We start from the raw sequence: 140,470 nt of genomic DNA, 5'->3' as shown, positions 1-140,470 counted from the left end.
ATCGATGGATTCTGGCATTGTACTGGATGACTGGAAAACTGCAAATGTTACTCTGCTATTTAAGAAGGGTGGAGGCAGCAGAAACGAAACTATAGACCTGTTAGCATGACATCAGTGGTTGGGAAATTGTTGGAATCGATTGTTAGGGATGAGGTTACGGCGTACCTGCAGGCACATGACAAGCTAGGCCAAAGGCAGCATGGTTTCCTGAAAGGAAAATCCTGCCTGACAAACCTACTGCAATTCTTTGAGGAAATTACAAGCAAGGTAGACAAAGGAGATGCAGTAAACATAGTGTACTTGGATTTTCAGAAGCCTTTGACAAGGTGCCGCACATGAGGCTGCTTAACAGGATAAGGGCCCATGGAATTACAGGGAAGTTACTAGCGCGGGTGGAGCATTGGCTGGTCGACATAAAACAGAGGGTGGGAATAAAGGGATCCTATTCTGGCTAGCTGCTGGTTACCAGCGGAGTTCTGCTGTTTTTTTATGACGTATGTCAATGATTTGGACTACAGTATTAATGGATTTGTGGCTAACATTGCCGATGATACAAAGATAGGAGGAGGAGCAAGTAGTGTTGAGGAAATAGAGAGCCTGCAAAGAGACTTAGATAGTTTAAGGGAATGGGCAAAGAAGTAGCAAATGAAATACAATGTTGGAAAATGTGTGGTCATGCACTTTGGTGGAAGAAACAAATGGGCAGACTATTATTTAGATGGGGGAGAGAATTCAAAATGCAGAGATGCAAAGGGACTTGGGAGTCCTTGTGCAAGATTTCCTCAAGTTAACCTGCTGGTTGAGTTGGTTGTGAAGAAGGCGAATGCAATGTTGGCATTCATTCCTCGAGGTATAGAATATAAGAGCAGGGATGTGATGTTGAGGTTCTATACAGCACTTGTGAGACCATACTTGGGGTATTGTGTGCAGTTTTGTGTTCCTTATTTTAGAAAGGATAAACTAACATTGGGGAGGGTTCAAAGAAGATTCACAAGAATGATTCCAGGAATGAAAGGGTTACTGTATAAGGAACGTCTGGCAGCTCTTGGGCTGTATTCCCTGGAGTGCAGGAGAATGAGGGGGGGGATCTCATAGAAACATTCCGAATGTTAAAAGGCCTGAACAGATTAGATATAGCAAAGGTATTTCCCATGGCAGGGGATTCTAGGACAAGAGGGCACAACTTCAGGATTAAAATACTTCCTTTTAGAACTAAGATGCGAAGAAATTACTTTAATCAGAGGGTGGTTAATCTGTGAAATTTGTTGCCACGAGTGGCTGTGGAGGCCAGGTCATTGGGTGTACTTAAGCAGGGATAGATAGGTTCTTGATTAACCAGGGCATCAAGGGTATGGGGCGAAAGCAGGGGAGTGGGGATGACTGGAAGAATTGGATCAGCCCATGATTGAATCGCAGAGCAGACTCGATGGGCCTAATGGCCTGCTTCTGCTCCAATATCTTATGGTCTTATAGAAACAGGACTTATGGCCAATCTAGTCCATGCCAAACCATTTAAACAGCCTACTCCCATCGACCTGCACCAGGACCATATCCCTCCATACCCCTACCATCCATGGACCTATCCAAACTTCTCTTAAACATTGAAATCAAGCTTGCTTGCGTTGGCAGCTCATTCCACATTCTCATGATCCTCTGCATGAAGAAGTTTCCCCTCAAGTTCCCCTTAAACGTTTCACCTTTCACTCTTAACACATGGTCTCTAGTTGTAGTCCCACCGTACCTCAGTAGAAACATTTTAACTAAAGATTTATGCAATTGCAAAATGATTTGCTGATTCTCACACTGAATGTTGAAGGCAAGCATTCCATACACCTTCTTACTATGCTATCTACTACCTTGTTGTCTCTTTCACAGAGCTATGGACTAGGACCCCAAGACCCCTCATCATGATGTCAAAGTGTCTGGGTTCCTGAGCTATGATAGCAGAGCAGCAATTATCTATAAGCATTCTGATATTCAAGGTCAAAAACCATATTGTGGAGTGAAACAACGTGTGGGACTTCTTTTAATATACTGTAGAATATCCATTTTGCATTGCTATTGCACAATCATCACAGTACAGAAGCTAGGTCCAATGGCAAGAGAGACCAGGGTGACTGGAAATTCAGAAAAACAAGCAGCAGAAATCTTAAAGCCTAAAACAATTAACAAAAGTCAATGAAAGAAGGTAAATGAATGGCAATTGAAACCCCTTTTACTGGGCATATCTAGAGATGTGGCTTATTAGTCTCCCGCTAACAGCCATTGGACTCAGCGGTGAGAAAATCACCTTTCTCAAGCTCCATACATCTAGGGTTGATATGACTTGGGTCCCACCAAAACTGATAAGTTGGGATGACTTTCTTCAGTTAGTCCTGATGATGGGTCTCGGCCTGAAACGTCGACTACACCTCTTCCTAGAGATGCTGCCTGGCCTGCTGCATTCACCAGCAACTTTGATGTGTGTTGCTTGAATTTCCAGCATCTGCAGAATTCCTGTTGTTTAGTTGGGATGACTCGCCCACCTGAACCTGATCTGTGTGAATATTATGCAATTGCCCATCAGCAAGAAATAACAGATTGTACACTGCATACAACTATAAAGCAAGTATATTTATAAATGTTAACTTAACCAAACTGTTATTAAAGAAAAAAGAAGAAAAAACAAAAAATTAAAATGGCCCATTGTAACTAAAACACTCAAAAATGCACAGGTTGGAGCTCAGAATTTCCAGGGTACCTCCTGTGGGTTTTCTAGTTTAAGGCTCACGCTCATGATTTGGTGGACACTTCTACATGCAGGTATCCCTCAACTACATACATCTCCTGCCAGAACTAAAACAGATATCCTTTAATTTTCATCACTAGGAATCAATCAATGTATCACTGAGAATAACATTTTTTTCTGAGTAGCTACATCAACATTCTAATGATACCAAAACATTTCCAACATGTTATCTTTGTTACCTTTTTTGTGTAATAGCTTCATTGTAATATTCACTGCTAATGCTAATGTAATGACTTCTTTGTATGTTCACTGCTGAGGTAATGGTTTCTCTGTAGCAGCCATGTTTGGGTTATTGCTGGAGATATCAGGATGATTAGCCAATCGGGGATTGTTGTTTTGTCTTGGGTATCTGGAAAGATGTTGTTTTCGCGGTCTTTTGTCGAGGAGAGATGAAGAGGGAAGATGAGAGGGGAGAAAGCTGGTAGAACGCTGGACGGAGTGGACTGGAGTCTGAGGGTCCAAAGGTCAGCGACATTCGGAGGAGATCGACGGTGAAAGGATGACTACTGAGTGAGCTCGAACTGGAACTTTGACTTTGACTTGGGCCCTTTTTTTGTTTTGTTTATTTTCATTACTAACCCTATCTTCAGATTAAGATTCATAAAGTCTATCATTTAATTGTATATGGTGTACTGTCTGATATTTTGCGTTGTGGGTTTGTTACTGGGGGTACATTACACAGCATCCACGCAAGCGTGATTACCCAGTTTGGCAGTGTCGAAGGCTGATTCCCCTAGATGAACGTGAGCTGGGCGAGCCTGAGGGTTACATTTGTATAGCTGAAGTGGGCAAACAAGAATTTGGTCAAGAATTTTAATTATGTGAGGACTCTGAGGAAAATACATTGTAGTATACACGATCATTGTGTGCAGAACAGATTGCATGTCAAATCTTAGAACACTCATCAGGCAAATGTACCACTAGCTCAAAAAAAGTCATAAGTAAATTTATAACCAAAGTAAGTATATAGACAATAGGTGCAGGAGTAGGCCATTTAGCCCTTCGAACTAGCACCGCCATTCACTGTGATCATGGCTGATCATCCACAATCAGTACTCTTTTCCTGCCTTCTCCCCATATCCCTTGACTCTGCTATCTTTAAGAGCTCTATCTAACGCTTTCTTGAAAGAATCCAGAGAATTGGCCTCCACTGCCTTCTGAGGCAGAGCATTCCACAGAACCACAACCCTGTGTGTGAAAAAGTTTTTCCTCAACTCCATTCTAAATGGTCTACCCCTTATTCTAAAAGTGGCCTCTGGCTCTGGACCCCCAAACATTGGGAACATGTTTCCTGCCTCTAGCGTGCCCAATCCCTTAATAATCTTATATGTTTCAATCAGATCCCCTCTTATCCTTCTAAATTCCAATGTATACAAGCCCAGTCACTCCAATCTTTCAACATATGACAGTCCCGCCATCCCAGGAATCAACCTTGTGAACCTACGCTGCACTCCCTCAATAGCTAGAATGTCCTTCCTCAAATTTGGAGACGAAAGTTGTACACAATGCTCCAGCTGTGGTCTCACCAGGGCCCTGTACAGCTGCAGAAGGATCTCTTTGCTCCTGTACTTAACTCCCCTTGTTATGAAGGCCAACATGCCATTAGCATTCTTCACTGTATATGTCACTATAAGCTAAGAGGTTGTGATATAAATATTAACAATTTCACTTTTAAAACTAATTGCTCATACTTTAATCCCATAGCATACAAAATCTTTGATCATTGATTAAATTTAGCAGAAGAAACTACTTCTTCAGTCAAATAAGTGTTAAGTCATTTTCATGACCTTTATTCTGCCAGATAACTAGGAAATATTATAGTTGTGCCAGGATGTGTAATACTATTTCATTATAAACCTAATTCTGCAAAAATGCAAGCAACATAATATCATTTGCACGAGCTAAATTATCCCTGATTATTGAATCTTGATGCCTGAAAACTGGTGTGTGCAACTTAGATTAGATTATGAGGACACTCAGTCCTTGTTTATTGTCATTTAGAAATGCATGCATTAAAAAATGATACAACGTTCCTCCAGAATGATATCACAAGAAAACACAGGACAAACCAAGACTAAAACTGACAAAACCACATAATTATAACATATAGTTACAACAGTGCAAAGCAATGCCATAATTTGATAAAGAGCAGACCATGGGCACGGTAAAAAAAAGTCTCAAAGTCCCGATAGACTCATCATCTCACACAGGCGGCAGAAGGGAGGAACTCTCCCCGCCATGAACCTCCAAGCACCGCCAACTTGCCGATGCAGCACCATTGGAAGCACCCGACCGCAGCGGACTCTGAGTCCATCCATAAACTTTGAGCCTCTGACCAGCCCCTCCGACCAGCCTCTCTGAGCACCATCGTCGACCAAGCGCTTCAACCCTGCCCTGGCTGCCGAGCAATGAGCAAAGCCGAGGACTTGGGGCCTTCTCCTCCCGAGATTCTGGACCACACAGTAGCAGCAGCAGCGAAGCAGGCATTTCAGAAGTTTCACCAGATGTTCCTCCGTGCTCTCACGTCTGTCTCCATCAAATCAGGATTGTGCACAGCACCCTACTTGACAAATAACAGACACCACCACTGGAGTGGCCGCTGCGAGCAGCATCGCGCCACCATCTTCTCCTCCCGCCTCAATTTGAAACAGATTATGTAAATTCTCTGGCACCTGGAATTCAGATTGAATCAGACACCGGCATGAACAGCATAGTTATCGTAGTTGAGGGGATTTTCAGACTTTAGGGCAAGTCTATCAGTTCCTTCCTCTTCAGCAGCATTTGCATTGAAGACTTAAACTGTCCAAGAATGATTTGATCCCGAGTATATCCATTTTATGTCAAATCAGATATCTATTCAATAATTGTTTTTGAGAGTTTTCTCAAACACCTATGTTTTTTTAAGAAAGTCATTGAAATTGAAGTGTCTAAATCAGCATTAATATAATGTAGCATAACATGTGGGTAGAAAATTGATTTTTTAAACATAAGAAATACTTTGGGCCTCCATATGATAGATTTAGTTAAAAAATGTACAGCTGGGCCGAAAGAACTGCTGAAGATACTACAAATTCCATAATCCACGAACACTATTACTGTGTTCTATATGAAAATGATTTTGATCACCAACAGCAGGTAACTATTTGCAGAAATAGAATTCCCAACCTTCCTGTTAAATATTTATGTCTGAAAACCTGTACAGATATTAAGATGAACTGTACTAATCCAAATCCCTGTTTTCTGACGAATGCGGCCTTTAGATAAACCTGACTTAGCTTGAGGGAGCCAGTGTATTGTACAGTCTCCTCATCAATACATTATTACCCTCCAAAGTAATCATGGTGCTAATGAATTCCAGTTTGATCAAGTGTTCAACATTTCAGCAACACAGGAAGGCATATTCAAAGACATGAGCAGGTTAGTTTTATTCTCAAAAATCCAACATTGTAGTAAATAGCTTGTGTCTCAAAAACTGTGTCAAAAAGTTCAGTATTTAAAGTATTTTTTAGATCTGTCTTCCAAATGATTATATTTCCCCCGAGATTTTGTCTAATCACAGATTGCTGAGTTAATAATGTGGATCTGAGTATAAGAAGATATCAGCACTCAAAGCCCATTGCCTGTTAAAACACATTTCCTATTAAAATATTGGTGGTATCTGTTGGATTCTTTTCAAATGATTAAATACTTTGTACATGGATATTGAAATTATAGGTTCTTTGAAACTTAACCATGAACATTAAGTCCTGTCATGTAATTAGACAAGTTAGCACTTCAGAATTGGATAGTTGTTTAAAGTGTCTAGACAAAGGATTCAATAGTTCAGTAGGCTAATAGGCAGGTAGTTCCACTACATTAACTTATGAAGTTCTAATTACAGGATATATAATTTACCACACAAAGATTTCAGAAAGCATCTCAGCTTCTCTATGCTATTCTGGAAGGGCAGATAATGATGACTTTTCCAGGAATTATTACCTGCAACGGTAAATGAAAAATATCCATCTTTCAGGCAGCATGGTGGAATGAGCTTGCAGTTAGTTTCAATTCCCTAAGTTATGAAACATGAAAAATGATCATTATAAATTCCCATTCCTGATTGCTATGGAAAATATTTGACAGTAGAAGATCGAGTTTAGGCTGAGTTACGATTCCTTCAATTTGACTAATCTGATGGCAATCACTGCTTAATTGCTCTTGCATGGAAACATTGGAAGTTTAGCAACATATGAAAATATGATTTGGTTTCCTTTCATGTGATTTGAGATTTAATCAAACATACCAATAACTTGTAAATGTTTATTCCACGTCAGAATATAAAATGATCATACTGGCAATGAGGAAGAAAGAGCTTCGTAAACAGGAAGAGTGTTGAATAAAGCTGCTTGTTAATGTGGGAGGCTTCAGCAGAAACAAATAAGGCAAACTTGAACATAATTTTCATAATGTTTGAAGAAATCTATTGCTTAATGAACACCCTTTTGCATTGTAATATTATGCGTAGAGTTGTCTGGATATCATGATTTGCTTCTCCATATAAGGAAAATCATAAAGGACAACCAGGATTGTTCTTATCTCACATATTGACTCAGAATTGTACTCATCCATTTGAGTGGAGTTCACTATGCAACATCAGTCCACCTATCAAGTACTCTGGTTATTGAATCACGTTGTATAAAAACCCACATACTAATTCAATCAGCCCTTGATAGCTACAAAAAGTGCACTGTTGCAAGAGGTCAGACATGCACTGGAAAATCTTTTATAATAATTGAAGAGAAAAAAATCAAATCCGGGAATGATACCATGAGCATTCAAGAGAATATTTCAAATAAGAGATGAAAATCACACTAAATTTACCTTTAACGTGAGCTGATAAAAAAATGATGAAACTAAATTGATTGAATTTCAAAGTAAATTGTCAACACGTTTCCCTGAGTACTAGAATGTTCTATCATTTATATTTTTCTTCAAATATGCCCCTTTGATAGATAAGCAATACAGAATAATTCTGATAATCTATTAAGCATGTTTTTTAACGATTTTCTCAATTAACATATATTATTCTAGTAATATTCCAACACTTTTGATATACCAGTTTTTAGATATTACATAGTAGAAAAATACATGTTCCAATGAACAAGGTCATCTTAAAAGGCATATGGGCAGGAAGTCTCAGATTTGTTTAGAGGGAGTGTGGGGCACAGAACAAAGTGAATTTAGTGTGCATGTGCCGATTGTGCATGCAGCCTGTTACAGCCGTTCCGACTAGTATTCTTACTTTTTTCTTCTTAGTTTTTTAACTTACGTTATTTGTTGTATTTTTTTTCCACAGTAACACTTTGAAGCTGCACCCTCTCTAACATGCTGGTCGAGAGAGTTGTATTTGGATTTTTAGTGCTGGAAATAGTTACATTTGGACACGTCTCATTAGCGGGACAGAAGCATGGTCGCATTGTTTATTCCAGGGACCAACTGATTGCGCTTATGCTGGCCGGTTTAGCGAGCAGAGTGGCGGATACCCCTGCTGAAATCTGGAGGAAAACACAGAGGATGCAGAGGGGGATCACAAAGGCGAGGAAAGAGGACCGGGTGGAGACAACAGAGACTTACAGAGAAGAGGAGTTCAGTGGGTAATAAAATGGACGAGTTGACATCGCTAGCCAGGCATCAGAGAACATTTCGGGAGTGCAGTGTGATGTGTTTTACTGGGGCTGCACAAGGACATACCCGATCAAAACTTTTCCATGGATGGCTTCCAGACCGTTCGGGCTGACCGGAAGTGCACTGAGAGCGGTAAGCGTAAAGGAGTTGGGGGCTTACTGTTCTGGTTAACAACGGATGGTGCAATCCTGGTCATATTACGATCGAGGAACGTGTTTGTAGCCCGGATATTGAACTTTTTGCTGTTGGACTCCAGCCATATTCCACCGAGATACAACACTGGGCATCACGGGAGATTGTTCCTATTCTACCTGTGGCCATCGAACTTTGCAGCTCCTCCCGTGAAGGGTCAGACACCCTGAGCCAACAGTCTGGTCCTGGACTTATTTCCATCTGGCATAGTTTGTATATTGTTGTTTGATTGTTTGTGGTTTTTGTATTGCTATATTTATGCTCTATTTTTGGTTGGTGCAGCTGTAATGAAACCCAATTTCCCTCGGGATCAATAAAGTATATCTATCTATCTATTAAATGAAGTCTGGGAACCAGTAGACAGAGAGAGTGGGGAAAGAGCGGATGGGGATTGCAGAAACTGGAACCCATGTAAGTATATGGGAATGCAGAGATCAGAGCATTGTTGGGCAGGGGACTGCAGGAAATGGGGGCCAAAGTGAATGGATGGGTAAGATGTTACACATCATCTGGAGAGTCAGATGCTGCATTTAATTGGCTTCAATAGATTGCCCTTGGTGTGGGTGGGTTGCTGGGAAATCAGGAGGAATTGATGGCCATGAGCGGGTTACCAGGAGATAAATGGAGGGATTGGATTGGTCTTGCAGCAAACAGATTTAATGGGCTGAATCAGCCTCCTGTGGTGTGAGAAACATGGAATATCAAATAGCTATCAATGCGCTGCCTTCTGTAACCACTGCAATGGTCCTCTGCCCTGTAGTTTTACATTCTTCTATCCCAAAAAAAGACTAACTATTTACCTTATCTACACTCCTCATAATTTTATAAACCCTTGTAGCATTGTCCCTCAGACTCCACTGCTCAATGAAAAGCAGTCTTAGTCTATCCAGTCTCCTCTTATATCTCAAGCTCTCTGGTCCAAGAGAAATTCTAATGCATCTTTTCCCTCCCTTGTTAAATTTTATTAAATCCATGGCAAACAGAACTATGCACAATATTCCAGTGGTGGCCTAACCACTGTTTTGACTAACATTCCATCACTTGTACTAAATCACATGGCTGAAGGCAAGCATGCCATAAGGATTCTTTGCCACCCTGTCTACCTGTGTTGTTCTTTCCAAACAAGTACATATTTGTACCCCAAGCCCACTCTGTTCAACAACACTACCCATGATCACTGTGTTTGCCGTGCCCTGGTTCACTTTACATCTGTCTGAGTTAAACTTCACTTGACGTTTCTTTGTCCACTTTCCCAGTTGATTAATATCCTGTTATAACGTTAGATAACTTTCCTCACTATCCACTCTGCTATTCAATTTTGGTGTCATCTGCAAACTTACTAATCATATCACCTATATTTTTATCCAGATCAGTAATATACATGACAAACAACAGGGCACCCAGCACTGATACCTGCAACACCTCACTGGCCACAAGTCTCCCAGATGAAAAACAATCCTCCATTACCCCCCTCTGCTTCCTACCACTGAGACAATTTTGTATCTATGTGGCAACCTCATCCTGTATTCCATGTGTTCTAACCCTCTGGATCACCTAGCATGTGGGATCTTGTCAAAAACCTTGCTAAGATCCATCTGGATGATGTCTACCGCCCTGCCCTCAAGTAACTGTTCATCCAGATATTTCTTAAATGTTGCTCGAGTCTCTGACTCTACCACTCTCTCAGGCTGTACATTTAAACTGCCTCTGGGTGAAAAATGTTCTTCCACATAGCCCCTCAAAACCTCTTCCACTCTTGTCCCCATCTCCTAAAGTTTTTACACTTCTATTAAGGGTAAAAATTTCCTACTATTCACACTGTCTATGGAGCTCATATTTTTGTACGTCTCAGTCAAAACCTACATCAACCTCCTCTACTCCAAAGAAAACAGCATATCCACTCTCTCTTCTTGTGTGAAATGTTCCATCCCACAAAACTTTCTGAAGACTTTCCTCTGCACCCTTTTCAACACTATCATTTGTTTTCTGTCATATAGTTACCACCTGCATACAATACTTCATCTATGGCATAACCATCGATCTTTCATAAAGCTGTTCTATAATCCCCCTGCTTATGTCTTCTCTACACTGGTTAATGAAGACCTGTATCCCACATGCCTTGTTCACCATTTTATCTTCCTTTGCAGTCATCTTCAGAGATACTTGGACCCAGGGGCGCTGTGCTAATTTTTTAGGTGCCGGAGCTGACAAAATGCTTGCCATTTCCTATATCCTCTCTATATATATATGTCTCATCCAATTTGTGTACCTGCTCATTTCATGTTCTGGGCAACTTCCTTGCCCCATTCATGTAATGAGCAGGTACACAAATTGGGTGTGACATATATATATATGAATAGGGCTTCTTATAATGTCAAGCACTAAACCAAGATGAAAGAAATATATGAATTCCAGAGTTCCACAGAAAGATAGTGATAGTTAGGACATTAACAAGGCTATAGCCTATCACTACATTTCAGTATATAGCTGGTACAATAAAACATATAATTCTTAATTTAATAATATGACAAAGTATTGCCCGATTGCACTCACTAATTATCATAAAAAATAATCAAGCAAATAAAGAAAAAGTCAGTAATCATGTATTTTACCAATTTAAAAGTAATTACCTACTTACCAAATTCCACCAGTATTTTCCAAGAGCATCTTCACTGGCCATATTTTCAACACTTAGAGCAACAGTGTGAGCTTTTGATAGTTTGTGGTCAACAATTTTTTTTCTGAGAGACTTCAAGCTTGTACTTCAATCGGCTCCATAATAAGATACTTGGTACATCTGTCATTCATTTGACAGCCTCAAACCCTTAGAAGAGAATAATGTCAGATGGCTTTTGTTTGCACATACATTACACCCAAGTTTATCATCCTTGAAGTCTAACCAGGGATAAATTTCCTTCTTTTTCTTCCACATTTCTTCAGTCCAAACATCTGAACAGGGATACAAGCCTGGCTTCGAAGGACCATTACTTTCAGAACTGCATTTGGACCCGGTTAGAAAATTTGAACTGGAAGCAGGCGAAACACAGCTTTTGTCACTTTTACTGTTATCAGTCTCTTGTACGTTATTCTTGTTACACTCCTCAGCTTGTTTACGAAAGAAAGAAGTTAACGTTGTTTGCTGAGAAGCAATAGGGTTGTCAGTGAGAAAAATTTGCTCAAACAACGAGTGCTGGGGAGAGACTGAGGATCTGTGAAATGACGGGAGGCTACAGCAGGGTATGCTGGGACAATGGGTCGAGTGAGGAGAAATTTCACAAATACCCAAATAAAAGACAGTCACAGCTCCAGGATTTCACCAAAAAACAATCAAATGGGAACCATGGCAGGAGGAGAAGATGGCGGCGAGACACAGCGCGCGCGGCCTCTCCGGTGAAATGATATCGTATTTGTTAAATAGGGGCTGTGCACAATTCTGATTTGATGGAGACAGACGTGTGAAGCACAGAGGAACATCTGGAGAAACTTCTGAAATGCCCGGTTTGCTGCTGCTGCCACTGTGCAATCGAGAATTTCCGGAGGGAAAGCCCAAAATCATCAACTTTGCCCGTTGCTGGCAGCCAGGGCTGGGGTCAAAGTGCTCAGCAGAGATGGTGCTTGGTGTCAGAGGGCTGGTCGGAGGCTCGAAGTTTTCGGACAACTCAGAGTCGGACTGTGGTCGGGTGCTTCCCAGATGCTGCATTGGCAAGTTTGCGGTGCTGGAAGCTCATAGCAGGAAAAGTTTTCTTCCTTCTTCTGTCTGCGTGAGATGATGGGACTTTCGAGAGACTTTGAACTTTTTCTTTACCGTGCGCACAGCCTGTTCTTCATCAAGTTACGGTATTGCTTGCACTGTTGTAACTATATGTTATCATTATGTGTTTTTTGTCAGTTTTTTAGTCTTGGTCTGTCTTGTGTTTCTGTGATATCACACCGGAGGAACATTGTATCATTTCTTAACGCATGCTTTACTAAATGACAATTAAAGAGGACTGCGTGTCCTCATAATCTAAAAAAAATCCTAATGTTGTTAGTGGTATTTTCCCCACCAACCACCACCCCTTCTCCCCAACCCCCACTTCCGTAAAATTTCCTCTATTTAATATGTGGCCGCTGTTAAATGCCCTGCTTGCTGATTTTGACTTTTTTTACTGAGGTGCCGGAGCGGTGCTCCGGTGGGCTCCGGAGCAGCACTGCACCCCTGCTTGGACCAGTGTCACACCGTTCCTCAATACTTCCTAGGACTTTACCATTCATTGTGTATGTTCTGCCCTTATAAGTCCTCTCAGAGAACATCATCTTGTACTTGTTAGGATTAAATTCCATCTGCTATTGCCCTTTTCATTTTACCTCCAAATCCACATCTTCCTGTAGTTTTTGACTATCTTTATCAACTACACCACCAGTTTTTGTGTCAAGTTGTCTCTTGCCTACACTCCATTCTCCTGGCCAACCTTCCAGGGTAAGTAATCGGGGGAAGCAAAAGTATTGCTGAATTAACCTCATTGTAGAAGTGTAGAAAAGTACTGCTTTGTTGAAGGCATCTTTGAGCAATACAAGGAGGAATATTCACATAAAGATTTGGCAGATGCTGGAAATCCAGAATAACACATACAAAATGCAGGAGGAAATCAGCAGGTCAGGCAGCACAACATCCTCCAGCATTTTGTGTGTGTTACTCTTAAAAGCTGATGGATTTTTAAAGTTGTCACAATGAATTATGTTATTTTTTTCTCTTCAGTAACAATCCTTAGCAGCTAGATGCCAAAGACTGATTAGTATTCATTGTGCCCAGTGATGCTACATAAAAATGATGAGAAATGTATCATTTGAATCCATTCATTATTTGTTTGTTATCATTTAATATTTTCACCACACTTAGGGGACATAAAGTATTTCTTGTTACACATTCAAAAGTCCAAAAATTGCATCAGGTGACAAAAATCCAGCAAAACAGCTACATTATGATTTCCCTCCCCTGTGGGTTATTGCTACAAAGAGGAAAACTTGCCCCTTATATTATCAACCCTTGCTGTGTGATAATTCGTTGCAAAAAAAAAAGGCAGATAGCTTACAATTGGCAAACACAAGGAAATCTGCAGGTGCTGGAATTTCAAGCAACACACATAAAAGTTGCTGGTGAACGCAGCAGGCCAGGTAGCATCTCTAGGAAGAGTTGGTCTTACAATTGGTCTTGAATACTTAGAATACCCTGCTGGGAAGTATTCAATTACAAAATTCACCCTGGGTGGAAACGCACAATAAATTGTAGAATTTAGGCAATGCCTTCTGTATTCTGAATTCAAAAACACAAGAGTTTCCACAGATGCTGGAAATCTAGAGTAACTGAAAAATGCCGGTGGAACTCAGCAGATCGGGAGCATCTATGGAGAGGAATAAATAGTTGACGTTTTGTGCTGGTAATCTTCATCAGGACAGAACTACCAAGTTACAACAGTAATGGCACATGGAAGTCCTCAGCTACAAAGAACTTTGGAATCTTATGAAGTAATAAAAAACCTTCTAGGTACAGGTATTGATTATACAGTTGGGTGACTATTGCTTCCTCTTCAGTTACATGGTGCAGAAAATGTTAATGCAATGTTAATCTGCATACTTTTATCTTCTGAGGAGCACAGGAAGCCAATTCGGCCAACAAGTCTCTAGGTTCATTGGGTGATGTCATTTCCACCCTCTTGGCAGAACAATCTTTCCTTCCATTCCATAATAACAAATTCACACGACTGATGCAGGATTCATTGGGTGGAAATTCAAAGAGGTTTATGATCGTGAACATTTTCCCAGCAGAAAGCAATGCTGAAGAAAACATTAGTTCAAAAAGTAAGTATTCAATTTAAATGGAAGGGCAGTTAAATACATTCAAATGATTTGGTTCCCATAGTGCCAGGTAAATAAAAACCCATTTACCATAAAACCTTAAGATACAAGATAGCTTAATATATATTGTACAATAGCATCCAAACCTGATTGGTGTGCTCCCATTGACTAACTTTTCAAAAACAAGGCTGAGTATTTGACTGAAAGTCTCAAGGCTTTTATCACTTGTAATTTGGAGGTAATCAGATTTCCATAGTGGGTTCTGTTAAGTGGCAGCACTGAAGCCCAGATTCTCAGATGCCAGAGTAAGGTGACCAGCCAATTGACAGAGTGGATACCATTGGGTATATGCTTCAGTGAAATGTCTGCATATGCATACTTGTTTTTGGGTTGCCAAGTTTCTTGACTTTTCATCCTTTCCTTGACATCTTAAATTACTATACCAATCTAATCAAGTCGCTGGTGATCAATTTCTCATAAACAACAGTGATGATCATCAATTAATCCTTCAGTAATATTGAGCAAGGGGCAATCATTGGCTAACTCTGCTTGCCTTCAGAATAATAGCATGGAATCATTTACATCTAAGAGAGGGAGATCACTAGCTCCAGGTTTACAGTCTTACCTGAAAGATAGGACCTCACTTGGTTCAAGACACAAGACATGAAAGACTGCAGATGCAGAAAATCTGGAAGAGTTCAATGGATCTGGCTGCATATGGAGGGAAATGGACAGTCAACATTTCAAGTTAGAATCCTTTATCAGGCCTGGAAAGAAAAAGAGGTAATGAAAGGGTGGGAAGGAAGAGGTGGCTCTGTCCTTTGTGATAGGTGGATTCAAGTGAGGGGGCTGAGATAGGTAAGCGGGGAGAGGGGATAGTGGGAATGAAATGAGAAGCTGAGAGGTGATTGGTGGAAGTAACACAGAGCTGAAGAAGATGGAATCTGATAGGAGAGGACAGTGGACCATGAAATAAAGGGAAAGAGTTCAAGGGAGAAACAGTGAGGGGAAGTTGAGGTTCAAACTCCTTAAGTTTTATACTGGAATGTCACCCCAGGTTTCTATGTTAACATCTCTAGTGTGACTCTTAAACCAGAATTTTAACTCTTAACTAAACCAAGCAAGTAAATTTTTGGCCACAAACTTATCTTCTGTCGGTAGGGTTTCCATTTTCTTAAAATTCATTTTAAATGCCCGAATAATAATACTCCTGCACATATTATAATACTAAAGTTGTCACTATGTCACATGACAATGTTGTAATGATTATCTCGGAATTTTCCTATGACTGAAATATACTGTATACCACTAAGTTCATACCAAACATTAAATATGCTTTCTTATTTTTTTAAATAATTGAAGAGGTGAAGAAGGGAATTATCTTGATTTGAAGCAGAGGTTCAACTAAAATTATCATGTCATTTTCGCCAAGGATTCAGGAAACCTCCACACAGCAGCCCAGCACTGTCCCCTAGTGGAAGAAATATAAACTAGATTTAAATTCATCTATCTAGGTGTTTTAAAAGCTGTTAAAATAAACAGTAGCAGATGCTATGAACTTGAGTAGTTCCTTGGGCTTGGAGCCAGGTTTACTAATTAATTTAAGATCTGCTCATTTTTCAGATCATAGAGTGTGCAGGTTGTCTAATCCCCTTGTAACTCAATGCTTTTTAGCTTCCTAAAGAGCCTGATTTGAATTGTCTTGCAGGTAGGTCAGGTGTTATTAATAAAGATCCTTTATTATTTTAGGAAGGTATATTTTATCATTAAATATTATTTTTCATACAAGGCTGTGATTACATCAAGAACATCAGTGAGTTGTTTTCAAATGGGAGAATCTCCATTTTATTACCTTTGAACTCACTGAACTGCCTATACTGTCAATGGGAGCACAGATTTCTCATTCCCTTTCCTTTTATATCCTCCCTATATATTTGCTTAAAAAGTGACCTTCATAAGTTTAAAATAATTCACCCTACCCCTCCCTCTGAAGAGAAATCTGGGCTCTGTTCTACTCTGCATTTTCTCACTTTGATTAAGTTAACTCAGGACCTCACTACCTCAGGAATTTTTCATACAGCATATTGCACCCTTAATACTCGTGGAAGGAATTGTCACGAAAAATTGTTTATTTACTTTTGAAAGGATAGGAATTAAAAAAGCATGCTGAATTTGAACTATGTTTTTATTTTAACAGTTATGCATCTTGCATTAAGTTGATCACAAATAATGCAGAGAGGAATTCTGAGACTAAAGAAATACCTCGACTGAAACAGGTAATGAGACCTCACAATAAGCATTGAAAATAAAACAGACAGCAATCTTAACTCAGAAATCAGTTGGTTGGATTGGCTGGGATCTCAAAATGTAAAACTTCTGAAATCAGCTCCTAATCTATCATAGATTCAGTGACTTGTGTGTTTAAGAGGAAAAGTTGTTGGGGATGGAGGGCTGGGACCTTGCAGGAACCAAACTTTCCTCGTGGCAGTTTTATCAGATTTGGTCTATATTTCAAACTTCATATTGGATGCTACAAGAAGTAAGAACAGTTGTATTGGACCTTTAAGTGCTTTTTAAGTGCTTTTCCAACTCAACTTGAGTGCCAGAAGGAATAGACGTGTAAATCTGGTCAGGAAGACCAGTACTAGCAGGAACTGGTCTCTTGAGATGAACTCACTGTACAATGATGGAGACACAAGAGGTGGCTGAGGCGAGATAAATTTACTATTCAATGGTGCAGACGCAAGAGGTGGCAGATGCTGGAATCTAGAGCAGAAAACAAAGTGCTGGAGAAACTCCTCTACTCACTGAGCTCCTCTTACAGTTCATTGTTTGACAATCTAACATACGATGGGATTCTCAAAAGGAAAGTCCATTCTCTATTGTCCAGCAATGCTAATTGCTGGAATTGCTACAATGTTAACTGAATATATTAATACTCAACCAGGCACGCAAAATGCTGCGGGAACTCAACAGGTCAGGTAGCATCTATGGAGAAGAATGAACAGTCAATGTTTTGGGCTGAGACCCTTCATCGATGCTACTTGACATGCTGAGTTCCTCCTGCATATTATGTGTATTACTCTGGATTTCCAACATCTTCAGAATCTCTTGTTTCTGCAGTATCTCTTGATACTCAACCACTAGTTGGACAGAAAGCAAGAGAGGAATCACATGAATCGCAGACAATATGACAGTTGAGAGAGAAATTATTTGCTGGTGAATTTTACTGAATTATATATGCATATAATGTAAATTATTTCCTTGTGCAACATATCAAATGCTAAATTTAATTACCACAAAAGCTTCACAGGTGCACATGCTTTTCAAATTTAAAATATTCCCTCAGCTCTTTGTGCATATCTATCTGGTGCACCAACCTATTCCCCTCAGATGAGTAAGCAGCTAGATAGAGATGATGGGAAAATGAATTATTATGTTAGGCAATAGGTTGAACTGCAGGAAGAAACATTTCCAACATTTAGCAAAAGATTTTTGATAGCTATTTGATAGAAAGGCACAGTCAAAAAACAAGCCTTTGAGTTTGTATAATTCTCCAAGACATGAAATTCATGTGCCACAATGACAATATATTTAAAGTTGATTGCTTAAGAAATGTTTAACTTACAGATAATTGCAAAACTGGAATCTGGAGAACCTGTGGATGTAGTGTACTGACAGATTGGTGCTGCAGTCTTGACAAGGAAGGAGTTGCAACCCAGAACAGTGAAAAACCAAGCTCTAATTATAAGATCGTAGGAGACACACTTGTGAAAAGTCCAATTCCAGAGGACATAATTTTGTTAATCATAACATTAATGGTCTTTTATCTTTGTGAACCAGCTAGTCAGTTGGTTAATTCATATTAATTAATCACTCTGTTTTTGACCTCCATTCTATTTCAGCAAGCACATGTACTTCTTGCAAGTCCAATCCTCCTTCAGGCCTTATTCAGCGGAGTACAAGGAGGCCTTAGGTATGAACCTTGTAGTTCCATCCCATAATTATTCTGATGGAATTTTGACAGCTCAATAATAAAAAACTAAATAAATTTTAAATATTGAAGTACTTAAAACATGCTCTTTGAATATAAATGAATTAAAATTATGTAAAAAAAAAATGCAGGCCCTAAAATAACATTATAGTTCAGTAAACTATCATACACGGAAATGTCATGGTGAATTGAGAGCTAAGATTAGCTAGTGGAAACTTTGAAAGAGTTAGTACAAATTAATTCCAAACAAGAGAAATTCTGCAGATGCTGGAAATCCAAGCAATACATACAACGTGCTGGAGGAACTCAGCAGGCCAGGCAGCATCTATGGCAAAGTGTAGAGTCATCTTTTCAAGCCGAGACCCTTCATCAGGACAAATTAATTCTGAACTTTTGTTGCTGGGAATGGGCACAGAAGAGTGGGGGTTCAAAGTTCAAAGTACATTTATGTCACCATATACAACCCTGAGATTCATTTTCTTGCGGGCATACTCAATGAGTCCAGTAGCCATCATAGAATAAATGAAAGATCAGAACCACAGGGCAGACAGCTAGTGTGCAAAAGACAACAAAGTGTGCAAATACAAAAAGAAAGAAATAATAATAACAATAATAAATAAATAAACAAAAATTGAGATCGTGAGATGAAGAAGCCTTCATAGTGAGTTCATAGGTTGTGCGAACAGTTCAATGATGTGTAATTGTTCCTGGACTTGTGAATCCTGAGGTTCCTGTATCTTCTTCCTGATGGCAGCAGCAAGAAGAGAGCATGACCTGAGTAGTGGGGTCCCTGGTTTTCTGCAACAGCGCTCCTTGCAGAGATAAGTGTGGGAAGGGCTTTACCGTGTCAGATTGGGCCATATCCATTACTTTTTATAGGATTTTTCTATTCTGTGCATTGGTGTTTCCAAATCAGGCCATGATGCAACTAGTCCATATACTCTCCACCACACATCTAGAGAAGTTTGTCAAAGTTTTAGAGGTCATGCTGAACCTTTGCAAACTTCTAATGAAGCAGAGGTGCTGCTGTGCTTTCTTCATAATGGCACTTGTTTGCCAGACCCAGGACAGATCCTTTGGAATGATAACACCAAGGAATTTAAAGTTGCTGACCCTCTCCATCTCTGGTCCCCCTATGAGGACCAGCTCATGGACCTCTGGTTTCCTCCTCCTGAAGTCAATAATCAGCTCCTTGGTGTAGAGTCAGAGTAAGAGATTGTTGTTGTGGCACCGCTCAGCCAGATTTTCAATCTCTTTCCTGTATGCTGATTCATCACACCTTTGCTTCAGCCTATGACAGTGGTGTTGTCAGCAAACTTGAATATGGCATTGGAGCTGTACTTAGTCATACAGTCAAACGTATAAAGCGACTAGAGCAAGGGGCTAAGCACACATCCTTGTGGTGCACCTGTGCTGATGTGGAGGAAATGTTGCCAATCTGAACCAACTGGAGTTTGCAAGTGAGGAAATCCAGGATCCAATTGCACAAGGAGGTATTGAGGCCAAGGTCTTGAAGCTTACTGATTAGTTTTGAAGAGATGATAGTATTGAATGCTGAGCTGTAGTCAATAAAGAGCATCCTCATATATGCACCTTTGTTATCTGGATGTTCCGGGTTGAGTGAAGAGCCAGTGAGATGGCATATGCTGCTGACTTGTTATGTAAATTGCAGCGGATCCAAGTTGCTCATCATGGAGGAGTTGTTAAGTTTCATTCCCAACCTCTTAAAATACTTCATCACAATGGATATAACAGCTACTGGATGATAATCTTTGAGGCAGGTTACCACATTCTTCATGGCCTGCTTGAAGCAAATGAATACTTCAGACAGCTGAAGCGAGAGTTAAAGCAAGGGGGGAAGGAATAGAGAGCAGTACCAGCCTAGGATTGAGACGCTAGCTGCAAAGAGGGACTACGACATGGCAAGTCCAATGGTACACGAGTAGTGGGGCTGTCGTGCCTTCTTTGTAATAGCACTTGCGTGCTGGACCCAGGGCAGATCCTCTGAACTGATAATGCTGAGAAATGTAAAGTCACTGACTTTCTCCTCTTCTGATCTCCTGAGGAGGACTGGCTCACTGGCCTCTAGTTTCCTGCTCCTGTAGTCAATAACCAGCTCTTTGGTTTTGCTGACACTGAATGGGAGTTTGCTGTTGTTCAATATTCAACCAGATTTTCAATCTCCCTCCCATATGCTGATCCCGTCAACAACAGTGGTATCATCAACAAATTTAAATATGGCATTGAAGTTGTATGTGGCCTCGCAGTCATAAGTATAATGTGAGCAGAGCATGCGGCTAACCACACAGCCTTGTGGTGCACATCTGTTGATGGTGATTCTGGAGAATATGGTGTTGCCAATCCAAACTGACCAGGGTTTACATTTTACAATTTTAAGACCATAAGACATAGGAGGAGAATTAGGTCTTTTGGCCCATTGATTCTGCTCTGCCATTCGACCATAACTGATTTATTACTCTTCTCATCGCAATCCTTATGCCTTCTCTCCATAACTGTTGATGCATTTACTGCCGAGAATCTATCAACCTCTGCTTTAAATATACCCAATGACTTGGTCTCCACAGCAGCCTGAGGCAATGAATTTCACAGACTCACCACTCTCTGGCTAAAGAAATTCCTTCTCATCTCTGTTCTAAAGGCACATTTTTCTATTCTGAGGCTCTGGTCCTAGACTCCCGCACTATAGGAAATATCCTCACAATGTCCACTCTATCTAGGCCTTTCAATATTTGACAAGTTTCAATGAGATCCTCATTTTTCTAAAATCCAGGCCCTGAGCCATCAAACCAAGTTCAATTTTATTGTCTTCACCAGAAACACCTCAAATGTTAACCCTTTCATTCCTGAAATCATTCTCAAGAACCTCCTCCAGACACTCTTCAATGTCAGAACATCCTTTTTGATACAGTGGCCCAAAATTGCTCACAATACTCCAAGTGCAATCCGACCAATTCCTCAGCATTACACCTTTGTTTTTACTCTCTATTCTGATCTGTCAAAATGAATGCTAACATTGCATTTGTTTTCCTTACTACCAACACAACCTAAAAGTTAACCTTTAGGGAATCCAAAACAGGACTCCCAAGTCCCTTTGCATCTTTAATTCCAAAATATTCTCCACACTTAGAAAATAAACTTCTCCTCTGTTTCTTCTACCAAAGTGCATGACAACACACTTCCCTACATTCATTACATTCCCTCTGCTATTTCTTTGTCCATTCTCTTAATCTGTCTAAATCCTTCATCAGGCTCCCTCTGCAGAGTCAGAGAGAGATGAAATGTTACTTGGCAATTAACTTTGAGGACGAAAAGCATCATCAGTTGAAATGGAAGATGAAGTTATCAAGGAAAGTTACATCAATTACAGCAACATAATAATGAATGAATTAACATTAAAGACTATTATTTATTGTGTAAGGGGGTTTCGTCTTTTACGTTACTGCATAGGCTAATTAAAATGGCTTCTTTGTTATGTTATACTTGGGAATGCTTCTTTGTTATGTTAAACACTGAGAAAGTCCTTGCGCTAGCAGCTTGTTTTGGGTTAAGCTGTGATAAGGAGATGTTACGAACCAATCGGGATAGTTATTATATTTTTGGTGTATCTGAAGATACTGTATGCGCGGGATTTTGGGGCAGAAGGCGGGAGAGAGAGACAGAGGATGGACCAGGTGCTGTGATGTCCGCTAACAGGGTCGGACCCCCGAGGAAGGTGTTCGGCAAGGAGAGGAGACGGAGATGGACTCATGTGGATGGTCTGGTCGACCACCGTTGTTGGTCCCAGGCGGCCGGTCGAGGTGGTCCGAGGGGTCGCAGGGTGAAGAAGAAGGGTCCTGAGCTCCAACTGTTTGTGCACGAATAGATTAAACTTTGATAACTGTGGCGCCTTTTATTTTCCTTTTATATTTTATTCTCTATTAATTATATAGTTCCAGTAATATCTATAAACTGTAAATCATTTAATCGTATCTGGTGTATTGTCTGTTATTTGGGCGGGGTGGGGTACATCACACAGCATCCACACAAACTAATTACTCAGTTTGGTGGGGCTGAGGGCTGTTTCCCTAGACGACAGCGAGCCGAGCGACCCTGAGGCTGGTCAGGGGGGGCTACAATTGTTTTGTCAAAGGTATTAACCAATCATAGTACTGTATCTAATGCACACAAGTATATGTGGCATGTTTAATTTAGGTGTACAAATTATAATAATTTGCTGATTATTATGTATATAATGCAATGGATAGTGCTGACATACTAATATAAAAATGCTGATAATGAATGTTGCTTTCAAAAATAATAAAAATATATATGAAACATAATATTGATTTGCTGTGTCTACTTGCAGATTGCCTACTGTTATTCTGGAAGGAGTACATTCACTGGCCTCTCTACAGGTACCTCCTGCACCTAATAAAGTGGCTACTAAGTTAATGTTCATGGTCTTTTGCTGCTGTAGCCCATCCACTTCAAGGTTCCACACGTTGTGCATTCAGGGGTGGTCTTCCGTATACCACTGTTGTAATGCATGATTATTTTAGTTATTGTCGGCTTGAACCAGTCTGGCCATTCTCCTCCAACCTCTCTCATTAACAAGGGATTTTTCACACACACAAATGCTGCTCAATGGATTTTTTTTTGTTTTCTTTTGTTTTTCACACTATTCTCTGTAAACTCTAGAGACCATCGTGCATGAAAATCCGAGGAGATCAGTGGTTTCCGAGTTACTCAAACCACTCTGTCTGGCACCAACAATCGCACCACAGTCAAAGCCACTTCTTCCCCATTCTGATGTTTGGTTTGAACAGCAACTGAATCTCTTGACCATGTCTGCATGCTTTAATAAATTGAATTGCTCCCACATGATTGACTGATTAGATAATTGCATTAATATGCAGGTATACAGGTGTATCTAATAAAGTGACACTGAGTGTAGATATCAATTATTTAATAAACATTGTTAAATCTGGGTTCAGAATGCATATTTTTATTTATTCTGGGCATTTGAAAGTTGTGGCATTTATTACCCATCCTTAGGTCCCTTTGAGAAGGTATAATAACTGTTTCTTCTTGATCTACTGTGGTCCAAGTGATGGAGGGCCAGATTCAATGTCATTTCATCAGGAGCTCCAGAACTTTGGCTCAGTAATAATGCGGAATCATTGATATACAACCCAGTTAGGATGGTGTGGAACTTTGAGTGAAGTTTAGGGTTGATGGGATTTCCACATGTCTGCTGAGGCGTGGATGGTCATCAAGCACAACAGTGTTAGAATAAGACATTACTGATTACACTGGAATTGAATTCCTCTGCTGCACTTCGCCACATATATATTTCCTCTGTTCCTAATGTAACATATTAAGTATAGCAATAATGCCACAAAATACACTCACAAATACCCAGAAATAAAATTTGATTTCTTTGAAGATTCTCCAGTAATCTATCATTGCAACTACCACTGCAGCTGCAGTTTGATGAGGGTGAGATCAAAGTTACTTAATTGTCTTACCAACTGCTATAAGTCTAGTCTTCAGAATTTGGCCATCTCAGGTGTGATTTTATCAACCATTAACAGATGGAGATTCAAGTCTCCAACTAGCATGTAATAAGAACTCTTGCTATGTCTAATTGCAGTCAAAAATTTAGAGTTTCTAATTCATTAGCCATAGGGAGAGAGGGGTTAGGTGTAGAGTTAACAAATAGTTTTCCTGTTCATGTTAACAGATTGTTTTTCTAAAGCCATGCAAATTCTTGAAGACCCAATCTAATATTGAGGGGTTTTTGTCACATTCATCTGATTGCCTGTTACTGTAATGAAACTGTCCTGTTATTGATACAGAACGTACCTCGGACTGTGATGCAGGAGAAAACAACAGCAAATGAATATGATTTAATGCCTACAATTATGCTAAAGGATCATGTTAGATATTTTCAGGTTTAGACACTGCAATCTGTGGGGTTTCGCACACATTGGTGCTGGGGGCACAACTATCCATAATTCCTGATTTGGATGAATGGCCAAATGTATTGTAAATATCTATGTTAACAGCTGTGTGGATTGTGAAAAGGGAGCAGAGGAGCTTCAAAGTCTTAGAGCCAGTGAATGGGCAAAGACATGGCAAATGGAACATAATGTAACAAAAGGGTGAAGCTATCTATTTGGCAGAAAATATACAATTTTTTCAGTGAATAATTGAAAGGTATTGATGTTCAGATGCCAAGACCATAAGACAGCAGAATTAGGCTATTCAGCCCATTGAGTCTGCGCCACTATTCCATCATGGCTGATGTATTAATCCTCTGAACCACTTTCTCCTGCCCTCTTCCACAACCTTTGACACCCTAACTAATCAAGAAACTATCAATTTCCACTCTAAATATACCCAATGTCTTGGCCTCTGCAGCTGTGGCAATTAATTCCACATACTCACCACCTTCTGACTAAAGAAATTCTTCCTCATCTCTATTCTAAAGGCATATTCTTCTATTCTGAAGCTGTGCCTTCTGGTCCTAGACTTCCCAACTATATAAAACACCCTTTCCACGTCCACACTATCTAGGCCTTTTAATATTTGGTCGCTTTCAATTAGATTCCCCCTCCCATTCTTCTAAACTCCAGAAAGTACAGGCCCAGAGCCATCAAATCCTCCTCTTACATTACCCATTTCATTCCCAAAATCATTATTGTGAACTTCCTCTGGACCTTCTCCAATGTTAGATTAACCTTTCTTAGGTAAGGGGCTTGAAAACTACTCACAATATTCCAAGTGTGGTCTGATCAATGCTTTATAGCACCTCTGCACTACATACTTGTTTTTATGTTCTAATCCTCTTGAAATAAATCAATGGAATGGTACTGGTATTCTTGTGTACAGATCATTTATATTTAATATACAGATCGAGTAACAAGGCAGTTACTAACACAAACAGGATGTTTCGCTTTATGGTATGAGTATTTGCCTTCAAGGGGAAAAACTGCACCTGAAATATTGTATTCAGGTCTGGTTTACCTACATAAGGAACGATGTGATAAAGCAATGCAATGAACGTTTCCTAGATCCATTTCAGGAATTAGGACATTAGGAAAGGATTTACCCTCTCCTGAGCTTGGAAGAATGAGAGACAAACTTACCTACCAATTTTGATAGAAATGAATACCATCACAACTGTCAAGTTTGTTTAAAGGAGGCTTTGAAATGTGTGACTGATGAAGTGTTCTAAATGTGCGATTAAACAAAAGGTCACTAAACAAAGCTATAGCATATATTACACAGGGCTTACTGCACATATGGATGCCACTTAGCTTGATGAGATCATTCTGAACCCCTGCAGAGCAACTTATTGAATGCCATTCCAGTATCCTTTCCCAGTACCACTCTACTTTTTTTAAATGCCTATCCAATTCCCTTTTGAAAGCACTAATTTATTTTCATTCTACCACTCTCACAAAGTGAGTTCCAACACCTAAGTAAAAAAAAGTTGTTCAACATTCCACTCTTTCCCCCCACACACCAGTCCTAACCATCAACTACACCGCAAGCTTTTGACTTTCACCCTAAATCCTATTTTCTTGGGCATTGTACCATCTCTAGTGGGACCAGTTTCTTACTGCTCTATTCAAGCCTGCCATTATCAAATATCTACTGTATTTCTTCCACCAGCCTCCAATATATTCCATCGGGACTGATTGACCAATTACCAGACTTCTCCTCAATCTGTACCGGAACCTTTATCACAGGTATCTCTACCTCAAATGATACATTGCCTGCATCCTTTTTCTTTGTAGAAACATACAAAGTATTCTCTAGATTTTCCAACATTGGTTCTGCCCCTATGCATGGATCACTTTTGTCCATAATCAGCCGCCCACTGTCTCTAATAACCCTCTGGCAGGCATTCTGGCTACACATTATTTTAGCTTTCATTCTATTCTCATATTTTCCATTTACCCATCTTGGCTACTTTTTCATTTCCCCCTCGGCTTATATATTCCCATTTGAATTGTACATCTGACCTGCAAATTCATTTTTTCTCAAAATATCTTAGGATTGTCAAGCAAACTTCATGTTTCTTTGTTGAAGAAGTCTTGATCTTCAATACGTTTCTTGGTTGAGAATTTGTACAATTGAGTGATTGGACAGCAGATTTTTTAAAACACACTCTTTCATCCCTGGGAACTGGATTTGAGTCTATCCCAATGAATGGAAAAGTTGCTGTTCATGCAGGTTTACTGTTACTCATAGAGTTATAGAGATGTACAGTATCAAAACAGACCCTTCAGCCCATTAAATTTGCATGGACCATCAACCACACATTTAAACTAATTCAGAATTAATTCTTTTTTTATTCTTCCCGCATTTTCATCAACTTGCCCCAGGTAATGGAAAGCCTTTTTACCGTGGTCAAGTAGTCTACCAACCACACATCGATGCAATGTTTGAGGAACTGGAGATCCTGGATGAAGCTCGTATAGTTATGGAGAACATGCTAACTCTACACAATGAGCATTAGAGGTCAAGGTGGAAACGAAGGCATTGTGAAGAAGTAACTTTACTGGCTGTGCTACCTATACCAGCATTGAGCTACGTATAAATGACACCTCTCAGGCAAGAGCTTGGTCAGCGAAATCTTAGCATGTCATTTTTCCATAGCCAATCACTTTCTTGTCCTTTTCCCTGACATTGCTCTCCAATTACTCCAATAAATCTTTAATAACATTTTTCTTTAAATTGTCACTGCAACATAAGCATAAGTCTTCATATTGTTGGCAGATCATTGCATAGTTTTGTCCTTCCATATTTATCCATGTCCATAAGACCATAAGACAAAGGAGCAGAAGTCGGGCATTCGGCCTATCGAGTCTGCTCCACCATTTTATCATGAGCTGATCCATTCTCCCATTTAGTCCCACTCCCCCGCCTTCTCACCATAACCTTTGATGCCCTGGCTACTCAGGTACCTATCAATCTCTGCCTTAAATACACCCAATGACTTGGCCTCCACTGCTGCCTGTGGCAACAAATTCCATAGATTCACCACCCTCTGGCTAAAAAAATTTTTTCACATTTCTGTTCTGAAAGGGCGCCCTTCAATCCTGAAGTCATGCCCTCTCGTACTAGACGCCCCCATCATGGGAAACAACTTTGCCACATCCACTCTGTCCATGCCTTTTAACATTCGAAATGTTTCTATGAGGTCTCCGCTCATTCTTCTAAACTCCAAGGAATACAGTCCAAGAGCGGACAAACGTTCCTCATATGTTAACCCTCTTATTCCCGGAATCATTCTAGTGAATATTCTCTGTACCCTCTCCAACATCAGCACATCCTTTCTTAAATAAGGAGACCAAAACTGCCCACAGTACTCCAAGTGAGGTCTCACCAGCACCTTATAGAGCCTCAACATCACATCTCTGCTCCTATACTCTATTCCTCTTGAAATGAATGCTGACATTGCATTCATCTTCTTCATCACCGACTCAACCTGGAGGTTAACATTAAGGGTATCCTGTACGAGAACTCCCAAGTCCCGTTGCATCTCAGAACTTTGAATTCATTCCCCATTTAAATAATAGTCTGCCCGTTTATTTCTTCTGCCAAAGTGCATAACCATACACTTTCCAACATTGTACTTCATTTGCCACTTCTCTGCCCATTCTTCCAATCTATCCAAGTCTCTCTGCAGACTCTCCATTTCCTCAGCACTACTGGCCCCTCCACCTATCTTCGTATCGTCAGCAAACTTAGCCACAAAGCCATCTATTCCATAATCCAAATCGTTGATGTACAATGTAAAAAGAAGCGGCCCCAACACTGATCCCTGTGGAACACCACTGGTAACCGGCAGCCAACCAGAATAGGATCCCTTTATTCCCACTCTCTGTTTCCTGCCAATCAGCCAACGCTCTATCCACGTATGTAACTTTCCTGTAATTCCATGGTCTCTTATCTTGTTAAGTAGCCTCATGTGTGGCACCTTGACAAAGGTCTTCTGAAAATCCAAATATACAACATCCACTGCATCGCCCTTGTCTAGCCTACTAGTAATTTCCTCAAAAAATTGCAATAGGTTTGTCAGGCAGGATTTTCCTTTAAGGAATCCATGCTGAGTTCTGCCTATCTTGTCATATGCCTCCAGGTACTCAGTAACCTCATCCTTGACAATCAACTCCAAGCTCTTTATCTCTATTTCTGAGATCTTTTTCTAAAGAATCCTTTGAGAAGCTGTCCACACAGTGGAGAAAATTCTTCAATTATTTTTGGTTTTCTTTCAGCCTTATGCAGACTATTCACTATCTCTGCAAAATTGATTTAACTGTGGAGAATATTTTTTCTGGTTCTACAAATATTTGCTCGAAAACGATTTCCTCAACCTTATGACAAAATGTGATAATTGAAAATGTCTAATGTTCCGTGAGATTACATCATCAAGCAAGAAACATTTGTCTTCACTGATCTTTTTGTACTTTGGCAACAAAATGCCACAAATATAATTATTATAGAATCACTCCTAAAATAGTCAAAACACTATCATGATAGCTCTATTATAAATAACTCTACAGCTAAATTTTAACTGTGTGAAGAAGTTATAGAGACTTGTTGAAAACATTCTGTTCACATTGAAAAGATAATGATTATTTTCTAAAGATACTTGGATTGTTTCAAATTTTCACTTTACTTTGAAGGTAAATACAGCTCAGACAGTGATGCGAAGCAATTTATTAATTATGTTCAAAATACATATACTAGATCTGTATTTGTATTTCTAAACACAGGTAATACTTGAGTGAAATTACTCAGAGATTTTGACAGGAGTGTGGTGCTATGTTGTAATTAAACCTCCAATAACTTTCTTGCCGATACTCAATTTGAATCTTACCAGAATCGCACATCTCCAAGCCATATTCAAAACTTGATCCAAACTTAGATCAAACACTTGAATTCCAGATGTCCTTGATGTTAAGGCAGCAGATAACCAAGAGAGGCATTAAAGTACATTACGAAATATGCAGCTGTAGGGTACAAAGGGAAAACATTTCTAGTGGTAGAAGTCATACCTCATGGAAATATTTTTTACTGTCAGGCACAATCATTCCAGCTTCAGGAAATCACCACTGGCATTCCTCAAGATAGTGTCCTAGTACTGATCATCTTCATCTATTTCATTGGTGATGCTTCTTCAGTGATTTATTCATTAGAGCATCCAGTTAATATTACCCAACTTGGAAGTGGAGAATGACATGAGCAGAATATTTTGAGTTAAGTCAATTCTTTGATGTGAACACATACCTAATGGAGATTACGAAGAGAAAGTGGGAAGGTTGCATATCTTGGAATATCCAGCTACATGCATACAGATGCTTTGCTGGAAAATTTGCTTCATAATTGAGTATATGCATCTCACGGTGCCATCTGGTGACTACTCAAAAAATTACTTGTGGTGAAATTGGGATTATGGTGAATGTCAATTTGAATGGAAGGAAGTGGGCAGTCAAAATTTTGGGTTGAAGACCTTCATTTTGGACTGAGAGATAGAGGGAAAACTCCCATTTTAGAAGGTGGAAGGTAAGAGCTAGCAAGTGATAGGTGGATTCGAGTTTGGAGGGGTGATAACCGCTTTCCCTCCCCCAATGTGCCCAAGTGCTCAACACACCTTTCTTATATGATTCCATGGTCACCTTGCTCTCCTATCAGATTCCATCATCTACAGCCCTCACTTATCACATCCCAGCCTCTGTCACTATTTCTAGTCTTACCTCTTCCACCTGCTGATCAGCCCTCCTCATCTGGATCCACTTAGCTCCACCTCCATACTTCATCTTTCTTATACTGGTTATCTCCACTTCATCACAAAATGCTGGAGGAACTCAGCAGGCCAGGCAGCATCTATGGAAAAGAGTACCAGTCAACATTTCTGTCCGAGACCCTTCGACTGTACTCTTTTCCATAGATGCTGCCCAGCCTGTTGAGTTCCTCCAGCATTTTGTGTGTGTTGCTTAGGTTTCCAACATCTGCAGATTTTCTCTTGTTTGTGATCTCTCCATCATTCAGTCCAGATGAAGGGTTTTGACCCTGAATGTCTGCAGTCCATTTCCCTCCACAGACATTACCTGACCCTCAGCTGCAGTCCCTTAATCAACTCAAATGTTGCAATGAAAGTCAGTGGTAAAGAGGCATATGTCACAAATCGTAAAGTATTTCAGATGTAGTCATTCCTATCCATTCTTTATTCAGCCCCTCCCCCTGCTGCCCCCACCCCCCACCCAATTTCTACATCTGAAATCTAAACTGTTTTCTTATTTTCCTGATTCATTAGAAGGGTCAAGGATCTGAAAGGTTTCTCTCAGCAGTACACAAAGCCAAGACATTCAGGGTAGTTATTTCTGGATTGCTACCTGTGCCATATGCCAGTGAGGGTAGAAACAGGATGATTTGGCAGGTAAATGCATGGTTGAGAAGCCAGTGCAGAGGACAGGGCTTCAGGTTCTTGGATTATTGGGATCTCTTCTGGGGGTTGTATGACATGTACAAAATGGACGGGTTGCACCTGAACCCAAGGAGGACTAATATTCTCACAGGTAGGCTTGTTAGAGCTGTTGGGAGGGTTTAAACTAATTTAGCAGGGGGATGGAAACCAGAGTGAAGGAACTCAGGATAAGATGGATGGTAAAAAAAAACAAAGATAGCAATCAGTGAGACAGTCAGGAAGGGCAGGCAGATGATAGGACAAAATTGCAGCAAGGAGGACGGGTATCAGTGATTAGGGATGCAGAGTCAAAAAGGGAAACAAATGCAGTACTATACAGTGTTATATCTCATTGCATGGAGTATAAGAAATAAGATGGATTATCTTGTTGCATTTTTACAGGATGTTGGGTATGATGTTGTGGCCATCCCTGAATCGAGGCTGAACGGTGGTTGTAGCTGGGAGCAGAATGTCCAAGGTTACACATTGTATCAGAGGGATAGCAAAGTAGGCAGAGGGGGGTGGCGTGGTTCTGCTGGTAAAGAATGGCATCAAATCACTAGAAAGATGTAACATAGGATTGGAAGATGTTGAATCCTTGAGGGTTGAGTTCAGAAACTGCAAGGGTAAAAGGACCCTGATGGCAGTAATATACAGGCCTCCCAACAGTATCTGGGATGTGGACCACAGATTAAAATGGGAAATAGAAAAGGTATGTTAAAAGGGCAATGTTATGATAGTCATGGAAGATTTTAACATACAGATCAATTGGGAAAATTAGGTTGGTAATGGATCTCAAGAGAGTGAATTTGTTGAAGGCCTACAAGATGGCTTTTTAGAGCAGCTTGTTGTTGAGCCTACTATTGGATCAACTATACTGGATTGGGAGTTACGTAATGAACCTTACAGTAAAGAAACCATTAGGAGCCAATTATCACCATATGATTGAGTTCAACCTGAAATTTGTTAGGGAGAAAGTAAAGCCTGACATAACTGTATTTCAGTGGAGAAAATGAAATTACAATGGTATGAAAGAGGAATTGGCCAAAGTAAATTGGAAGGAGATGCTGGCAAGGATGACAGCAGAGCAGCAATGGCTTGAATATCTGGGAAAAATGAGGAAGGTGCAGATTAGATGTATTCCAAAAGCAAAGGAATACTCAAATGGCAAACTAGTACAACCATGGCTGCCAAGGGAAGTCAAAGTTAATGGAAAAGCAAAAGAAAGGGCATACAACAAAGCAAAAATTAGTAGTAAGATAGAGGATTGGGAAGCTTTTAAACACCTACAGAAAACAACTAAAAGAATAGGAGGGAAAAGATTAAATATTAAGGCAAGCAAGCAAACAATATCAAGTGGATAGAAAAAGCCTTTTCAAGTGTATAAAAAATAAAAGAGATATGAGAGTGGATATAGGCAACTGGAAAATGAGACTGGAGAAATAATAACAGGGGACAAGGAAGTGGCAGATGAATTAAATGAATATTTTGCATTAGTCTTCAGTGTGGAAGACACTAGCAGTGTGCCAGGTGTTGAAGGGTGTGAGGGAAGATAAGTGCAATTACTATTACAAGGGAGAAGGTGCTCAAAAAGCTGAAAGACCTAAAAGTACATAAGCCACCCAGACCAGATGAACTGCACTCCAGGGTTCTGAAAGGGGTAGCGTTCGAGATTGTGGTGGCATTAGTAATGATCTTTCAAGAATCGTTGGACTCTGGAATAGTTGCGGAGGATTGGAAAATAACAAGTGTCGCTTCACTCTTTAAGAAAGGAGAGAGGCAGCAGAAAGGAGGTTAAAGATCAATTAGTCTGATCTCAGTGGTTGGGAAGATGTCAAAGTCAACTGTTAGGATTAGTTTATGGAGTACTTGGTGACACAGGACAAGAAAGGGCAAGATCAGCATGGTTTCATTAGGGGATAACCTTGCTCGATGAACCTGTTGGCATTCTTTGAGGAGATAACAAGTAGGATAGATAAAGGGAATGCAGTGGATGTTGTATATTTGGATTTTCAGAAGGCCTTTGATATGGTGCCACACATGAGGCTGCTTGCCAAGTTAAGAGCCCACAGTATTACAGGAAAGTTACTAGCATGGTTAGAGTCCTTTTCTGGTTGGCTGCCAGTGACTAGTGGTGTTCTGTAGGGATCGGTGTTGGGATTGCTTCTTTTTATGCAGTATATCAATGATTTAGATGATGGAATAGATGGCTTTATGGCCAAGTTTGCAGATGATATGAAGATTGGTGAAGGGGCAGGTAGTGTTGAGGAAACAGGAAGGGTGAAGAAGGACTTAGACAGATTAGGAGAATGGGCAAGAAAGTGGCAAATTAAATACAATGTTGGAAAATGCATGGTCATGCACTTTGGTTGAAGAAATAAATGTACAGTCTATTTTATAAATGGGGAGAAAATCCAAAAATCTGAGATGCAGAGACGTGAGATCCCTTGTGCAGAACACCCTAAAGGTGAACTTGCAGGTTGAGTTGGTGGTGAGGAAGGCAAATGCAATGTTAGCATTCATTTCAAGAGGTCTAGAATATAAGAGCTGGGATGTGATGCTGAAGCTTCGAAAGGCACAGGTGAAGCCTCACATTGAGTACTGAGCTCCTTATCTATGAAAAGATGTGCTGGCATTGGAGAGGGTCAGAGGAGGTTCACAAGGATGATTCCAGGAATGGAAAGGTTATCATATGAGGAACACTTGATGGCTCAGGCCCTGTACTTGCTGGAATTTAGAAGGATAATGGAGGATCTCATTGAAACGTTTTGAATATTGAAAGGCCTAGACGGAGTAGATGTGGAAAAGGTATTTCCCATGGTGGGGGGGGTCTAGGACAAGAGGACACAGCCTCAGGATAGAGGTGTGTCCATTTAAAAGAGAAATGCAGAGTTGTTTCTTTAGCCAGAGGGTGGTGAATTTGTGCAAATTATTAGCACAGGCAACTGTGGAGGCCAGGTCATTAGGTGTAAGGCAGAAATTGATAGGTTTTTGATTGGCCATGGCATCAAAAACTACAGGGAGAAGGCCAGGGAGTGGGGCTGTGGAGGGGGAAAAGGTGATCAGCCATGATTGAATGGCAGATCAGACTCAATGGGCCAAATGTCCTAATTCCTCTCCTGTCTTATGTTTTTTATGAAATTCCTGCCATCCTCACATGTCCTGGTGAATCGTACAAGACAAGTTCCAGTCATTTTTGACTGTCTGACTGTCAGAACCCACCCGTTCACTGTCCCAATCCTGACTCCATTTCCCAAAACTTCCATTCTACCTCAGGACAGGCAGCACAGTAGCATAGTGGTTAGCACAATGGTTTACAACACAAGTGACCCGAGTTCAAATCCTGCTGCTGCCTGTAAGGAGTTTGCTCACTTTCCCCATGACCTCAGGTTCCTCCCACTGTTATGACACACACCCAACCACGCTAGCTTCCAGGGTTCAGATGTTCTAACCCTCCGGAATATGGATAGCTGATGTGACCCCTTTAAAGATTCAGGACCATCCTGCTAATTGCTAATCATGTTTTGTGCACCAAGAATTGAGTGTTTAAAGAGCAACTGAATGGAGCCTCGGTGCTCAATCATAAGCCCTACTGGTGATATCGTACGGCGTTTGTTTTGTGCTCAGCTCTTGATTCAGTTTGAAGTTGTGTCTCGAACCTAGCCTCAGATACCCCAGCACTTGGGTCCAAACCATCCTCGTCAAGGACTCTTGTCATACCCACAGTCCAAAGACATACCACTTGGTAGGTTAATTGGTCATTGTAAATTGTCCCATGATTAGTCTAGGGTTAAATCATGAGCGGCTGGGCAGCACAGCTCAAAGGGCCGAGAGGGTCTATTCCGCACAGTATCTCAATAAATAAATAAATAATAGAGAAGAGGAGTTTGCTTTCTTTATATTTGAAAGATATGATTGTCACAACATTTCAGTGGGTAAAGGAAGTTAGGTGTTCACTTACATCAATATGCAACCCGTAAACTGATATCACAACGTTGTCAAAACAACTGTGGAGAGTGATGTTTTTGTCAATACACGCCTAAACCAATAAGCAGGATGAATTGAGATGTGGACTGATTTTCTGGGTATTTCCTTGAGGATACCATGGCAAACATTTTTACCATCTCCCTGAGTTTAAAATAACAGCAGCTGGGAATGCAATGTGTGCTACAGCTTGTTTAGCAAAGGATCAGCTCCATTTCTGTATGATATGAGAATCAAAATTGGATGTTTTATTAATATTGATAAATCAAGACTAACGTTGTAAAATATGTTATTTCAAATTGAAAAACAGATCAATCTAATCTTAGGCTGTTCAGCAGATGAAGCTAAACCCTTTCAGCTTTGTGTCTTTTTTATTTATTAGTCTTATGATCATCCACATAAGTTTGAAAACTTACCAACCTGGACACTGATTTTAGAAATAACTGGTCATTCAGTTATTTGCATCTGAAGGAGAAATAGGTTAAGGTTTCTTTTCATAAAATCCTTTTCTTTTTAATCCTGGTGAATAGAACTGATGTCAGTTCACAGTAAAAATTGAGGTCTAAGAGACAATAAAATTGAATTGAGAAAGCAATAAATAAATGATAGATCTGCGTCCATGTTTGTGCAGGTAAATTAATTAATCTGGATATTAGATAAATGGAGCAATGATGATTCAAAGGCAGTGGGCAGATTGTGTTCAAATATAAAGCTGATTAGCATTGCATGATCTTTGCCATCATCACTCTGTTCTGTCTAACTGTCCGTGACAGTTCTCTCCCAGATCAGAGCTCTCACTCTGTATGTGTCTCATCGGCATCCTGCAGCATGAGCAGCGATTGTTACCAGGTAACGAGTCAAAAAAACCTAAAGTGATGTTATATTGACTATGATAGAGATGAAGGAAATGAACAGAAAACTGTAGAATATAAGCATTGGTAAATGAGAATTAAGAAAGTAAGGAGAAAGAAATGGATCTGTTACAATAATTTTGTACTTAAGTGAGTGGGCTTGGTTTTTAGATTTCCCCTTAATTAGTACATTGCATGCTCAAACTGATCGAGACTCAACAGATTTCTCTGCTTTTTTTATATCAAAGAAATGTCAGAATCATTAAAATTCAATCACAAAACACCTCTCCCTGTCAGGCCATATCACCTCCTTTGACCTTCAACATCAGATTGCTTCACTTCTTTTCAATAACAGTTGGCAGCAAAGCTTGTTCAATAAATGTCAGAAATGATGTTAGACTAAATGCCTTAGTCACATGAAATAACTCGGGTGGAATAACAATGTTTCATTCCTGTCCTTTATATGAAACATTTCAGTAGAAATGCTCATATTTATAAAGCACCTCATCAAATATGAACATTTGTTGAAACTACTAATTCTTTATGCTGCTTTAGTTATCAAATACATTAAATAACTAGAATAAAGAAATGTTAAATGAAAATAAAGAAATACAGTAATAAATAATGTCCTGATGAAGGGCCTCGACCCGAAACGTTGACTGTATTCTTTTCCATAGATGCTGCCTGGCCTGCTGATTTCCTCCAACATTTTGTAAGTGTTACTTGGATCCCAGCCTCTGCAGATTTTCCCTTGTTTGTAAAGAAATGTTTTGTCTGTTACTTGTAAATAATTTACCAATATGTCATTTGAACTCTTAGAATCATGAAATTTTATCCCACAGAAAGAGGCCTATCATGTTAATATATCTCTTCATGAAATCTATTTTCCTTCAGAATTAATCATTCTTTGTCTATTTCTTTGAATGAGAAAATATGATCTTCAAATTAATCATTTGGCAAACTTCTACACAGTTTTCATAATATCTTGTGGACACTTAACTGAAGTATTTTGTCCAAGGTAATTGTTCACTAACTGTTGAGAGAATGCGTTACCTTTTCACAGTCTGTAAATTGTAAGCTTATTCATCATTCAATACTACTTGAGCAAAGGTTTCCTTCAACTAAACAACAGGAAAATAAAAGCAATTTCTTCAGCCCCTACATAAACTATTCACAATTTTGTCCCTCTGCCTAGAATTGATCTGAATCTGCACCAGGTAGCTCAAATCTTCTAATCACAGGGTTCTAATCACACCCTTAGTGTTAGAATTTGAGTGGTGTTTTAGATTTCATGTCCATGTTATCACTACCCAAGGTGAGAGTGACCTGAATGATGTTACAGCCTCATTTTGGTGCACTGAAAATGGGTAAAACCCAAATTATAGGCAAATATTGGTTTTCCCCAGACAAATAATTTATGGCTTGTTTCGACTTCATCCAGGTAAGTGGTTGGTGGAACTGAGTGACTCAGCTCATCCATTGGGGTCAATAACCTGGCGTAGATTCCATCATCCCTGAGGAAGGACATGGAGGACAGTAAGATCAGGGAGGAAAACCTTGATGTTCTAGTACAGGGGTCCCCAACCTTTTTTGCACTGCAGACCGGTTTAATATTGACAATATTCTTGCAGACCGGCCGACCGGGGGGGGTGCAGGTGGGGGTGGAGGGGTAGGGTTGCCAACGGACAAGAGTAGCAGTCAAATACATTGTGCTTACCCCAAGAAAGACTACCATGACCATGAAGCCTTGCGCGGGCACCAGTGCACATGCGTGTACATGCCCGTTTTTTTCTACAAATCGTTTTTGGCAATTTTGTTCCATGAAACCACACTGCACATAAATAATTTCTACTTTATATCAGCTGTGTATTTATCATATCATTCCTGCTTTTACTATATGTTAGTGTTATTTTAGGTTTTATGTAACACAGCGCATGAATATAGTGATAAGTCAATTATACGTCACTTATAAGTCAATAGCATCATAACATTTTAAGTAACGTTTGGATATTAAACACACAGCACATATTTTCCCCATATGAACATATAAAATCATTGCAACACACCAATATCACTGAATCAGTGGGAGCCCTGGGCTTGTTTCCCTGCAACGAGATGGCGCCATCGAGGGGTGATGGGAGACAGCGATACTCGAACGGGGTTCCTTATGTCCAGTCTATTCTGCAATTTAGTTTTCGTTGCATTCATTGCAGAAAAGCCTGCTTCGCAGAGGTATTTTGGAAATGGAAGCAACGTTTTCAGTGACTTCGTGACTATCTCAGGATACTTAGCCTTGACTTTGATCCAGAATGCCGGCAGAGATGTTATGTCAAACATACTTTTCAGCCAGCCGTCATTTGCAAGCTCGAGGAGTTGATCTTCCCGCGCTGACATGGATGATACGTGCATAACGAGCTTGTGTGCATTCAAGTTCAACAGTGGGCGTGACAGGGAATGAGGAAAGGTGCAGCTGACTCATATTGCCAAATCATATCGTTTCCTCGCAGCCCGGTAGTGCATGCTTTGCGGCATGGTGGTTGGGAACCACTGTTCTAGTATATGCTAATATAAAGAGAAAAAGAGTCAATGGGCAAGAACATTAAATGGTTAAATCCCCAGGGATGATGGATCTACGCCAGGTTATTGAGAAAGGCAAGAGAGCAGATTGCACAGGCCTTAACAGAGATCTTTGCAATACCTGTAGCACCAGGAGAGTTGCCATTAAAAAGGACATTATTGTTCCTTTGTTTAAAAAGGATAGGAGGGGCAAATCTGAAAATTATCCGCCAATGAATGTGACATCAGTGGTAGGGAAATTATTGGAGAGGGTTGTTAGGGCTAGGATCTATTCTCTCTGGAAAAATATGAACATGTGTATTAGGGATAAGCATGGCTTTGGGTCAGAGGTGTCATGCCTTACAAACTTAACTGAGTTTTTTAAGGACATGACAAAGATAATTGATGAGGATATAAATGGATGACATATAAATAGACTTCATTCAACGAGGTTCCTCAGGCAGGCTGATCCAAAAATGCTGCACCATGGAATTCAACTACAAGAAGAGAGCATAGAGTAAATGATCGGGCCCATGGGAGCATTGATGTACAGGGGGACCTTAGGGTGCAAGTCCATAGCTCCCTGAAACTGGCGACACAAGCAGATAGAAGCAATTGGTAAAAGTTGGCAAGACGTGTTACAGCAGTGTTTGGTTACACTGCATTTGGAGGATTATGTGCAGTCCTGGTTGTCATATTAGAGAAGGGATGTGAGGGCTTTGGAGTAGGTGTAGAAGAGGTTCACCAGCATGTTGCCTGAATTAGAGAGAATGAACTCTCAGGACAGGTTGGATAAATTTGCATTATTTTCTCTGGAGCATCAGAGGCTTAGGGGCAACCTGGTGAAAGTACATAAAAAGGGTATAGATGCGGCAGGCAGCCAGAGTCTTTTTCCCAGGTTGGAAATGTCAAATATTGGGTAGCAAAGACGAGGTGAGAAGGGGAAAGTTTAAATGAGATTTACAGGGTAAACTTGTTACACAAAGATTGATAAGTGCCTAGAACACACTGCCATAGCAAATATGATAGCATCACATCACTCAAGAGGCATTTAAACAGGCAGAGGCAGGGAATAGAAAGATATGGACTATGTGCAAGCAGAATGGACTAGTTTAAATTTACATTACATTTGATACAGAAGGGCTTTTTCCTTTGCAGTAATGCTTATTTACATATGCCTAAAATGGGTATTACAGGCTTTATGACCTCACTTGTTGCAAATTGGAAAAATGTCAGGCATATTAACATCAATAGTACATGGAAGTGCCCAGTCCACTTTTGCATCAGTCAAAAGTTTCAGCTGAAAGTAATCCTCAGTGCAATCTCCTCCATGTACTATGGCTATATGGCATACAAGAGGTGAATGCTTGATCCAATATCTTCTCTTTAAAGTTCAAGGTTCAAAGTAAATGTATTATCAAACTACATGAATGCCAGCTCTGAGATCCATTTACTTGTGGGCATGCTCAATAAAACCATAATAGAATAATAACCACAATAGAATCAATGAAAGACTGCTAACTAAGGTGTTCAACCAGCATGTAAAAAATAGAAAACTGGTCAAATACAAAAAGAAAGAAATAATAATAATAAATAAATCAGCAATAAATATCAAAAACATGAGATGAAGAGTCCCTAAAAGTGAGTCTATAGGCTGCAGGAACATTTCAGTGATGGGGCAAATGAAGTTGAGTGAAGTTTTTCCCTTTGGTTCAAGAGCCTGATGCTTGGAGGGTTATAACTGTTCCTGAACTTGGTTGTGTGGGTCCTGAGGCTCCTGATGGTAGCAGTGAGAGGAGACACATCTTGGGTTTTGGGGGTCCCTGATGATGAATGCTGCTTTCCTGCAACAACACCTTGCATGTGTGCTCAATAGTGGGGCAGGCTTTACCCGTGATGGACTGGGCCATATCCACTAATTTTTGTAGGATTTTCCATTCACAGGCATTGGTGTTTCCATACCAGGCTGTGATGCAGCCAGACAATATACTCTCCACTATATTTCAATAGAAGTTTGTCAAAGGTTTAGGTATCATGCCGAATCTGCACAAACCCCTAAAGCAGTAAAGACTTACATGCTGGGCCCAGGACAGGTCCTCCGAAATAATAACACAAAGGAATTTAAAGTTGCTTGTTAGTGAAATTGAGGAAGCAACAATAAAGGAGGAGCTTTCTGGACAATACCTGAACAAACAGTATAAACATAACAAGAACATCAAACTGAGTTTGATGTGCTTCTGGTCAAGAAGGCGCCTGCATACAACGCTCCTTTGAACGTCATCTTCTGGTTAGGTCGTGAAACCATATATTCCACTTCTTTTATGTCTTTTACATGTGCTTTTTGTCTTGAATGTGATTCTGGAACAGTTGGAGCCTATGATTTGCAGCTGAGATCATTTGGGTGTTTCGGCTCTCTGCAGTCTCCGAGGGGATTCCAGGAGACAGAGGCAGTGTGTGCGAACCTTGTAGTGGGAAGGCTGCAGGACGGGGCACGAACCGATGTTTGACTCCATTTCACAGATTAAACCTTCCATTGTTTGCCGATTAAAGCAACGAGGGAGATTGAAGCATCGAGGCGAATGCGGAAGGTGAGCGCCAGCTGCCTGCTTTTTTATTGCCAGGGGATTTCTCTGTTGCTGGAGAGGGGACGGTGCTTTTCAATAGCTGGTGAGATTGTTCTGCTGCTGGAGAGGGGAAATTGCTTTTTTATCGCTGGGGGATCACTCTGCTATCAGCGAGGGGAGACTGCCCTTTAATTGCTGGGGAATCACTCACTGCCAGAGCAGGAAAGACCTGCTGCTGTGCCCAGAGAATGTTACCCAAGTTTTCTGCATTTTGAATATGGACTTGGACTGCAGATGTTTTTCAGTCTCATAGTTCGTAATATTCTGTGTGTTTTTTGTCTGATCTATCTCGTTTTTGTGTGTGGAGGAGGAGGATTTGGGGGTTAAAGTGCCTGTTCCATTTTTGGTCATTTCTTTTGTGTGGGGAGGAGAGATTTGGCGGCTGTTGATCATGTTGCTGTTCTTTTCTTTCTTGATCTCATGACTATCTGGGGAAGAAGAATTTTAGAGTTGTATACTTTGATAATAAAATGAGCCTTAGAACCTTTGAGTGAATAAAGTGGGGCAAATTTTCAAAACAAGTCTATTCTGGGGCACTATTTATTATTGTGATTTAAGCACAGACTGAGAAACATCTTTGAAAAGAACAGTAAAATGGAGCTTTGCCATCACATTTCACTATGTATTTAGTGTTCCTTTCATACCAAGATGCAGAGGGTAGTGACATTTCAGTCCAGGGCTGCAGCTGAAGGATGAAGCCTATTGCATAAGCAGATTGCATTGACATTACAATGTTGACAATAGTTGCTCTCCTCATCACTTCACTATTTGTTAGGTTATATTGCTTTCAGCACAGTCCCATGACAAGGGAAAAAGAAATAGTTACCTATCTTGTGAACACATAGTGCAGCCAATTCTGGAAGATGGAATTAACTCATCACTGTATTTCCCAAAGAGTACGGAATGTACTTCTGCAACTTTAATCTCTCATTGCATGCAATTGTTCCCACTAACTATACAGCCAATTCCACAGCTATGTTCGTCCCAGTCGTTATGCATGAATAGAAAGTTCAGGCCAAGACACTTCCATTTATTATTGGCACCACGTTAGCAAACCTTTACACCACCAGTGACCCGGGTTCAACCGCCGCCACCACCTGCAGGGAGATTGTACGTTCTCCCCATGGCCGCATTGATTTTCTCCATGTACTACCATTTCCTCCGATATTACAAAGGCATAACGGGTTAAATAGTCACGTGTATAATCAGGCAGTGCAGGATCATTGGACCAGAAGGGCCTGTTACTGTATATTTCTAAGTTTTAAAGAATTGTAATAATCAAGAAAAATAGGTTAGAATGAAGAATGCTTGCCATAATTCACACTCCAGCTCATTTTTATTTCTGTAGCATTTAATGCAACCAAAATTTTAGGAGCATGCTGACCTTGCAATCAACTCATACATGGCAACTACACATGATCATCTTCTTACTAGTCAAATTCCAGCACTGGTTGCATTTGTATTCTTGCTTAATACCTTCCTAGCTAACTCCATCTCCAACCTAACACCATTTGCTCTTTTCTCCGTCTGCCTCCATCTACAATCCACTGCCCTCTGTTTCACAACTCCATCCTTTCTCTTTTTCTGCCGACTCAATCTGCCAATCAACTTTCCTTAGTCCACCAATTACCTACTGGTCTCTGTTCCACCACTCCCTCCTCTTTATACTGGCTATCTTCTCTCTCTGACCTGAATCGATGCAGGGTTTCAACCCGTAACGTTAACAATTAATTTCCCCCTCCCTCTATCCTACCCCAATCCAGAGTTGCTGCTTGACCTGTTAGTTCCTCCTACAGATTGTTTGGTGGTTCAGTTCCAGCAACTGCAGTCTCTGGTTCAGTCATCTGCATCCCTCTGTTTCATTCCATTCCACAATTGTTTTCCCATTTAGTACAGCTTGTGGTTGCAATGGTGCTGAAAGGAAATTTTGGATTGTTTGCAAGAAAAAAAAACCACAAAAGTTTCCACAAATCAAAGCACTCAGTCAAAGCAATTGAACTTGTTTCTTTGCATTAAAGAGTATTCATTTATGTAATTGACACTTATAAATTGATGCAAATTCTATCAAATGCCATAGAGAAAGACCAAGGTGATGGGAATATCTTCTGAGTTCTGACCTGCTAGGTAAAATTACAGGTTTTCTATAACAGAGATCAAGGCACCTCTGTAAATGCTAGTCAGCAGCTATTCCCAATGAGACTTGGTGCATGGGTTAGGGAGCTGAAAGCTGAGGCGTGCAGATACTTTTATTTTTTTAAGTTTTCTATTACAGGTGTGTGATTTTTATGATGATGAATAGGTAGTTCCTGAATTTGTTGCCAATGCCACCAATGATGCTCATTATGAAATCATATGTATTTCTTGCCTATTTCCAGCAGAAGACTTTGCACTGCTGTATTCAACACATGAGACGTTTTGAAATTTCCCTCCAAATGAATAGAAAAAGTCAAATATTCAGCTTGCAGCATTCTTCGATGTGCATCTTGTGCCAAATATTGCACAAAGGCAGCAACTTCCAAATAACAGTTTGTTCATTTAACAATACAACAATCAGAACAGGGAGTTCTTCTAATGATGCCAATGTCAACAAAATAGCTGTTATTATAAGAACAAATCTTGGTTAACTTTGACAAGGTAATCATTTACTGATTAAAATTGAAATCTACCATAAAATCCTAAGTTCAAAAGGTATCAGGATGTTGTTGATTTTATTTAAGAAACATCCATATAGTCATAATGAATTAGAAACCCATGGAATCTTGTAAGCTTGAAAGCCCTTTGCCAAAACATGCAATCATGGTACTTGAACGCTCACGTTTTAATTAACTCTGTGTTACAATGGAGAAAGCAACAAAGGAAACAATGGAAATAAAAGGCCTTTTCTCAATCTGTACTTCTTTATACTTTAATCACAAAACTAGTTCTGCTGTTTGCCATTTCAGTCAGAACAGGAAAAAATGAAGCAAATTAGAGCCAATCATGCAGATTCAGAAAATTTTGCTAGTTTATGCACAGAAATTTATTTTAACTGAATATCCAAGTAAATAGTGATGCGGGAGATATCATTCAGCCCTGAAGAAGCAGAACTTCTTAGCTGAGATCCCCTGTTTTTTTTAAAGGAACAAACTATTGTAAGATCCTGGAAGTCTCCACCATATATTTTCCCTTGGTCGGTCAATGCTAATGAATCACTGCACTAGAATGCATTGCTGGCTGTGGAAGCTACAAATGTGCATTTGAAACCCACTCTCTCTGGTCTCACCACTGAGTTCGGTGGCATTTTGTATGTTGCTCACAGAAGGGGCCAGATACACTTTGTATCCTTCATCCAGAAAATCATCTGAATGGAGCTGCTAGCCTGTTCTAAAATGGTAGGTTGAAGTAATTGTTTTTACTTTTTTTGCATTTAGTTCATGGAACTTGCAGGTCTGGTCAGGTATTTGGACTTTCAGACAGCAATTGACAAGATGTGAATAAAAGGCCAGTGCATAAGATCAGAGCTCTTTTTATTAGGGAGAGAGAGGATACAGACCTACAGGTGGATATGGATAAATTGAGTGAATGGACCAAAAATTAAATTGCCAAATCCGGTTTAATATAAGAACATGTGAAGCCATGAACTTTGATCAGAGGAAACTAAGGGCAGACTATTATCTAAATGAAGCAAGACTATTACCTAAATGAAGCAAGACTTAAGTGTTCTTTTGCATGAAAAGTTAACAGGTAATTGCAACAAGTAATTAACAAGGCAAATGCCATATTGGCCCTTATTGCAGAAGGTTTCGACTTGTACAGATTCCTGTGTAGGGTTCGTTCCCAATTTAAGAAAAGAAAATGAGCATTCGAGGCACTCCAGAGGAAATAAAAATCATGGGATGAGAGGGTACTCCTGTCATAAGTCATTAATGAAATTACAACTATATTCTTTGGAGCTGAGAAGAAAGGTGGAAAGGGTTATCTTAAAGAAACAAGTAGTAACTTAGGAAGTATAACAGGATAGATGTTGGGATGTTGGGAAGGTTGTGAAGGCTAAATCATGAAGATGAAGTAGATAAGTACTTGAAATACCAGGAAAAGAAAGTGAGTGGAACTTCCAAGAAGAGAAGATTAGGCCTGAGGCAGATTAAATGGCAGGACAGGCTTGAAGTCCCAAATGGCTATTCCCATTTGCTTTCATTTAGATTTTTTCTTAATTAATAGCATCAATTTGTGTTTTATATAAATTTATTTTTAAATCATTTTAAGACGTATATCTATTCTGTATATATTCTATCTATATATATTACAAATATCTCTGACTTATTTGTCTACTTGCACTGTACTTTCTCTATAACTATAACACTATATTCCACATTCTGTTTTTTTAACAATTGTGCTACTCCGATGAATTCATATATGGAATAATCTGTCTGGATAGCACATAAAAAAACTTTTGACTGTATCTCAGTATACTTCACAATAATAAACTAGCTACCAATTAATGTGAGCAGGGTTTTAGCTGCTGCAGCCTGTGTTTCATACTCATGGCTCGGACTGTTTTATGGACCAACTGAAACCTTATGAAACGCTGGTCTGCAAACTGTTAGGACAGCTGTAGGATTAACACAAGAGAGCAACAATGATGTCCAGCATGAACTTACCCAATAACTGCATCTCGCTCCCTCAATGCAGTCTTTTCTGTCCAGTTTTTCCAACTTTTTCTATTTACATGTACAACTTTGTACAATCTCCCGCATTTGTTGTTATGTTGACTATATGGGACAAAGGCTGAGAAGGTGGGTGTATTTGAATGGATGAATTCAGACTCATACGTTATATAGCAGGAAAAATAGAGAGGAGAAGCTGGAAATAGTTATGACAGAAAGAAAATGTTTAGAAATGAAAGGTAAGATAACTATTGATCAGATATTTAAACAATTCATTTCTATGTTGTCTATGGAATACAGAAGGGTAATAATTAATACGAAAAAAGCAACTTCATGAAAATCAAGGGAAGTTGATGCATTGATTTCATAGATGTGACAGAACTGGCAGCAATTTGAGGCAATTCAGAATCCCTAGGCTATTTTTTCTTCACCGCAAATGGTTCTGTGTATTAATAAGACTAATATTATCATTCAGACATCGTTATTAATTTCTGCAGGTTTGACATAACAATATACTTTGAAATACATGTAAGTTTTCTGAACTTTGACATGTGTGTAATTTTTAATTATAATGTGATCTGTTTTACACTTTTTGCCACATCTTATATTTTAAACATGAATGTATAAATGTTGACCTCCAACAAACAACATTTGAAACTCAGTGTCTTCTGTTACAGGAAAGAGTGTGGGAAATGTAATACCATTAGCTTCCCTGTGTGAGAGAGAACAAATATTTAATATATGTTTGAGTGTGTGTGTGTGTGTGTGAGAGAGAGAGAGAGAGAGAGAAACAGAACGACATAGCAAGAAAAAGCCTTTGTGTTTTGTGAGAAAGAACCAGTACTGCTGTCTCTTTGATGGGATGTAATGCAACAATGTTTCTCTGAGTTGAGGGGGTGGGTAAAGATCTGAGTGAGAACCAACTCAGTGACTCTCAGTGGTGAAGAACCTCATCATAGTGAGTCGCACCATCATCAACATCACCGAAAGTAATAAGCTCTCAATAACTGTGAGGAAAATGAGTGTAATAGTGATATCTCAAGAGAGAGGAAAGCTATTTGGTATTATATGAAGCAATTATCCATCGTCCTGCAAATTCAACATTGGGAAAGCTGTTGTTTTTCCAAGCAACTCATGGATATTAGCCTATCATGTAACTTGGCAAGTCATCAGTACAGAGCATTAATTTTCGGAGACTGTGATCTTCGTAAACCACCAATGAGCCCCTTCAATTCCATACAAAGTTAATCAAAATGTAATGTTTATTTTATGGCTCAAAAACCACCAACAATCACTCACAGCAGCAGGTCAATAACTGAGCAGGAAATTATTAATAATGAGACCATAAGATATAGGAGTAGAATTAGGCCATTTAGCCCATTGAGTGTGCTCCACCATTTCATTACCGATGATCCATTTTTCCCCTCAGCCCCAATCTCCTGCCTTACCCTAGTATCCTTTCATGCCCTGGCCAATCAAAAATCAATCAACCTCTGCCTTAAATATACATAAAGGCTTGGCCTCCACAGCTGACCGTGACAATGAATCCCACAGATTCACCACCATCTGGTTAAAGAAATTCCTCCTCGTCTCCATTCTAAGAGGACGCTTCTCTATTCTGAGACTGTGTCCTCTGGTCTTAGTGCTTTATAAGACCTCAATGTTGCATCTTTGCTTTTATATTCGAGTTCTCTTGAAACAAAAGTATTAGCCTTCCTCATCACAGACTCAAGCTGCAAATTATCCTTTAGAGAATCCTGCAAAAGGACTCCCAAATCCTTTTGCACCTCAAAGTTTTGTATTTTCTCTCCATTTAGAAAATACCTCAGCCTTTCATTTCTTCTGCCATAGTATATGACCATACACTTTCCAACACTGTATTCCACCTGCTACTTCTTTGCCCATGCTCCTAATCTGTCCAAATCCTTCTGTAGCCTCTCTATTCTCTCAAAACTACCTGCCCCTCCACCTCTCCTTGTATTGTCTGGAAGCTTTGCAACAAAGCCATCAATTCAATCATCCAAATCATTGACATATGATGCAAAAAGTATCGGTCTCAACACAGACTCCACTAAATACCGGCAGACAGCCAGAAAAGGCTCCCTTTATTCCCACCCTTTGCCTCCTGCCAGTCAGCTACTGCTTTATCCACGCTAGAGTTTTTTCCTGTAATACCATGGGCTCGTAGCTTGTTAAACAGCCTCATGTGTGGCACCTTATCAAAGGCCTTCTGAAAATCCACGTACGCAATATCAACCAATTCTCCTTTCTCTATCCTGCTTGTTATTTCTTCAAAGAGTTCCAACAGGTTTGTCAGGCAAGATATTCCCTTGAGGGAGCCATGCTGACTATGACCTATTCTATTATGTGTCTCCAAGTATCCTGAAACCACATCCAATTGATTCCAATATCTTCCCAACAACTGAGGTCAGACTAACTGGCCTAGTTTCCTTTCTTCTGCCTCTCTCCCTTCTTGGAGTGACGCTTGCAATTTTTCAGTATTCCGGAACCATTCCAGAATCTTGTGAGACTTGAAAGATCATTACTAATGCCTCCACAATCTCTTCAGCCACCTCTTTCAGAACCCTGGGTGTACACCATCTGGTCCAGGTGAATATCTACCCTCAGATCTTACAGTTTCCCAAGTGCTGTCTCACTAGTAATGGACATCTGAATTGAATTGAATGATCTTTATTGTCAGTGAAACTCTGTTTGGCTTCCTCTCAGGCAATTAAATAAAGCAGTAGATAAAAACAAGACAGTAATAGAAAAACAGTATTAAATAGATAAGTAGCAGAAAATAAGTTGCAGCAGCACCAGAATATCACAGTAATGCACAAAGTGCTGTTAGTGCAAGTATTCGAGTCCTTGTCTGTGCACGTGTGTGCTCACAGTTTCAGTCATTGTTCTGTGGGAGTGGTGTGATGGAGGCCACAGCTCTGGGATAGAAGCTGTTCCTCAGTCTATTTGTTCTGGCTTTTAGTGTCCTGAACCTTGTGCTGGACAGCAGCGGGTCAAACAGGGAGTGGCCGGGGTGTGTGGTGTCTCTGGTTATGCTGGTTGCTTTCCTCCCGAGTCTGCTGGAATAGATGGTGTCCAGTCCTGGGAGCTCCATCCTGACAATTTGCTGGGCTGCCTTCACCACGCGATGCAGGTCTTGTCGGTCAGCAGCTGTGCAGCTGTCATACCACACATTTCACACACTTCATGACCCCTGACACCTGAAACTTCCACCATACTGTTAGTGTATTCCACTGTGAAGACAGTTCATCTACCATTTTCTTGTCCCCTATTACTTCCTCTACAGCATCATTTTCCAATGGTCCAATATCCACTCTCACCTTTCTTTTACATTTTATGTGTCTGAAGAAATTTTTGGTGTCCTGTTTAATATTATTGGCTAGCTTACTTTCATATTCCATCTTTACCTTCTTAATGACTTTCTTAGTTGCCTTCTGTGAGTTTTTAAAAGCCTCCCAATCCTTTAACTTCCCACTAATTTTTGATCTGTTATCTGCTCTCTGTTTGGCTTTTATGTTCGCTTTGAGTTCCCTTTTTAGCTATGGTTGTGTTCTCGTCTTTAAAATACTTCTTCCTCTTTAGAATGTATATATCCTGTGCCTTCCAAATTGCGGCCAGAAATTCCAGGCATTGCTGCTCTGCCGTCATCCCTGCCAGTATTCTTTTCCAATAAATTCTGGCGAACTCTTCTCTCATATCTCTGTAATTCCTGTTACTCCACTGTAATGCTGATATATCTGACTTCAGTTTCTTCTTCTCCAATTTCAGGGTGAATTCGATAATATTATGATTACTTTCCCCTAAGGGTTCTTTTACCTTAAGCTCTCTAATTAATTCTAGTTCATTGCACAACACCCAATCCAAAATAGTTGATCCCCTAGTGGGCTCAACTATAAGCTGCTCTAAAAAGCCATCTGATAGGCATGCTAAAAATCCTCCTCTTAGAATCCCGCACCAACCTGATTTTCCCAATCTACCTGTATGTTGAATTCCCCCATGACTATTCTAACATTACCCTCTTGGCCTGCATTTTCCATCTCCCATTGTAACTTGGACACCACATCCTTACTACTGTTTGGGGGTCTTTATATATCTCCCATCAGGGTCTTTTTACGCTTATAGTTCCTTCGCTCTATCCACAATGATTCAACACCTTCCAACTCTATATCACCTCTTTCTAATGATTTAATTTCATTCTTTACTAACAGAGCCATGCTACCTGCCTTCCTTCCTATCCTTTCAATACAATGTGTATCCTTGGGCATTAAGTTCCCAGCTTCAATCTTCTTTAGCCATGATTCAGTGATGCCTACAACATCATACCTGCCAACCTGTAACTCTGTTGCAATTCATTGGCCTTATTCCGTATACTGCAAACATCCAAATATAACACCTTTAGTCCTATATTCATCCTTCATGATTTTGCCCGCCTTTTATGATGCAACTCATCCTGTTGATTGCAATTTTGCCCTATCATCAGCCTCTCCTTGCTCAGAGTCTCACTACACATTGCCCCTGTTTGTAAGCCAACTACCTTATCTTCAGCACTATCATTCTGGTTCCCCTCCCCTGCCAAATTAGTTTAAACCCACCTGAACAACTCCAGCCAACCTGCCCATATGGATAATTAAAATAATTATTTTATTGCCTTTGTTCCTTCAACCCTCCCAAAATAACAAAGGATGATATCAATTGATAGGATAATATAGTTGCTATTATTATGAAACAGCTTTTCATTGCATCTGTGCATTGGAGTATGACAATAAACTCAACTTTGTCTTTTACTTTTACATTAAAAAAGATACCCTGTACTAGACTATTGTAGACCACTGTGTCATTGCATCAATCTGTATAACAATATGCATTGTATTTATATCAAAGTTAGTTCACCATTCCAGCACTTCATTAATAGTTGTGCTTTGAGCAGCAGAAGGACCAGTGAAATGGTACTACATTCTTGGAATTTTACTTCCATCCAAATATAGATTCTGACTGGGAGTGAGGAGAGTTAAGTTTATTACTTAATTCAGTGAAGTTTTTAAGGCAAATTAGGACTGGTCTTTTTCACTCTGACTTCAGTAATTGATGTTTTAATATATTCATTAATCAGGTTATATCTAATGTCAGATGTTATCACTTCAGCATACTCTGCTGATGAAAGCATCTGCAACTATTGGTCCACTGTAGCCACGGTATGCACACATTTCTTATTCAAAGTGTAAGTTTTTTTTTGTTGGACACTTTAGAGAAGAGCCCAGTTCATTATAACAATTTAATTAATAATCGTCTCAGTGCTCAGGGATGTTAAGTTCCTATCTCTCACTCAAAATCAGCAAAACCAAAGAGCTGATTATTGACTACAGGAGAAAGAAACTGGGGCTCCAAGAGCCAGCCCTCATTAGGGATCAGAGGTGGAGAGGGTCAGTAACTTTAAATTCCTTGGCGTCATCATCTCAGAGGACCTGTCCTGGGACCAGCGTTACAAAGAAGGCATGGTAATGCCTCTCACAAACAAGAGAAAATCTGCCGATGCTGGAAATCCAAGCAACAGATACAAAATGCTGGAGGAACTGAGTAGGCCAAAAGCATCAATAGAAAAAGGTACCGTCGGCATTTCTGGCTGAAAGGGTCCTGCGGAAGGATTTCAGCCTGAAATGTCAACTGTACTTTCTTCTAGGATACTGCCTGGCCTGCTGAGTCCCTCCAGCATTTTGTCTCTGTTACATGGTAAAACCTCTGCTTTCTTAGGAGTTTGCACAGATTCAACATGTCATCTAAAACTCCGACAAACTTCACGGCTTAACCTAACAGCTTCACGGACTGGTATGGAAACGCCAATGCCCGAGAACGGAAAAACCTACAAAAAGATGGTGGATACAGCCCAGTCCATCACAGGCAAAGCCCTCCCACTATTGAGCACTTCTACATGGTGCACTGCCTCAGGAAAACACCACCATCATCAAGGACCCCTGCCATTCAGGCCATGCTCTTTTCTCACTGCCGCCATTGGGAAGGAGGTACAGGAGCTTTAGGTCCCACACCACTGGGTTCAGGAACAGTTATCACCCTTCAGCTACCTGGCTCCTGGAACAGCATGGTTCAAAGGTTCAAAGGTTTGAAAGTTCATTTTATTACTATGTACGCAGAATGCCACACTGAGATTCGACGGCAACAAGAAAGAATGGGCAAAAACATAGAACTGATAAAGGCCAAATATAAACTACAGTTAGTTTGAACTACAGTTCAATCCACAAATCTTCACTCAGCTTAACACCGAACTGATCCTACAACCTACAAACTCACGTTCAAGGACTCTATAACTCATGTTCTCTGTATTATTTATGTACTTGTTTATTTATTATTATTTTTATTTGTTACTTTTTGTATTTGCACAATTTGTTTTCTTTTGCACAATGATTGTCAGTCTTTGTGCGTAGTTTTTCATTGGTTCTGTTGTATTTCTTTGTTCTACTCACAATGCCTAAAAGAAAATGAATGTCAAGGTAGTATAAGGATGACATATACGTACTTTAACAATAAATTGACTTCAAATTTTGAACTTTTCAACCCATTATGTCTATGACAGTTGAGAATGTATTCTCCAGCTGATATTACCTTCCAGTCTTCAAGTGTGCACCCAAACACAGTCTAAATAGGATAAGGAATCCTGCCTCTCCCATCCTTTCAGGTAGTAGGTTGCAGAACCCACCATTTAATCCTTCTATCAGCTACTTAAATTTTTTGATTCTCTGCTAAGTTATACAGGTCCCTACTTACTCTCCGAAAGTCCCTATAAATCGATACAGTTCATCTCCCTCCACCTCCTCTGTTTCACACAAAGCAGCCCTGTCTTGTTGATATTTATCTTATTGATATAATTGTATTTCCCTAACAACATCCTCAAATCTCCTCTGCATTTTCCCCAATGCAATTACAACCCTCTCTTGTAACATGTCGGCTCTCAAGTTGTGTGTCAAAAGAATTGGTGAGTTTGGAGCTACTTGTAAGTCAGGCTGAATACAGACAAAAAACATCCTTCAGATCAGTGAGCTAAATGGCTTTTACAATATATAACAGTTTTATGGTTACCTTTACTTGCTTTTTTTAAAACATCAACCCTCCACATTTATTGATTTACTTTATTTGAATTTTCTAGCTACCATGGTGCGATCTGAAATCATGTCTCTGGAATTCTGGCCAACAACATTGGCAGTAACTTAACTACTATGCTACTATACCCCATAACTATAGGTCGGTTCATTACTAGGAACAAAATTCTAAAGGATGATGTAAATCTGAATGTGGAGTAGTACAGTTAATCAAGGAAAGTCAATGTAGATAAAGAAAGGTCATATCTGATTAACTTTATTGACTTTAATTTGAAAAGATATCAAAAAGTAATTATCTGGGTAAAGCATTTCATGTAGTTAATAGAATTTTTAAAGGATTCTGATACAGTCTCACTTGGAAGGTTCAAGAATGTTAAGAGCCCATGGAATTCCAAGGAAAAGTGGCAACTTAAATTAGAAATTGGCTCAGTGACAGAAAGCTAAGTGATATTGCTATAGAAAAATAGGGTATTTCAAAACATGGTGCTCTACTGCACTGGCGTATGTTCAGAGATGCCTCAAATTTAAGAGGCAAGTTGAATAATCCAGCGATGGGGAGGTGCTGATGGGAAATAAGTGCCACTGATGTCAGGTTCATACATTTACCCAAATTAATTACTTATGACAAGTAACTTCCAATCATTTAGATCTAATCAGAACTGCATCATGATTTCTGATTCTAACTGTCCCTCCATAAAACCAAGAAAGCATCTAGTCCAGTTGTAAACTAGGACACTGTTGTATATGGTCATTCAATGCATCTAAAATTTGAATTTGAATTGGGGAGCAACATCTAAAAATATCAGCCATGTCAAAGGAGCAGAAATTAGAATGTCACACTTAGCAACACAGCAATAGAAAGGTTCATGCTCTCTTCTCGCTGCTGCCGTCAGGAAGGAGGTACAGGATTCTTAGATCCCACACCACCAAATTCAGGAGCGGTTATTAGCCTTCAACCATTAGGCTCCTGACCAGTGAGGAAAAGTTCACTCACCTCAACACTGAACTGATTCCACAACCTATGGACTAGCTTTCGAGGACTTTACAACTCATATTCTCTGTTTAAATCATTCAATCAATCAATTAAATAATTATTCATTCATCATTTATTTGTTTGCTTGTTTTCTTATTTACACAGTTTGTCTTCATTTGCACATTGGCTGTTTGCCAGTCGTTATCTTTGTGTAGTTTTTCATTGATTCTATTGCATTTCTTTGTTCTAATGTGAATGCCTGCAAGAAAATGAATCTCAGGGTAGTATATGGTGATATATATGTACTTTGAAATAAATTTACTTGAAATTTGAACTCTAAGCTAAGTCCCCTGAGAATAGAGAAGCAGAAGCCTTATTTTGATATTGAGTTAAATTCCAAGGATGAGTTTCACTTCATTTAGACTGCTGCTTTAATTTCCAAACGAGGAACCTGTCCAGGGTGCAATGGTCAGGGCACATAACGTCCATGTGAAGTGGATATGATTCAGATTTAAAGATTAGCTTTATTTGTCACATGTACATTGAAACATTGAAATATACAGTGAATGCATTATTTGTGTTAAATCAAATCAGCAAGGATTGTGCTGGGGAAGCCTGCAGTATCCAACTCCAGCATAGCATGCCATAACTTACTAACCCTAACCATACATCTTTGGAACATGGAGGGAACTGGAGCACCCAAAGAAAACCTATGCTAAACAGGGAGAATGTACAAAGCCCTTACAGATAGTGGCAGGAACAAACCCCAATCGACGATCACTGGTGCTGTAAAGCAGTTGTGCAAAACACTACCCTACCATGCCATCCTGGTACAAAGCATTCTCCCTTTTGTCAAGAAATACCTGTCTTTAAGTCCCTGACACATGCCAGGGTCATTTTAAAATGATAAGTCAGTTTGGGCATTTTAATTTCAGCTGATCGTCTCCCTCTTTCCTTGACTCACTTTCTTTTTTTCTAAGGAAGTGATCTTTAATATCACCGCTGCACATCCACATGTTGAAGATCTCCCATCTTGTTTGTGGATTACGTGTGAACAGATCTGCTGGTTGCACAGTGGTCTGTTAAAGCAAATCAAAATTCCCTGGAACACAAGAAGTTGCCCAACTCACCACAAGTTCATATCTCTCCAGCATCAGCATTATCTAGAGGAGGCACTGCCTCAAAGAGGTAATGTTCAAGATCAAAAATCCCCACCATCTGGCCTACACCATCTTCTTGTAGCTACCACTGGGCAGGAGGTACAGAAGCCTTAAGTCCCACACCATCAGCTTCAAGAACAGTTACTTCCCTTCAACCTTTCAGTTCTTGAATCAACCAGCATAACCCTAATCACTGGCGTTTAGCGGCACAATGAAGGCTTTGATCATTTTGCACTAAAATGGGCTTCAAGTTTTTTTTTGTTTTAATTGTTTTCTGTCTTGTCAAAATAGTGTTTAACTTGTGTTTGTTTCAAGTTTTTTTGGGCTTAAGTGATGCTATGTGCCTATGGTGTCACTGCAGGTAAACTTATCATTGCACCTGTGCGCACATATGATGACAACAAACTCAACTTTGAGTTTCACCTTTTTGGTAAAATAGATGCTCTTCCAAAACGTATCTGAACAGGTTCTCCCATACTGTTCAAATAGATGATTGTCTTCTTCTGAGCTTCTAACTTTCAACATTTGTTCCAGAATCCTAAAATTTCCAGGACATTCTCAAAATGATTTGGGTTGATCATAAAAGTCTGCTTTCTACTGCTTGTATTTGTTTTATTTCTATTCATTGTTCATTCGACATTTTGTTTAATTTTCTATTTAATTAGAACCCTTCAACTATGTCTTTAGCAGGATCTTGCTTCAAACATTTTTCACACATTATATAAAGGATTAATATATATGTGTTTACAACAATTGAGGGTTTATAAAGCACCGGTGAGGCCTCACTTGGAGTATTGTGAACAGTTTTGGACTACTTTTCGAAGAAGGGATGTGCTGACATTGAGAGAGTTCGAAGGAGGTTTATGGAAATGATTCCAGGATTGAAAAAAAACTGTTATATGAAGAGCATTTGATGGTGCAAACACGAGGAAATCTGCAGATGCTGGAAATTCAAGCAACACACACAAAATGCTGGTGGAACGCAGCAGGCCAGACAGCATCCATAGGAAGAAGCACAGTCAACGTTTTGGGCCAAGACCCTTCGTCAGGACTAACTGAAAGAAGAGATAGTAAGAGATTTGAAAGTGGGAGGGGTAGGGGGAGATACGAAATGATAGGAGAAGACAGGAGGGGGAGGGATAGAGCTAAAAGCTGGAATGTTGATTGGCAAAAGGGATACAAGGCTGGAGAAGGGAGAGGATCATGGGACGGGAGGCCTAGAGGGAAAGAAAAGGAGAGGGGAGCACCAGAGGAAGATGGACAGCAGGCAAGGAGTTATTGTGAGAGGGACAGAGAGAGAAAAAAAAGAGAGAGAAAAAGGAAAAAGATAAAAGATAACTAAATAAACAAACAAACAAATGAATGAATGAATGAATAAGGGATGGGGTAAGAATGGGAGGAGGGGCATTAACAGAAGTTAGAGAAATCAATGTTCGTGCCATCAGGTTGGAGGCTACCCAGATGGAATATAAGGTGTTGTTCCTCCAACCTGAGTGTGGCTTCATCTTGACAGTAGAGAAGGCCATGGATAGACATATCAGAATGGGAATGGGACATGGAATTAAAATGTGTGGCCACTGGGAGATCCTGTTTTCTCTGGCAGACAGAGCGTAGATGTTCAGCAAAATGGTCCCCAGCCTGTGTCGGGTCTCGCCAATATATAGAAGGCCGCACCAGGAGCACCGGACGCAGTATATCACACCAGCCGACTCACAGGTGAAGTGTCACCTCACCTGGAAGAACTGTCTGGGACCCTGAATGGTAGTGAGGGAGGAAGTATAAGGGCATGTGTAGCACTTGTCCATTTTTAAAGAAAGGGGCTTCCCTTCCTCCACCATCAACTCTGCTCTCAAATGTATCTCTCCCATTTCACGCACATCTGCTCTCACCCCATCCCCCTGCCACTCCACTAGGAATAGGGTTCCCCTTGTCCTCACCTACCACCCCACCAGCCTCCGGGTCCAACATATAATTCTCCGTAACTTCCACCACCTCCAATGGGATCCCACCACTGAGCACCTTTCCCTCCCCCCTTCTTTTTGCTTTCCGCAGGGATCGCTCCCTCCAGGAGTCCCTTGTCCATTCGTCCCCCCCATCCCTTCCCACCGATCTCCCTCCCGGCATTTATCCTTATAAGCAGAACAAGTGCTACACATGCCCTTACACTTCCTCCCTCACTACCATTCAGGGCCCCACTCAGGTTGGAGGAACAACACCTTATATTCCGTCTGGGTAGCCTCCAACCTGATGGCATGAACATTGACTTCTCAAACTTCCGTTAATGCCCCTCCTCCCGTTCTTACCCTATCCCTTATTTATTTATTTATTTATTTTCTCTCTCTGTCGCTCTCATAGTTACTCCTTGCCTGCTCTCCATCTTTCTCTGGCGCTCCCCTCCCCCTTTCTTTCTCCCTAGGCCTCCCATCCCATGATCCTCTCCCTTCTCCACCCTCAAATCCCTTTTGCCTATCAACTTACCTGCTTTTAGCTCTATCCCCCCCCCCCGTCCTCTCCTATCATTTCATATCTCCCACTACCCCTCCCCCTCCCAAATCTCTTACTATCTCTTCTTTCAGTTAGTCTTGATGAAGGGTTTCGGCCCGAAACATCGACTGTGCTTCTTCCTATGGATGCTGCCTGGCCTGCTGCGTTCACCAGCATTTAGCATTTGATGGCTCCATGCCTGTAGTCACTGGAATTCGGAAGAATGAGAGGTGTCCTCATTGAAAACTATCAGATGTTGAAAGGCCATGACAGAATGGATGTGGAGAGGATATTTACTATGGTGGAGGAGTCTTAAGACCAGAGGACACAGCCTCAGAATAGAGGGATGTCTTTTTAGAATGGAGATGAGGAGGAACTTCTTTAGCCAGAGAGTGGTGAATCTGTGGAATTTGTTGCCACAGGTGGCTGTAGAGCCAAGTCACTGGGTACATTTAGGGCAGAGGTTGATAGATTCTTGATTAGTCAAGGCATGAAGGAGATAAGGAGAAGGCAGGAGACTGGGGCTGACACAGAAAATGGATCAGCCATGATGAAATGGCAGAGCAGACTTGATGGGCCAAATGGCCTAATTCTGCTCTTATATCTTATGTTTTTATGGTCTTATGTGTAGACCATCTCAATTAACCAGGATAATCATTGCCAAGAAGGTAGCTGTGTAACACATGAACACGGGAAGAACTAAACTGAGTAAGAATTGTTTCATTGACTGGTGAAAGAAAAACATTTAACAATTTCAAAGAGCAAGGTTTAGACAGAGCTAAATTTAGGGGAGACAGCAAACCAGTGGGGTTTCCTAATCAAAGGCTACATCTTTACAATTACACCCTTCACTATCTTCACAGTAGAGGCAGGCGCCGATTTTACGGCAAACCTCTAGTCTCTCCAATTGCCGCGGGGTAAAAATGAGTGTAATGAAGTGATGTGAAGGTGCTATCAGAAATGAAACGGTAGGCATGTCAAAATGACAATACATATTACATGGTCAGAAGAATAAATGGTACGTGCGATAGCTGCGGGTGTTTTCAATAGCTTTCTACAAGTATTTTCTTAAAGTGAATCACGAGAATTAGTTCCAAATCAATGCAGATTAATTGCGTGCTCCAAGCATCCCCTTGCATGAATAATGCTGCATGTGCATTAGATTTTCAGGAAAGAAACGTGTATATATACTGTAGAAGCGGTCTACGAGTGCGGGTTCAAATTTCACGCCGAAAGTTTCCAATGTCAGCCGCAGAAGTTGAAACCAACCGATCTAGAAATGTAATATCTGTTTGCAGTGGTAAGGATTTTAATCTTCTTGTGGATTATTTAATTATTTCATTCTTCGAAGAATTATCTTAAAACAGAAGTCACATATGATTTTCTATTTGATTTGTAGTACGTCTGTGTTGTACTGTATATGCTGATAAGAGTTATCAAGGTAGGAAATTACCGTGATGGTTTTTCATTGGTTCGCAGATTGGTGGTTTAAACTTCCGAAATACAAAGCAGAATATTAAGTCACATTAATATTTTAACGCCTGCAAGGGATTAAACATAAAACAGTTTAGTATACACTCGTGACTGTTTGCATTTCCAATGTTTCACAAGAGCAAACAGTAAACATCGGTGAAGAAAGTTAACTTTTATTGCTTTTGCACAACCAAACCTGAGTAAGGACGCCTTAGGCAATGGAGTTGTTATCAAGTCCAAACACAGTATTTAGGCTCCGTGATTTAGCGAATCGGAAATCTAAAAAATGAGTATGGAAAAAGCGAAAGTTTGATCATAGTGTTGGTGCAAAATAAATGCATCAAGTCATATAAGCGTTTTATGGTACTCTTCATCGAGCACGGTGTGTGGCTTAGAAGTAAAAACAGTTTGCAAACTAATTTCTAGATTTTAAAGTTTTAATGTTTTCAATTCTTTCCAATGATCCTTCAAACTAGGCGAATGAACTCGAGTTAAATTATATTGCGCAGATATTTTCATTAATATTATTTGATATTTTTAAAAATTTAGACGTTTCAGCATAATATATAAGTAAAACAAAGTATTTGCCAGTGCAAACCACGTAGAAGAAATGTAACACTTCAAAAAAACAGGAGTTACGGATCCAGCATCTGTGTTCCTCGCCTCCTCCATCCTACCCTGGATCAATCGCTTGAGACAAGGATCAATCCAGCCATTGTGTTATGCAGCAATGTGTGATTTTCAATCGTCATTAGATCTGATACAAATCCAATAGATTTCTGATCCTCTTTACCAGACGCCATATATACTTCCATTCCATGGTTTGCGTCTTCCTGAATTGCTTTTTAAGATCTTCATTTTCATTCATTTCTATGTCGGGGTGGGGGGGGGGCGCAGGACTTCATGTACCTGACGAGAAACTACCAAAAGAAAACGGTGTTAATTTAGGATTGTCACTTATCTTTTAAACCATTACCGCTGTCAGTGGAATTTATTGGAAGAGAGTTTGAGTTTCTTTTACTAAAGGTCTAACCTAGAACAGGTGCATTTATCCAAATTACAGAAGAGTTGATGAGGTTACAAATTAAACCAGCACCATAACAAATGTTTAATGGAAAATCAATCCTGGAAACATTGAGCAGGTCAGGCACCATCTATGGGGGAGAAAGAGTTAATTATTCAGGTAGAAGAACTGAAGATCAGAAGATTAACATGATATTCTTGTCTAATGAAGGGATAGTTAGTCGTCTAAAGAGATTGTTCTCCGACTTCATTAAGGCTGGATCTAGTGCTGGGTTTAGTAATGTAACCCTTACTAAAATACACCAAAATGATGGGGTTGTACTGCCAGTACAAGCGTGTGTTTCTTTGGGCAAAACACTAGACACTCTTTGGTAAACTAGTGAGTATAGATATTAAGACGCTACTTTCTGACGGATTATTCGGTTCCAGTGAAATCGATCATTCTGACATTCGTTATCATGTGAAAATTATTAGTATTTAAATTGGTGATATTCCTTGTTAGTTATACCTTTATGCAACAAATCCTGGGCGTATGCATTACAAAGCTTGTTTTTCAAATGGAATATTCAAAGAGGAAATATATTTCAAGTATGAAGGCGGTTACGTAACTGACTCAAGGATGTACGTACTCCAAAAAAAGTTGTGAAATGCTTTTGTAAATACCGCTGTAATTTATGCATAATACAAAACGTTTAATTTCGTGCTAGCGTCCTCGTCCTTACACATTAAAGCACTGTGGGCATTCAATATACTGATTTTGAAGTACTGGACTAATGAATCGAGTCTCTTATAGAAACACAGTGGATATTAAAAAAAACCCGCAAAGACACTTCTAATCTTAAATATTTCTTCTTTAACTCTTACTTTCATATTCCAATAAAAGTTCCACAATAATTGCAGCAAATCCACAGCGAGCACAATGTACTAACGGTGCCTTCTTGCCACCCGTCATTTGCATGACTTTACCAGACCCACAGATTATTAAAAATATTCGTCATTAACCTGTAAAGTTGCGCGACAAGGGCACACTCTAATATTGAAATAAAATATTACGCATAAAATAATAATTATGGATATTTATTTTCTGTTTTATTACCTAAGGCGCCGTCATAACTGTGGTTGGAACAGGCTGAGCACATTTGGGGGGGGGGGGAACTCTCGCTTCTAAGCCTGCTCAGTCTTGCAGACGTAGTAATATATGAACTTGGAAAAATGTCGTGTTATAATTCAACTGCTCGAACCAAATCGTTCAATAGTTGCACCAATGTAGAGATAAGCGCGTTCTCTCAGGTGCGCGAACTTCTGTTATCCTCCGCAGCTTTTGCGCGTTTCGTTCACATTTTTGAATGATCTATTTTCATGAACATTACCTACAACAATTCAGGATGCATTTATAAACCACATCATCTTTTAATGCAGGTAGAATATTCTGTCACTAGACACTAGACACTAGAATACTACAGCACAGTACAGGCCCTTCGGCCCTCATTTTTGTGCCGACCCATATATTGCTTTAAAAAAACGTACTAAACCCACACTACCCCGTAACCCTCTATTTTTCTTTCATCCATGTGCCTGTACAAGAGGCTCTTAAATACCCCTAATGTTTTAGCCTCCACCACCATCCCTGGCAAGTCATTTCAGGCACCCACAACCCTCTGTGTAAAAAAACTTACCCCTGATGTCTCCCCTAAACTTTCCTTGTACATATGCCCTCTGGTGTTTGCTATTCGTGCCCTGGGAAACAGGTACTGGCTATCCACCCTATCGATGCCTCTCATGATCTTGTAGACCTCTATCAAGTCCCCTCTCATCCTTCTACGCTCCAAAGAGAAAAGTCCCAGCTCTGCTAACCTTGCCTCATAAGACTTGTTTTCCAATCCAGGCAACGTCCCTGTAAGTCTCCTCTGCACCCTCTTCATAGCTTCCACATCCTTCCTATAATGAGGTGACCAGGACTGAGCACAATACTCAAGTGTGGTCTCACCAGAGATTTATAGCGTTGCAACATGACCTCTCTACTCTTGAACCCAATCCCCCTACTAATGAAGCCTGGCATCCCATAGGCCTTCTTAACTATCCTAACAACCTGTGCAGTGACCTTGAGGTATGTATGGATTTGAACCCCAAGGTCCCTCTGTTCATCCACACTCTTAAGTAACTGGCCATTAACCCTGTACTCAGCCTTCTGGTTTGTCCTTCCAAAATGCATCACCTCACACTTATCTGGAATGAACTCCATCTGCCACTGTTCTGCCCAACTCTGCATCCTGTCTATATCCTCTTGGAACCTTCGACAACCTACATCTCCATCCACAACTCCTCCAATCTTCGTGTCATCCACAAACTTACTCACCCATCCTTCTGCATCTTCGTCCAGGTCATTTATAAAAATCACAAAGAGCATGGGTCCCTGGACAGATCCTTGCGGCACTCCACTAGTCACTGACCTCCAGGCAGAATACTTTCCTTCCACTACTACCCTCTGCTTTCTTCCCTTAAGCCAATTTTTTACCCAAACAGCCAAGGTTCCACTGATCCCATGCCTCATGACTTGCTGGATGAGTCTCTCATGGGGAACCTTGTCAAATGCCTTGCTAAAATCCACGTAGACCATATCTACCGCCCTATCCTCATCAATTTCTTTTGTTACCTCTTCAAAAAACTCAGTTAGGCTCGTGAGGCACGACCTTCCCTTCATAAAGCCATGTTGACTATCCTTGAGTAGACTGTACTTCTCCAAGTGCTCATTGACCCTATTCTTAAGAATTCTTTCCAATAGTTTGCAGATAACCGACGTAAGACTCACTGGTCTATAGTTCCCAGGATCCTCCCTATTAGTTTTGCCATTAGAATTGAGATTGTAGTGGTATCTCCAAGTGAAATATTCACTGTCGGATGAAACAGGTGTGTCAAAGTGACATCCATTAGAGCAAAGGGCACGTCCACAGCTTTTTACACAGAACAATGATGTTTACTATACAAGTATTTGCATATGATAAGCAAAGACACTATCGAATATTATTTTTTGATTATCACAGGATTCTCTTAAATTTTAGCGAGACTAAATTTTTCAGGTTCTTGTCTAGCATTGAATTGGATTATCATTTTGTCACAAATTTCCCATTAATGTTCTGTAAGTAAAATTTATTTTATATAATTTGGTTAATGCATGTTTTGATCTAATGACAGAAGTGTGGTTTGTGGTTACCTTCTCCCCTATCAGAAAGGAACAAAAAAAACAGGAAATGGTATTATTGAACGGATCAGGGACCATATCAACATAACGCAGTTTACAGGAAACCAACAGGACTGAATGGAATACTGATATTACTTCACATCCTTTAAGCAATGTTGCTCTATTGGCTTCAACAAAAAGAAATACCAGCTAGTGTATGAGATTATGATTATAACCTGCTCTCCACAGAAGAAACACAAACAAGAAGAAATGTTGTGGACCCTTGTACCCTCTGATTCAATAAGACCTTGGTTGCAATTTCACCCCAGAGTTATTTCCTTGCATGAACATCATTTTACTTGATTCCCTTAGTATCTGAATATCTATCAGTTTCTTAATTAGATATACTCAGGCACTAATCTTTCCCAGCCCTCTTGGATAGAGAGTTTCAGAGATTCACTAATACTGGCTGAAAAAAAATTCTCCTCTGAAAATTCTGAAATTGTGACCCTTGGTTCTGAGCACCTCAGTCAAAGGAAACATCAACTCTGTCAAGCCCATGAAATCATGCATGTTAATTATATTTCAAGCATAAGAGTTTAGGCCCAGACTGTCCAACCTCACTTCATACTGAAAGCCTTCTAAATGGGAATCAATGGCATGAAACTTCACTGCTTTCTCTCCACTAGAAGTATAACTTTCCCTTGATAGGGAAACAAGATCTGTACGTAATAGTCAATATGAAGCAATGCCCTAAATAAATGCAGAAAGTTGTCTTTAATCCTTGTCAGTTTTGTACTGTTTGTATAGATGCACAGTGGAGTGTATCCAAACTGGTTGCATCATAGCCTGAAAGTGGTGGCTACAGCCCGGTCCATCAGAGGTGAAGCCTTTCTTACCATTGAGCACAGTTATATGAAGTGCTCCCACAAGAAAATATATGCACTGTTTGAAGATATGCAACCAGTGCATTCCCACCTCCATGGCCACCTCCTGCAGAATCCTAGGATTCAGCTCATCAGGTCATAGAAACTGAGTGTTTTTACAGTGCAAGTAATTTCTCCAATACTAATGTTTTATTATTTCTCTTATTTGTAGTTCAACTGTGGTTCTCCAATATTTGCATGCGATTCTCTCTGTTTGTAAAGACAAAAATACCTAATTTATTAAGTATTAAAATATTTATTTATTAAGTACATATATATCACCCTACTTACTTATTCCCCATTATGCCACTGGTGATTATGGCAGCAATGAAGGTCCTCTATCTCCATCTGTCCTTGGGAATCTTCTCTATGGTGCCCCAGGTGCGTTTCAGGGTCCTCAGTCGCAAACATATATAGAAGGATTCTTCATTGCTGTTTCCATTCCTATTTTTTTTTGACCAGTCAGGTTTGTTAGTCCTGAGCTGAACCGCGCCCCCTCCCACCCCCGAACCTGGAGGACCAGTGGAGCACTCCTAGTCTTGCCTCGACCCTTTGACCTGGCATGGGTGACCCTGAATCCATTCAACATAATTCTCTGGGGCATTGAGGCACGCAGGCCTCCAAACTCTATGACAGAGTTGTGGTCTTCTTGAAGAATGTCACCATATACAACCCTTCTTGTAGGGATACTCAAAAAAATCCATAACAGGATAATAACCATAATAAAATGAAGGAAAGACTGCACCATCTTAGGCATTCAACCAGTATGCAAATGAAAACAAACTGTGCAAATACAAAACTAAAGAAATACTACTAATAAATAAATAAGTAAGCAATAAATATCGAGAACATGAGATGAAGAGTCCTTGAAAGAGAGTCCATAGGTTGTGGGAATATTTCAGTGATGGGACAAGTGAAGTTGAGTGTAGTTATCCCCTTTGGTTCAAGAGCCTGATGGCTGAACGTGGTGGTGTCCTGAGGCTTTAGCTTCTTCCTGATGGCAACAGTGAGAAGGGAGCATGATCTAGATGGTGAAGGTCCCTGATGATGGATCTGCTTTCCAGCAACAGTAACCTGTGTAGATGTACTCAAAGGTGAGGAGAGCTTTTCCTGTGATGGACTGGGCTCTATCCACCACTTTTTGTAGGATTTTCTGTTCAAGGGCATTGGTGTTTCCATACCAGCCAGTCAATATTCTTTCCACCACACATCTATAGAAGTTTGTCAAAGTTTTAGATATCATGCTGAATCTTCACAAACTCCAAAGGAATTAGAGGTGCTGCTGTGATTTCTTTATAATTTCATTTAAGAGCTGGGCCCAGGGCTCATCCTCCAAAATGATAACACCAAAGAACATAAAGCTGACACTCTCCACTTCAGATCCTCTGATGAGGACTGGCTGATGGATCTTTGCTTTCCTCCTCCTGAAGTCAATAATCAGCTTGTTGGTCTTGCTAACATTGAGTAATAAGTTGTTGTTGTGGTACCACTCAGCCAGATTTTCAATCTCTTGTAACCACCTTTGATTCAGCCTATGACAGTGGTGTCATCAGCAAACTTGAGGATGGCATTGGAACTGTGCCTAGCCATGCAGTCATAAGTGTAATATGAGTAAAACAGTGGGTTAAAAATACAGCATTGGGGTGCATCTGTGCTGATGGAGACTGCGGAGGAGATTTAGTTGCCAATATGAACTGACTGGGGTCTGCAAGTGAGGAAATCAAGTATCCAAATGCGTAAGGATGTATTGGGGCAAAGATCTTGAAGCTTATTGATTAGTCCAGAATTTCTACTGGGAAAAATACTCTGTAATTGCCTTGACTGTCAACGCTGAAAGATTGTACTATTTATTGACGGTATTCACCTCATAAACTCTACCAGATGACAAACATCATTACAGTATTCACAACAGTGCACAAAAAGAGATGAGAGGACATGAATGTAAGCAGGTTCTCTAACTTTCCTATGCAATACTTGAAATTTTGGTGGATTGGTGAAGGGGGTGATAAATGCTCCCTGCATGTAGTGGCCTAGAAGGCCTAAGAACGTGGTTTGAATTGGCGATGGAAAGATAACCGTGGAAGTGAATGTATGTACCTCTAAGGAGGAGGATGTAGCATTGCAAAAAGTGCAATGCCCTGTCCTAACTACAAGGTCATTAGATACATTTTCAAAATTATGTCCCACAAAATGAACCACTAGCCTCTTGCACATTGTGCAATGCACCACATTCTATCAACACACCCAAGAAAATATCCAGCTATGTCCTCGCAGTTACCATGACTTCTACATTCCACATTTGCACATACATTTTAAGTGGTTACTCAACTGCATGCAATATTACATTCCTCTCTCCTGCTGAAGGAAATGGTGCTGATAAACAATGGCAGCACCAAACTGTGATGGGTTTGGGTAGGTTGGGGAGTTAGTCGAGTAGATGTAACGGGAGAGTGTTGCTCTGAACTGCAGCAATGGCGATAGATTCCATGCCCAGTGATGGAGCTGAGGTCATAAAATAATTTAATAATCACAGCAAGCCTGACAAGCAATGACCTCTGCTGACTACTTATTATTCTGTACCTTCATACTGGAATAAATTTAACGATAACAATATTGTTAACAGATTTACTAAATGTGACTGTGGCCTTGAACTCAACCTTGAAGATTGAAAATCTATTGTTAGTTCCAAAACCTCTTACAATTCCAAGTCCATTTTATTTCCCTGGTAAATCTTTCTGAATTATCGTCACAATAAAGTCTGGTGAACACATGCTCAACATGAGTAATGTAAAGAAAGACAATTTTAAGGTATGTTGCAATTAACCAATTCAAACACAAACAATACAACCTGATACACAAGAAAATAATTGATTTACAAATGTTGTCTTTATGACTTTTCACCTCAATGCCATTCTGGGGGTAAGAGTCTTCAGTTTATGAAGCTATTTTTCATCATAATGATGAGTGTGCCACTCTTGTGCATAGAAATACAGTACATTGTATCAAAGTACTTGAAGTCAGCGGCCACTTTATTAGTTACAGCTGTACTCCATCATTAATGCAAATGTCTAAGCAGCCAACTTGGTAGCAACTCAATGTATAAAAACATGAAGACATAATCAAGTGGTACAGTTGTTTTGTTGTTCAGATGCAACATCAGAATTGGGAAGTAATTTGAATTAAGTGACTTTGGAATGATTGCTGGTGCCAGACAGGGTAATTTGAGTACCTCAGAAAAACAAATCTCCTGGGATTCACATGCACAACGGTCTCTACAGCGTACAGAGAATGATGTGAAAAACAAAAAAATACATCCAATGAGTGGCCGTCTGTGAGTGAAAATGCCTCGTCAATGAGAAACATCAGTAGAAAATGGCCAGACAGGTTCAAGCTGACAGGAAGGTGACAGTGACTCAAATAAACATGGGTTACAACAGAGTGTGCAGAAGAGCATCTCTGAATACACAACATGTGGAATCTTGAAGTGGATGGGCTACAGCAGTAGGAGACAATGAACATACTTTATTGTGTGGCCACTTTATTAGGTCCAGGAGGAATCAATTTCTCACAGTATTTTCTATTCAGCACCTTCTTGATTACTCAAGTAAATTGCCTATCATCTTGGTTACCATATTATTTCATCTTCCCACCGTCATCAGCAAACATGGATATGTTTAGGTCCATCTGTATATTCAAGACATTCTTCCGAAGTATAAAAAGCAGAGAACAAAGCATTGTTTTGTGTTGCAACTACTAGCAACATTCTATCAACTCAAAAGACCGATTTATACTTCCTCTTTATCAAAGTTCAAAGCAAATTTATTATCAAGCTACACATATGGCACCATATACAACCCTGAGATTCTTTTTCTTGTGGGCATATTCAACAAATACATAGAATAATAACCATAACAGAATGAATGAAAGGCTGCCCAACTAGGGCATTCAGCCAGAGCGCAGAAGATGACAAACTCTGCAAATACGAAAAGAAGAAATAATAATAACTAAATAAGCAATACGTATTGAGAACATGAGATGAAGAGACTTTGAAAGTGAATCCATTGGTTGTGGGAACAGTTCAATGATGGAGCAATTGAAGTTGAGTGAAGTTATCCCCTTTGGTTCAAAAGCCTGATGGATGAAGAGTAATAACTGTTCCTGAACCTGGTGGTGTGAGTCCTGAGGCTCCTTTACCTTTTTCCTGATAGCAGCAGTGAGAAGAGAGCATGTCTTGGGTGGTGAGTGCCCCACTGATTGACGCTGCTTTCGTGCGTCAGTGTTCCATGTAGATGTGGTCAGTTGTTGGAAGGGCTTTACCCGTGATAGACTGGGCCTTATTCACTACTTTTTATAGAATTATCCATTCAAGGGCATTGGCATTTCCATGCCAGGCTATAAGGCATTCAATATACTCTCTATACTCTTCTATACGTCTGTAGAAGTTTGTCAAAGTTGTAGATGTCATACTGAATCTTTGCAAACTCCTAACGAATTAGAGGAGCTGATGTGCTTTCATTGTAATTGCACTTAGACTCCGGGCCCAGGACAGGTCCTTCGAAATATGTCCTACTATCTAATATGTAATCCCAACAAAATCATATTGTGCAACCATCAATTCTATGACACCTATCCAATTCAGATATTTTTACCTATTTGTTACAGGAAACACATTGATGAAGTACGCGAGGATGTTATATTTGCTGGTTTTGCCCTCCGGCCTTTTAATTATATCCTCTAAAGCTGAGATTTGTCATTTTCTGCTACATTGACTCTGCCTAGTCACACTATAATCTGTTTTGTTACCAATTTCTTAACACTGTACTGGGAAGTATCTGGGCCAACCCTTCTTTCTAGAGAAAAAATATAGAATTTTAGTTGCGTTTTCTATATTTAAATTAAAACTCAGATAATCTAGCTAAATAATAGGTTTATGACATTTTGAGATTTTCTTTCTAAGAACATAAGGATTTCTCAGGGAGAAGTGGGAAATGAAATATTAGGGTGATAACAATGTCACTGGGAGACCAATAGAATGGTTCTTTCATTTTAAGATATCGCAGGTGAAGCTCAGCGACTACTTGCCGGCAGAAAACAAAACTACTTACTACTTTATTAATCATGCTTTCTCTGATAAATGATCACTGCAATCAACAGCCTGAACTTCCCTTTTGGGGATGAGCTTTTGAACCACCTGCACAACCTGGCATTTGTGCAGCGTGAACTGAAGTCTCGAAGGTGCAGGACAGTTGAAGCATGGTGTGTGTGGGCCAAATTGACGCGACCGGGCCCAGGCACGAGAGCGGGGAACGAGCCAATGCTGGGTCATTTGGAGTGGACTTGGAGACGATTTGATGCGGCGGAACCAAGGCGAGGTGAGCAGAGGCAGTGGGGCCCAGGCCCAAGAGTGGGGAAAGACTCGACATTTGCTCGATTTAAGCAGTAAAGACTGGGCCCGAGAGCGTATCAAAGTGGCAGAGCCAGGTCCAAGAGCGAGGAACGTCCTGAGGTTTGGGTGATTTCAGTGCTGGGCGAGATTGGAAAGTTCGGGGTGTGGAGACCAGAGGCGAGTTATGGGATATTTCAGCTCGCTGCTCCATGAGGTTTTGTCAAAGCTGCACTGAACTGAGGTTGTGGCCTGCCACTAATGGGCTCCTGAACCAACTGCAGTGGCTGAGGACTCACTTTCACGAACTTCAATTCTGAATGCTATTTGATTATTTTTATTGCTTGCATGATTTGTTTCTTCTCTCCTGCACATTGGGTGTTTGAGGGTCTTTCATCCAATGGGTTCTATTGGGTTTCTTTGTTTTGTGGCTGCCTCAAGGATGTACATGGTATACATACTTCGATAATAAATGTAATTTGATCTTTCAATTTTGATTGGGCTGAGAGACTTGCAGAAGCACTGTTCATGGTAAAGGTGGCCATGGAAATTTATAGTAGAGTTTTCTCATCATGGAATAGCTAACAACAACATGGTATGCATTTGTCCTATGATGTCTAATGAGGAGATAATGAAAAGTATGTGACAAATCTATTATACTGGTAATATTGGTATGGCAACAGATATATTGCACAGTGAATGCCATCATTTTTATTAGTTTTGCACAATAAAATGAAGGTAGCATGTGAGTAATTTATGACACTGGCAATGAGGAGCTAACTTTAACCACAGTCATAGTCTATTTACTTGCACAGAGCAGTTCACACATAAACATAAATACTTTGTTTACTCAGAAAGAGCACCTGGTGATAACACAACACTATCAAGAACTTTTCCCCCTTCCCCTTCCCCATTCTTCCATTCCTCATGCTGGCTTCCCTCTTCCCTCTTCTCTTCTTCTCCCCTGTCTAAGACCTCCCCAGGTGCTCCTCCTCTTTCGTCTCCCATCATCACTCGTCTCTCCTATCAGGTTCCTTCTCCTTCAGCACTTTATCTTTTTCCTCTATCGTCTCCCAGCTTCCCATTTCATCCCCCTCACCTGGCTTCACCTATCACCTTCTAGTCTGTACTCCTTCCCCCACCCCACCCCCCACCTTCTTATTCTGGCTTCCTTTCCAAAACCGATGAAGGGTCTTGGCCCAAAACGCCGATTCTTTATTCCTTGCCATAGACGCTGCCTGACCTGCTGAGTTCCTCCAGCATTTTGTGAGTGTCAGCATCAAGAAAGAAACTGGATGCTGATAGAAATGGAAAACAAAGCTCACAAAGCACAATCCACCCAACTGATTGCTCGGGAAATTTGTAAAGCAACCTATTCCAAAGCTTGAACTGAATTGAATTGAATTGACTTTATTATTTACATCCTTCATATACATGAGAAGTAAAAATCTTTATGTTACGTCTCCGTTCAAATATGCAATGTGCAATTATAGTAATTTATAATAGTCAATATAACATAGAAATACAGTTGTGTCAGCATGAATTAAGCAGTCTGATGACCTGGTGGAAGAAGCTGTCCCAGAGCCTGTTGGTCCTGGCTTTTATGCTGCGGTACCGTTTCCCAGATGGCAGCAGCTGGAACCCGAAGTTGTTCTGCACCTAGTCATTGATAATCAGATCCAGTCCAGGCTGCACCTCATGGCTGAGAAAATACTTTAGCAGAAGATAGCAGACCTACAGAAAGGAATAATCTGAACATTTTCTTGGATGTTGTGTGTGCTGCCGATGGTAAGGAAAGGAAATTTCCTCCATGACTAGGGAAGGGAGAGATGCCAGAAGCATTAATGCACATTTCAATGAAAACATTCCTTTTCCCAAAAAATTACACCAGTCTTTTTCATACCTTATTAGGGACTTGGTTTCAGACTTCAGGCATTCTGTTTTTTTTTTTGGATAGTCCAATAATATGCTTCAGCCACTGCCATTATTCATTCTGAATGGGCTGCAACAAACAGGAAAGCTCAAGTTTTATTTTTTATTAAAAATCTTTTGACAGATAATATTGCATTCACCTATAAACCCAGTAAATAATGGGTGAATTAAAGCATTTAATTGATTGGGTATATGCTGACTTTGTTATCTGTGTTTGAGTTTTTCATCTTCATAGACAGACCCTCAAAATCACGAATGACTTGGCTTCATTCCAGATGATTGCTTTATGTAAGGTAGGATCTATAGACTACCAATGGTGAGACAGGAAACTCCTGATGGAATAGATAGGTGGGTAATTTTTGAGGTGGTGCCCTCCTTTCATCATTTACATGGGCTACTGTGTGCTCCTAGTGCATATTTTTCAGGATTTCAGTGCCATCTTGAATGTGCCTTCGTCATCATTATGAGCCAGAGATACGCAGGAGACAGTGCAAGTATGCACCTTTTACAAGGAAGCATTGAACATATCTGTAAATATTTTCCAATGACTGCCTAGTGACGTCTTCCCACAGATAGGACTCAGAATGGAAAACTGACTGAATGTAGTTGGAGCTTCAGTGCTAGATGTGTTAGCCTGGGAGAGGAGACTGGCATTGGTTCCTTTAACCGTTCAGTGGTTTTGAGCAATTTGTACAGTGTTGCTGGCATTTCTCCAGATTTGATATGCAAACTGTATACAGATGAAACTTCAGGAGTGCTGCCCAGTAGATTACGTGCACTGCAGCAACATTAAGGCTATGATCTTCCAACATATTTTTCTTCTTATGACTGAAGGTTGTGGTGTTGCTTCAAGAGTAAAAGTTAATTTCAACATCAGTGCCTGCCTTTCTGAGACGTTGGCCTTGTAACATGGGATGTAGTTAATATTTTCCATAATTTCAATATAGAGCATTATTGTCAGAGGTTGTGTGTTCTATAATGGGAGCGGTTTGGTGGAAGATATTTGCTTTCTGGACACTGGATATTGCATATACGACAGAGATTGAAAATCTGGTTGAATGCTGCCATAACAACATCTCATTCAACGTAAGCGAAACCAAAAGACAAAGGAGCTGGATGCTCATGAGACAGTCCTCATTAGGCAATTGGAGGCAGAGAGGGACGGTGACTTTAAATTCCTCGGCTTCATCGCATCAGAGATTATTTTAAGGAATCAGTACATAAGTGCCATCATAAAGAAGGCAAAACAGCACTTTTATTTTCTTAGAAGTATGCGTAGATTTGGTATGTCCTCTAAAACTTTGACAAACTTCTATAGATTCACAGCGGAGAGTATCCTGACTGGTTGCATCGTGGCCGATATAGAAACACCAATGCTCAGAAATGGAAATGCCTGTAAAAGGTGATGGATACAGTCCAGTCCATCAAAGGCGAAACACACCTTGTCATTGAGCACGTTTAGAAGAAGCACTCCCACAAGAAAACAGTATCCATCATTAACAAACCCTATTATCCAGGCCATGCTGTCCTCTTGGAGTACCTCTTGCTTCTGAAGCCTTGATTTTTAGTTGGGTAGAGTTAAGAAGCTACAAGCGTAAAATGACTCTGATGGGAGGGCCTACAGGCCTACAAACAGTAGCCTAGATGTGGGAAACAAATTACAATAGGAGATAGAAATGGCATGTAAAAAGGGCAATGTTACAATGCTCATGGAGAATTTCAACATGCAGGAGGATTTGGAAAATCAGGTTGGTGCAGGACCACAAGAGGGAGAATTTGGAGAAAGCGATGAGATGGCTTTTTTAGAGAAGCTTGTGCTTGAGCCCACTAGGGGAAGGGCAAAAAGGGATTTGGTGTTGTGTAATGAACCAAACTGATTAGGGAGCTTAAGGTAAAGGAACCCTTAGAAGACAGTGGACACAATACAGATAGAATTCACCCTTAAGTTTGAGAGGGAGAAAATAAAATCAGATGTATAACTGTGGATTAAAGGGAATTACAGAACCATGAAAGAGGAGCTGGCTAAAGTTGATTGAAGGGGATACTAGCAGAACAGCAATAGTGGCATTTTTGGGGACGGTTCAGAAGATGACAAGATAGATAGATCCTAACAATGAAATATTCTAAAGGGAGGATGAGGCATCCATGACTGACAAAGGAAGTCAGTCAGCAAAAAAAAAAAACAAAAGAGAAGGTAAATAATATAGCAAAAGTAGTGGGAACTAAGAACATCGGGCTTTCAAAAACCAACAGAAGACTGCTAAAAATCCATAAGGAGCAAATAGATGAAACATGAAGGCAAACTAACCAATAATATTAAAAAAGATGCCAAAAGTTTTTTTTCAGATATATAAATAGTCAAAGAGAGGCAAGAGTAGATATCAGACTGCTAGAAAATGACGTTAGAGGGGTAGTAATGGGGGACAAAGAAAAGGTGGATGAACTTAATAAGCACTTTGAGTCAATCTTCACTGTTGAAGACACTAGTTTATACCAGAAAGTCAAGAGTGTCCAGGGGCAGAAGTGAGTGCATTTGCTATTACTAAGGAGAAGGTACTTGGGAAGCTGAAAGGTCTGAATGTAGGTAAGTCACCTCAACCAGATGGACTACACCCTATGGTTCTGAAAGAGATAACTGAGGAGACTCTGGAGGCATTAGTAATGATCCTTCATGAATCACTAGACTCCAGAATAGTTCCGGAGGAATGGGAAATTGCAAATATCTCTCCTGTCTTTAAGAAGTGAAGGAGGCAGAAGACAGGAAATTATAGACCCGTTAGCCTGACTTCAGTGGTTGAGAAGTTGTTGGAGTCCATTATTAAGGATGAGGTTTTGGAGTACTTAGAGGTACGTGATAAAATAGACAAATGTCAGCATGGTTTCCTGAATTTTGCCTGACAAATCTGTTGGAATTTTTGAGGAAATAACAAACAGGATAGATGAAGGAAAGTCAGTGGAGGTTGTTTGCTTGGATTTTCAGAAGGCCTTTGACAAGGTACCGCATATGAGGCTGCTTGACAAGGTAAGTCCATGGTACTACAGGAAAGATACTAGCATGAATAGAAGATTGGTGAACTGGCAGGATGCAAAGACTGGGAATAAAGGGACTTCTGTCCTTTTTCCGGTTGGCTGTCAGTGACCAGTGGTGTTCCACACCATTGGGTGTAGGGACTGCCTCTTTTCATGTTATATGTCAATGATTTGGATGACAGAACTCATGGCTCTGTGGCCATCTTTGCAGATGATATGAAGATAGGTGGAGGGTCAGGTAACATTGAGGAAGCAGGGAGTCTGCAGAAGGACTTAGAATGGGAAAAGAAGGGAGAATGGGAAAAGAAGAGGCAGATGGAATATAGTGTACGGATGTGAATGGTTATGCAATTTGTTAGAAAGATTAAAGGCATAGACTGTTTTCTAAATGGGTGAAAACTTCAAGAATCAGGGGTGTAAAGTGACTTGGGAGTCCTCGTACATGATTGCCTAAAGGTTAACTTGCATGTTGAGTCATTGTTAAGGATCAATGTTATTTCAGCATTCATTTAAGAGAACTAGAATACAAGTGCAAGGATGTAATGCTGAGGCTTTATAAGGCCTAAGACCACACTTGGAGCATTGTGAGCAGTTTTGGGCTCTTTATCTAAGGAAGATGTGCTGGCATTGGACAGGGTCCAGAGGAGGTTCACAAGAATGATTCTGGGAAAGAAAGGGTTAACCCATGAGGCACATTTGATGGCTCTGTACTCGCTGGAGCTTAGAAGAATAAGGAGGAATCTTATTGAAACCTATCAAATATTGAAAAGCCTAGATAGAGGGCATATGGCGAGGATGTTTCCTATACCGGGTTAGGGAATAGAGGAATGTCCATTTAGAAAAGAGATGAGGAGGATTTTCATTAGCCAGAGAGTAATGAATGGATGGAATTCATTGCCAGAGACAGCTGTGGAGGCCAAGTCATTGACTGTATTTTAAAGCAGAGGTTATAGATGTCAAGGCCCTCCTGAATGAAATCTTAAAACTGTTCATTCTAGTGGGTGTTGCTTGCCTCTCTGAATCCCTAGGTTCACCATATTTTTGGTTCATAGCAAGTTGAGATCTTGGTGATTTGAAATGTTGATACCAAACAATTCACTTCTGTCATGGCAACAGCAGGTTACTGATCCATTTTTGGAACTTCCAGTTCCCATTTGTTGTTTAGGCCACAGATTTTCTACTAATCCTCAGATATATGCAGAGTTGTTTAGGTTCTGTTCCTTTGATATATAAAAGGATATTGAGGTGTAAGTCCACAGCCCTCTGAAAGTAACAACACAAGTGGATCATAAATACGACAGATGCTGGAAATCTTGAACAGCATGCACAAAATGCTTGATGAGCTCTGCAAGTCAGGCAGCATCAGTGGATGGGGATGAACAGCTGACATTTTGGGCCAAGACCCTTCATCAGGATGGGAAAGGAAGAAGTCAGAAGCCAGAAAAAGAAGTTGATGGAAGGGGAAGAGTACAATCTGACAAATAATAGGTGAGACCAAGTGAGGAAGAAGGTTGGTAGGTGGGGAAGGGGGCTTGAAGTAAGATTCTGGAAGGAATTAGGTAGAAGAGTTAAGCAACTGAAGAAGAAGTAATAGGAGAGGATAGTGGACTGCAGAGGAAGGGGAAAGAGGAGTGGTACTAGAAGGACTTTATGGGCGATTAAGGAGATAAGAGAAGTGGTGAGCGAGAAGCCAGAATAGGACATAGAAAAAGTAAAGGGGCGGGGGGCAGAAGGGGAGCAATTACTAGAAGTTCGAGAAATTGATGTTCGTGTCATCAGGTTGGAGGCTAACCAGACAAAATATGAGGTATCACTCTTCCAACAAGAGAGTGACCTTATCATGGCAGTAGAGGAGGCCAAGGACAGACATGTTGGAATATAATGGGAAGTTGGAACACAAGTGGACTGTTTGACAAAAAAGGCATACAGCATACTTGCCTTTATTGGTTGGATCTTTCAGTATAAAAGTTGAGAAGCCACATTGCAACAACTTAAAACTTGATAGAAGTCACATTTGGAGTATTGTGATTAGCGTTTTGTGTCAGTCTTCACTGTGGAAGACACCAGCAGCATGCCAGAAATTTGAAGATGTCGGGGGACAGAAGTGAGTATAGTCACTATTACTAAGGAGAAGGTGCTTAGTAATTATAGGTCAGCCAACCTGACCTCAGTGGTTGGGAAGATATCATAGTCCGTTATTAAGAATTAGGTAGGAGGCACATGATAAAATAGGCCAAAGTCAACAAGGTTTCCATTAAGGGAAATCTTGCCTGACAAATCTGTTGGGATTCTTTGAGGAAATAATGAGCAGGATAGACAAAGGAGAATCAATGGATCTTGTTCATTTGGATTTTCAGAAGGCCTTTGACAAGGTGCCGCACATGAGGCTGCTTAACAAGATAAGAGTCCATGGTATTACAGGAAAGCTACTATCATGGATAGAAGATTGGTTGACTGGCAGGAAGCAGAGAGTAAGAATAAAGACTGCCAGTGACTAGTGGTGTTCTGTGAAGGTCAGTGTTATGTCCACTATTACTCATTTATATGTTAATTATCTAGATGAACAAAGTGCTGGCTTTCTGGCCAAGTTTGTGGATGAAATAGAGATAGTTGGAGGGCAGGTAGTGATGAGGAAGCAGGACGTCTGGAGAAAGACTTAGATGGGCAAAGAAATGCAGTGGATGGAATACGGTGTGGGGAAGTGTATGGTCATTCACCTAGTTAGAAGGAATAATGGCATAAACTATTTCCTAAAATGGGAGAAAGCTCATAAATTGGAGGTGCAAGGTGACTTGGATGTCTTTCATTCTATAAAGGTTAACTTACAGTTTGAGTCAGTCGTAGGGAAGGCAAATTAAATGTTGACATTCATTTTGAGAGGATTAGGATGTAAAAGCAAGAATGTAAAACTAGGGCTTTATAGGACATTGTTCAGACCCTGTTTAGAGTACTGTGAGCAGTTTTGGCCGCCATACCTATGAAAGGATGTGCTGACATTAGAGACGGTACAGAGGAGATTTATGAGAATTCTCCTAGGAATGAAAAGATTAATGTATAAGGAGTACTTGATGACTCTGGGCCTCTACTCTCTGGAGCATAGAAGAATGAAGGACCTACTGAATACCGAAAGGCCTAGTAAAGAGGGCATAGACAGGATGTTTCCAATAGTGGGGGAGTCTAGGACCAAAGGGCACAGCCTCAGAATAGAAGGACATCCCTTTAGAACAGAAATAAGGAGTAATTTCTTTAGCTGGTGGTTAATTTGTGGAATTCATTGCCACACACATCTGTAGAGGCAAAGTCATTGGGTACATTTAAAGCTGAGGTTGATAGGTTCTTGATTAGTAAAGATATCTAAGGTTACTGGGAGAAGATAGAATGGGTGTGTTGAGATGGAAAATAAGTCATCTACGATTGACTGGTGGATACTTGATGGGCCGAATGACCGAATTCTGCTCCTATGTCTTATGGTCTCATTGTTTTCTCATCACTAAGTTACGGGCAGACATTTGGTGCAGAAGAGATTCAACAAGTTGCTTCCTGGAATAAAACATATTAGCTGCAACGAGAGGTTATACTAATTTTGTTTTTTGAGTGTTGGAGCCTGAGGGGTAACCTGATAGAACTACATAAAATCATAAGAAGCACAGATAAGTCAGTCTTTTTTCCAGAGTGGTAGTGTCAGATACATTTCGGCCTGAAGCATGGACTGTACTTCTTTCCATAGATGCTGTCTGGCCTGCTGAGTTCCTCCAGCATTTTGTGTGTGTTGCTCAGATTTCCAGCATCTGCAGATTTTCTCTTGTTAGTGTCAAATAATAGACAGCATTCATTTAGGATCAGAGGGGGAAAGTTTAAAGGTGGTATCTCAGGCAAGTGTTTGACCAACACTTCGGGATTCCATGGATGAGTTTTGCAAGATGGATAGAAAATTTTCAAAAGCATATTTTATCAAATGAGCTACATTAATGTAGTGACATGAACAAAGACAATGTTAGGTCAAAATTCTAAAACACTTCCGCATAGAAAAGAAATCCAAAATAGTTTTTTAGCATAAAATATGAAATCAAGAACACGATGAAAAGACAAAACATCCAGTCACCAGGCTGTGCGGTTTGTATGACTTCAATATGTATAAGTTGAATCGTCAAATTTTAGAATAATTACAGGAAAGGCCACTCAGACAATTGAGTCCCTGCTTGATTCTAGCAGAGCAATCTGGTCAGTTCTATTAGTCCAGCAAATTAATTGCATTCTTACAAAATTTGCATTTGAAAGCCTTTATTGATTCTGTTTCCATCACCTTTACAGATCAAATGACCTGTTTCATAAAGGACTGTTTAAATTTGTGCCGCTTGGTCACCAGACAATACAACACAGAATTAGACCTCTTGGCCAACTATGCCCAGGCTACCATCAAGTACATATATATACTAATCTCATTTATTAATACTTGGTCTGTGGCCTTCTATACCCTGGTAATTCAAGTGTGCATCTTATTATTTCTTAAACTTCTAATAGGAACAGCTTACCTCTGTTTATCCTTTCCAGATCAGTTATGATTTCAAACACCTTAAATCTCTAAAGGGAATAACCCCAGTGTTTGTACTGTATCCTTAAAACTGACTTCCTTCAAGCCCAAAGCTATTTTAGTAAATTGTTTATATATCATCTCTATCACTTATATGTTCTTCCCAATATCATCTGAATTCTACGGAGTATTTCAGCTATGGCCCAAACAGTCTTATATAGGTTCAACATACCGAAGGGTCTTGGCCCGAAACGTCGACTGTACTTTTTTTCCATGGATGCTGCCTGGCCTGCTGAGTTCCTCCAGCATTTTGTGTGTGTCACTCAACATAACGTTGCTGTTTTTGCTCTTTCTACCTGTATTTATAAACCTCAGGATCCTATATGGTTTACTAGCTACTCCCTTCACATCTACAGCCAGTCAAAAGCTTTTCCTGCATATGCTTCCAGGTCATTGTGTCTCTAACACTCTTCAGAATTATTCTGCTTACACTATATTTTCTCTCGTTCTTTCTGTTGTGATATATATCACTTCACATGTTCTCTCTATAAATGTTTTTCTATTGTTTTATGATCATTTTGACAACTTACATTTCCTGGTTGTCTATTATTATTCTCCTCACTGCCATATTCACAAGCTTGGTGCTACTTTACCACATACACCTTTGACTAACACATTTCTGTTACAAAAAAAACATAAATAATAATGCCAGTAAACATTACTATGGCACATTTCAAATTTGACTAACTTTCTAGGATATTAGATGTAGCATGTTATTGCTCAGCTCTACAGCAGCAGAAACTGCTAAAGGCCCCCACCTGAAAGGTGTTTCTCTTTCCACAAATGCTGCCAGACCTGCTTGTATTTTCTGGGGGGTTTTTTGCATCATATTTGCAGTGTATGCACTTTTTTTATCTACCAAGTTTTATTGTGAATATAAGTCAGAGCAGTGGCCATGTTGAACACTTAAGACAGTAAGATTCATAGATCATATCAATTGGTTTAGACGAAAATATTCACAGACGGTATTAAGTAATTCCGTCTGCATATGGGGTAAGTTATCTGTGCCCATTTGAGAAGTACGACGAGTGACACAGGTGCACTAATGTCTGTTCATGGTATCACGACAACCACAGTAAAAGCCAATAAAGACAGCCAGATTTCGGTGAAGTTGAAAGCGAATCTAGAAACGGTATTATATAGGTACCCTGTGAAGTAAGAACGGGAATGGTTCCCACAGAGGGATCTGGAGCATATCGTTCCACTCTGAGTCCTGGCTTTAATTTATGTCGATCAGTTTTCCGATTCAAAGAATGAAAGGTATTTAAGTGCATTGAGGAAAATAAGCATTTTTTTAAAATCTGACTAGTAGAATTGCTTTTAACTTAGATCTCGCAGGATTACTCGGATCATAGGTTTTTGTAACAAAATACATTACCATCACATTTTGTAACCTCACGTTCCTAGTACTGATTGGAAAGATTACGAATGGTTTTCAACCAGCCGTGACTTGGGTTGTTCTATATGCCGCTGCCGAGGGGTGGGGATTTGCCCTTTGGACGTGCCATGTATTGTATCGTTCTTACAGCCAATCGTTTCATCGAATGTTCCAAGAGTTTAAAAACTCTGTTTCAACATCTTGTGACTGACAACAAAAGCAGGTAAGTACTACAAACTTTTTTTAAGAGGGGCGGGGGGTGGGTATATTATTTGGAAAGCTTTATTTCTGGTGCCTGAACTTGAACTGTGCCTACTGTAGGAACACGGACAAACCAGCAGGACATGAGTGCTCCAGCTGCCGGCTACGAAACTCCAGCGCCAAGTCCTCTCAGTCAGCCCGTGCCATTGTCTGAACTGGAAATCACACACACAAAGGTGAGTGCGGTCACTTAACTCCAAGCTTCCTTTACTTTTACAGCTTTCGGCAGCAGACCATGAGCGTACAACTAACCCCCTCACTCCTGCCTTTTCCATCTGTGACCACAGTGAAATCCAACATCATTTACTTTAATCCAGAAGAGCCCCAAAATAATGTCGGGTTTATAGACATTGTTTACCTTACATTGCTAAGAGCGGAAAACAAAATCTAGTGATTAATATACAAGTGGCATTTTATAAATGGGGCGAGAAAATACAAAAGGTGAACATGCTGACTTCTCGCAGAACTGAGGAAGTTGAAACAACCTGTTGAGACTAAAAGGCAGTCAACCGGCCTGACGAACAATTCTGTCTCACCGCTACTATCAAGCGGATTTACTAATAGCGTCCTGAGCTTGCCGCGATCTTTAAAATAAAAATTATTAGGATGCATCTGCGCAAAACACCAGACAATCTGGAATCTTGACCCGCGCTTTATGTGAAATTTAGTATCACCTTAAAGGTCAGATCTGCAAGTAGATCCGTGGATCGCTACCTATTTACCCTTAACCAAGGGTAGATTGTTGAACACATACGAGCAAAGAAAGCGGCAGCGAAAGTACCGTGCCAGTTCGAGCTGCTGCCCACTCCGTGTGTTTTTGCTTTATTGCAGATCTTCATAAATAATGAATGGCATAATTCCAGCAGCGGCAACAAGTTTGCAACCTACAATCCGGCCACTGGAGAGAAAATCTGTGACGTGGAAGAAGGCGATAAAGTGGGTGTACTTCGTTATTTCAATTACGCCTGCGGCCGCGCTGGTCTTCTTACATCTGTCTCTACTTCCCTGCGTACAACGACGAAGTGAGACCATTTTGGCAAATCTCATCAGTCATCTTCCGCTCATATATTCGCAAAAGCTTTGCAACTTTCCCTCTTATATGCCCACCAATTTCCCTCTGATTTTTTTTTGAGGGGGGGGAATTACCTATCGTAAAGCGGAGACATGGGAGTGAAAGCGGAACAATTTCCCTCCATAGGATGTTGTGTGAACTGTTGAGTACTTCAATCCTTTTGTGTGTGTTACCTGGAGTAAAGGGTGATTTACAGTAGCCTGTTAGCCTGACAGCAGATCTTTCGGATGCAGCAGGAACGTGGAGCACTCGGGGAAACTTGCACAGTCATGGGGAGAATGTGGGAACGCTACGTCGATGTTATCTGAGGTCAGGATAGAGCCCCCAAGTCGTGAGGCGACATCACTAACTGCTGCACCTTCTTGGTGGTAGAGATCACAGGCGTGGGAGGGAATGCCAGAAAACCCTCTACAAGTAAATGCAAATACATTTTGGCAATTGTTTATACTGCAGCCATTTAGGAGGTTAGGAGAGAAACTGTTTATAATGTGTTAATGCAAAAGCAGATAGATTATGATTTAGTTACGTAGGGTACTGATGCGATCACAGCTGGAGTACTAGTCCAGTATGGGTCTTCTCTGGTAACGTAAAGACTTCAGCCAAGCACTCAACTGATCCAGAAGACTAATCCACATGGGATTCACAGAGGTTTCGCATATTGGATTCAAATTTGGCTTGACCAGGAGGGTGTTATTCGGGCTGGAGGTCTGTATCAAAAGGTGTCTCGGACCTCGTTTTTTGCGAGATGCGGGGGTGCTGGCTGAGCAGTAAGTTCGTAGATGACACAGAATTTGATAGGGTTGTGTGTAGCAAAGAAGACTGTTAATGGAAACTGCAAGGAATAGACCATTTGGAAATTTGGGCAGAGAAATAGTAGATGTACTGATGGATCTTGGACTAGTCGATAGGTCCCTGAAAGTGGAAACACAAGCAGGTAGGTTGGTAACTATTGACTTTAACAGTCAGTGCACTAAGTATAAAAGTCATGCAGCAGCGGTATAAAACTTTGGTTAGACCACTTTTAGAGTATAGTGTGAAGTTCTGTTGAGCACACTACAGGGAGGATGTATAGGCTTTGAAGAAGGTGTAAAAGTGGCTCATCAAGTTGGAGGCTACCCAGACGGAATATGAGGTGTGTGGCTGCTCCAACCTGAGAGTGGCCTCATCATAGCAATTGAGGAGGCCATGGACCAATATGTTGGAATGGGAATGGGGATTGGAATTAAAATGGTTGGCCGCAAAATCCTGCTTCATGCAGATAGAGCAAAGGTGCTCGACACTGGTCCCCCAATCTACGTTGTGTCTCCCCAATGTAGAGGAGGCTGAATTGAGATCACTGGATTCAGTAGATAATCCGAACAGGTTCTCAGGTGAAGTGTTACCTCACCTCGAAGGACTGTTTGGGGCCCTGAATGGAGGTGAGGGAGGAGGTGAATGAACGGGTTTAGCACTTCTTCCACTTGTATAGATAAGTGCCAGGATCAAGATTAGTGGGGAATAATGAATGGACAAGGAAATTACAGAGGGAGCGATCCCTATGGAAAGGGTAGAGAGGGGAGGTGAAGATGTCTTTGGTGTAGGATCCTGTTGAAAATGGTGGTAGTTGTGGAGAATGATGTGCTGGACTCGGAGGTTCATGGGTTTGTAGGTGAGGACAAGGGGAACTCTACCCTTGTAAAGGCAGCTGAAAGATGGGGTGAGAGTGGATGTTCAGGAAATGGAAGAGATTTAGATAAGGGCAGCATCAATGCTAGAATTTATTTTTCCATTAATAGTGAAGTCTATTTTCCCTGGTGGAAATGTCAAATTCTAAAGTGCACAGATTTGAGAAAAGACGGGTGAGTTCAATCATTTAAGACATGGAAGAGGTGGGAGTTTTTTTCTCAGAAGTTTTTGCATCTTTGGAATTCTCTTTCTCAAGGAGAGTGGCTGTTGTGCAAACATATTTAAGGTGGAGAGAGCAAGGGGGTGAAAGCGACTGGGGATAGGTTGGAGTGTGAAGCTGAATACACCATCAGTCCAAATGTGACCTTTTTGAATGGAACGGCAGGCCCAAGGGACCACTTGGCCTATTCCTGCTGCTACATTTATGTAGATTTAGATTGGGAAAGTTGTATTGTGGATGCAGCACCACACTGGCACAGCTTTTCTTTTGAGTAACCTACAATAAACAAAGGTGAAAATAAAATCTGTGGCTTTGTAGCCCCATAGTGGCTGCTTTGGTGTAGGAGGTGGAAAGGAGAAGAGTTGTATATTCTTCCATAAAGCAGAGGGCCACAGGGTCCTCCGAGAACACAGTGAAAGGAAAGAGCTCTGATGGTCAATTGCAGAAGTTAGACCTATGAAAAGGTAACTCAGATATCAATATTCCAGCGGAGTCCGTTTACTGTTCAAGTGATTCAGATGAGGACTTCAAGTGACAACCTGCAGAAAAAGACAGATGAACATGTATTATGAAATTCTTCCCATGGGTGTATAGATTTCCTCTGGGTGTTCCAACTTCCTTCCATAATCCAAAGTTGTACCCATTAGTAGGTTAATTGTTTATCATAAATTGTCCTGGGATTAGGCTAGTGTTAAATAGGTGGGTTGCTGGGCAGCTGGGCCGGAAAAGCCTGATTCACTCTGTAACTCTGAATAAATAAATAGAAAGAGACATGGATAGTCAGATAGATGACTTATGAATTGTCAGGCCTACCAGAAAGCTCACATACAATAAAGAAGTATGGGTAGTTCTTCCCCAGCTTTAACAGGGTAATGACCAGTAAATAGTGGCGACGTTAAAGCCCATACTTCCCAGTAAGCAAGTGGTGAGCACCCATTAACCTAGATATAGGGGATTAGGCCAGGTTCTTATTCCTTGTTCCATTCCGTGATCTGGATTTGAAGCATCGAGTGTGGCTGGCAGCGAGTCACTGACAACATTTAGGGATTTTTGTTTCATTTGCAAATATATGCACAGAAATCTCAAAGTTGCAGGAGTTTCAAAGGGTACTGACAGCAAATGGCAGTAGTTTTGCTGCCGCTAATTCACAACATTCAAACTATTAAACTTAGCAGTCAAGAAAATGAAAAAGCATGTTTTACGTATAACAATTGAGAAAGTAAGGAGGCATGGGATCCAAGGGGGCATTACTTTGTGGATCCAGAACTGGCTTGCCAACAGAAGGCAAAGAGTGGTTCTAGACGGGTCATATTCTGCATGGAGGTCGGTCACCAGTGGTGTGCCTCAGGGATCTGTTCTGGGACCCCTTCTCTTCGTGATTTTTATAAATGACCTGGATGAGGAAGTGGAGGGATGGGTTAGTAAGTTTGCTGATGACACAGAGGTGTTGTGGATAGTGTGGAGGGCTGTCAGAGGTTACAGTGGGACATTGATAGGATGCAAAACTGGGCTGAGAAGTGGCAGATGGAGTTCAACCTAGATAAGTGTGAAGTGGTTCATTTTGGTAGGTCAAATATGATAGCAGAATATAGTATTAATGGTACGTCTCTTGGCAGTGTGGAGGATCAGAGGGAACTTGGGGTCCGAGTCCATAGGATGCTCAAAGCAGCTGCGCAGGTTGACTCTGTGGTTAAGAAGGCATACGGTGTATTGACCTTCATCAATCGTGGAATTGAATTTAGGAGCCGAGAGGTAATGTTGCAGCTATATAGGACCCTGGTTAGACCCCACTTGGAGTACTGTGCTCAGTTCTGGTCGCCTCGCTACAGGAAGGATGTGGAAGCCATAAAAAGGGTGCAGAGGAGATTAACAAGGATGTTGCCTGGATTGGGGAGCATGCCTTATGAGGATAGGTTGAGTGAACTCGGCCTTTTCTCCTTGGAGCGATGGAGGATGAGAGGTGACCTGATAGAGGTATATAAGATGATGAGAGGCATTAATCATGTGGATAGTCAGAGGCTTTTTCCCAGGGCTGAAATGGTTGCCACAAGAGGACACAGGTTTAAGGTGCTGGGGTGGAGGTACAGAGGTAAGTTTTTTACTCAGAGAGTGGTGAGTGCGTGGAAAGGGCTGCCGGCAACGGTGGTGGAGGCGGATATGATAGGGCCTTTTAAGAGACATTTGGATAGGTACATGGAGCTTAGAAAAATAGAGGGCTATAGGTAAACCTAGTAATTTCTAATGTAGGGACATGTTCGGCACAACTTTGTGGGCCGAAGGGCCTGTATTGTGCTGTAGGTTTTCTATGTTTCTCTGTTTCTAATAGATACAGTTAAATTAATTTTAATACACTTTAAAAATCTCTAGATTCTATCTTCTATGAATTTTGGTTATTTAATCATATTGAAGACCATTTTTATATATAAAACTTATTTATACACTTTTATTGCAATGTTCTTTACCAAAGTTGGTAACATTTGATGTGTATTATATTGCTAGGTCATCTATTGTTTTTGGTTAATCACTGGAGCCACCAGATTGTTATCAGAAGATTGGGGATGCATTCTTGCTGCATTGCAATTATACCACAAAGCATGGAGATCATTGGAGGTCACACAAGAGTAGATCAAATAAAGTGCCAGCTGCCCCTGTGTGGTCTAGTGTCTGGTGGTTAATTGTAAAGCTACAGCAATAAATAGGATGAAGGGTCTTGGACCAAAACATTGACGACCTATTCATTTCCATAGATGCTGCCTGACCTGCTGAATTCCTCCAGCATTTTTTGTGTGTTGCTCTGAATTTCCATCATCTGCAGAATCTATTGTATTAAATAATAGGAGACTTCTGCTTCAATTAGAAAATTAGAAGGTGATTTATGAGGTGACCCAATAAAGTATCTGATTATTTTTAAAATGTAACTTTAAACTACAGTTATAGTATACTTATTGTAAGTTCAATACCTAGAATAAGACCCAGCTTCTGATTCCAGATGTCTGATTGCAAGTGTTTAATATTCCTGTCATTATGGTTCACTTAGTCACACTCTTGTCCATAATTCAGAAGACTCTGTTTGAAATGTAATCCAAAAGATTGGAATAAATATCTAGGCTGTCATTCCAGTGTAGTGCTGAGGGATTGCTCAGTACTATACTGATTTTGATGTGTTTTGCCTGAGAGATTAAACTAATGCTATATCTTCTCTGAGACATTGCAGAAGATTCTATGGCTCTACTTTAGACTGCAGGGGTGTTATAGATACCATGTAAGCAAGTATTTGTTCTTCAATCAACATCACAAAAACTATCTATACGTCATTACACTCCCGTTACTACAAAATGTCTTCAGCTTCCTACATTACACCAGAGCTACCCTTCTGAACTGCTTAATCAAATGTAAATTCTTCTTCTTCTTCATCTTCTTGAGCCATTAGTTCCCAGTTTAACGTAGGTCGCTGATGACCTCTTGTATCCACTGTCCAAAGTCAATGGTATGGCTGGAGTTCATCAATGCTTTTGTAATCCATTGTATCCACTATATAGTGTATTGGCCTGTACAGCTTCACCAGAACCTTGGTTGGCCAATCTTACCCAGTTCCACCTCTCACGATGGAGGTGTAGGGTTGGACTGAGAGACTATCAAATATAAATGGTGGCATCAAAAGCACTGTGGAAAGTAAGCCTTCTTTCCTTCTTGGTGGTAGGCAGGTTGCTGCAATGGGAAACTGACTCCAAACTCCTGCCGGAAACGTCAACTGTATTTTTTTCCATAGATGCTGCCTGACCTGCTGAGTTCCTCCAGCATTTTGTGTGTGTTGCTTGGATTTCCAGCATTTTGCAGACCTTATGTTGTTTCCTAACTACATTATAATCTTCCTTGTTAATGTGCTAAACAATACACTTGGCATTATTTAGCACACTTTATTATGTACACCTGTACTCCTGTTCAGTAATGCAATTCAGCCAGTCATATTACAGCAACTCAATGCAAAAAAAAAAAGAGCATGCAGGCTTGGATAAGAGGTAGAGTTGTTGTCCAGAGCAATCACCAGAATGGGGAAGAAATGTGATCGAGTGACTTTGACCATGGGGTGATTGTTGGTGCTAGACAGGTGATTTGAATATATTAGAAACTGCTGATCTCCTGTGATTTTCATCCACGAGTCTTTGGAGTTTGCAGAGAATGATGTGAAAAGGGAAAAAGAAAAAAAAAATCCAGTAAGCAGTAGCTCTGTGGAGAAAATGCCTTGTTAATGAGAGAGGTCAGAGGAGAATGGCCAGACTGTTGAAGCTGACAGGAAGGTGACAGTAACTCAAATATCCACACGTTACAACAGTGGTGTGCAGAAGAGCATCTCAAAATGCACAACATGTTGAACCTTGAAGTGGATGGGCTAAAGCAGCAGAAGACAACAAACCTACATTCAGTGGCCACTTATTACGTGCAGGAAGTAGCTAATAAAGTGGCCACTGAGTGTACAATAGTTATCACAGATGTCCTTGCCTCCTGTTTTATTTTTATAGTTGGGCATCTTGAATTCTTCAGTAACCAAGTATTGTGCTATATTTAGCCAGCCTCAATCACCCGCTTACTTACTTAAGCCCATCACCCCTACTGGGACAGAGGCCACTGACAGCAGCTTGCCAGGGTCTGCTGTCATTGGAGCTACTGTTGCCGTTTCTTTAGTGCTGGGTTTTTACAGGATATGGTTGCTAGACCTCCTCCCTTTGCAGCTTGGCTTGGAACTGTCATGGGCGGAGTTTCAATCAACCTCAAATGAGCTTTATTAATTAGGATTACTAAACCACAGTATTTGCATCTGACTGCATGAAATGATGATCCAAACAGCCACTTATTTGAAAGCTGGTTATAATTTGCAATCAATTTTATGCAGCTGTGCATATCTGTATCTGGCTAATGCCTTTCCAGCCCCCAGTGACCTGTCCTCCTCAGCCCTCTGGGCTAAACAATTCCAGAGGTTCACCACCCTCTATGACATTTAATACGCAGCACAATTTCAAATGATTGTCCCCAATATTGCAACTCTGTCCCATGTTGGTAGCCTCTTCAGTTAGATAAAACATATTGATAAAAGAGAATATTAGCATTCTTACTGTAGTTATCATCTTAGAGACATGGAATACAAAGACCACCAAATCACTTTCATGTTTTGTAACAGCATCATCCGAAAGTAACCCCAGAGAGCTTTGCTTGGGTAATATATATAACTATTACTTTTTAAGGAGCTTATTATCATATTAGTGATGAATCTATCAGCAAATAACATTTAATAACAATGATGTTTTCACAGTAATCAGTCAGAACTGAAGGCTACTACAATGGTCATCTTCATTAAAATGTATTCAATACATCTCAATTAAGATGGTCATTATAATGACCTTCAGTCCTGACTATTGTAGAGACTTCATTCCTTTTAAATACTATTCACTAATAGATTCATCATAAATATAATTGTAAGCTACCACTGAGACATGTAAGACTAAATAACTCAAATAGAATTGGGCAAAAGAGGAGGAAAACCATTAGGCAAACCAAGGGGAAAAATTGGGAAGGATTTAAAAATTTCATCATTAGTGTATTTCATTATTTCTAGGTGATAACTTAATTATCACCTACTCACACGTAGAGGACTACTCAAGTGTATCTAACCTATACAAAAGAGCAGAAATATCCAATCTTATCAGTTTGTACCTTTAGCTTTCTCACAGTCCTCTGTAAAGTAAAAGAAGGAATCTTAATTGATGTCATTGAGTAATACCTGAAAACCAATAATTTGTTCAACCATGCTCTGTTTCTGGCAGAACCTAATGATTCCGAGTCTCGTGCTGGCTTTGGTTGGACGGAGCCTTAATACCAGAGGATAGATGACAGTAACTGATTTTGATATTAGGGTTGCATTTGGAAATTATGTACTAAGGAACGTCATAAATCTGAATTCAGAAGGTAAAATTATCTATTTGGCATGGAGATCTTTAAAAGTGGCAGTGCATGTAGATAATAAAGTTAAGAAAGCATATAAGATACTGGCCTTAATTAGTTGGGACACGGAACACAAGAACAGGAAGGTTTTATAACTTAATAAATCGTTGGAGTACTGCATGCGTTTCTGGTCATCCAGAAGAAAGATAAGAGGACAGAGGAGATTCACTAGGCTCTTTCCTGTACCTGATGAATGATGGCGTGGAAGTCACAGCGATAGGAAAAAAATGCAGAATTGAACAATCACTGAGTCCTCATGAGTAACAAAAGTGGTCACTTTTGCTTATACACTTAGTGGCCACTTTATTGTGCACCATACCGTAGCGGTTAATGTGACATTATTACAGCTCAAGGCATCAAAGTTCAAAGTACAGTTCTGTCGTCCTCTACAAGAAGTTTGTATGTCTTTCCCGTGAGCATATGGGTTTCCTCCAGGGTCTCCGGTTTCCTCCCACAGTCCAAAGACGTACCAGTTAGTAGGTTAATTGGTCATTGTAAATTGTCCTATGAATAGGCTAGTGTTAAACAGCTGGTAGCTGGGTGATGCAACTCATTGGGTCGAAAGGGCCCCTTCTGTGCTGTATCACTAAGTAAAAATAAGTAGATTAAATAAAGTGGCCACTAGGTGAATGTTCATGGTCTTCTGCTGCTGTTGCCCACCTACTATAAGGTCTGACATGTTGTGCACTCAGAGAAGCTGTTCTGCACACCACTGTTGTAACGCATGATTATTTGAGTTACTGTTGCCTTCCTGTCAGCTTGAACCAAACTGTTCATTCTCCTCTGATCTCTCTCATTAACGAAGTGTTTTCACCCACAGAACTGCTGCTCACTGATTTTTTTTTTGCACCATTCTCTATAAACTCTAGAGACTGTTGTGCATGAAAATTCCAGGAGATCAGCATTTTCTGAGATACTTAAACCACCTTGTCTGGCACCAACAATCATTCCATGGTCAAAGTCACTTCGATCATATTTCCGCCCCCCATCCTGATGTTTGGTCTGAACACCAGCTGAACCTCTTGGCCATGACTACATACTTTTACACATTGAATTGCTGCCACATGATTGGTTAGTTAAATATTTGCATTAAAGAGCAGATGTAGAGGTATATCTAATAAAGTGACTTCTGAAGTGTATGGTTAGTTGGACCAGCCATGTGACTATGAAAATAACACAGAATTGGATACTTTGTGAAAAGTTACTTGTCTCTTTCAAAACTCTTCAATGGTGTACAAGTTTCAAGGTTCTAAATTAGAGTACAATTACAACAGTATTCAACAAGCACAACATATCCAAAATGGTGTTCTATCAATAGAGCAAATATCAATTTATTCACTGGCATATCTTTCAATACTTGTCACCACTACCTCTAAAAAGGGCATAAAATAATGCAATCATAATTATTGTCAATTACTTTTGAATTGTAAACTTCCCTAAAGTGCACATGTTCATTATTGCTAAGTCAAGTCTTGAAAGTTCCCCGCCTGAGAGCACCATGGAAGCGCCATTTGCAGGTGTTGGCTGGACCAAGAAGATGGGATTGGGAGAAACAGTTGGCACTCCAATGCAAATTTAGGTTCTGAAAGCCTGACTGTCCAGCTTTTGCCTCTGCCTATCAATCCTGAATGATAGTACAGTCAAAATTAAATACATTCTCTGCCGTCATCAGACAGAGTTAGATGCAGAGTTTGGTGGCTTTCTTACTGTAACATCTTACGTCTTTTGTAAACCATAGTGCTTTTGCAATTCAATGCATTTATTGTTGTAGTTTCTGAATGCAAGTGTTGATTTTTTTTTAAATCAGCAATTAGAGAATGTGATTGGGTGATCATCCAAGTGGCTTAAATCATTTCCCCTGCTTCGTTACCAGAAGCTTGTGGTAGTAACCATCCAGCAAAAAAGGCCAAAATTGTAAAGGGCAACGAGGAGACCAAATATCATTAAAATAATCCAAAAAAAACAATTTTTTATAAGTAAATTGAACTTCGTTCCTCAAACACACAAAGAATTGCACAAAGGAAACATGGCCTTTACTGCTTTTGTTAGTTTACTGAAATTTGTTCTGATTTCTAAAGACAAAATTGTAAAAATGAAATTTCGAGTATAATGGTTTGTGCAAATTAAATTATTCTTTTTAAAAGGGAGAATTCTGTTTTTCTAAATATAAAGGTATTGATTCAAGATTACATTACCTTCACACTGATTTTCTCTGACCATGAAGGAATTAGGTTAAATCCAATTACCGTCGTCAATCTGCTAAGGAAACTGTTGCTACAGGTGTTGCATCTTGCCAACTTTCCTAAAGTAGAAAGTTTCTCCTCCCACCCCCAACATTCTTTCCCCATTCCTCATCATGTACACTGCATGACAATTATATGAACACACAGAACGTTACAAATAGGAAATATTGGAAATCGATAGCTGATCGGTTTGCTTTAAATTAAACTTTTCCAGCTTTTGAATCTTAAATCATAGTGAGGAATTTCAACCCTGTTTACCTTTGAAATGTCCTAATCTTAAGTTGAGATCTAAGTAGATTATTTTACTTTTATAGCCTGGTGGTAAACCCTGTTAATAATGTTTTAGTTATGGTTTTATTTGGAGTATGCCCTTCCAGACTTTCAATCCATGCCACACCTGCAGCCCCAGACAAATCCGATTACTTACCGACCAGTGCTGGAGTCTCTGTATATCCCCCCTGAGCTGTAATAGCATCATGCTAACTGCTACGCTACCGTGGTGCCCCAAGTTAAGTTAATAAGATATGAGTGATGATATCAAGGCTGGCATTTTTATCCACCTTATTTTCTCCAAGAAGGTGACCGTGAACCTTTTAAATTGACTATATTGGTATTTGTTGAATTCAAGTCATTTCATTGTATTAATTGCAATATGTTGATGTGAAACGGAAGTCAAAAACCAGGCAAGGATAATAGACATCTTTCTTTAAAGAGCATTAGTGAACTAGTTATTTTCCTATGCTCAAGATCTAATTGACTTGTGATACAGATCAGCCAAAATCTGATTGAACAGTAAACTAAGTATGATTTTTAGGAAGGTCAGCCTACAGTTCATTTTCTGTTCTTAAACTATAGTCTAATAGCTTCCAAACTTAAGTTCACTTCCTGTAAGTACTTAATTATAGTACAAAAATTCAAACACTTGTTATTTTAAGTACTGTATGTGTAGTTCCAAAGTATAATACTGAATGTAGCCTCATTTCCTTGCAGCTTTCGAATGTGGATGGTTACAGAGATTATTGCAAACTATAATCACAGTAGTTTCTTTCAACACATACTCTTCTGGTTGCTGCTTAAATAAGTCCCTTTTCTTACCACTTGTTAAACCACATGCATGCACGCGCACACACACACACACACACACATACATTTCAGCTATACCAACAACCACACTCAGAGCGTATCATGAATGGAGTCATAGCCTCAAATATGCATTTGATCTTTTACTTTCATTAGCAAATCTTCCCTGCTTACTTTAGGTTTAGCTACAGCTGCATTTTAATTTAAGATGGGATATGTTAAAATAGGTGAAATCTCATTAATTAAAAAGACTGGGCAAAGTGTAACAAGGCTACATTGAATGGCTAGTGATGAGAGTGACACGCTAGTCACTGTGGTAAGATATTGCCTCATAAATTGAAGATGGATAGCCCGAAGAGTCAATGGTGTTATAACAAAAAATCCTACATCAAACATCTGTAAATTGAGGAATCATTGCATGGGACATTGATTCTGCCATAGCTGCAGTATCACTCTGAATCTGCTCTTCTTGCCTGCTGTATCAAAGGAATAGATGGTCAATAATCACCTACAAAAATGGATGCTAAAGTTCTGGCTTTATTTCCTTTAAACAATATCAGCTTTAATTTTTTTTCCATTTTTCAAATCCTTATTTTAATGTGCCTTTTGACTTGTCAAAATGCTTACACTATGAAGTACAAAGATGGAAGGTTGGGTGAGAATGATGAATTGTGCACTTATATGGCCATTATTTCAAGCGTTGAAGTTAGCTATTTACTACTCAACAGGTCAGGCAGCATCTGAGGAAAGAGAAGCAGAGTTAATGTTTCAAACCTCAGTTGACACTGTTCTAATGAAAGGCCATGGACCTTAAATATTAACCTTGTTCTTTTGGCCAAAGGCCCGCTGAATAATTCCAACAAATTCTGTTTTTATTTCAGATTACCAGCATCTGCATTTTTTTTTGCTTCTCGAAAATGCTTTTTATTATTAAATGTTTTTATTTTAAAAACTGCATTATAAGTTATTAAAATGCTTAAACAGTGCTTTTCCTACACTGTTCAACTGTCATAAAATCTCAGAGTAACAGCTTAGGTTATGAATTGTTTCCCTTAAGGTGGAAGTTGATAAGGCTGTAAAGGCAGCCAGAGATGCCTTTCAGATTGGATCAGTGTGGCGCAGGATGGACGCTTCTCAAAGAGGAAGGCTCTTAAATAAACTTGCTGATCTAATGGAACGAGATCGTGTTGTACTGAGTGTAAGTTTTGATATTACACTTCCACATTTGTACACATGAAGATTCCAGAATTATTTTATTGACTCACCATTGTACAGATGTCACACATAACAAATAGCCAGAGCTTGAATTTAGCAGAACTTATCAATTCCTGTGCAAATTACTTCTTTTTCCACAGTTTCCATAAAGTTATATACTACTCCTGGTTAAAATTAGTGGACCCTGTAGTACAATGTTTGCCAGCCTTTTTTTAGTCCAATGTCCCCCAAAAGCACTTTCTTATTTGCCAACACCTCCCTAAAGCACCTTCATACTTGCCAACACCCCTCTTAGGCATAATATACTTTCCAGCGCCCCATAGTGTAAAAAGATGTCTACCATATTTTAACATGAGAAAAATGTCTCTGCTTTAAATTTTTATTTTTCTTTAAACCTAGCTAACACAGTATATGTGCGCTGTACAGCAGCTTCAATATCAATGCGATCTTTGAGCTTGATGGTTTTTAGCAAGAGTTGAAATTTTGGTTCAAGATGTGACAGCAAAAGCCTTAAGTTTCCATATGTAACAATATCCAAGCAGTTTCTGTTTTTTGTGAGTTTGTAGTTCACTGCACTGAAGCCTCTTTCAACAAGGTAGGAGGATGGAAATGCAATGAAGAGCAGTTTGGCACTTCTCCAAAGACCAGGAAACTTTGCATGATAGTGCAGCCACAAATCACAAAAGCCAATATTTTTGAAAAGCATTTTTGCTCCTTCATCATTCTGAATTACGATAATTTCTTCTTGCAAGCTTCCTTCCTATTCCTCCACCTTGTAAAGAAATGGATTATCTGCCCAGTCCGGAATTTCCAAATTATTCAAATCCTTGAATCAATTCTGAAATTCCATCTTCAATGGCTGCAGGTGTAAACAGTACTCTTGCAAACCACCATCTGTGAAAGAGAGTGCCATGCAGAGAAACTGTGAGAACATTCTTTTTCCAATGTTTTGCTTATATTTTTCCAATTTTCTGATAAGAGTGGACACTGCATTTTTGCCTGGATTAAATTAAAATTCTCACCCTCCAATTTCATATTTAGAATGTTCATTTTGTCATACAGATGGGGTATGTCACATCTCCACATAAAAGTTCAAGCTTGTCCCCTAAGTTCTTGTCGGCTCTGAGCAAATATTCAACCAGTGTCTAAAAGATCAAAGAAATGTGCTAAGCAGCAGCCTTTTGACAGCTGATGCACTTCAGTGTGAAGAAGCAAGCATTCAAACTCTTCATCATTATCTTGGCATAACTGACAAAATATTCTGCTAATTAATGGATGAGCGTTAATTTTGGTGATAGCAGATATTACAAGAGTCTTGCTTGAAAAAAATCAGTGGCTGAGGTTTTTGGCTGTGAGACGTTGACAATGAATTACATGATGCATTGCAAACTGACTTGGAATTTCTTTTTTCATAAATGCCACATGGCGATGTGTGTCACATATGGTGCTCCATCTGTTGCACAAGAAGTCAACATCCTAATCGGAATACATTTATCCTCAATATATATTTTGAGCTTGTCGTAGATTGATTCTCCATTGATATTTGTTTTTAACTTTTTATAAAAGAGAATCTCTTCATAAACTTTCCCATTTTTGATAAAGCGTACATATGCCATTATCAATGCTTTGTTGTCTCACACAGTTCACTCATCCAGTTGTATACCAAATTCTGTTTTTCGTAGCTCTGTGCATAGTAGATACTCAATGTCTTCTCTCATTTCATCAAAACAATGAGCTACAGAGTTATTACTCAGAGGAATTGATTTTAAAGTACTGGTATTTATTTTGAGAACAGTGGTGAGCACTTCTGATACAGCAGGCGTTATTAACCTTTCACCAAATGTATGAGATTTTCCACACTTGGCTATCATTTTGGAAATGTTATAAGAAGCAATGCGACTGCTATCAAGGTCATTTTTAGAATTCTTGGCAAATGACTTGAATGTGCAATGCCTTTTAAATGCTTCTTTCATCTTCTGGAACTGGGTATACCATAATTAGCCTTTTTAAGGTGTCTCCTACGGAAGTGTTCCTGCAATCTTGATGGTTTCATGCCTTCGTTAGACAGCACAGTATTACAAATAAGACTCATGGGGCATCACTGATCTGATAGGAACATAATAAAACCAAATTCCAGGTATGTAACATTGTATTGACACACTTCCTGTAGTATCTGTTTCTTAGCAGGATTAGAATTCAAGGCGTCACCACCTTCAAACTCATTAAAATGTGGCATACATATTTATTCATCATTAATGAGGCTAAATTAAAATTAAGAAATAACACAAATAGGGAATTCCTATCAGACAATGATGATGGAAGTGAGTTGGCATAGATGGAACAATGGTAGTGGCACAGAAAGGAACAGTGAGACAAAGATGAAGATGATCACAACAGCGAAACATACGTTGTCAAGGATTCAGATTGGAATTTGAATGTTAGTCGGAATAGAGCGGGTGTTCGGTAAGCTAACTTTATACTATTCTAGTTAGCATGTTTGACCAATCATGTAATAATCCCCAAAGATGGTTCTTGACTGCACATAAGAAGACATTGTGGCTTTGAACACCTCGGCAGGTTTACTGATTGGTTCTATTTCATATTTTTGATGATGTGTGTTCACTGTCTGCAGAGCTATGGTTCTTCCCGTGTTCCAGTGCCTCATCGTTTTTTCAGAAGTGCCTGCTCTACTAACGATCAGTGAGCACTCGTGCCTCAAGTTAGGGTGCCACTTACCGCCACCACAAGATTCTTGAACACCACCCCCCCCCAATGCCCCCTTAAGACGCATAAACGCCCCCATTGGGAAACACTGCTGTAATATTTTATCATGTGTGGTTGTCAATGATTTGACTGATAACTATTAAGATCAAGAAGGTACATTTCTCTGCATAATGCTAATGCACACAACTATGAAGACCATTGTGATCAATGTGTATTCCAATATGAGCCTGTAATCTGTTTTAGAACAGGTGTGAGGTCAAATAATTGATTTCCACCAAAGATCAAATCCTTTTGAAAATACTTCATTAATTCGACTACAATGATCCACTGTTCAGCCATAAAGAGTCATCAAGTCATAGAACACGGATAGGGACTCTTGGACCCATCATATCCATACTGTCCATTGAGTACTCACACGTGCTATCTCCATTTTCTACCATTTGGTCCATATCCTGCTGTGATTTGGTGATTCAGGAGTCTCTCTAGATACTTCCTAAATGTTGTGAGAGTCCCTGCCTCCACCATCTGCTGTCCAAATTTCAACCCACCATCTGGGAGCAAAAATCCTTTCTCAGATCCCTTCTAATCCAGCTATCTCCTTATCTTAAACCTATATCATTTGATTTCAGACATCTCCCCTCTGGAGAAATGTTTCTTACTAACTATCTAATTAATGCCCGGCATACTTTTGTAAACATTAATCCTGTCCCTCCTCTACCTCCTCTACTCCAAGATAAACCAACCCGGTCCAGTCTCTCTTTAGAACTGAAATGCTCCATTGCAGATAACATTCTCACAAGTCTCCACAACGTTCTCACCACTGCAGGCAGCACTTCATGTTTGGTAACTTGAATAGACCTCCAACTGTGGCCAAGCCAATGTTTCATAAAATTGTACTACAATATCCCTGCACATTTATAATATCCATTATATGTGTACCACCTTTTTTTACTTGTGTTGCCATCTTCAATGATCCTTGGACTTTTGCATCTAGCTCCCTCTATCCTTCAGTACTTCCTGGGACTTCATCATTCATGGTGGATATCCTAACCTTGTGTTGGTGGTAAAGATGGGGGGGTTAGAGTCATAGAGTTATAAGGAAATACAGCACAAAAACAGGCCCTTCAGCCCATCTGGTCCATGCTGAAACCATTTAAACTGCCTACTCCCATCAACCTGCACTGAGACCATAGCCCCCCCCGCCCCATATTCCTGCTATCCATGTACCTATCCAAACGTCTTAAACATTGAAATCAAACTCACATGCACCACCTGTGCTGGCAGCTCATTCCACACTCCCACAACCTGAGTGAAGCAGTTTCCCCTCACGTTCCCCTTAAACCTCTCACCTCTCACCTTTCACTCTTAACCCATGACCTCTGGTTGTAGTCCCAGCCAACCTCAGTGGAAAAACCCTGCTTGCTTTTACCCTATCTACAGTATACGTGTCATAGGAGCAGCAATCAAAGTTGCCTGGGTGAGCAGCTGTAGAAGGTCCCCATTGCAACCACTAGGTATTATTCATGAAGAGAATGAATGTTCGGAGATACAGATTTGGGGCCAGTCAAGAAGAATGCTTTGTCTTGGAGGATGACGAGCTTCTTGTGCACGGTTGGAGGTGGAGAGTACTTCATCACAATCCTAACTTGTACTTGTCTCTTGTAGATGGCAATGGTGTGCCAGAAAATGTGTCACATACCAGAAGATACCAATGCCTGATCTATTCTTGTAGCCATAATAGTTGTTATTGTTAAGTGTCATGTCAATTGTGACCACCAGGATGTTGCTAAAAGCTCCAGTGAATGTATTCATTGTCACAGAAGCGCTACTAAATTGGGTTTCCTACCCTCTAGTACACACCATTCTACGCTGCTATAATCACAAGCTGATTGATATTTTCCAGTTAAAGCCCCATGAGATACTTACGCTATTTTTCTTTTAATAATTAATAAGAGAAAGTGTAAAGATCAGCAATGGATAGACTAAAGATTATTTATTGTCCGTGATTTTCAAAGAACAGTAAAATTATACGGAATTGCATCAGTGTAAATAATTGATAGAAATATCCTTATACTATAATTCTTAAATTATGATTAATTTAAATTCTTCAGTTATTTAATGTTTCATCAGTCAATTTTGCAAAATTATTAAAATTGAACTAAATATGCATCATCATACTGATTTTTCCCTTTTTATTTAAGACAATAGAATCTATTGATGCTGGAAAGCTCTTCCTTCAAGCATACTTTATTGATTTAGATGCTTCAATTAAAACAATACGTTACTATGCTGGCTGGGCTGACAAAATCCAAGGATACACAATTCCTGTTGGTAAGCTTTAATTTATACTCAATAACTGTGTTAAGTGGTCTGCCCTTGAAATAAACATTGTGGGAACTTTCTAATAATGTAAGAATGTTTGTGGAAGAATGTTTATTTTGGGCCAAGTTATTGCAATCTGCCTTTTCAGAATCAGAAACAAATTGTCTTAGTATATTACTCCCAGTACAAATGTTAACTTATCTCCCTAATCCTTGAACTGTTTGGTTAGAATGTCAAATTATTTAAAATTTTCAATTATACCCCATATTTGCCTCCAGTACTAGCAATATGTTTGATTCCTCAGTGTAGGGACGGTCAGAGCTGGACAATAGATGATGGCATTTCAGCAAAAGAACCAGAATCGGGTTTGATATCGCTGCCGTTTGTTGTGAAATATGTTGTTTTGTGGCAGCAGTGCAGTGTGTTACATAAAAAACTATAAATTACAAAAGAAATATGTACAAATGTATAAACTTAAAATAAATTAAGTGAACAGTGCAAGAAGAGAGGAAAACATATTGAGATAATGTTCATGGATTCATTATCCATTCAGAAATCGGACAGAGGGGAAGAAACTGATCCTGAATCATTGAGTGTGTGTCTTCAGGCTCCTGCACCTGCTTCTTAATGGTAGCAGTAAGACAAGGGTATCCATATCCAATGAACTCAAAAATAAAATAAGGACATCATGATTTATGACTGTATTCCTAAAAACCTAAACTGATTATTATTACTCATATTGGTTTATGGCTGCTTTATTCTCTAAATTTGCCGTAAGCATTGACATTTTGCTGATATATGCTTACTTAGGCATCCACTGATGATAGTCATTATTTATTTGTGAGCTTAGATAACAAATGTTGGTGAAATTGAGCGTCATCACAGTGGAATTAATTCAGCATTTCCAAATATCCATGCTAATCCATTTTACAGCATAGGTTACTGAGGATACTGTCCTACTCCCCATTGCAGGGAAGTTTGGGAAAATGATACACGCAAGAGATTCTGCTAATGCTGGAAGCCTTCAGCAACATATAAACAGCTGAGGGACTTAGCAAGTCAGGCAGCACCTATGAAGAGGAAGAAACAGTCAATGTATCAGGTTGAGAGCCTTCATCAGAAATACCAGAGGGACTCGAAAAGTCAGATTCTGCCTGACATGCTGAGTTCCTCAAGCGTGTTGTATGTGCTGCTCAGTTTGGGGTAATTGATGTCACTAGTTACCATGACAGCTGAGATCTGTTAGCAAAGAAGAAAACATAACTCAGAACTTGGAGCTCCAAAAGATATCAGCAAGTGGTATACAGTAGAAACATGTTTTTGCAATTTGTTTTTATGATTAGTAGGCCAAACTATATAAAGGAATACTTAGCTAAGAATAGTGAGATTTCCACGCCAGAATGTACGATTTAATTGACAAGAAACATGGATTTATTCAAGATTCAAGACTGTTTATTGTCGTTCTTCAGTACATGAATGTAAAGGAAAATGAAATGATTGTTACTCAGATCCAATGCAGCATAAAAACACAAGAACCATAATGAATACAATAAAAAAAGATAGCAATAAATAAAAATATAAAAGCAATCCAATAAAACACTGTACAAGTAATTGTTATATACTGTACATGGACTGATTATCTGTACATAAAGTGAAACTAAGTGATATGTATATAATGGTGGAGGAGGGTGAGGGGGTGGGGTAATGGGTGGCGGTATTGATCAACCTGACGGCTTGAGGAACGTAGCTGTTTTTGAGTCTTGTGGTCCCAGTGCGGATACTGTGAAGCCTCTTCTCTGATGGGAATGGAACAAACCATCCATAAACATGATGGGTGGGATCCTGCATGATATTGCCGACCTTTTACAGACAACTTTCTGTATATATGAAATGGACTTTATTAAGTGAGGTTGTTCAACCCACAAACTCTTTATCTTTGCTGTCTTCATTGAATTTTTGATGTTTTTGGAATTTCATATTTCTGGTTCTTTGTTTTCATCCCCATAGCTGCGTTCTACTCAGAAATAAACTAAACTGAATTCTGGCAAGGTTATGAAAGCAAAATGTGCCTTCAGTCCTATGAAAACTGTACGCAGGAAATGGTTTTTAATAGTTCCACAGGCATTGATTTGGTGCCCTTGAAACCGAATGACTATCAGGCTAAAGTTAAAACTTCTGTCATATTGAACCTATGCCACTCTAAACTGGTCCTAATCCAAATGCATTCTCATAGTGTCACATAATCATTAGCTGACATTGCAAATTCCTAAGTTAAATGTTCTCATCTATTTCAAGATCTAATTATATATTGTAAAACCATCAGCTTTAGTGAGTGAAATCAAGACACATCATAAAGGAAGCACACCTAATTTAAACATCAGTTATCATTTGTCCATTCAATCTGTGTATTTCAATCTTTCAGAAAACTCCTGATCATTGATGTGAAACCATTTCTAGTACTTATTAGAATTGTAAGTAATCAACACAGCCTAAGTCAGTCTTAGAATATTACTTTCTTAATATTAATATCAACTTTATTGTATATTTTTAAACTGCAAACTCGAGGTTTTAATTTGTTAGTAAGTTATCAGTTGAACTGCAAAATGCATTTTTAAATATCACAAATTAAAATCATCCACTGCTGTAAAGATTTGCAGTAATCCTTCATAAAATGAAGGATTCACACATTCATCTGCATTTTGAAAAGTTCACAAGAACTTATAGATTTGTGATGAATTGACTCTCTTCTTCAATATTGTGAACAATCCACAGAATTGCTGAAGACCTTTCATCAAAACAATAAACTACTTTGGTCAAATCTAAAAATAATTGCATTTGCTGGAAATTTGAAATAAAAACAGAAACTGCTGGAAATGCAACATGGTCCCAGAGCGAGGCGACCTGTTGCAAGCTACTCTCTGAAATTCTACTTGTTATTTCCATTAGGATTTAAAGATTAGTTTGATTTGTCACATGTACATTGAAACATCAAAACATACAGTCCAATGTGTTGTTTGTGTCAATGACCAATCCAGTCCGAGGATACATTGGAGATAGACCACGGGTTTCTCTGTGCTTCTGATAGCGATGTAACATGCCCACAGCTTACTAACCTTTTAGAATCCGTACGTCTTTGGAATGTCGAAGGAAACCAGAGCATCTGGGGAAATCCATATGGTCATGGGGAGAACATACAAACTCCTTACAGACAATGGCAGCAACTGAACTCCAGTCGTTGGCCCTGTAAAGTGTTACGCCAGCCGCTATTCTACAGTGCCACCCTTTTATAATCATTCTATGAATATAATCATAATTCTTTTACACTTTTAAACCTAAGTCCTAGGACTGTAAGAATTACTAATAATATTCTGCTGTTGTTTCCGTGGTACTATCTCAATGCTCAGTTGTGATGATCTGGCGTGCCAAACAAGCTTTCTCACTACACTTCGGTACATGCGGCAATAATAAACCAGTTTACCAATTTACTCATCAAGTCAGGTGGCTTCCATGGTGAAAGAAACAGTAACACGGCAGGTCTTGAATTCTGATAAAGGATCTTGGACTTACAACATTGACTGTTTTTCTGTCCACAAATGCTATCTGTTCTGCTGGACGTTTTTAGCAGCTTCACCTATTTTTAAATACTCAGTAGTACGTTGATCAGCGTAACAATCACTTAGTTATTGAGGTATTGGTATATTACAATATGCAATTTAAAAAGAGCTTGACTTTAAATTTTAAAGGGAATGATTTCTTTTACAATAATATCAATTAATAACAACTGTAAAATGATAAAGGCCTGTGTCTAGTGGTGTACCACAGGGTTTGTTGCTTGTCATTCATGTAAATGATTTGGATGGGAATATACGGGGCATGGTTAGTAAGTTTGTAAATTATACTAACATAGGAGGTATTTTAGGTAGTGCAGAAGCTTATGAAAAATTACAGGGGTATCTTGGTCAGGTAAATATGTGGGTTGAAGTTTGGCAAATGGCATTCACTCTAGATATATGTAAGATACTGCATTTTGGAGGTAGGATTTATACAGTAAATGGTAGGGTTCTGGGGAGTGTTATGAAACAGAGGGGTCGCTCTTGGGGGTATGGTAGAGTAGTAGTTAGCATATCTTTAGATAGTGTAGAGTACAAGGTGTTTGTCAGGTTGGTCTTCATCATCTGAATGCATTTATGTACATATTATTTCAAAATAAAACACCAGAGCTGCAGAACTATGGAAATACTTGCTCATGTTATAAATTAGTGATTAAGTTAAATTAATCTTTTCTATTAGATGGTGATTATCTCACATTTACAAGACATGAGCCAATTGGGGTGTGTGGCCAAATTATACCCGTGAGTAATAACTGTAATCTTTATTCTATAATATCACTGTAAGGAGTATGACTTTCAATGGTTAAAATACAAAGTAACAAAACAATCAGCTGTCTGTAAACTAAAATGCATTCATATTTAGGAGTCATTTCTTGGTTTGTTTCAAACCGAAGAAACATATCTTAATTGTTACGGTTCGAACACTGTTACCACTTCTTGAAATTTCTCCAGTCTCTCTGACATCAACAAAAACCTTAGAGCTTATCTGTTTGATCAGGCTATGAGCCTTGACCCTTTAGTTTCATGTGTGATTATGTACTGGTAAAGCACTTTGGAACATTTCCTACATGACAGGATTTGCATTGATGCCCAGGTGTTGTTGAAGTTTAAGCCCTCTTTCTCCTTTCTTTTACCCATTAATGTATCTTGCTTGTAGATAATCCTAAATAAACAGAATTTGAATAAATTAGATAGATATGCTGAAAAGTGAAATATACCAGTACTAGAGAACAACCACTTTTGTATTTATCAAATTAGCATCTGTAGAGCAATTTGTTATGTGGCAGATTCCTGAAATACATAAGACCATAAGACATTAGAACAGAACCATTTGACCCATGGAATCTACTCTGCAATTTTATCGATGCTGATTTATTATCCCTCTCAACTTTATTCTCCCGCCTTCTCTCCATAACCTTCAACACACTTCCTAATCAAGACCCTATCAAACTCCACTTTAAATATACCAAATGACATGGCCTCCACAACTGTCTGTGGTAATGGATTCCACAGATTCACCACCCTATGGCTAAGGAAAATTCTCCTCATCTCAGTTTGAAATGGTTTACCTTTATTCTGAGGCTATGCCTGGTTCTAGACTCTCACACTGCTCGAAACATCCTCTCCACATCCACAGCATCCAGGCCTTTCAATACTTAGTAGGATTCAGTGAGATCCAACTCAGCTCAATACAGGCCCAGAGCCATCAAACAGTCCTCATGTGTTATCTCTTTCATCCCCGGGCTCATTCTCATAATCCTCCTGTTGACCTTATCCAATGTCAGCACATATTTCCTTAGATATTGGGCCCAAAACTGCTCACAAAATTTAAAATATATCTGACCAGCACTTTACAAAGCTTCAGAATTATATCCTTCCTCTAATTTTTGAATCCACTTGAAATTAATACAAACATTGCATTTGACTTCCTTACTACCAACTTAACCTGCAAGTTAATCTGCAGGACTAGTTCTTCAAAGTTTCTTTCCACCTCTACTTTCTCAATTCTCTCCACACTGACAGCATTAGGTAGTACATTGCAAATGAACTCCGTGGTATATTGCCAATTTATTATACTGGAATGAAGTGCAGTGCCTTGAAAAAGTATTCAGTCCCCACAACTACCTCCACAGTTTACTCTCATTTTTAGAATTTGAAATATAAGGAAGTAGGATTTTTGAGCAAATCTACAAAACGTTATGTATAGTGTCAAATCAAAAGAAAAATTACAAATCCTGTCAAAAATTTACTAAATACTAAAAACCAAAATTGTGAGGCTGAAAAAGCATTCGTCCCCTTTGTAAATACTATGCTAACTTTCCTCAGATACAATACTGTATATTACCTTACCAACTCACCCAATTTGTAGATGTAGAAAATTGATGGATGAACTGAATAAATACCCTTTCTCTCAGTATGGTAGATTTTCAACAGACCAAACCAAAATGAAGACAAGTGAGCATTCAAGGCAAGTCAAGGAAATTATAATAGAGAAGCACAAATCTAGGCAAGGGTGCATAACATCTCAAAAGTACTGAACATACTTAAGAGCTCAGTGCAGTCCATTGTGAAAAAGCAGAAAAAAACAAAACCAGAGTCGTACTGCCTAAGTCAGGCCACCCCTCTAAACTTAGTCACTGGAGAAGAATGGTGCTTGTGAGAGAGGCTACTGTGATGCCAACAGTCACTGAGTGAGCTGCAGAAGTCAGCAGCTGCAACTGGAGATGAAGTTCATGGCTTCATAAACTCTAAGGTCTTGCACATGAAGGATATTTATGGAAGAGTGGCAAGGAAGAGGCTCTCACTAAAAAAAACATGTACTTGCCGTTAAAGACTTTGCAAAGCATCATTTAGTGACAGTGGATGTAGAAGAAGGTCTTTTTGTCGGATGAGACAAAAGTGGAACTCTTTGGCTTCAACGCTAAGTAGTATATGTGTCTTAAATCTAATACTGGACATCAACCAGTTAACACCATCCCTACTGTAAAGTATGGTGGAGGTAGCATCATGCTATGGGGATGCTTTTCTGCAGTAGGGACTGGAAATCTGCTCAGGATTGGTGGGAAGATAAATGCTGCCACATACAGACAGATCCTGGATAAAAATTGTTCGCCTCTGCCAGAAAGCTTAAACTGGGAAGAAAGTCCATCTTTCAGCAAGACAATGACCAAAGCACATTGCCAGAGCAAACACAGAGTGGCTTCAAGTGAAGAAAATTGATGTCCTTGAGTGGTACAGTCTTTACCCAATTGAATATCTCTGGTAAGACTTAAGACTGCTGTCCACCCCTGCTCCCCAACTAACGTAGCATAGTTTGAGCAATTTTGCAAGGAGGAATGGGCAAATCATGTTGTATAAAGCTAATGGAGGCTTATCTGAAAAGACTACTGGCTGGAATAGCTGTGAGAGTAGTTCAGCTACGTACGAAACAAAGGGGGATGAATACATCTGAACACTGACATTTTAGTTCTTGAATTTTTAATTTGTCTTGCTTTACAATTCTCCCTGTTTTTGGGTTCTGCTGTTAAAAAGGAGCATGTGATTCACAAATAGAAATTCTCAGTTAAATTGATCAAAATCCCTGGTTGTAATATTCATTTATGTGAACCAAGGGGCTTGGGGGCTGAATACTTTTACAAGGCATGATAAATAATAGAACTAAGATACAGTCCTTTTGTTGCACTATACTATAGTTTTGTGATCATACGCACTTTTACTTATACCTTTGCAATAAATTATTCCCAAAAATCATTTAGTGTTTTAATCTGTATCCTCAAAATTATTGAGCACAATGATCACTTATTGCTTTATTAAGTTCAGCAATTTCAGAATCAGAATCGGGTTTAATATCACTGGAAAACATCATGAAATTTGTTGTTTTGTGGCAGCAATATAATGCAATACATAAAAAACTATAAATTACAATAAGAAATAAATTAAGCAAGTAGTGCAAGAGGAGAGCAAAATAAATATTGAGGTAGTGTTCATGGATTCATTGTCCATTCATAAATCATTCGGAGAGCAGTGGGGAAGAAGGCATTCCTGAAAAGTTAAATATGTGTCTTTGGGCTCCTGTACCTCCTCCCTGATGGTAGCAATGAGAAGAGGACATGCATTAGGTGATGAAGGTCTTAATGATGGATGTCACTTTTTGAGGCATCGCCATTTAAAGATGTCCTCGATGCTGGTGCGGCTAGTGCCCATGATGGAGCTGGCAGAGTTTACAACTTTCTGCAGCTTTTTCCAAACCTGTGCCGTGGCCCCTCCGTACCCGATGGTGATGCAACCAGTTCGCGTGCTCTCCACGGCACATCGGTAGAAATTTGCTGGCATTTAGTGACGTACCAAATCTCCTTGAACTCATGAAATATAACCATTTAATTAGATTTAATTAAAACTGATTGTCTAACAGGCAACCAAATTAAAAATGAAACTGTTTTACTGAGGAATAAATATAAATAATTAATATTTGCTACTTCAAAGAATTCTATGTACAGTAATGCTAATGCAAAAGCAACTAATTTGCACGGGTTACATGGGTGTTAATTTTGATTCATTGCTAAATTACTGATATATATCTGATGGGAACAAGGTTGGCTGAAAGATCATTGGCAAAAATCCAATATTTGTAGATTTAGTCACAGCTATCTAAGAATTTTACTGTCTGTTATGTGAATCAACATTATTTTGTTTAGCTCCTTTGTTCACATACCTAGCAATATCTTCCCTTGCAGCCTGTTATGCTACGTTCATGGTGGGAAGCTGCCACTGAAGGGAGTTTAGGTCAGAGAACTTTGTTGTCGCCTTTATGCTGAATTATACTCTCAATTCGAAGCTTCAGTACAGATGTATAAGAAGTGGAAAAATAAAAACAGGAGTAGCACATTTAGACTCCCTTGCCATGTCTGATCCTCTATATAATGGCTCACCCTCTCTGTAAACTCCTTGATCCCTTTTGTGTCCGGAAGTGTATCTTCTTCCTAAGCATGTTCAACAACTTGGCATCCACCGCCTTCTGTGCTAGTGAATTACACACCTTCACCATCAACGAGAAACTCAGCTGCCCTCACTTGCCAAATGTCTTACCTGATATCTTGTGACAGTGACCCTTGGCTTTAGACTCTCAGCTGGGGAAACATTCTTTCTGCATCCAGCCTGTTGAGCCCTGTCAAAATGTTGAACATTTCAATGAATTATCTTTCATCCTTCTAAACTTCTGAACATGCTATTAATACAGGCTTAGTTATCTAGTCTCTCTTCTTGCAACAGTTCTGCTATTCTAGTGAACCTTTACTGCACATCCACTATGGCAAATATTTCGTTCTTATGTCATGGAACCAAAATTGCACACAGTACGCAAGGTCGTGTATAATTATAGCCTTACTAAAGCTCTGTATTATTTTAAAGAGACATACTTGCTCCTATATTCAAAACTTCTTGCAGCGTAGGAGAACAACTCCTCCAATTCCCTCCAAATTTACTCAAAGGACAAGCAAACAAACACTTGGGATCTCTCCCAGACCAACATCACTGGGACTAACGTCCTAGTTATACTTAATCCATTACACTGGACAGTGCACTATATTTGCACGCTGATGCGAGATTCCCAAAACATTCTATCCCAAGTTTTATCATGGAAATTATTGTCAGATGATTAGAAGAAAGGGTTCAACAATGTGCTGAAAGTTTCCTTGAAGGAATCTCCGGCCTGGGAGTGGAGAAGGGACATTAAGGATCAGAAGTGCACAGAAACCCAGCGTAAGTAGAAGAAGGAACACACAACCAGCTCCATCTGTGGAAGTGTAATATGGTTCCACATTGACCTCATCACCCACCTCAAAACCCAGAGAATCAAAGTGGAAGGAATCCATCTCAATCTCAAGGGACTGCCTGTGAAGAAGAGGATCAAGACCATTTTCTGGTTCCCCACTAGTCACTCTCTTCGATTCAGATTCCAATTCAGACATTTATCTCATGAACATTGAAATGATCAGTGAAATATGGCATTTGTGTTAACAGCCAGCACACTGGATGATGTGCTGGAGGCAGCCCGCATGTACTGTCACACATTTCAGCATGAACACAGCATGCCCACAATGATCTACAGAACAACACAAGCAACAACAACAGAACAAAACAAGCCAACAGCAAAAGAAGTCTCTTTCCCATCCCTACACACTCTGCTTTCCATATATAATTATTTTTCATTCTGTGGCAAGATATTATGTTCTTATCTCTGTTTCTTTTTGCTTTCTAATTTCTCATGTGGACTTCTGAAAATCCCAATACACTCATTCACTGGTTTTCCTTTTCTATTTTATCTATTGCATCTTCTAAAAGCTCCAGTAGGATTCTGAGAAGTGATTTCATTTCATAAATTCAATATGATTCTATTTATTCCTGTTATCACATCCCTTATAAGGGACTCTACCATTTCTCCTACTACTGACATTAGACCCTCCAGTCTGCAGTTCCCTGTATTTGAAAACAACAGTTTTATATTTGCCACTCTCAAATCTGATGGACTGTTCTGTAGTAGATTTTGGAAGATGAAACCATTGCAACAAAAAATTCCATGACTACCTTATTTAGATCATCCTGCCCTGAAGACATAGTGGCTTTCAGCACCATTAATTTCTTCAGACTATGTTTTTGCTAATACAGATTTCTTTTTTTTAGTTCCCCCTTTTCATCAGAGTCTTAGCTTCTCAGCACTTCTCTGAGAATTTAAAATAAAAACTTTTAAAATAAAAACTGAAGCAATTTTTTCAGATAATTGCCTTACCATTCATTTTTCTCCACTATGGATTCTCCCATTTCTGACTGAAGGAGACGAACAAATCCTTCTGAGATTACAACAGGGTTCTGCATAAATAAATTGTTCATAACCCAGTCAATTTACAAGTCAGAATTGCAGCCGTGAATCAAGTTCCCAGGTAGATGAAGATGCGTGTGGCCTTACAACAGCTGGCAAATCCATCCCAACAGTGTTCCAAATGCTCACTTATACATATGGGCTGTACATAAGCCAGACATAGGGAGAACTTGCAACCTTTTTCTAGTTATACATTTCCAGTAGAATGCTGAACAATATTAACTTTGAGGCTTCAGTGGAGAAGATAATTTGTCAAAAGTGTGTATCGTGTCACTCTGAATTTCAACAGAATATTATTACCCCATAATGGTATAATTGTAGTGCAATGATAGAATTTTATTCATTGATCTACATTTCAATCTTTAATAAAATTTGATATTGTTAACATAGTTTCTATTTTTGTCACTTTAGTGGAACTTCCCGCTGCTGATGTTTGCATGGAAGCTTGCTCCTGCTCTTTGCTGTGGCAACACAGTGGTTATTAAACCAGCTGAACAAACTCCTCTGACTGCACTGTACATGGGAGCATTAATCAAAGAGGTATTTGATTAAAATTGAGAGTCATGAATTCAATTGACTTGTTGCAGCTATTCATTCATAAGTTCATATTTATAAGTATGGAATGGTTGCGACGAAGACTATACATTAAAAAAAGTGTCTGTGAATTTTGAACACCACCCAAGAGATTATGCTACAAAAATGATTCTGACCTTTTGTGACATGCATTTGCAGAGATAAAGTGGGTGAAAATAAAGGGGCAATGAATCTCCTATTGTAGTTACTGGCAACTGTCCAAAAAACCACTTTAGGACCCTTGAATATTCCAAAAAAAAAAGCTGATGTCTCTTTTAGGATTGCATAATACACCTAAATCACAACAAGAAGCTCCAAGTTAAAACGGGAGCTTGCTGCCAGCAACTGCTCATAAACCTCCTGGTGCTCCAAGCCCTTAGACCTTATTATGAAATCTCAGCCATTTGGTCTTGCTAATTCTTATGTCAAGCAAATTGTCCCTGCAATTGCAACTGGAGCCTGTATTAATGACACCTATTTTGTCATGTTTAGAACCTGGATTGAATTTTAATCAAGCACAGTCATATACCTCGGATAGTTTTTTCAGCATTGGAGTGTCTTTTCTACCATAGCACTTGTAGTGACTCTTGCTATTTTCATCATAATTCAGCAATTCATTCTTTACAACCTCTTCAGGTTCAAATTCCTTACATCCTTTTCTGGCTCATTTATGATAAGCTATTCACTTTTGTTTCAGATTGGTTTGATTATAAATGGTGAAATTCAGCAGCTAAGATGGCATTCATAAGTCACAGCAAGTAAATTATTTACTAGAGCTGTAGACTTCGAAATGGAATTAGTTAATCGTTTTTCTTTCACTTCATACTAAAGGTCTGGGTCAAGTCAAGCTTGAGTTGATGTCCTTGGGCATCTTAACCAGTATTTGCCATAAAAGATGCAAAACTTCCTGCTTTACTGAGTTTGAATTTAACTGTTAATCTGGGGTAAACTTTTCTCAGAAACAAAGTTTCAGTTTTTCATTGCTACATAATATCTGTAGAACACTTGGCATTGTTACCAAAACATTCTGAGCTTTCTATTAACGTGGATCAAAACAATAATAAGGTTTTTCATAATTGTTCAGCTCTAGTAACACACTTGTTCATGTTCCTATTTCTAAAACATAGGGAGGGTGGAATTTTGCCACTGAAAATTAAAAATTAACTTCCACAGGAAAAGAGCATTGATGTTGTTTTCTAAGACTGGATCAGTCAAATGTCTGCAGCAATGGTAATCTTTGCTTTTCCACTCTGTCTAAAAGTAAGATTGAATTTAAAACTTGGCATAATTAACTATGTTTCAAATAGTCTTAAAAATCAACATATTTTCTTATATTTATTTACTTATTCTAAGTAAATGGCTGAGACCTTGAGAGCAAAATATAAGCTCGTTTAACAAACATGAACAACTCAAGAGATATTCATGAGATATACCAAGCCTGGATGTTAAAAGACTATTGCACATAGTTTGAAATTTTGCTTTATGCAGTTTTTAAAAGCTGAAATGCATGTCCCAAATACTTGGCTATACTGACTCAGCAGTATTGGAATGCTTTTCTTCCATTTTCCCATGGATCATCATAATGAATTTCAAAGAATGTAACATTGTTAAACAAAACTTTTGACACCATCAAATTTAAATTTTGTATTGGGTTATCTTTCAAACTTTCAAAGGAAAATTCAGATTTTCTTTCAGGAAGCATTTACTTTAATTTATTTTTTTTTGTTACTCTGCATTAAGCAACAATTCTAACAATCTTTTTCCTGTAAGACGCACAAGCTGATTTTTGCTAAAATCTGTTTCAGATCACAGTACAATCTCAAAAAAGAAGGACAGCCCGTCCAAAGCTACACTTAAAGCCGGAACATTTTCTCCCCTGCTTAGCTAGGCCAAACACTCAGATCATCACTCTTGCACTTTAATAGGTGAATGTCAATGAGGCCCAGCCTTGAAAATGATTTCAAATTTTCTAATTATTGTTGAGCAAAGGAACCACTCTGTTTTCCATCTTCCTCTTGTGCTCGCATTATGAATAACCAAGACAAATCATACAACCAATCTAATGAATTAGATTTTACACCTTTATGAACAAAACAATTTTGTAACTAATTATACCAAATTATTCAAGTTTAAAGTGGGTATCAAACTTGTGTTTTTTTTCCAGAGCCTCTGTGACACCCACCAAGTGAAGAGACACTGCATTTTGAAACAGCTTAACCAAAATCCTTGACAAAGTCTTATTTTAATTGCATCTAGTAAATTCTAAAGAATGATGCAATGAATAATTATGCATTTACTCATCGAATACCAGCAGACTAATCAAGTGTCATTAAGGCCCCATTCATTGTGGTTTAAATTAGAAACCACTTTTGATGTATTGAAAGCTACATTGAAGATAAACACTGTTCCATGAATTCAAGTGGATTTGTGATCTTCGGTACTTTAATTTTCATAAGTCTATTCTTTATGTTCTATCAAAGTTGGCAATGCACAGCAAATGGATAACCACTACTGATTGCATCTCTGCTCTTTGTAAACCAATGGGTATAATGTACTCTTATATGTTTCATGGTACGTAAATCAATTTGACTATTATTTCACCTCGTAGGCAGGATTTCCCCCCGGGGTGGTGAATATTGTGCCAGGATATGGAAGAACTGCAGGAGCAGTTATGGCCAGCCATATGGACATAGATAAAATCGCCTTCACTGGTTCTACTGAGGTACGTGGGATTGAGCCCAACTCTCTTTAAAACCGTGAATCACCTCAAAACATTTTATAAACTGTTTTAGAAAATGTTGTTAAGTATCATTTTTGCAAACAAAGAAACTAAGCAACAAGAACTAGGGTAATTCTGAAGTCCCATGGGGCAGTTAGATTGTGTCGGTATTGGTACTGCTGTTGGTTTATTATCATCTCATGTACCAAAATACAGTGAAAGGCTTGGCTTGCATACTGTTTATTCAGCTCAAAATCTTTACACTGTGCAGGGTATAACAATAACAACTCAGAACAAAGTGGAAAATCTACAAAGTACGAACAGTGCCTGACCTTGTCATACAAGAGGTCCATTCAATAGTCCGATAACTGCAAGATGGAAGCTGTCCTTGAGCCTGGTGGTGTGTGTTTTCAGGTTTTTATATCTTCTGCCCAAAGGGAGAGTGTAGAAGAGAGAAGGTCTGGGATTGGAGGTATCTTTGATTATGCTGGCCATTTTACTGAGGCAGTGAAAAGTATATACAGAGTCCTTAGAGAGGAGTCTGGTTCACATAATACTCTGAGCTGTGTCCACATCTCTCTGCAGTTTTGTGGTCAAGTGAAAAGCCTCAATTCCATTTTCCTAACCAAGCCCCTTTTCCCTGATGCCCCGTAATCCAACAATCTATTAGTCTCGGACTCGAGTACACAATGACTCAGGCACCACAGCTTTCTGGACTGGAAGACTGAGAAAAGAAATTCCTCTTCATCTCGGTTTAAGTGATCAACTTTTTATCGTAAGATTATGCCCCATAGCGCTAGTTTCCTCACTACTACAATGTGGTAGATGGGGCGTGGATTGATATATAGTGGATGAGGGGTTTCTTCAGCATCCATTTGTATATGACCAATACTTCACTGTGCACTGTTTATAATGGACTGCCTCATACTACATCTTCAAAACTGTTCACAGCAGCATTCTATAACCCATAAAGGTAAAATGCTGGAAATCCAAAGTTACACACAGAAAATGCTGAGGAACTCAGCAGGTCAGGAAGCAATATGGAAAAGACTAAAGAGATTGACATTTCAGTCCAAGACCCTTCATCAGAACTGGAAAGGAAGGGGAAGAAGTCAGATTAAGAAGGTGGGGGAACGGGAGGCCTGTACGTTAGAAGGTGTTAGGTGAAGCCAGGTGAGGGAGAAGGTAGTTGGGTGGGGAAGGGGGTAAAAAGTGAGCAGCTGGGAGGTGATAGGTGGAAAAGGTAAAAGACTGGAGAAGAAGGAGTCTGACAGGAGAGGAGGATGGACCATGGGAGAAGGGGAGGAGGAAGGGCACCAGAAGACGATGATAGGCAGATGGGGAGAAGAGAAGGGGTAACAAAAGTGCCAGAATGGGGAAAAGAAAGAAGGTGGAGGGGGAGAAATTACTATAAGTTAGAGAAATCTATGATCATGCTGTCAGGTTGGAGGCTACCCAGACGGAATATGAGGTGTTGCTTCTCCAAACTGAGATTGACCTCTTCATGGCAGTAGAGGAGACCATGAACTGACTTGTCAATATGAGAATGTAGATTGGAATTAAAATGGTTGGCCACCCAGAAATCCTGCTTGTTGTAGATGGTGTGAAAGTGCTTGACGAAGTGGCCCCCTAATCTATGTCGGGTCTCACTAACAAAGCCCATACCCAAATGTCTTAAAGACGGTGCTTTCATATGCAACACTCTCACTGTAGGCTCATAATGAGTTAACTATTACCTAAAATACAAATGAACAGCAACATAACTTGACAAAGCATGGGGAATAAAGGTGAAAGTGTCATTTCCAGTATAAACAGGTCCCGGGTAGATAATGATTTGGTCAATACAAAATATTAAAAAATTGCATGTTCCTTTAAGGGAAAATAAGACTATTAATTGTATTAATACTGACACACCCCTGCAAATTTACCATTCACCCGAAAGCAATAATATAGTTTACGCTCACACCAATATAATGAATTAAAATTGTATTGACAAAATACTTTAAACTACAACAAACAAAGTAAAGTAAAGGGTCCATTTTATATATATATAATTATAAGGGTCCATTTTATATATATATATATATTTATGTTTGTTTCACTTCATTTACTCACAGTACCAAAAAGGTTCTGCACTGAAGAACCAGTCCAATTGAAACATAAATACTATAAATATACATGTAACTTCCAAGGAAAAAGGCATCAAACTTTCTCCAATATCGTGTGGTAGCTAATAACTGAAAGTTATTTGCACATTCTCCATGAAATCATAGCCTACATGAGGATCTTCTGACATTAGTATCTGTCCTTGAATGGAAAATCCTCCAAAAAGTAGTGGATACGGCTCAGCCCATCATAGCTAAAGCCCTCCCAACTACTGGGCACATCTACATGAAACTCTGTTGCAGGAAAGCAGCATCCATCATCAGGGACTCCCACCACCCAGGTCACACTCTCTTCTCGTTGCTATCATCAAGAAGAAGTGACTACCCCCTCAACATTAGGCTATTGAATCAAAGGGAATAATTTCAGTCATCTTCACCTGCCCAGTCATTGAAATTGTCCCACTACAAATAGACTCACTTTCAAGAAATCTTTATCTCATGTTCTCAATATTTATTGCATATTAATTTATCATTATTATTTCTTCCTTTTTGAGTTTTGCACAGTTTGTTGCGTTCTACACTCTAGTTGAATGCCCAAGTTGGGTAATCTCTCATTGATTCTGTTATGGCTATTATTCTATAGATTTATTGAATATGTCCCCAAGAAAATGTATCTCAGGGTTGTATATGGTGACATACATGTACTTTGATAATAAATTTACTTTGAGCTTTTGACCTCTGATTTTGGAAACTATCAGATTGGCATTAAACACAGGTGAAGACATGTTCACCCAAAGATAAGGCTTTGGACCTTTTCATTTTATTCTTTATTCACTTAATTCTGTTGCGCTCATTTACACACAGTACAATGGGTGTACAATATTGTCACTCAAGTTCTAGCCATTTCTTTTATGTGCTAACAAATCTTGTACTTCCACCTGTCTACGTTAAGCTGAGCTGTGCAGAAACAAAAGTCAGAAGAAGAGGACTTCTGAATGCCCATCACTATTCACTGTCAGCCTTCCTCGCACCAGCATGTAGACATTAAGGTCCATTATGATATACAGTTGGTAGCAGATTAGAGAGCTCTTCACAAAACAATTCACAGAGCTTAAATGAGCAGGAACAGGTCCAAATTGAAAGGATAGCTCAGGAAATTGTTCATTAGGTAAGCAGTTTAAGCATAATCTTTTCTATAGCTACCAGGCTTAATGCAGCTGACTTCCTATTTCGGCACACTGCATTATATCAGAGGGTGTGAAGAAATACATTATATCTTACATAACGTTCGGATATTTGAAAATGACCCTATTTGTCCCTTCTTGCAGGAGTCATTAGAAGAAGCCAATGGAAATCAGTCAAAAACAAATATTCCACTAAACTATTCTTCACCAGTCCGCAGATACCTCTAACATCATCCCCCTGAGATCAGTTTAAATTGGCATATAATAAAAAGTAAAGCTAAGATCTTCTAATCTGACAGGTTCAAATATATTCTGCAAAGATAATGCAGGTCTTCCTAATTATCACAAAGATAATTAGGAAGATTTTTCAAAGGTGGTCGTCTCCATGTGGTTAAGCAATTTGCAGAAATGTGACCATATTAAAAAGGAAAAAAAATGTTTTCCAATTACAGTATTGCTGCCTTTCTCTGTTTGCCTCTGAAATATCATGCACTAAATTTCAATGCTATTACTTGTGTATGAAACATTTTAGTACAATGAATGGTCAATATTTTTCTTATGCTGTTGTCATATTCATATGCATAATTATTATTCCCACCTAGACTGGTAAACTAATACAGGAGGCTGCTGGCAAGAGTAATCTAAAGAGAGTAACACTGGAACTTGGAGGGAAGAGTCCAAACATCATATTCGCTGATGCAGACTGTTAGTACTTTAAGTTATTTAAAATAATGTTTCATGGTTATTAGATAACTCTAATGTATTTTTATTTGCTGACAAATTAGGGGATATTGCCAAAATTGTACTATTGACCATGCCTGTTTTTGAGGTGCCTTAGCTTATTTTTATTGAGGGATACAGAATGATCTGAGACAAAGGTTCAAATAGGAATGGTGTGTGATCTGGACAACTACATAAATCAGTAGCATTTCCATGACTTTGGTACCCTTGTCTTTCATGGTGATAGATATCAAGAGCAGGAAAGCAGCTCATGAAGCATTTTCAAATGTTGCAACACTTAAACTAGATTGAGCACACTGTAACTAGAGTGCGAAGATGCAATGAAGATAGCCAATACCAATGGCAAGAGCACCAATTATACAGACTTCTCTGTTCCTTGATGGTGTTGAACAAGTTTTGCTGTAGGTGAAAGAAAGGGCTGGGCAGGTTTTTCTTTGTAACAATTGCCCATTATCTAGCATTCTGGAATGTAGATGTCAGACCAAATGGGCAATTTCTTCGTGTTCCTCTATGGAGGAATGTGTTCTTCATCCTTGTGTACGCTTATGTTTTTTTTTCAGAAGTAAAATTACTGAGTTTATAATTTTGCTTTGGAATTTACATGCAATGTGGTGGATTTGAAAGGTCACCCCTGTAGAAAATTCAGAGCTTCAGAACTTCAGAATGAGGGTTATGATCACCGGCAAATTTGTTAACTTAGCAGCAGCAGTTCAATGAAATTAGTGATTAAAAATCGTGCAAAAAACAGAAATACTGTGTATTTAAAAAAGTGAGGTAGTGTCCAAGGGTTCAATGTCCATTTAGGAATCGGATGGCAGAGGGGAAGAAGCTGTTCCTGAATTGCTGAGTGTTTGACTTCAGGCTTCTGTACCTCCTAGCTGATGGTTACAGTCAGAAAAGGGCATGCCCTGGGTGCTGGAGGTCCTTAATGGTGGACGCTGCCTTTCTCAGACACCGCTCCCTGAAGATGTCCTGGGTACTTTGTAGGCTAGTACCCAAGATGGAGCTGACTAGATTTACAACCCTCTGCAGCTTCTTTCGGTCCTGTGAAGTAGCCCCTCCATACCAGACAGTGATGCAGCCTGTCAGAATGCTCTCCATGGTACAACTATAGAAGTTTTTGAGCGTATTTGTTGACATGCCAAATCTTTTCAGACTCTTAATAAAGTATAACCGCTGTCTTGTCTTCTCTATAACTGCATCGATATGTTGGGAGCAGGTTAAATCCTCAAAGATCTTGATACCCAGGAACTTGAAACTGCTCACTCTCTCCACTTCTGATCCCTCTGTGAGGATTGGTACATGTTCCTTTGTCTTACCCTTCCACAAGTCCGCAATCAGCTCTTTTGTCTTACTGACGTTGAGTGCCAGGTTGTTGCTGTGACACCACTCCACTAGTTGGCATATCTCACTCCTGTACACCCTCTCGTCACCATCTGAGATTCTGCCAACAATGGTTGTATCGTCAGCAAATTTAAAGATGGTATTTGAGCTATGCCTAGCCACACAGTCATGTGTATACAGAGAGTAGAGCAGTGGGCTAAGCACACATCCCTGAGGTGCACCAGTGTTGATCGTCAGTGAAGAGGTATGTTATCATCAATCTGCACAGATTGTGGTATTCTGGTTAGAAAGATGAGGATCCAATTACTGAGGGAGGTACAGGGGCCCATATTCTGCAACTTCTCAATCAGGATTGTGGGAATGATGGTACTAAATGCTGAGCTATCGTCGATGAACAACATCCTGACGTAGGTATTTAGGTTGTCCAGGTGGTCTAAAGCAGCAATCCCCAACCACCAGGCCGCAAGGAAACCTTTCCTCATTCCCTGTCACGCCCACTGTTGAGCTTGAACGCACGTGCAGTCATTACCCATGCGCCATCCATGTCAGCGCAGGAAGGAGATCGACTCCTCGAGCTTGCAAATGACGGCGGGCTCAAAAGCATGTTTGACATAACATCTCTGCCGGCATTCTGGATCAAAGTCAAGGCTAAGTATCCTGAGATAGCCACAAAAGCACTGAAAACATTGCTTCCATTTCCAACATATCTCTGCAATGAATGCAACGAAAACTAAATTGCGGAATAGACTGGACATAAGGAACCTCCTTCGAGTATCATTGTCTCCCATCACCCCTCGATAGGACCATCTTGTTGCAGGAAAACAAGCCCAGGGCTCCCTCTGATTCAGTGATATTGGTGTGTTGCAATGATTTTATATGTTCATACGAGGAAAATATGCGCTGTGTGTTTAATATCCAAACGTTACTTAAAATGTTATGATGCTATTGACTTATATAACCATATAACAATTACAGCACGGAAACAGGCGATCTCTGCCCTTCTAGTCCGTGCCGAATGCTACTCTCACTTAGTCCCACCAACCTGCACTCAGCCCATAACCCTCCATCCCTTTCCTGTCCATATGCCTATCCAATTTTTCTTTAAATGATAATATCAAACCTGCCTGTACCACTTCTGCTGGAAGTTTGTTCAACACTTACTTCAAGCCCCTGTCCTCCCCTAATAATTGACTTATCACTATATTCATGCGAGGAAAATATGCGCTGTGTGTTTAATATTAAATTTGTTGGGTAAACCCTTTTAGAAACAAAATTGAGTGTATTAGCCACTTATCATCTATATTCCAGTCGTGATGAACACCACCCCCCCCCACCCCCTGAACAGAATCGCCAAAAACAATTTTTAGGAAAAAATCGGCACGTACACGCATGCGCACACAGGTGCCCGCGCAAGGCTTCATGGTCATTGTAGTCTTTCTCGGGGTAAGCACAACGTATTTGACTGCTACTCTCGTCCGTTGGCAACCCTTCCCACCGCCCCTCCCCCCCCGCCCCCCCCCCCCCCGGGTCGGCCGGTCCGCAAGAATATTGTCAATATTAAACTGGTCCGCAGTGCAAAAAAGGTTGGGGACCCCTGGTCTAAAGCCACGTGGAGAGCCACTGAGATTGCATCTGCCGTTGACCTGTTGTGGCGATAGGCAAATTGCAATGGGTCCAGTCCTTGCTAAGGCAAGAGTTCAGTCTAGTCATGCCCAACCTCTCAAAGCATTTCATCACTGTAGATGTGAGTGCTACCGAGTGATAATCATTAAGACAGCTCACATTATTCTTCTTAGGCACTGGTATAATTGTTGCCTTATTGAAACAATTGGTAACTTCCACCCATAGCAGTGAGAGGTTGAAAATGTTCTTGAATACTCCTGCTAGTTTTTTTGGCACAGGTTTTCAGAGCCTTACAGGGTACTCCATCTGGACCTTCCGCCTTTGCGAAGGTTCACTCTCTTTAAAGACGGTCTAAGATCGGCCCCTGAGACAGAGATCACAGGGTCATCAGGTGCAGCAGGGATCTTCACAGCTGTTGTTGTGTTCTCCCTTTCAAAGCGTGCATATTAGCCAATTTTTGAATAATTATCCCTTTAAACAATTATCAGTTGCATGTATAGTAGGCAACAATTAGGCACATTTGGAGATTAACGTCAATGACAAAGATAAAACCTACAGTGTTTGTAATCAAATTTCAATAATACATGCTATTCCTGTGAAATATGCCAAAACATCTTGGAAATTTATAGATAACAGTTGCTATAAAGGTAGACAGAGCTGTAGTCTGATTGTAGGGCTTTTGTTATACAATAATTTATTTTGGTTTTTCACCATTTATATGCTGGAGCACAGCGACTGATGAATTTGAGATTCTCAAAATTACTGCTCTGCAGAACATGTTACTTTAGAAGTCTGCTTTTAATACATTAATAGTGCTTAAGATTCAATCAGTGATTCATTAACCTGAAAACGGCAGTTACAGATAGTTGCCAAGTCTTTCATTCTCCCTCCATTTTGCTGTTACCCTTGTGAAGTATATTTATGTACAGATGATGCCAATATTTAATCTATGATGTAATATTAAGAGCAAGATCTTATTGATCCAAATCTGACTTTAAAACTACTTTACCAGGGTAATTTATCAAGATCAAAAGCACTCAAGGTACCAGAGCTCAATGCATTTAGCTGAGTTAACTATTTAACCCTGATACATGATTGATGAACTAACCACATTTTCATCACTCTCAGTTGACATAAACTTCAACTGATGAACTAGCCTTTGATCTCCAAGTACACTGTGAAACTTGTCACCCTCTGTTTAACAACCTGACAATGAACAATACCCTATTCAAAGGGCTCTGCCCTGTCAACAGTAATAATGCTACTAAGAAAATATTGTGAAATGATAGATTATCTGAACCTTCTCAATGAAGCGAGGGATAGTACACATTCTTCCAGAATTTCCATCTATTGTGGGTGAAAGATCAACAAGAACTGTTGAATGTGATTGTGAAAAGTTATGCCATAGAAACTGAATTTTTTTGAAGTGAAGTATAGCAATAGGTGATTTATTTCTATAATGAATTCCATAATCTATTAACTAATAACTTCATACATAGAATTGTAACAATGTCTTCAATGTTCATGTAAATATAGAAAATAGATAAGGAACAGGTCCTTTGGACCATTTTGTCTTTGCCCACCATGATGGCAATCTAAACTAATCCCAATTTACTTGCATAAGGTGCATACCTCTCCATTCACTGCTTCTTCATTTGACTGTCTGAATAAACTACTGTGGATGTTGCTATTCCATGAATAGATCTAGTCAACTTGAATAATTTGAAAGTCAACTTGATTGAGAATAACTAATTTATCATCAAATTTATGACTTGGTGTCAAAGGACATCAATGCATATTCTGTATGATGACATAACAGTACTGTTTAAGGATTCTAAAAAAAATCCCATAGGGCTAGATTTCATTTTAATTCCGGATTTGCAGACGGATAAATAAACTAAATTTTTCAAGATCCCAGAATGATATTGCATGTTTTCGGGAGTGAATGACTATGCCAACCTGACTTATATTTTGCAGTGGACTATGCCGTGGAGCAAGCTCATCATGGTCTGTTCTTCAATCAGGGACAGTGCTGTTTGGCAGGATCCAGAATATTTGTGGAGGAATCAATCTACAAAGAATTTGTTTGCAAGAGCATCGCCCTCGCACAGAAGTATGTTATTGGAGATCCCCTAAATGAAGCCGTCACCCATGGACCACAGGTATCACAGAAAAAGTAATACCTGGAGTATGTTGTGGACCAGTGGTACATGCTTTTTATGGGTAGATGGACTGAAAACCTATGTAAATTCTGAGGGCCATTCTCATGAATCACGCTTTTTTTTAACCAAACAAAGCCATGTGTCTGACATTGGAGTGAATCTGATGGAGCTGACCTTGTTTCTGTTTGGACTGGAGCCAAGCAATTTGATGACATCATTTGAGTGAAATTATTTCAAGGCCCTTGTCAATCCTGGAAATTAAGGAACAATGCAGGCTTTTTTGATCCTAATTGTCTGTTATGTTCTTTAAAATATTGACAGCTTTAAAAATTAATTCTAATTTTATGTATTAAATCAATAATAAATTACTAATTTACATTGTGAAAATACAGACTATAATGCAAGCTATAATTATCTGGCAATTTCTATCTCTCTGCCAGAGGTCAAATACTGTATAATGAAAGCCAGTGGTTGGTTCCATTGTGATTGGTAACAATTTGCCAAAATATTACTTGGCAGTGTAAGATCCGGGCATGGTTCAGGTTAGCTGATTTAACTCACGCTCATTCTCCCTCATGAGCACACACCCTGCACCTTCCATCTCCATTCCCCAAAAAACACAACAAACAATCTGAGATTTTGTGAGATCTTGTTTGCCAAACCAATAAAGAATAATGACTATTCTGTAAACATCCTTACCAAGTTTTAATGGCTCATGATCAGACATGAATTCTCAAGGTGAGAGAGTCAAAGAACCTACAAACTAAATGTGAGTTTCTTTGAAGGAGGAATTGGTGCATTTCTAGTTAACCATGTACTCCACATCACCCCATCTGAAGACTTTATTCCTTGCCCTTTGTTGACTGGAACCAACAAAGAATTAGCAACACAGTGGTACTAAAACAGCTCTCCAATGGTCATTGCATAATCAAAGACTTTTCTATTATAAACATGAGAAATTCTGCAAATGCTGGAAATCCAAAGCAACAGACACAAAATGCTGAAGGAACTCATCTGATCAGGCAGCATTTTTGGAAGTGAATACACAGTCAACGTTTCAGAATCAGAATCAAGTTTATTATCACTGGCATGTGTTGTGAAAATTGTTATCTAAGCAGCAGCAGTTCAATTCAATACATAATATAGAAGGGGAAAAAAACAGTATTAATAATAAATAAATAAGTCAATTACGGTATATGTATATTGAATAGATTAAAAATCATGCAAAAACATAAATAATATATATTTAAAAAGTGAGGTAGTGTTCAATGTCCATTTAGGAATTGGATGGAAGAGGAGAAGAAGCTGCTTCTGAATTACTCAGTGAGTGACTTCAGGCTTCTGTACCTCCTACCTGATGGTAACATTGCGAAAAGGACATGCCTTGGATGCCGGAGGTCCTTAATGGTGGAAGCTGCCTTTCTGAGACACCGCTCCTTGAAGATGTCCTGGGTACTTTGTAGGCTAGTGCCCAAGATGGAGCTGATTAAACTTACGACCTTATGCAGCTTCTTTCAGTCCTGTGCCGTAGCCCCCCACCCCCCATACCAGACAGTGATGCAGCCTGTAAGAATGCTCTCCTCAGTATATCTCTAGAAGTTTTTGAGTGTATTTGTTGACATACCAAATCTCTTCAAACTCCTAATGAAGTATAGTTGCTGTCTTGCCTTCTTTATAACTGCTTCGATATGTTGGGACCAGGTTAAATGCACAGAGATCTTGACACCCAGGAACTTGAAGCTGCTCACTCTCTCCACTTCTGATCCCTCTATGAGGATTGGTATGTGTTCCTTCGTCTTACCCTTCCTGAAGTCCACAGTCAGCTCTTTCATCTTAGTGACACTGAGTGCAAGGTTGTTGCTGTGACACCTCTCCACTAGTTGGTATATCTAGTTGGTGAATTGATTATGGGGAGCAAGGACATGGCAGACCAATTGAATAATTACTTTGGTTCTGTCTTCACTAAGGAGGACATAAATAATCTTCCAGAAATAGTAGGGGACAGAGGGTCCAGTGAGATGGAGGAACTGAGCGAAATACATGTTAGTAGGGAAGTGGTGTTAGGTAAATTGAAGGGATTGAAGCAGATAAATCCCCAGGGTCTGATGGTCTGCATCCTAGAGTGCTTAAGGAAGTAGCCCAAGAAATAGTGGATGCATTAGTGATAATTTTTCAAAACTCGTTAGATTCTGGACTAGTTCCTGAGGATTGGAGGGTGGCTAATGTAACTCCACTTTTTAAAAAAGGAGGGAGAGAGAAACCGGGGAATTATAGACCGGTTAGCCTAACGTCGGCGGTGGGGAAACTGCTGGAGTCAGTTATCAAGGATGTGATAACAGCACATTTGGAAAGCGGTGAAATGATCGGACAAAGTCAGCATGGATTTGTGAAAGGAAAATCATGTCTGACGAATCTCATAGAATTTTTTGAGGATGTAACTAGTAGAGTGGATAGGGGAGAACCAGTGGATGTGGTACATTTGGATTTTCAAAAGGCTTTTGACAAGGTCCCGCACAGGAGATTAGTGTGCAAACTTAAAGCACACGGTATTGGGGGTAAGGTATTGGTGTGGGTGGAGAATTGGTTAGCAGACAGGAAGCAAAGAGTGGGAATAAACGGGACCTTTTCAGAATGGCAGGCGGTGACTAGTGGGGTACCGCAAGGCTCAGTGCTGGGACCCCAGTTGTTTACAATATATATTAATGACTTGGATGAGGGAATTAAATGCAGCATCTCCAAGTTTGCGGATGACACGAAGCTGGGTGGCAGTGTTAGCTGTGAGGAGGATGCTAAGAGGATGCAGGGTGACTTGGATAGGTTGGGTGAGTGGGCAAATTCATGGCAGATGCAATTTAATGTGGATAAATGTGAAGTTGTCCACTTTGGTGGCAAAAATAGGAAAACAGATTATTATCTGAATGGTGGCCGATTAGGAAAAGGGGAGGTGCAACGAGACCTGGGTGTCATTATACACCAGTCATTGAAAGTGGGCATGCAGGTACAGCAGGCGGTGAAAAAGGCGAATGGTATGCTGGCATTTATAGCGAGAGGATTCGAGTACAGGAGCAGGGAGGTACTACTGCAGTTGTACAAGGCCTTGGTGAGACCACACCTGGAGTATTGTGTGCAGTTTTGGTCCCCTAATCTGAGGAAAGACATCCTTGCCATAGAGAGAGTACAAAGAAGGTTCACCAGATTGATTCCTGGGATGGCAGGACTTTCATATGAAGAAATACTCGTTGGAATTTAGAAGATTGAGGGGGGATCTGATTGAAACGTATAAGATCCTAAAGGGATTGGACAGGCTAGATGCAGGAAGATTGTTCCCGATGTTGGGGAAGTCCAGAACGAGGGGCCACAGTTTGAGGATAGAGGGGAAGCCTTTTAGGACCGAGATTAGGAAAAACTTCTTCACACAGAGAGTGGTGAATCTGTGGAATTCTCTGCCACAGGAAACGGTTGAGGCCAGTTCATTGGCTATATTTAAGAGGGAGTTAGATATGGCCCTTGTGGCTACGGGGGTCAGGGGGTATGGAGGGAAGGCTGGGGCGGGGTTCTGAGTTGGATGATCAGCCATGATCATAATAAATGGCGGTGCAGGCTCGAAGGGCCGAATGGCCTACTCCTGCACCTACTTTCTATGTTTCTATGTTTCTATCTCACTCCTGTACGCCCTCTCGTCTCCATCTGAGATTCTACCAACAATGGTTGTATCATCAGCAAATTTATAGATGGTATTTGAGCTATGCCTAGCCACACAGTCATGGGTATAGAGAGAGCAGAGCAATGGGCTAGGCACACACCCCTGAGGTGCACCGGTTTTGATCATCATTGAGGATATGTTATCACCAATCCACGCAGATTGTGGTCTTTTGGTTAGGATCCAATTGCAGGGGAGGTACGGAGACCCACATTCTGCAACTCTCAATCAGGATTGTGGGAATGATGGGAAAGAAGGACGAGATCCTTCTTCAGGACTTTTCTATTATCTATTTATAGTCTATTGTTGACAGTTATTTCAGCACCAGGTGGCGTCTTCCTGTTGTAAGACCCACAAGAGTCAAGCAAATCATATATGTCACAAAGCACGGAAAAAGCCATAACCTGTCAACTGAGCAACTTCTTGGTGGTCTACCTGACTAATGTTTAAAAGATCTGAAAGTTTACACACCTCATGGAGGAATATATGCCCTAACAATTTGACCAATATAGTCATCTATTAATACCGGAGAGGGCTAGAAAGAAATCTCTAATGACTAGATGTGGCTTGCAGGCTAATTGCTGGGCAACGAAGCAAGAGTTAAAAAGAGCTAAATAAATATGATGAAAGACTTACTTAACTGCAGAAAGTATGTTCCGCTCAGCACTCTCCATAATGTAAAAGATACATCTGCAAACTTATCCAGAATTTGCTATTTAAATATAGGTGTAATATCAGAGTTTCATGATCAGTGTTTGTTTGAAATAAAGATATATTAATTTATCATCCCAATATATACTTGTTGGGTCCTAAATATCTGTTCGACATAGAAAATAAATTTTTGTACCTTTTCCATTTAACTAAGAAGCTTTATCTTTGTGTATCATTAACACTAATCTATAACAACATGAGAATGGAATGAGGTTATAACTGTGGGAGAATTTATTATCAGCATTTGAGTTTGGATACACTGCTAGAGTTTGGTGAGAGAAATTCAATAATTACAATATATTACCATTCCAAAGCAATAAGATATAAAAATCTGTTAAATTAATCTTTTCCCTGAGACTTGCTGCACAGCACTAGTTACAGGCCTCCACCTACTACCGCTCTCTGGCATCTCCTATGAAACCAATGGCAAATCCAATTTACTACTTCATCCTTAATAACAAGTGACTGAACCTTTTTGACCAGCCTCACATGTGGCACACTCTAAAAATCTTTAAGCATGTCCTCCAGTATCTTAGTACTCAGTATCTGCTCTTACTGTCACTCGCTTTATTGTTCCCTGGCTCGTCCTTTAACCATTCTTAAATCTCAGATTTTCTCACCAATAGACTGACCCAAGTTAGTGCAGGTCGGCAACAACTTCTCTGCCGCACTTACCATTAGCCGGGGTACTCCGTATGGCTGTCCGTTTAGTCCCCTTGCTGTACTTTATACTTAACACTAAATACAGCTCCAATTCCATATTTAAGTTTGCTGATGTCACCACTGTTGTTGGCCAAATCAAAATTGGCATATAGAAAGGAGATTAAAAATCTGGTTGAATGGTGTCACAAAAACAACTTCTCACTCAAAGTCAGCAAACTAAAGAGCTAATTATCAACTACAGGAGGTTCATGAGCTGTCCTTATTAGGAGAACAGAGATGGAGAGGCTCAGTAACTTCAAGCTCCTTGGTGTTATCATATCAGAGGATCTTTCCCGTTACCACCATGTAAGTGTCATCACAAAGAAGGTATGACAGCACCTCTACTTTCTTAGAAGTTTGTGTAGATTTGGCACATCACCAGAAACTTTGACAAACTTCTATAGATACACAGTGAAGAGCATCTAGCTGGTTGCATTCCTTCTGATGCACCTATAGGATTGAAAAAAGGTACAGAGAGTGGTGGATGCAGCCAGTTTATCACAGGCAAAGCACTACTCCACCATTGCGTACATGTATATGGAGCACTTCCACAAGAAAGCAGCATCCATCATCAAAGACCCCTCCACATAAGCGGTAGGCCCCACACCAGCAGGTTCAGAAACAGTTATTACCCTACAACCTTCAGGCTCCTGAACTGGTGCGGATAACTTCACTCACCAGTACTCTGAACTGATTCTACAAGCTACAGACTCCCTTTCATGGACTCTTTACAATTCATATTCTTTGTATTCTTTTTTATTTGCACGGTTTGTCTTCTTTTGCACAAAGCTTGCTTGTCAGTTTTTGCCTGTTCATGTATATATTTTTTGCAAAATTCCCTTGTAATTTTTTTCTCCAAATGCCTAGAGGAAAATGAATCTCAGGGCAGTATATGGTAACATGTGTGTGTACTTTGAATGTTGAAATTTAAGTAAAGGCACAACATTAGCCAACTTTTGGTCTTCCCATATCCCACATCTATAGCTAAGGATGATACAAAAATCTCTGGACCTAGCAATTACTTCTCTTGCTTCCCCAAACATCCTTGGGTATACTTGCTCAGGACCCAGAGATTTATCCACCTTATGTGCCTCAAGACAGCCAACGCCTCCTCTTTCATTATATTGATGTTTCAAGAAGTATAAGCAGAGTCACTGAAGATTTTTAAAACAGAGATGGATGGATACAATAACCACAGTGGTGAGGTGTTACTGCAGATGGATGAGAATGCTGATATTCTGTGTGTATTTAGCAATATTTCATCCACATTACCTATTGACTGTATAGTCTGCAACATAAGGCAGGATTTATAATTAATCAAAGCAGAGACAAGCAACTTTTTCTGAGCAGTGATCCAGCGGTAAATCAGAATATATTCATCTGGGAATAAATTTTCTAGTCATTAAATGGAGCCAAATAAATAGAGGCTGGGTTGGAACTGAAGCTTGGGCTAAGGGTTCCAGGGTCTGTTGAAGGCAAAGTTTCTCATATAAGAGAAGATAGGGATGGCACAGTAGTACATAGAGTAGAGCTGTTATTCCCCCCTCCTCCTAGTTCCAGGATCCAAGTTCAATTAGGTTCTATATGTTTGTGGGGTTTGTATATTCTTCCTGTGACACATGGGTTTTCTCCAAGTGTCTGAAAATATTTTTTAACTTAAGTAAGAAGGCAATCATTCAAAAGCTTTTAACAGGCCCAGTATAGTTTAAAATGTTCTGACTCAAATTTGGAACAAATCTTGACACAAAATTATATCAATATGAGCTTAACACACAGAAAAAGCTGTGTGTACATTAAGTGGTAGCTTAAAGTTAATGAGATCAAAAGTTGAACCCGAATTAAAGAATCAAGTTTTCTATGAATTTGGTTTTGGCAATTGGAATTTGAAAACATGTGCAAACAAGACAAGTGTTATTCTTTTCATTGTAGTACAGCACTCAAGTTATTTTTACTTCTCACATTGATTTTGTACAGAATGATTCCTCTACAAAAATTATCCAAGATAAAGGCATTGAATGTCAAACAGCATGATGTATTTATTCGTTTCTTTTTCTCTAATAACATTTTGACAGATTGATAAAAAGCAGTACGATAAAATTCTCGATTTAATTGAGAGTGGGAAGAAAGAAGGAGCTAAGCTGGAATGTGGAGGTTTGCCATGTGGAGATAAAGGCTTCTTCATTCAGCCTACAGTTTTCTCAGAAGTTACAGATGAAATGCGCATTGCCAAAGAAGAGGTAATACAGCTATTCACGTCAGCCTGTAAAACAGATACATATTTCAGACCCATATTCCCAATCAATTCCTTATTGAAGAGAAGTTTTTTAGTGTACAATTTAATGGAAGTAGTAATTTTCTTTCTCATTTCTTTAGTTCTGGCAGCACAAAGTGTATAAGAATGCTGACCTTGACTTATGTTTGATTCCAGTCTTCTCTCAATCAGTGAGATTCCCCAGTCTCGCTGATTAAAAGGCAAAATTTCTAATGGTGGAGTTCCCCCTGAATGGAAGTGCTGCTGGCAAGCTTCTATCTAGCAATGGAAAAAAAACAGCTCCTGCTACCAGCCACGTAATACCACTTAAAGAGTCATTGTATCTGCTGTTCCAATTGTTGAAAAAAAGTTTTTAAAAAAAACTTTAAAAAGATGGGAATATTGAGAAAAATAGTTTGTACTGTAAAGATCTACACATTACATACAGATTAGATTATGTTTTATTCATGGTAACCTTGAACTAATATTTGTTCATTACTCCAAGGCCATTGCAAAGTTCAATGTTTGTTCAACCAAGTTAGTCAAACATAGAGTACACGAGAACAGAGAAGAATGACAACTATTGAACTTGGGAACATGATGCTGCCTAAGACAATATCATTTTGATTGGCATCAACACAGATAGGAACCATAGTATGCTAGTTTTATAAACTGTCCAGCATTGGGGTCAACTACCTGTCAATTGGATGTTTTCAAATTATAAATATTAATTATTAATGCATTCATGATATCACTACTTATAATGTAAGGAACTGGAAAATAATTATGCGTATACAGTATATTTACAAATTATTAACAACTTTAAAATAAAACAGATCTTTGGACCGGTGCAACAAATAATCAAGTTTAAAACAGTTGAAGAAGTCATTAAGAGAGCTAACAACACCCACTATGGCTTAGTTGCTGCAGTTTTCACCAAAGACATCAATAAAGCACTAACCTTGGCTTCAGCTCTTCAAGCTGGGACTGTGTGGTAAGCATTTCATTATAAATAGTACGGAGTATGGTAATGTTTTCCTGAGCTATATGTGAAATGTATGTTCTATTCAACTGAATCCTACAACTGAGCATGTTAATCTTTCCACAGGGTTAATTGTTACAATGCATTGCATGTTCAGAGTCCTTTTGGAGGATTTAAAATGTCTGGAAACGGTAGAGAAATGTAAGTATTAAACAGTACTCTTAATGAAATCTAAGGGTTAATGCTTTTAATTCAATTTAGATTTCACGTGGCAATGTACAGTAATATATAAAAATCTACAATATATACAAACCGCACTATGTTTTCAGACAACAGTAATCTTGAACAAACGATTTTTTACAATTCCAAGGCCCATTGCAAGATTCCACAGTCATCCAAGTCCATCGAGTACACGCTAGAACAGTGAGCACTGGCAACTAACTTGAGAGCATGGTGTTGTCTCATATAATGTTCACAGGAATCAATAAGACAAGAAGGTATAGTCTGGCGTCAGCTATATTATATAACAGAAATACATTAATTGTGTATTGCTGGTAGGAAGGATGTGAACTGGACATAAATAAGAGAGTTGAGATCGTAGAGTGAAACGACACAGAAACAGGCCCTTCAGCCCTATTTGTCCATGCCAACCAAGATTCCCATCTGAGCTGGTCTCACTTGCCTGAGTTTGGTTCATATCCCTCAAAACCTTTCCTATCCATGTACTGTCCAAATACCTTTTAAATGTTCTTAATGCACCTGCGCCTCCAAGAGGACCACAACCTTGTCGTAGGGTTTGGGGGTTTGCGTGCCTCAATGACCTGGACAGCTATGCTGGCTGGAGCCAGGGCTCCTGGTAGGGTCACCTATGCCAAACAAGTCAAACAGTAGAGGGCAGACTAAGGGTGGCCCACCCATCCTCCAGGTTCGGGGGTTCATCTCAGGGCTGACAATCTTGACTGGTAAAATAAAACTGTTTCAGAAACAGTAATGAAGAATCCTTCTACATCTGGATGCAACGGTATTCTTGAGTCTCCAGCTGGAACTAGCACGACTGACAGTAGTGAAAACCGAGCCGCTGACACGACGAAGAAAGACCTGAACACCACCAAAGATGGAGTACCTTCATTGCCGCCGTAAAATGCAGCGGCGTAACAGGCAGTAGGTAATGTTCCTGCTCAATCTCTTCCTCTGGCAGCTCATTCCATATACTGACCACTCTCTTGGTGAAAATGTTGCCCTTCAGGTTCTTATTTAATCTCTACCTTAAACCTTTGACTTCAAGTTCTTGATTCCCAAGCCCCGGTGGAAAAGACCACACACATTCACTCTGCCTATGTCCCTCATAATTGTATACACTGCTATAAGATCACCCCTCGTTCTCCTACAATCTGATGAAATACGTCCCAGCGTACTCAACCTCTCTCCAGAACTCATTCCCTTGAGTGCAGTGACCAAAACTGAACTGAATATTCCAAAGATCCTGCAAAGAGAATTATTGGAGTTAAGTAGCAAGTTAAAATGCAGGACCTCTGGCCTGGTAATCTCAGAATTAATCCCTACGTCATATGCTGGTGAGTAGAGGAATAGGAAGGTGGGCGGCTGAATTTGAGGCTAAGGAGTTGGTGCAGGAGGGAAAGCTTCAGGTATTGGGATCATGCGGATCCCTTTTTGGGTTCCTGAACAAGGAAGACAAGTTACACCTAAACTGCACCAAGACCAACATCCTTCCCAGGAGGTTTGCCAGTGCTACTCAGGAGATTTAAAATAATGAGGCAATGGCATGTGACCCAGAATGGTCATGCAGCAGGAGGTGAGACAGAATCATATGTAGAAAATAGAACAGGCACACGCAATGGGCAGAGCTGACAGAGACAGGTGGGAAAACACAAGAGCGCTAGACTCCTTTTACTTTATTGCCGGGAGCATTGCAAGAAAGAGAAAACAGGCTGAGAGCTTGGATCGGCATGTGGGGTTATGATATTGTTACAATCACAGACGCATGATTGAGGGAAGAGCAGGACTGGTATCTCAATGTTTATAAAAGTTTCTAGCATGACGGAGGGGGCACAAAATGGGAGGAGTCATTGTACTGCTGATCAGGGAGCGCAACACGGCAGCACTCAGGGAGGGGGACCTTGGAGGGAGCAGCCAATGAGGCTATATAGCACGGGTGCCAAACCTTTCTTACGCCATGTACTATAACCATTGGGAACCCCTATGAAATGGGGTCATAAAGTTTAACAGCATAGAAACAGGGCCTTCAGCCCATCACATCTATGCTGTCCATCATATCAGTCTGTACTAATCCCAATTGTCTGCATTAATTCCATTTCCCTCTAAGTCTTTCTCATTCATGTACTATCAAGATGCTTATTAAATATTGTTACTCTTCCTGCCTCCACCACCTCCTCTGGCAGTTCATTCCACAAACCAACTACCCTTTGAAAAATGATCTAGTGCTTTCCTGGCATATATGACGAATAAATTCCTCATCTGGCCTATTACGCATGATGTTCCAACGGAATGGCTACGAGGTGAACGAAATCAATCAGGCCCTTAAAAGGGCTGACAGAAAATCCAGAAAACTTAACCACGAGGAGGAACCCCTCGTTACCGCCTGTCTTCTCTATATTTCCATGGTTTATGGAAGGATCACCAAGATCCTGAAGAAATGCTGGATTAATACCAAACACAAGCCTGTAAGAAAGATTAAATCACAGTTTATGAGGGTCAAAGATAAGGAAGGCTGATGTTTACAGGATTCCCTGTGAATGTGGAGCAGCATATAGCGGCCGGATGCATCGCGTGGTGAAAACCCGCATCAGGGAGCACAGGAAATGTATTTGTTTGGGTTACCCAGAGAAATCAGTGGTAGCAGAACATTGCATTCGCAATGGCAATAGGGTTGACTCCGAGGGCACACACCTATTGTGCCTTGCCAATGGCCTTTGGACTGCCTGGTGAAGGAAGCCATTGAAATAAAACTAGAGAAAAAGAATTTTAACAAAGATGAAGGTCTTGCTCTAAGTTAGAACTGGAATTCAATTATAACAAGATGGGACAGCAGAAACCTGATTGGGCGAGGACTAACCAATCAGGAGGGATGGACAACAGGGGTATAAATACCACCGGACTAGACATGCCCAAGCATCAACCCTGATGAGGATGGCAGAGTTTGTCATCAAAACGTCAGTTAAAATCAATACACACATCAATGTTGCTGGTGAACGCAGCAGGCCAGGCAGCGTCTCTAGGAAGAGGTACAGTCGACGTTTCAGGCCGAGACCCTTTGTCAGGACTAAAATCGATACCTGTACCCAGCTGGAGCCCGAGAAGAGTTTATTCAACTACTCTTTGTATGGAAATACAAAGATCTCCATTAAACGTCGTGCCTCTCACCTTAAACCTATGCTGTGTACTTTTAGATACCCCTACCACAGGGAATAAACGCTGGCCGTTTACCCTTTCTATACTTATAGTTTATATACCTACTTCTCAGCCTCCTTCCCTCAGCGAAAACAGATCAAGCTTACCCAGTTTCTTCTGATAGTTCGAGCCTATGGGGTACCTATCAGTAAAATTTAGAAAAAAAAGAGAAGCAATCACTTTGACAGAGCTGTACCATAGGTCTCCCAATGGTCAGCAGTAAATTGAAAAGATATGTAGACAAATAGCCATAGGCTGCAAAAATAAAGGGATTGCAATAGTGAGGTATTTTGAATTCCTAGTATTGGTAAGGGGATTAATAGGTTGGAATTTGTAAAATCATTCAAGAGAGCTGTGTGTAGAGAGTTCTTCTGAGAAGCAGCCATGTTTAACTTAAAAATAAGGAATGAGGATATGCAGGTGGTGTAAGTGTCTCTGGAGAAACGTAAAAACAGTGAACAGAGTTCAATAAGTTTTAAGGTAGTCATGGGAGAAGGTATGGTTGGTCTTAGAGTTAAGATCATAAATTCAGTGAGAGCAGAATTCAACAAGAAAAAATGGCACTTGACAAATATAGTTTGGGAACAGATGTTAGAAGGAAAAACAACATTTGATAAGTTGGATTAAATTAAAGATGAAATAGAATGAACTTAGGGGCAGCATGTCCCTTTAGGCATAAAAAGCAAAGATGGTAACATTATGGTGCCTGAGTTAACATGGAAATTGAAGGTTTCATCAGCTACACGAAGGAAGCATACAGAATATTACGTGTAGGCATTAGGTATCAATTGAGGTTTGAGTTTTTAGGGGACGAAGGAGAGAACTTATAGAAATTCATCATCATCATGTGCTGTATCATATAATATAGATGATTATGGTCCCGTGATCATGATTGTTCTTGGCTAAGTTTTCAACAGAAGTGCTTTGCCATTGCCTTCCTCTGGGCAGTGTCTTTACAAGACTGGTGATGCCAGCCATTATCAATACTTTTCAGAGATAGTCTGGCTAGCGTTAGTGGTCATATAACCAGGACTTGTGATCTGTACCAGCTGCTCATATGACCACCCACCACCTACACCCATAGTTTCACCTAACCCTGATCAGGGGTGGGGGGGGGGGGGCGGTAAGCAGATGCTACGCCTTGTCCAAGGGTCACCCGAAGGCTAGCAGAGGGATGGACCACCTTACACCTCCTTTGGTAGATATGCAACTCCACCCTGCCACCCCTAGAAATTAGGAGTGCAAAAAGCAGACATTAAATAGCTTTGGCAAGCAGGATTAAGGAGAATCCGTATTTTTTAATGTATATTAGAAGCAACAGGATAGCTAGGGAAATGGCAGGTTCCTCCAGGGACAAAAAAAAGTATCTATATGCGGAATCAGGGGACGTGAGTAGAATCAAGGATGAATATGTCTCAAAACTATTCCAAGTGAGCAGAGTGACGGGTGAGAGAAAGGGGAGGGCTGCACTAATATTCTGGAACATGTCCAGTCCCTGCACTTACCTGTCAGGGGAAAGATGAATAAAATTGGCAACTTGTTCTCTGAAATTGCTTCTGAGCAAGCAACCCACCAACCCTCAGAAATGTTTTACCTGCCTGTGAGATATGGCCCAGACTAAACCAACAATCAAAATGATGAAATTACATTAAACACCTGGCATTATTTGTGACGTGCACAAATGAAGCAGTACAGTGGTGAAGCCAGAAGCTGCCTTACCCAGTAGCTAAGGTCCAAACCTCAGGCACTATCTGAAGAGTTTGAATATTCTCCCTCTGGGTGAGTCATTCTAAAGATGAGTGGGTTGGTAAGTTAATTGTCCCTAATGTTTAGGTGGATGGTTGAATCTAGCTTTTGTGGGTGGATTGTGGGAAGTTGATGAGAACATAGTGAAAATATTTTTTAGTTTATTGTACATTAGTATAAAAATGGGTGCTTGATAGGTTGGTTTCATGATGCATGTTTTATGTAAAATAGAACAGCTAAAATGAATAAATTTTAATTGAAATTAAAAAATAAAAACAATTAATTCATGTGATTTCTATGTTAGCAATAAATTACATCTGAGTTAACAATTAAATAGATTAATTTATATAATATAAATAACCTGAAACTTAACTCTCTCTCTTGAAGTCATTCCTTTCTATTGAAAGAAATGTACTGTTGCATCTATGCCAGGTCCAACCCAGAACAGGTTTAATGCTCAGGTGATCCACCTTAACTTCCAGGAAAATTCAGATTGTTTATGTTCTCCCACTTCCCCTGGATTCCAGCAATAGACTGTGATCAGAATGTGGCAAGAACAGGACTTCGATGTTGAAAAGGATTCAAAGGCCCACCTGGGGAAACATAGAAGTCGTGACCAACCTGGGATCGTCTTGCCACATTCTGGCCACAGTCTATTGCTGGAGTCCAGAGGAAGTGGGAGTACATAAACAAACTTAATTTTTCTGTAAGTTAAAATAATGAACAATAAACAAAAAATATTAAATAAAGGATCCAGCCAAAAAAAGGATTCAGGTTTATGAATATTGATAAGAAAGACTTGTGTTTGAAGCATGACTTCCACATTCCTTTAAGAATGTCAGCCTGCTGCCATTGTGGTAACATGGGAAATGTGTCAACTCCTTTAAAAACAGCAGGCTTCAACAAATGTGATAATATTCAAGTAATCTGTTATTAGTCATTTGGATTGAGGAGTGCATATTAATCAGGATCACAGTTTATTGCTCTGCTCTGAAATGGAGCCATGTACTTTATCTGAGGCATCTAATGTGTGTGCCAGTTTGATCTCTCATCAAAAAGGCAGCAAATCCATCATGCATAGTTGTACTGAAGCATATGCCTAGTTTCTTTTAATGCTGGTGACTGGAATAAGAAGCTAAACTGGACACCTTTGGATTTAGAGGCAAAAGCACTGCTGAATGAGTCCATGGGTAGACAGGTGCCCTTCTACCTACATCACAGAAAGATGAAGATGAATGACTGAGCTAGGCTTGGAGTCTGAACAGCAAAAAGGTTGAAAGGAATCCTTGCATCAACATAACCTCTTTCCAGGGCCAACACACTGTAAGGGAGATAATGTGGTCACTTAAGGCTAAAGAAGTGGTCATGAGCAAAGTTCTTCTATAATTGTATTCTCCAATTCTTGTAACAAGTAGGAAGACAGAACAAAAAGCCCAATGTTCTTTTCCTGCCCTCGCTCTAAAGGAATAGATGAGAATCATTTCCAACCATAGACAAAAAACCCAGTGCCCAGGTGTTGCTCTGCATTTGGAATGCTACTGCCTTGTTATTCTGGGGTTCAAAGGGCTTTGGAGACTAACCATTGTCTCTTCCATTTCCCTCTATATTTCAAGAGTGTCACCTAATTCAAGAGGGCACTCACCTATCCTCTAATCGATACTCCTTATGTGAAGGAGACATTGGACAACACTTACTTTGTAGATGATTTGTTATCTTGTATCAAAAAAATGTCTCTTTAAATCCCATCAGTTGTTTATTAAAAGCAACTAGCTGAATGGATTTTGTGCTCAAAAATCCATTCCACTGTCAACTCCGCTAATTCCATGTGGTCTGTGAGTTACTAGTTTTGAGAGTTTAGTCATAGCAGTCCTCCCACCAGTGGGTATAGATGTGAATGCAAACATATTTTTACATATCTCGGAAAAACTGGGCAAAAATATACAAATATCTACAAATATCAACTTATTTTCATCTACTTTTGCGTTAAGTACCAAATCAAAATTACCAAATAGAATTCTGTCTTTCTAGGGGAGAATATGGTCTTCAGGAATACACCGAAGTTAAGACCATCACCATCAAAATTCCACAGAAGAATTCTTAAAATATTGCACATTAAAATAGTTGAAGAATAGAAAGAGACTGTGATTTGAGATTTGTAAAGTCTAAAGTTAAACATCACATTTCATCTGTGTAGTTTCACAATAAATGCAGCAGCTGTACTCAATTCTCTATGAAAAAATGTATCAAAGTAGAATTTTGCTGTTAGTATTTACACGGCAAAACAACAATTAGAAATATGGTTCTACCATTTTATAGTTTGGAAGTTTTGTTTTGAGCATTTCAGGTTTTTATCACAATAAACGATTGATCTTATGTAACTTTGTCAATCAAACTAGAGGTCCGTTTCCTCAATATTTGCCTCAATTTACAAATCCATCAAAATAGCTTTGAAATACATTTACTTGTCTGCCTAGTGAAGTGCACATCTTTGCCCTGTATATTGTTTCTTCCTTTATTTTCCAATATTTCTTGATGGATAAAGGTAACATAAATTGTGTTTATGATATCAGAACAGAATGAATAAAATATAATTGCTTTGGCATCAGAAAATTTAGAACAATGCAGGATCTATCAGATTTGACAAACAAGATTAAATCCCTCAGCTGGATCTATGGGGACCAGTCACATAAATGTTGGAGCTAAAAAGAGCAGGTGAGAATTTGGGTATCCCCCATTGAGTAATGAACTTTCTGGCTCTCCAAATCCTATCCATCATCTATAAAGCACAAGTGTGATATAAGAAAAACACTTGTCTTGATAAAAGAAACTATGTATAACTCTAGAGTGAATGGACAACAATTTTAAAAAAGGAAAATGCAAAACTTAGCTCAAATGCTGATAATTGGTAATGATGCAAAGAACAAAAGAAATTAGAAGTAGTAAAACGAGCAAGGTGCAAGCATTAAGCTGTGACTCCAATGTCGCAACCTCAAACCTTCAAGGTTACCTCCATTATCCTTATTCTCTGGGATGCACATTTCCAGCTATCAAAGAATTACAAACCACCATCACCCAAAAATTATCTGTATGAAATATACAACGCTACTAAATTTAAGATACACACACGGAACACTGAAGGAACTCAGCATGTCAGGCAGCATCTGTGGAAAAGAGTAAACAGTTAATGTTTCAGGCCAAGACCATTCTTCAGGACTGAGAAGGAAGGGGGAAGGTGCCAGAATAAAAGGATGTGGGGAAAGGAAAGAGGCTAGCTGGAAGGTGATAGGTGAAGCTAGATGGGTGGAAAAGTTCAAGGGCTGGAGAAGAAAGAATCTGATAGGAGATAGCTTATACATTGGCCAAGTGGTTAAGGCATTGGACTAGCAACCTGAAGGTCGTGAGTTCGAGCCCCAGCCAAGGGAACATGTTGTATCCTTGAGCAAGGCACTTAATCACACATTGCTCTGCAACGACACTGGTGCCAAGCTGTATGGGTCCTAATGCCCTTCCCTTGGACAACAGAGACTTGCAGCATGGGCAACTACTGGTCTTCTATACAACCTTGCCCAGGCCTGCGCCCTGGAGAGTGAAGACTTTCTAGGCGCAGATCCGTGGTCTCGCAAGACTAACGGATGCCTTTACTTTCATTAAAATTTTAAAAAGACTTGTGTGGTAAAATGCAGCAAATACTGTAATTGTGTTTGGTCTGTGCTGCCTCTATCAAACTGTAGAGCAGTCTATTTCCACTGAAACAACATTGTTAAATTTGTAACTGCAGTGGGGGAGGAGCAGTTCTTGGCTGAAGTGAAAAGAAATGTTTCACTAATCAACGCTCGATTCGCTCCTGTAAAATTTGCATGAAAACAAACAATACCTATTTAGGCCCGAACTTCCAATGAAAATTCTTTTGTTTGCAGCTAACAAGTAGCTCATTTATAAACAACTGCTTGCATCGTTCCCACAGTGATTCATGCAAATATACATTATGAACATGTGAATGAGGAGCTGGAGAAGGCCACCCAGCCCCTTAAACCTAGTCTGCCATTTAACATGATGAAGAATAATCTGATTTTATGTTCCTGTCTCTATTCCATATACCTGCAAAAACCTGTCTTCAAAGTATTCAAACATTTTTCCAACGACACTCCTTACAAAAGGGTCCAAAGACTCCAACTCTCTGAGAGAAAAGATTTCACTCTATTTCTGTTAAAATGAGAAAATTCCTATTTTTTTTAAAATGAGAAACCTAGTTCTAGATTCTCCCATAAAATGAATCACTCTTTCCACATCCAATTCCTTAAGACTTCCAAGGATGTTACAGTAAAATAATTTCAGGTGGTCTTTTCTTAAGCAATTATAATTATGAACCATTTTAAAACCTGATAGAACTGACTTTACATCAAATATAATTAACTAATATAAAATCAGACTGAGCCCAGAATTCTTCATTCTAAATGTTCCTTGAATTTTTATATAAAAGTTTTTAACTTAAATTTTTAGCTACATAACAAATAATTAACAAAAACAGCTACATAATAACCATTGAGGTATATACAGTTAACATTTCTGATTGAGACTTTCATCAAGATTGGAATGGAAGGGGGAAGAACCCACCCATCTTCTGTATTCCTGGCTTCAGATATCACCTCATACTTCCCCTCTCCCCACCTTCTTATTCTGGCTTCTTGCCTGTCCCTTTCCAATCCTGATGAAGGTTCGCAGCCCAAAATGCCAACCGTTTATTCTTCTCCATTGATGCTGCCTGACCTACTGAGTTCCTCAAGAATTTTTTCTGTGTTGCTCTGGATTTTCAGCATCTGCAGAATATCTTGCATTTATAATAAGTGTTAAGATGATTTTTAAAAAATACCCACATTGAAATGTCTGCTTTTATTAAAGAAATGCAACAAAGGAAAATCATGTCTGACGAATCTC

General features: G+C 39.7%; 1 protein-coding gene and 1 long non-coding RNA gene across 7 annotated transcripts; one reads left to right on the top strand and one right to left on the bottom strand.

The window, feature by feature from the left end:
• The first annotated feature begins 58,502 nt into the window (after positions 1–58,502).
• LOC140211604 (retinal dehydrogenase 2-like) lies at positions 58,503–137,927 on the top strand. Of its 5 annotated transcripts, none has more exons than XM_072281502.1 (14): positions 58,503–58,665; positions 80,601–80,716; positions 81,372–81,476; positions 93,875–94,015; positions 98,958–99,087; positions 103,369–103,430; positions 109,975–110,103; positions 112,745–112,858; positions 116,747–116,849; positions 121,830–122,014; positions 129,200–129,364; positions 130,215–130,372; positions 130,487–130,561; positions 137,564–137,927. In XM_072281502.1, exons 1-14 carry the CDS (start codon positions 58,503–58,505, stop codon positions 137,634–137,636), a joined length of 1,719 nt encoding a protein of 572 aa, XP_072137603.1. In that variant the 3' UTR covers positions 137,637–137,927. The 5 variants fall into 5 exon arrangements, with proteins under 5 accessions (XP_072137603.1, XP_072137605.1, XP_072137606.1 ...); XM_072281503.1 differs by lacking the exon at positions 58,503–58,665 and adding an exon at positions 80,384–80,502; XM_072281504.1 differs by lacking the exon at positions 81,372–81,476 and having other exon boundaries at positions 58,569–58,665.
• On the bottom strand, positions 59,049–81,475 carry LOC140211605 (uncharacterized). 2 transcript variants are annotated; one of them, XR_011889526.1, is made up of 3 exons: positions 81,215–81,475; positions 71,252–71,350; positions 59,049–59,758 (listed from the first exon to the last, which is right to left on the bottom strand). It is a non-coding gene; the product is annotated as an uncharacterized lncRNA (long non-coding RNA). The 2 variants fall into 2 exon arrangements; XR_011889527.1 differs by lacking the exon at positions 59,049–59,758 and adding an exon at positions 70,517–71,162.
• Positions 137,928–140,470: the final 2,543 nt, after the last annotated feature.

This window comes from Mobula birostris, chromosome 17, assembly GCF_030028105.1.
Source record: "Mobula birostris isolate sMobBir1 chromosome 17, sMobBir1.hap1, whole genome shotgun sequence".
Taxonomy (NCBI): domain Eukaryota; kingdom Metazoa; phylum Chordata; class Chondrichthyes; order Myliobatiformes; family Myliobatidae; genus Mobula; species Mobula birostris.
This window is presented reverse-complemented; position numbering and strand designations above follow the sequence as displayed.

What these genes read in the sequence shown, in the direction of transcription:
- LOC140211604 (XM_072281502.1), top strand. Translation starts at nt 58,503, where the DNA reads ATGAATAATGCTGCATGTGCATTAGATTTTCAGGAAAGAAACGTGTAT. An exon ending in TGTAATATCTGTTTGCAGTG is followed by an intron (nt 58,666 to 80,600) that starts GTAAGGATTTTA and finishes TGCCTACTGTAG; the next exon opens with GAACACGGACAAACCAGCAG. An exon ending in GAGATCGTGTTGTACTGAGT is followed by an intron (nt 94,016 to 98,957) that starts GTAAGTTTTGAT and finishes TTTTTATTTAAG; the next exon opens with ACAATAGAATCTATTGATGC.